The 122,304-nt window shown below is 45.4% G+C and overlaps 8 protein-coding genes, 3 long non-coding RNA genes and 1 other non-coding gene across 20 annotated transcripts; 4 read left to right on the forward strand and 8 right to left on the reverse strand.

The window, feature by feature from the left end:
• Window positions 1-7,720: 7,720 nt before the first annotated feature.
• On the forward strand, window positions 7,721-10,755 carry txnipa (thioredoxin interacting protein a). Its single transcript, XM_086171347.1, has 6 exons — window positions 7,721-8,112; window positions 8,360-8,435; window positions 8,531-8,678; window positions 8,955-9,314; window positions 9,401-9,703; window positions 9,806-10,755. The coding sequence occupies exons 1-6, from the start codon at window positions 7,857-7,859 to the stop codon at window positions 9,851-9,853; spliced, it is 1,191 nt and encodes a 396-aa protein (XP_086027473.1). The 5' UTR covers window positions 7,721-7,856; the 3' UTR covers window positions 9,854-10,755.
• Window positions 10,756-12,149: 1,394 nt separating this feature from the next.
• LOC147219668 (uncharacterized) lies at window positions 12,150-17,665 on the reverse strand. Its single transcript, XR_015108017.1, has 5 exons — window positions 17,497-17,665; window positions 16,476-16,588; window positions 13,356-13,502; window positions 12,512-12,642; window positions 12,150-12,438 (listed from the first exon to the last, which is right to left on the reverse strand). It is a non-coding gene; the product is annotated as an uncharacterized LOC147219668 (long non-coding RNA).
• A 2,804-nt stretch (window positions 17,666-20,469) lies between these two features.
• gatad2b (GATA zinc finger domain containing 2B) lies at window positions 20,470-59,421 on the reverse strand. The gene is made up of 11 exons (XM_086171348.1): window positions 59,310-59,421; window positions 33,066-33,449; window positions 31,050-31,179; window positions 30,536-30,667; window positions 30,110-30,238; window positions 27,696-27,866; window positions 27,119-27,476; window positions 26,412-26,614; window positions 25,691-25,801; window positions 24,478-24,685; window positions 20,470-23,246 (listed from the first exon to the last, which is right to left on the reverse strand). The coding sequence occupies exons 2-11, from the start codon at window positions 33,446-33,448 to the stop codon at window positions 23,110-23,112; spliced, it is 1,962 nt and encodes a 653-aa protein (XP_086027474.1). The 5' UTR covers window position 33,449; window positions 59,310-59,421; the 3' UTR covers window positions 20,470-23,109.
• Window positions 59,422-61,301: 1,880 nt separating this feature from the next.
• LOC147219670 (tapasin-like) lies at window positions 61,302-69,122 on the reverse strand. Its single transcript, XM_086171611.1, has 8 exons — window positions 68,932-69,122; window positions 68,132-68,317; window positions 67,476-67,724; window positions 66,218-66,577; window positions 64,816-65,139; window positions 63,747-63,848; window positions 63,637-63,665; window positions 61,302-63,544 (listed from the first exon to the last, which is right to left on the reverse strand). Exons 1-8 carry the CDS (start codon window positions 68,990-68,992, stop codon window positions 63,533-63,535), a joined length of 1,323 nt encoding a protein of 440 aa, XP_086027737.1. The 5' UTR covers window positions 68,993-69,122; the 3' UTR covers window positions 61,302-63,532.
• Window positions 69,123-71,283: 2,161 nt separating this feature from the next.
• Window positions 71,284-75,311, reverse strand: LOC147219671 (uncharacterized). The gene is made up of 8 exons (XR_015108004.1): window positions 75,247-75,311; window positions 74,713-74,762; window positions 74,222-74,267; window positions 73,611-73,638; window positions 73,386-73,433; window positions 72,460-72,521; window positions 71,711-71,886; window positions 71,284-71,453 (listed from the first exon to the last, which is right to left on the reverse strand). It is a non-coding gene; the product is annotated as an uncharacterized LOC147219671 (long non-coding RNA).
• On the reverse strand, window positions 72,295-72,428 carry LOC147219672 (small nucleolar RNA SNORA18). Its single transcript, XR_015108199.1, has one exon. It is a non-coding gene; the product is annotated as a small nucleolar RNA SNORA18 (small nucleolar RNA).
• A 698-nt stretch (window positions 75,312-76,009) lies between the features above and the next one.
• chtopa (chromatin target of PRMT1a) lies at window positions 76,010-80,830 on the reverse strand. 3 transcript variants are annotated; one of them, XM_086171252.1, is made up of 6 exons: window positions 80,665-80,830; window positions 79,812-79,901; window positions 78,617-78,767; window positions 77,675-77,849; window positions 77,433-77,576; window positions 76,010-76,917 (listed from the first exon to the last, which is right to left on the reverse strand). In XM_086171252.1, exons 1-6 carry the CDS (start codon window positions 80,676-80,678, stop codon window positions 76,721-76,723), a joined length of 771 nt encoding a protein of 256 aa, XP_086027378.1. In that variant the 5' UTR covers window positions 80,679-80,830; the 3' UTR covers window positions 76,010-76,720. The 3 variants fall into 3 exon arrangements, with proteins under 3 accessions (XP_086027378.1, XP_086027379.1, XP_086027380.1); XM_086171253.1 differs by having other exon boundaries at window positions 78,617-79,289; window positions 79,520-79,901; window positions 80,665-80,736; XM_086171254.1 differs by lacking the exons at window positions 79,812-79,901; window positions 80,665-80,830 and adding an exon at window positions 79,114-79,242.
• Window positions 80,831-80,999: 169 nt separating this feature from the next.
• On the forward strand, window positions 81,000-84,950 carry snapin (SNAP associated protein). Its single transcript, XM_086171374.1, has 4 exons — window positions 81,000-81,137; window positions 81,896-81,942; window positions 82,057-82,175; window positions 83,829-84,950. The coding sequence occupies exons 1-4, from the start codon at window positions 81,019-81,021 to the stop codon at window positions 83,934-83,936; spliced, it is 393 nt and encodes a 130-aa protein (XP_086027500.1). The 5' UTR covers window positions 81,000-81,018; the 3' UTR covers window positions 83,937-84,950.
• A 1,902-nt stretch (window positions 84,951-86,852) lies between these two features.
• On the forward strand, window positions 86,853-102,356 carry smad10a (SMAD family member 10a). 6 transcript variants are annotated; one of them, XM_086171263.1, is made up of 13 exons: window positions 86,853-87,258; window positions 90,584-90,659; window positions 91,542-91,782; window positions 91,861-92,035; window positions 92,158-92,181; window positions 92,525-92,737; window positions 93,321-93,572; window positions 95,031-95,171; window positions 95,434-95,487; window positions 95,810-95,993; window positions 96,399-96,567; window positions 97,302-97,440; window positions 98,093-102,356. In XM_086171263.1, the coding sequence occupies exons 1-13, from the start codon at window positions 87,255-87,257 to the stop codon at window positions 98,302-98,304; spliced, it is 1,884 nt and encodes a 627-aa protein (XP_086027389.1). In that variant the 5' UTR covers window positions 86,853-87,254; the 3' UTR covers window positions 98,305-102,356. The 6 variants fall into 6 exon arrangements, with proteins under 6 accessions (XP_086027389.1, XP_086027391.1, XP_086027386.1 ...); XM_086171265.1 differs by having other exon boundaries at window positions 95,031-95,132; XM_086171261.1 differs by having other exon boundaries at window positions 86,918-86,951; window positions 87,172-87,258; window positions 91,542-92,035.
• On the reverse strand, window positions 91,770-95,826 carry LOC147219676 (uncharacterized). Its single transcript, XR_015108005.1, has 3 exons — window positions 95,787-95,826; window positions 92,005-92,227; window positions 91,770-91,920 (listed from the first exon to the last, which is right to left on the reverse strand). It is a non-coding gene; the product is annotated as an uncharacterized LOC147219676 (long non-coding RNA).
• A 1,374-nt stretch (window positions 102,357-103,730) lies between the features above and the next one.
• Window positions 103,731-108,070, forward strand: pex11b (peroxisomal biogenesis factor 11 beta). 2 transcript variants are annotated; one of them, XM_086171351.1, is made up of 5 exons: window positions 103,731-104,055; window positions 104,845-104,960; window positions 105,029-105,230; window positions 106,149-106,571; window positions 106,685-108,070. In XM_086171351.1, the coding sequence occupies exons 1-4, from the start codon at window positions 104,000-104,002 to the stop codon at window positions 106,537-106,539; spliced, it is 765 nt and encodes a 254-aa protein (XP_086027477.1). In that variant the 5' UTR covers window positions 103,731-103,999; the 3' UTR covers window positions 106,540-106,571; window positions 106,685-108,070. The 2 variants fall into 2 exon arrangements, with proteins under 2 accessions (XP_086027477.1, XP_086027476.1); XM_086171350.1 differs by having other exon boundaries at window positions 106,149-108,070.
• On the reverse strand, window positions 104,444-112,694 carry ilf2 (interleukin enhancer binding factor 2). The gene is made up of 15 exons (XM_086171349.1): window positions 112,602-112,694; window positions 112,072-112,131; window positions 111,352-111,394; window positions 111,026-111,130; window positions 110,847-110,924; window positions 110,135-110,237; window positions 109,897-109,962; window positions 109,536-109,652; window positions 109,371-109,449; window positions 109,135-109,222; window positions 108,987-109,048; window positions 108,732-108,846; window positions 108,516-108,606; window positions 108,279-108,442; window positions 104,444-108,200 (listed from the first exon to the last, which is right to left on the reverse strand). The coding sequence occupies exons 1-14, from the start codon at window positions 112,604-112,606 to the stop codon at window positions 108,291-108,293; spliced, it is 1,164 nt and encodes a 387-aa protein (XP_086027475.1). The 5' UTR covers window positions 112,607-112,694; the 3' UTR covers window positions 104,444-108,200; window positions 108,279-108,290.
• Window positions 112,695-122,304: the final 9,610 nt, after the last annotated feature.

Here is a 122,304-nt window from a genome sequence, read left to right on the forward strand (position 1 = left end):
GCTTAGGAGCAGGCTTTAAGTTGTACTATTATGGTACTGACAAGAAGAGAAATGGAGTAGGAGTTATCTTGAAGGAGGAGTTTGTTAGGAACGTCCTAGAGGTGAAAAGAATGTCAGATAGACTTATGAGTCTGAAATGGACCATGGACCATGATGTTTGCAGATGACATTGTGATCTGTAGTGAGAGCAGACAACAGGTAGAGGAAAATCTAGAGAGGTGGAGGTATGCTCTGGAAAGGAGAGGAATGAAAGTTAGTCGCAGCAAGACAGAATATATGTGTGTGAACGAGAGGAACTCGGGTGGAGCGGTGAGGCTACAGGGAGTGGAGATCAAGAAGCTGGAGGATTTCAGGTACTTAGGGTCAACAGTCCAGAGCAACGGAGAGTGCGGAAAAGAGGTGAAGAGACGGGTCCAAGCAGGCTGGAATGGGTGGAGAAAAGTGTCAGGGGTACTATGTGATAGAAGACTATCGGCCAGAATAAAAGGAAAGGTGTACAAGACAGTGGTGAGACCAGCGATGATGTTTGGACTAGAAACTGTTCCAATGACCAAAAGACAGTAGGCAGAACCAGAGGTTGCAGAGATGAAGATGTTGAGGTTCTCTTTGGGAGTGACCAGGATGGAGAGGATCAGGAATGAGTCTATCAGAGGGACGGCACACGTTCGATGTTTTGGAGAAGGTCAGAGAAGCCAGACTGAGATGGTTCGGTCATGTACAGAGAAGAGATAGTGAATATATTGGTAGACGGATGCTGGAATTGGAGCTGCCAGGCAGGAGGTCTGGAGGAAGACCAAAGAGAAGATTAATGGATGTAGTGAGAGAGGATATGAAGGTAGTTGGTGTGAGAGAGGAGGATACAGAGAATAGGGTTAGATGGAGAAAGTTGACTCGCTGTGGCGACCCCTAACGGGAAAAGCCGAAAGAAGAAGAAGAAGACTAGCGTCCACCGGGTGGCGCTTTTGTAGCGTGCAGTGATTGGGGGGGCGCCATCATTGCAATTCACAACAGGTGTGTGAGCTGCGTGCTCCAGCCCTCTGATTGGTCAGACGGCCTCCGTCCGAGCTCGCTCATTGGCTGACAAACCCTCCATTCCGACCCCGTGCACGCTGTTTCCTCGTCGGAGGTTTACTTCCGGTCCCCAGCCCCGGGTGGACCATGACGTCACATAAGGTAAACGTCCTGCATTAGAAAGGGCAAACTATTTCAAGTTCAGTGCAAGTGTTTCCTCCTTACTAGTACTTTCATTATTCATAATATGTATCAATGTACATCATATTACTTCTTGTTTTTTCTGTCTTATTTCATTGTTTTCTGCTGTGGGGGTTTCACTGATTTGTATGCCAGAAAGAACAAAAAGGGCCCATTAAAGAAATTTGTAATCAATATTTATGAACTGAAATCACTTTATGTGTTTGCTTTATTTTTTATTAGTTAGACGGATGCAGCTGAAAAGGAATGATGTTAATTGGAGAGCAATTTATAAATGAAGAAACACACAAATAGTCTTTATATCAGAGCTGCAACTGAGGGAAAAAAAACAAGTATCAAAGTAATGGATGATACACAAAAGGAATGAAAAGGATCCAAAACAACGTCACGGCAAGAGTGGGTGGAAACAACAGGCCGGAGAAAACAGCACCTGTTGTCAGGATCGAGATCGGACGTCATGACATTGACGGGACGGCCTGGACCTGCATTGGTCCAAGTATCCACACCCAGACGGGGACCGTCTTCATTTGTTGACGTAAACACGACATACTCAGATGCATCTGTCAGTTTTCCAGAGATACAGAGTGACCTGTGTGATCGATTTGTGCACTTTTTTGATGGGTCTCTTCAGCTTAAAACAGTAGGGGAATTTCCTGAACTCCCCCCAAAGCCTACAAGCCAACACATTTGGAGAAACACTGCTTTCAGTGGAAAGGAAAAATGTGAACTGTAATTGGCAGCTCCAACCATACATACATATGTATACATATATATATGCATATATATATATATATAAATATATATATATACACACACACGTATGTATATATATGCATATATGTATGTGCGTATCTAGCACATCTAATACGTATCTAACACGTGTGTATACATATATATATATATATATATATATGTATGTGTGTGTGTTTATATATATATATACACTGCTCAAAAAAATAAAGGGAACACTTAAAAAACATATCCTAGATCTAAATGAATGAAATATTCTTATGAAATACTTTGCTCTTTACACAGTTGAATGTGCTGACAACAAAATCACACAAAAATGATCAATGGAAATCAATTGTATCAACCCATGGAGGTCTGGATTAGGAATCACACTCCAAATTAAAGTGTAAAAACAAACTCCAGGCTGATCCAACTTTGATGTAATGTCCTTAAAACAAGTCAAAATGAATCTGTGTTGCTTCCTGAGTGGACACTGATTTCACAGAAGTGTGATTGACTTGGAGTTACATTGTGTTGTTCAAGTGTTCCCTTTATTTTTTTTGAGCAGTATATATATACACGTGTGTGTGTGTGTGTATATATATATATATTTGCATATACATACATATAGATGATGCATTCCTGTATTGGAGTAACTGTGGCACTGGCATCCACGAGATGGCAGGAATTCAAGGGGGCTTTGGCGTCCTTGTAAAAAAGATCCCAATGATGTGGAGCAAAAATAATTGGGTGAAAGTTCACTGATCTCATCGCAGCCAAAAACAGCTTCCGGGCAGGCCCGGCGGGCTCGCATGACACCACATGTACTCGGCGTACAAAGAGCCACAAACAAAAACATCACGCTTCCACTCTGAATTGCTCGCTTATTCAAATTAAATACACCATCGGGGGTTTCTTCCACTGAGGTAACTGGGACATTAGCACGTCACTGCAAAAGAACAGCTGGGAAACATCTCCAAAAGTAAAAAAAAGGAAAAGGGTGTTGTTGTATTCGGACATGGATTTAGTGCACTCAGACTCTGAACACCAAATGTGGAAGGACCGCCGTCTATAAATAGCCTGACAATGCAATTTCAGTAAAAGTATAAGTAGCAGAATTTGCTTTAATGGTTAAAATCTGTCATGATCAAGACAATATAATAACAAAGTGTGTGTGTATCCATATGTATATTTTGGCATTCTGAATTCTTTATTAACAGCAGGTTTGTTTTCATTTGTTTGTTTCTTCTTATATATTCATGTGTATATAGAAGGAGCTCTATCTACGTGCACAACACGAGCGCAGTGCATCAGCAGACCAGCTGGTTCCCAGTCTGCCGATGATTCTTCAAGCCAAAGCTACCGGCGGGTTCAGTTGCCATTGAGCTTTTACTGTGCTACTCCGTACTTCCGCCGGCTGGTGTCAGACGGACCCTGATGCAGTGATTAGAAACTCCCTGGTACAAGTCCTTCCTGTGTGGAAGGACCTTCTGTGTCTGCGTGCTCTGCGTGGGTTCGACCCCGCTCGAAAACATGTCGTCTCACCACCTGCAAGGTGTAAGACTACTTTTCCATTCCTGGTTATGTATCTGTTTCTTGATGAAAAGCTCCATTTCATATTCTATTATCTTCTCCTATAAATGTATTTCTCAGTTTGTATATAGACCGGGCACACGTAGAAATTTGTCTCTGTACACGTACACCTGATTTCTGCTAACTAGATAGCTTATGAGGTTAAGCAGCTCAGGTTGAACTGGTGGCGTGCTGGTTAAATACAGCTTAATTGTTTTCTTTCTCTCTATATTTAGAAAGATATGGAAAGCTAAATCTAAATTTTCTTCATCCAACTGTGTTGCTTGGTGATTTAAACGGTTGAGTTTGCCACAAGATAGTGCTGGTTTGCGTCCAACTCAGCAAGCTGCTTTATTAAATGTAGGGCCATGTACAATAAACCCAAATGGTTTCCTGACTGACTGGTTGGCTAAGCAGTTTAATTCACTGGGGTTGTGACCAAAAGGGCGTATACTTGTGCATATATACAAGTCTACAGAGAAAGAAAAATGCTGAGGTGGAGTAGCTTAACACACTGAATACACTTAACACACTGAAGTCAGTAGTTAAAGTCACACTGAATGACTGTCAGGTGACAGAAGGGATGGTTTACGTGCACCTATAAGATGTACCGTCGTGGGAAGTGAAGCAGGAACCTTCTTGCAGGACTTTGACTTACCAGGCTGTTGAGGTTTGCTCGGCTGACGTAATGTGCAGGGAGTCCGGATGATCCTAATCCGCGTCCATTATCTGGTGTCTCAGAAAAAGAAAAACCTAAAAAAATAAATTAAAAAAAAACACAAAAAATAATGGGAGGAAAAGTCCAAAAAAAAAAAAACAGGGTGAATAAAGTGATTAAATGGCTTGACTCGAATGCTGGGGCTAAAGCAGTGGGTAACAATATTCTGCAAGGGATTAATAAACCATACATATTAAAAAATATATGTATACAAACATTAAAAAATACAGTATGTACAAAATACGTCTGTAATAAAAAAAATAAAAACATAGCAATTTTATTCTTGAATATTTTTTTTTTCTGTCGAAGGAGAACATGAGACTCATCGGAGTCGTGCTGGACTCCGCTTCCATATATGGCTAGAATATTTACTCCATGTCTAAGATGCTGTGCACGTCTCCCGTGTGAACAACACATCAACCTCCTGGATGGATTATATGGACAAAGACTGAACACCCAATGGAAAACAAATTCTTTGTCTTAAAAACACTACGAAGTTTTTGTCAGGTGTCAGAGTCCGGTGTCCTCCTGCACTTTCTTTTTAAGAGGAATGAACGGAGACGACATGAGCAGTTGCATTTCCTAGTTTCTTCCTTGCCAAGCATCAAGCAAAACTTTCCTGTATACCACTGCTGTCAGCAAATATCAGTTCTTGCCTTTCCGTCACCCTCAATCTGACCAGATCGACACTTCTTCATATCAAAATGGCATAATGAATACACTTCACGTGGCAGGAGCGTTCAAACAAAATAGCTCTTTGATACTTATTGATTTTAAATAAAGCAGGTACGAGTAAGCATATTGTTTTTGTCAAATCCTCATTGGAAAATAGGGAGTCAAGCCACTGAATTAAGACCGTGCAAAACAGTTAGCAAAAATATTACTTTTAAAAATTTGTCTTGAAAGTAACTAGGTCAAAGAAAAAAATAGTTTTACTTTTCAATACATAATATTTATTAGAATTAAACTTAAAGGCAGATGTTGACTGTCAAGGACCAGAGCAAGTAAAAAATATAACAACACTGAATTAGATTACTAAAAAAACTAAAATCTATAAAAATCTTATTTGACCTGTTTATGAAAATTTAATCAGTAAAATTTACATTATTGTCACCTTTTTCCTTCTCTACTGACAGAATCAAATCAGGCATTCCTTTGACATCAAGTCTATTTATTTATTCATAAGTTAAATTATTTTGTAGCTTTGTATTCATAAAATTCAATGTACAAGTAGTTTTATTACAATTTCCGAGAAGACTGTGGTCCCGATAACAAAATAACATTTGTAACAAGGAGCATAACATAAAGCATTGAAAATCCCCAAGCCGACCAAGAACAGGATGTGTTTTGTCGCGCCTGTGGAAATTCGATTGAACCCAAATACATTTCAGAATCCTTTCCGACCGAGGCTATAAAGGGGATGTTGAGTCCCATAACACAGGCGTCTTTTTAAGATCGGACCTGAACACCAAGACCGACACCGACCTTGCGGACTTATCCTGTCAGATGACATTGTGACTCACCAGCGGATGTTCCCAGGCACTCTCAACAACATAAACATTTGGCAAAAGTCCAGGCTGAAATTGTTTTAAGGCAAAATAATTTCATTGCAAAACAAGAGACAAACACTTAGCTACGTGTAACGCCGCCGACCGATGTTAACCTCCCGCATCATAGCGGACGGGTTGTTTTGTTTACCATCACGTCGTCTCAAGACAAAAAACACAAGACTGTTTCAGATATCGGGAATAAATGTCCTCATAGGAGGACGCGATATTCATTGTCAACTGAATTTCAATCTCAGCCTGTCAAGTGAAATCTGTCAATCTGTGATCAAATTCAGATATTCAGACAAAACAGCATACCGTATATAAAAGTATCAGGTTGAAAGGAGCTCCAGTGTAACAATATCTTATTTCACCTGAATTGCTACTTTTATTCTCTCCCGAACATCAACATTGCCGCGAAAAACAAAACAGCATGACTGAAAGTCTTCATTTATCTGTAATCAGTAAAAAGATAATCAGGACATTTCCTGAATCTGAAAGTAGAGATAATCATCCCCCCCGATGACGATTTTAGTCTCATGAGCGCGACTGGATTCCCTGAAACTTTGGATCTGTCACAACTGTGTGTTTTGAAGCTTTGAACTCAATGATCTTAGTTCTGATTTACAACCGCTCACATGATCGGCAGGACTGAACGCCTCACAGCTTGGATGCCAAAATCTGAGTTTAAACAATGTGAACGACATTTCACACACATTTGACTTAAACCTGAATTGTTAACAATAAACAAACAAGCTGTATTTTGGCATTTAGAATGGGAAAACAAAGGGAGAAGCTAGGACTCTTCACATGAATTTGATACCACAGGAGCCCTTACATCGCCGGCAGCTAAATTATATGACATGTATTATGTATTATATCTAGGATATTTGGTGTAAAGTTCCTTGAGTTTGTCTGCTGAGGCCGTGGGAATTCGGTCAGGCGAAAGGTCAGCGGACACTGATCCCCGAATGCAGCGGTGGACCTTGAACGGGGACGGTCCTGGTTCAGCTCTTTTTCACCTTCACGCGTCATGACCGGTGGATTTGGCTGGCGAAATATTGCCCAAAAAAAATATCTCATTTTCTGAAAGTAGTCATGATCCATAATTTAAGAATTTTGTTTACATTCTGTTTCTTGCATTATCACTTCATGGGAGTGAGGGACTTCTTTCATTGGTATTTGTTTTACTTCATTAGATACATAAGTATATTTAAATGTGCATTATATTTGCATGTCCTTTAATTTGATTCAGGGATAAATTGAATGGAATGATATAAAAATTGAGCATATTTATCTTGACCCTTTTCCACTGAAAGACATCCAAATTTTGCTGATACAACAAAAAAAAAGCAGCCGGAGAGGACTGTGATGATTCATATTTTCCCCTCGATAAAATGTTTGACTTTTACCATTAAAAAAATGGTTAAAATGGTCTTTTTCAGCCTCTTAACTGCCTCACTGCGCTGAAATGTAATCAGCTGGACAACATGGAGCTAGCTTGGAGGGGAAAGGCAGCATTTTAGTTTTCCTTTCAATTAAGCTAGCATTTTCTGGTCCTGTACCATCTCGCTCCCAGTGACTCCTTCGATACCCACATTTTTCAGGAATTGCTTTTCGGAGAGGTGACACACTGACATGGATGAGTCACTCGCCAGGTTCGGGTTCGGACCGAGCAGCCTCTCCCTCCTTGTTTACTACAAATGTACTTCTCGCTTCTCTTCTCGCTCGACTTCCTGCCGCTACATCTGCCGAGCACGCGGTGCATTCTCCCAGCCATGCGGTGTTCACGCGTCGACGCCGGACGCTGATTGGCCAGGACCGACACAAACAACGCTCCTCGACCAATCGCAGGGGTGTGCACGCGCTGAGCCACGCTGTTCACTCCGGCACCTCATGGGTTGACGTCACAGCCTCTATAAAACTATCCGAGCACCGCCCTCCGTCAAGTAAACACCAACTTCCAGTCGTTGTTCGATCAACCGGGAGAACTAGCTAGCTAACGGCCGTCTCCCCTACTCTGTTTTCCGCAGAGCTCCGTTTTGTCACCCGCGTTCGGATATCCTAAACGCGCAGTCATGGTTGCCATGATGAAAAAGCTGAAAGTGTTCCGCATCTCTTTTACGGACCCCGCGAAAACCTTCTACTGCGGCGGGGACCGGGTGTCCGGCCGAGTCGAGGTGGAGGTGAGCGAGGCGACGCGCGTCGCCGCCGTCAAGCTCCTGGGTCTGGGCTGCGCCAAAGTGGAGTACGCCAAAGGGAAGCAGCGCTGCCGCCAGGAGGCCGAGTACCTCCGGCACGAAGAGGTCCTGCAGCTCGACGACCAGCCTATAGGTACGTACATATCTCATGTCTCTCAGAATATCCCATATGTACGGCTGGTTTCTCGGACGCGTTGTGTAAGAGCTCAGGTGTCGGAGTGTGTGCTGGTCCAGTGTATTCTTATTTCACTCCCGCCAGGGTTACCCGCAGTACAATCGGGTGTTCATCTCAAGTTCTAGCCAAAACTTGACAAAACAAAATCGCCCCTGTTTTCAGATTGAAGTCTAATCAAAGTTATTTCATGCGGTTCCTCCTCCAGATTCTGACGGCGCGGTGCTCCTGAGGCCAGGCAACAAATACGAGTACCATTTCGGATTCGTGCTCCCTCAGCAGGGGTAAGGCACTCTTTAAAAGTGTTTGCAATTTTCCTCATTAAGTGTGTTAATAAGAGAACAAATGATTTGACAATGTGTTCTCTGTGCCGCCACAGGCAGCTGGTGTCCTCCTACAAGGGTAAATTTGGCTACGTCCATTACTATGTCAAGGCCCAGGTGGTTAGACCCAACCAGCCCATCGTGGAGTGCAAGAAACCCTTTGAGGTGGAGGAACCCCTGGATGTCAACACCCCAGACCTGCTGGTGGGTTCACGGATATATAGGCAATGATAGAGACGTACTATTACTGGGAGATAAACACAGAGTAATACCAAATTGTGTTCTTGAAGCAGTTTGAGTCCTACTAATGCAAAATAGCCCCAAATCAAGTAATATGCCTGGTAACCTTTGGTCAAATAAGTTAATAATATATTATTACTATAGTGCTTTTAAAAGTAGGAGACAGGACATCTTCTTCTGTTATACAATGACTGGTTACAGTGTTATGCTGTGGTCCTTACTTTGGGTTTTGCTCCTCAGTCTCCCACAGGAGGCATGAAGGAGAAGAAGGTCACCTGCATGTTCATTCCCGATGGCCAAGTGTCTCTGAACGCCAAAATCGACCGCCGCGGCTTCTGCGAGGGTGAAGACATCTGCATCAATGCCAAATTCGAGAACACCTGCTCCCGGATCGTGGTACCCAAGGCGGCCATCATTGCCAAACACATCTACCAGGCCAACGGGCGGACAAAGGTCTTCCGTCAGAAGTTGTCCTCCGTGCGCGGGAACCATATCATCTCAGGCATGGGCGATGCCTGGCAGGGGAAGACCATCCGGGTGCCAAAGATTAAACCGTCCATCTTGGGCTGCAACATCATCCGTGTGGAGTATGCTTTAATGGTAAGTGTTAATTTATGATGTCAAGTAAAGGATACGGGCCGTCGACGTTGGCCAGATATAGTAACTCCCGTTGTTCCTTTTTTTAGATCTACGTCCACATCCCCGGCAGCGAGAAGCTGATCCTGGAGCTGCCCCTGGTCATCGGCACAGCTGGCCTGGGAAGCCGCAGCAACAGCGTGAGCAGCACGGAGGGTTCGGTCAGCAACGCCTCCCAGAGCTGGGTGTCGCTCCGGATGCCGTCCGAGCCCCCCAGCTACTGCGACATCTCCCGCAACTGCAGCCTGGACCAGCCCCTCACGCCACTCCTCGACGACTTCGACGGCGAGGACAGCCCGATCTTCATGACCGCTCCGGCATTCCAGTTCCCGCCGCCTCCAACGTACACGGAGGTGGGTGTTAGAGAAACACTGAACATTTCAGTGAGGTAGAAGCTAAAGTCAAATTGTGTCATATCTTCAACAGCATAGTTAATATATTTTTGTTTCCTTCAGTCTGAGGAGCAGTTCAATGGAAACCCCCAAATGCTGCCCGTCTGCTGAGCCCCTGCGGCATCACTCAACCTGCGGTCCATTTCCGCGGACCGTGAACCTGAAAGGACTAAAAGGTCCAAACTGCGTGGAGGGAGAATGGAGGCCAGGAGTCTAAACAAGAAACTTCGCCTGATCTGTCAGCCGTCTTCACCGCACTTCATCGCCTGCGCGAGTTTTCCTGGTGGCACCGCTCCGGGTCGCGGACCTGGAGGCAGAGCTGCATATCTTGCGGCGACGCATGCCTGAATAAGCTGTCCCTTCTTCAGACCTTCATCGGAGGGTCTTCCTGTCCACTTGCAGCCACTTTAAGACTGAACTATGGGGGGCCGACCGGCCGAACGCTCGACATTTTCTCCATGCTTTGTCACTCCGATGAGACTGGCCTCTCTCCAGGGGCCTCTGAGAAACCCCTTTCAATTTCAGTCTTGCCGAGGGTTTGTCAGGAATATTGATGCCTTGAGAGAATTAATGTAGAATATTGGAAGCAGACAGAACAATGCAATATCAACCTTTATACATTTATGTTTCAGTGTTGACTATGTGATGTTTGGTTTTTTTTTTTGTTTCTTCTTTTTGCACTTTTGATTATTCTTTCTACTACTGCCTAAGAGTGTGATGTATATTTTTTTTCTTGATGTGAAATTCTCTATAATGTAACACTCTGGACTCTTTGGAATTTCACATTGGTTGAAGACACGGGCTCTTCAGTGTCCTGACGTGGTCAGTGCCAAAAAAAGAACATTCAAGCTTCCATATGATGATGCACCTTTTCACGTGAGGATAATCAGTGTCTTCCCAGGCTGTCAGAGAATAATTTTTTTTTTTAAGAATGTTTGCAATGGATCCTCAACACTTCAAAGTATTTTTGTATGAAACCCTATGGGTTTTTTGTAATAAAGTAATTAAAAGTATCAGTCTCTTTTTTTTTTTTTTTCCTACTAAATCAGTTGTCAGCAATTCTGTCTTCACCCAGAACTGCTGACTAAGATATCAACAGGTTTTAACATTGACGTGAAACGGGACATGATGTGCCATTTAACACTCCAGCAATTTCCCTTGACATTTGAACCAAATTTGGTGGAGCAAGATGTTTATAAACGTTGATAAAGACTAGGGGAAAAAAAATAACTTAAATTACACCTTCAACCTCACTATTGCACCTAAATGGTAGTACAATTGTAATTAGTCAGAAACTCTTTGAGGGATTAAGGTTGTCTGACGCGAAAACAAAGAAACGAAGATGCCTCAAACAGTAATTACAGATGATTGACAGCCTGCAGAAGCAGCAGCAGCCCGGGAGCAAAACCCTGTGAAAAAAACCACACAGCGCGGAGGAACTTCACTCCATGCCCCAGTATGTTATAGAACTATTTTGTGACAATTACAGAAGCTAATTTCTGGAACACTAGCACAAAACAAACATATTGCACTATGAGAAGAACTCTCCTGGGGGTTGTAAATGCTCGTCCTTGTCTCCATTTTTCAATTTGTACAAGAATTGATCCTTTTTCCTGCTTCAAACAACGAGAATGTGACGTTGCATGCTTTCTGAAATCTGGTATTTACTCGAATTGGTAATTTGTTAGCGCTTCAAAAGGCTTGGAGGGTTATGGTGCTCCAAGCCCCGCTTTACTGCCGTCAAACAGCCTTCTCCGCTCTGTTGACGTCTGTTTTTTCTCAGGAGGGTCAGATAAGGGGAATGTTTATCTTTGAGCCCAGCGAGACAGGATGCGGGTCTTTGCCACTGCAGGCTGAGCAGATGCAGACTCAGCCGGGTTAAAGTACGTGACAGAGGATTGAAAAAAAAAACAGGAGACGGAGGTGAGTTTTAGGAGAATGTTTATCTCTGGTATGACAGATGCATCCAGGAATAAATGAATAAAATCCCGTAGTTATCAGGAAGTGTTTGGATTCATTTAAAAGTACTGGATTTATTATTTATCACAAATTCTGCGATAACTCAAGAGAGTTAAATTTAATCTTCATTGCATTTATTTATCTAGCTAGCGATAATATTTCAAAATTAGTTGCATGCTTTTATTTCTCTGTTATAAATCAATACGGGAACATCTTTGGAAGACTTTTAGAAGATTAGCCTTTTTTTTTTTACCCTATTTTTTTTATATCCACTCTCAGTGTCAGTCATCTGTTTAATCAGATTAAACTCCTCTTAACCTGAGGGTTTTTTTTAGCTTTTCGTTTTATATTGAGTTCACTTGAACCACTGCCAGCAGACATCACGTATGAATCACCACCGCCAATCATCTGCCTTCATCTCATCCTCGTCCAACATGTCAACAAACTTCCTGTCCTCCTCTCCTCCCTCCATACATAAACCCTGATCTTCCTCCAGCCCTCCTGCTTGACCACCTCCAACCTTCCACCCAAACCCCCCTCCTCCTCCTGTCCACGTCCCAACCATCTCCATGTGACTTATCGCCACAACATCTCCCATGTCCTGCTCCTCTGGTGGACTCACCCCTGATCCTCTCCATTGTCCTCGCTCCCAAAGAGGAACCTCAACATCTTCCCCTCTGCTTCCTGTCTTCTCCTCGAGGCCACGGTCTTCTGTGCAAGCAGATGGTGAAGCATTCCTAACGTGGAATAGAATGGAGACGTCGGAGAAGGTGGAGCCCGCTCCAGGTGCCCATCGTCTTGTGGACTTACCTAAGGTGGGTTTCGGCAGAGGGAGACCCCTTGCGGGAATGACCGGAGTCCGACTATTCCTGTCGGCGTGTCGGCTTCCCGTCTGCTTTCCAGGAAAGACCAACACGGGAGGGGAGCGGATTCCCTTCCATCTTCCCAGTCGGACGCAGAGAAACAGCAATGGCCGTTGTGGCCGATGAGCAGATGGGGAAAAAGTGAGCAGAAGCGGATACTTCGATAAGTTGAAAAAATTAAAAATAAAAATCACGTCGGATTAACTTCGACCTCTGTTTGCATCACATCCCCACACAGAATCATTCCCCGTGTGTGTGTGTTTGTCAGGAATCCTCCAAGGCTTTTCTAAGAAGAGCCGACTCCCGCAGAGGCTTGCTTTTTCCACATTTCTCCAGAAAACGGCCGTCAACAACTTACATCACGGCCGGCATACACACCGACACTTTGTCCAAAACGGAGACGCAGATTTAGGCTTCGGAAAATAGAAAAGAAAAATATAATAAGCAGAGCGGGAAAAGCAAAGATCAATATTTCAATTATAAGCAGTTTTCCTCTGAGAATTATCATGATGCATAGCGAGAATCAGAAAGAACTGGCTTATTTTATCAACTGAAAATAAACGATTAGTGGCACGGAGAAGTGGGATTATGAGATTTCCTCTTTGACCTGCAGAGTCACGCTTCGCTCCCATCGCCATCTTTAAAAGAAACCCTTGGCTTTCTGGCGTGACTCATCCCGACGAATTCAAGGGCTCCCCCAACACACCGTGTGTGTGTGTGTGTGTGTGTGGGTGTGTGGGTGGGTGACAACATCCTGGCAGGAGTGGGATCGGCATGTTCTGGTGGCTCACCCTTCCGTGGCCTCGGGTCGGTTTTCCTGAGGGCGTCTAAGCTTTTTCTTCCTTCTCCTTCCTTCCTCTTTCGTTCCCCTCGCCGTGACTCACTGCCAGGCCTTCCATGCCGCCGCAGGGCCGCTCGCCGCTCGCCGCTCCCAGACACTGACGAAACAAAGGACGAGACGACGGAAATCAAAATAATCATTGTATAACCATAGAATGCCAAATCTGTTGCACACCGGTAGAGCAGAGGGCACCGTCTTCCCCAGCAGATGCAGAAAGAGGGCCAGACTTGTATGCACAAAACATCTTTACGCTCATTTTGTATTATTCCTGAATATTTGTTATATTCTTTTTGTTCCATTATCCGTCGATTGTGCGTTTCGGATACGCAGCTTATCCCAGCATATCTTGTATCGCTGCTACTGGCCGTCTACCAGGCCTCTGGAAACTAATCTCGTTACATTCTCTGAGAATAGAATCACAGTAAAAGACCTTGAAACACACACACACACGTTCCAACAACACCAATTATTGTCATTTTCTCCATTTGTTTATTTAATGCCTGGTCTTTCAGTGGTTTGACTGCTTATGTTTTACGGTTTGTCTTTCGACCCCTGCGGTCTGTGTGTGTGTGTGTGTTCTGGGGGGAGCGGCTATCTTTGAGCATTTGCTGCTTTATTTACGTGCCCTTCTGTCCAGCACCGGGCGGAGGCGAGGCCCGTTGGGGAAACGCTGACTATTTTAAGAATTTTGATGTCGGCCGGGGGAGGTGAGAGGGATGACTGACGACGAGGACGTGATGGCCACTGTGAAAAGCGGGAGTGACGTAGCGGAGCAGGGGCATCGTGGAACTGGTGGGGGATTCTGGACTCGAGTGTTTCTGGGGCTTTTTGCCAAGGCGGACGTGTGTGAGGCCAGGAGAGGCGAGATCCACCTGCTCCGCACACACACACCGGGCCGCAGCCTCACAGTGTGAGTGTGCATGGGGACAGTCGTAAAAGTAAACTTGACCACACACACACACGAGTGTGTTCACACATACACATAGCATTTAAGGCCGTTTTGTCGTTTCATCAAGAGGATTTTTTTTGTAACTGGACCTGTTTCAGGGATTACTTTTAAACTTGCACCGCGTGCCATTGTGCACATACACTTGGAAGAGACAGTGAAATCACTATAAAAAGTGCAGGGTCAAAACATATTGGTGAGGCTCAGGGAGGCAGAACTGGAACTTATCTAGAGAACAAAAACAAAACAAAAAAAAAAAGATTTGTGTTTGCACGACACAGCGATGGGAAATGTGCAGAAACCTCCTGTTGCCATGTCCTCCAAGAAGTTTAACAGCTTTCTCTCTCGCTCTTGCTCGTTCCAGAAAAACAAATTCCCCTTCTGGTAAAAAATACAAGCTGAGCTCCTATTGGGTAGAGGGAAGCTGCCGGCGCTTGTGATTGGCAGAGGCGGCGGTGCACGCGGGGCCCATGCAGCCGCAGCGTGTGTGTGTCTGTGTGCATGTGTGTGTGGGTGTGTGTGTGTGTGTGTGTGCCACGGGAGGCACTCACTGAAGTTTCAGTGGGTCGGTTTTCTGTTCGGCGCCGCTCATTCGCCACGTCTTCGGCCTCCAACTGAAAACGATACCGTCCGGTCGCGGAGCGGCGGCACCCTCACACAGCTGGCGGCTCAGGTTCCAGGTTCTTTTCAAAACAATCCACACTGGTGATACAAATACTGATTTCTTCCAAGCCAAATCAATGCCTGTCACACTATCTTTCAAAATAAGGACAATGAAACTAATGCAGTTTTGGTAACAACTTTGACATTAAACTGCAACAAAAGGCATCACTAGCCTGGGTGTTTCAAAAAGCAGTACCTTTTGTTATTGTTTTTCTAAGCTAGTGTTTATCTGCAGCAGAAACAACTTCGGTTTCTGTCTGGCGATGACTTTCTCCACCCGAAAACACGGTCACACACGTCCAAAACACTGCGCGCCAGATGCAGCTCTGACAACACTTGCACTTTGTTTTGACACGAACGCACTTTGTGTGCAAGTGCAGGCCTTTGAATGTGAGACGTGAAGACGTGAAGACGTGAGAGGCGGGGAGGGAGAGAGAGAATAAACAGTGGGAGGAATGTCTGGCTGCGCCTTCAGCAAACTAAGTGCAAAACAAGTTTCCGCCTCGCTTGCAAAGAAGAGAACCACCGTTTGACCTCTGACCGACTAACCCGTCAAATCGGCCAAACCAAGTGGTTGACCAACTGACTTTCCAGCCGTCAACCAGCCCAAATCAAGCATTTTCCAGGGTGGAAGAGAAAAGCGCTCTTTGACTGTGTGCAGATAAACCCGTTTTGATTCTACGTGCGGCGCGTCGCCGTCGGACAGTGACCGTCATGAGCGTCTCACACGCAACAGACTGCAGAGAGGTGGCAGAGTTGGAAACCGCAGCACCGGCAGCTGTGGATTTCCTCCTGCCTGATTTTGCAGAAGTGCTCGGTGCACCGCTTCACGCGGGAGGCCATCGCTTTCCGCAGAGATTTACGTGGAAGGGGGTCGTTTCAAATCCGGGGCCATCACGTTGCAGGCGCCCTGCTTTTGCCCTTGAGGCAGGCCCGACGGTAAACACAACCCGCTGTTCCAGGCCGCGCCTCCATCACACACTGTTCTGAGCCACACCATCCTCTGACACGCCTCTTCCTTATGTGATTATGTAATGTGTTATTCACTGGCAGACGGTTTGGGGCGCATGTGTTGGCAAGTCCGTGCGTGTCAGCGATGCGTCTTTGTCCCATGAAACCCGGAGACTGAATCGGTAACGGTTCAAAAATCAATCAATCAACAGGTCGAGAGGATCACATTTCGTTTTCACCCTTGAAAGTTTCACAAACTCTCAACTATTTTTCCAGTTCTCCGCAAAGCTCTGCGCAATCAGCTTTTCTTTCTTCCCCATGACTTCAATGAGAAGAAATGTGATTCTCGTAATGTTAACAGGGAAGGTTTTGTTCCCTATTTCTCAACTGTTTTCCTTGCACTTGTTTACCACTGCCTTTCACAACCTTTTATGCATCTCCTTCTGATTTACAGTATGTAACTTGCTGATTTTCTGATGATTTCATGCCAATTTCAATGCGTTATCTTACACATCCTTTGGTTGCATCTTGAGAATCTCATGGACATTTTCTTTTCCCCAAATTTTCGGGTGATTTTCCCTCCTGGTGACATCAAGCCATGGGGATTTTTCATCCGAGTGAACCTGCCGAGACAGAAATGGGGGCGTAAAATTGGAAAATACAAAAGAGATGAGATCAGACCAACACAGAAAAACACTGCGATGATAGTCCATTAAACCTGCTGTCCAAAATACTGGTATTATGCAATGAGATATACAGCAGGAAAATAAAAAAGATAATGTCTTGGAAAAAGTAACAAAACTTTTGAATAAATCAAACAATGGCTCTTCTATTACCACCAAAATGTAAACGAATGATAGTGACAATCATTAAAGCCTAATCTAAGGATATGGGGGAACTTACTAAAAACAAAAGCAAAAAGAGAGTTGTAAGCAGCAAGAAATGGAATTTGCAGAAACCTTAGAGAAATAATGAAAAAACCAGCAGGAGGAAGAACCATGTCAGTCAAGTTGGGATAGAAAAACAAGGAAAAACAAAAACAAAACAAAAAAACCCCACCTTAAACAAGGCACATTCAGTTGGACATTGAGGAAAACACAATTAAAAACTTGAAAATTGTATATAATATTATATATATATATATATATATATATATATACATATATATATATATATATATATATATATAATTGTATAGTATTAACCTGGTGAACACATTTTGTTTATCCAAACCACGTGGAAAAGAAACGAAGGCGTCAGATCCGGAAAACACACATTTACGACCCTACACTGCCATCTAGCGGTGAATGTTGGAATTGCATGCAGAGACTCAGCTACCACTTTGCAAAAAAACGAGTTTTATTTTAGTTTTAGCCGTCCGTGTGACTCGGGAACGGCGGCGTTGAGCCATGTGGGTACAAAGAACCGAATAAAACCGCAAAGAACCGCACAACAAGTGGTTTGCAGCGATTTATAGCTAGTGGTGTGACACATTGTAGCTCAATCACTCCAGAAAAGCCATTTTTCTTACCTTCACTAATTAGAGGTGAGACATTGAGGTTTGGCAAGGTGGGGAAAACTGCATCTTTTCTTTCTGCAAAAAAATGAAACTGCAGAAAGTCCCGTTTTCCTCTTCATTTTTGCGTTTTCGATCCACCCAGGAGCGCTAGCTCGGAGCTAGCCGCGGTACACCTGCACACGTGCAGGTGCGCAACTGTGTTTACTTCCGCGTTGGATTTGTTGCCTTCACGGACCGTGGGAGATTTCTGTACTGTCACAGAATCGACATTTCCATCTCATCAAAAATTGGGAATCAGGTTTTTTATCATTGTGAAATGCATTTTAATCCATAAAAACATATTTATATAATTTCAAGAAAAGAGCAGCAGGTGCTCGGCTCCAGCACTGGAAGAATCTGGAAACCGAATCCTGACATGTGATCATGACCCTTTGCAATAAAAAGGGTTATTAAACTTTCTATTAAACTTTCTAGAAGATAAACTTTCTAGAAAGTCAAGAACTTTCTTTCTTGATCTAATGATAACCAAAGAGCACAGGTCACGAGATGGCCTTTGAAATGTTTAGATATTTTGGAGGCTTATTCCAGCCAAAACTATTGGAAAGGACACAAATCTAGCATCATTTTCTTCTTCCCTAATTCGAAACCGTTAAAATAGAATGATGTGGAAAAATCCCAAAGACGTCAACTGAACCTCAAGAAGAATTAAAAAAAAAAAAAAAATCAGTTGGATACCCGCAGATAAGTCGATGACACTGGGCAAGATTTAAATGTAAAAAATAGCAGGGTTCTGCTTAGCACTGAGCAAGAACTTAATCAAAACACAAGAAACGACTAAACCGAGTCATTTTGTCTAAAAAAAAAAAAAAAATCCAACTCGACCAAAAAGTAAGACGACACAGCCAAGCAGTGGCGTGGGGTGAGGGTGAGAGGTGCTGGAGTGCTAGGTCGCTGCGACGACACACTTGGAAGCAAATTGTTTCAACCTTTATTAAACATAGCTTGCAAGATAAATATTACAAAGTTATTTCCTCCAAAATTAGCTTATTTTTTCAATCAATGCATAATTGTCAATCAACTGGCAGTATTCAAACAGCATTATTTTCATTGACGTTTTTTTTTGTTTTTTTTTTGAAGACCGTTAAATATCAAGTATGTGCAAAAGGTCAGGATTGATGTAAGCAAAAAAAAAAAAAAAAAAGAAAGAAAAGGACGTAAGTTTTCCTTTGTGATTCTGCTTCCCCATATGTTTGCTTGTAAACATTAAGCTCCTACAAGAAAACTGATAGGAAATGATTTTTTACAATGAGAGGTTTCCCTGCATTCACGCCGACGACGAGTGGATTTAAAAAGCCAAACATCGAAGGACCGGCTTCAGATTTCTGCTGGTGGAGGTAAAAGTCAAACTGCAGCTGATGAGGACAAACGGGCGGTTTCATCTATTTGAGAAGTTTCAGGCGAAAGGATCATTTTCCCTCACAGACGTGCGTTTCGGCTCAATTTGGAGGGATTTTTCCACTGGAACACCGCGAGTCGAGCACCCACGGCCACGTCATGTCAAAGAAGGAACAGATTTGCTTCCACCGACTTAAAAAAAATAAAAGAAAAAAAAAAAAAATCAAATTTCCCGCATTTTTTCCCATCCAATCCAATGCATTCTGCTGATTTACAGTCAATCGTTTCCAAAACTTCATATTTAATGTGGAGAGAAAGGGACCTTCGTTTTTAACGCACCTGCAGTCAGAAACACAAGATAGGAAATCATAACATAACATGCCAGTTTGACGTTGAGCTCATTTAATAAGATCTGATAGAGAGGGTGGAGGTGGCGTTCGCTGGGGTTTTGGGGCGACAGCTGCCTCCACAGACGGAGGAGCCGCGTTTTCGTTCGTCTCCGGCCGGTTCCTTCGGCCCGACGAGAGCCGGAGCCACTTCCCAAAAACCCGCCGGTCCCGTCGGCCTCCCACGGATCAGCGTGACAACAGCGCCGATCGATACTTTTATCCGTCAAATATCGGCGTCGGTTCGGATCAGAGACGACAGCGGACGTTGATACTGCGTCTATTGACCTTGTCATTGAGTCCAGAGTCTCCACTTCCACATGATTCTCCTCCGAAAGGTCTGCCGGTGCAGCCGCTTGTTCCCTCCTTTCACCTTTAACCTTTCACCGTTGGGATTTTTGCTTTCGGCTCCGAATATCCCGGTGTCCTTCGGGCTCCGGTGGTCGAAAACAAAAAAAAAAAAAATGTCCCGGGCTGATTTTAAATCCATATTCATAGAGGGGAAAAAAAAAAAAAGATGGCCGCCGGCGGTTTTGGGGGACAAACAGCGGCCTGGTCCTCGAGGCGGGCTCTGGTCCGACACCCAAAGTGCTTTTATCCACGGAAAACAAGTCGTCGGACGCGTCGGACCGGGCGGGACGGGACGGGGAGGGGAGGGCCGGGCCGAACCCTCCCGGTCCGGGTCGCAAAACCAAAGAAGCAAAACGCATCCAGGGAATCAGCTTGGAGGAGAAACACAAACAGAACCCGGAAAATTAAAATAATCAGGAAAGAGAGAAAAGAAATCCCAAACATTTTGCACATTTGTTACACAGTAATACACAGTGATCACAAAACGAAATGACAAGCTTCACAATATTCATGGCTTTTTGTTTGCTTTTCTACACAATATACAACCATTTAATTTCTTTTTTTTTTTCAGTACAAGGGAGGAAAAAAATGCTTATGTACAATAAGTCATTATTACTTCAAACCTAGCAAATATCGTGTCATTTATTTCATAGTCAATACATTTTGTTTATTTTATTTTTTTTAAACTGCGATAGAAATAAAAACTGAACTCAATTTAGACGTCGGGAAAAACAAAAAAAAAAAAAAAGGATTTTTTTGTTTGTTTTGACGTTTGAGAAAGAATCCACAGTCCGAATACAAAGGTGTGTGGATGCATCTGCAAAAGAGCGAGACAGGAGCTTTTCAGTTTTTTTTTTTTTTTTTTTTTTAAGCTTTTTTTTTTTTTTTTTTTAGCTTTTTTTTTTCTTTTTTAAAATAATCTTAATTCATACTTGGCGGCGAAAAAAGGAAATGTATGAAAACGTCTGCTGAAATCATATGGTCGAGCTGGTAGTAAAAACCTTCACCCGATACGTTAAAACCAATGAAAATATAATCTCTACATCCAATTTCAACCGTTCCTCCGAAGAGGGAAGTGATTGACGTTTCTGTTTTCCTCCAAATCTAGTAAACAGAGCTGATCGTAGGTAGTTTCACAGTCTTGGCCGAAGTCTTTATCGTCGAACGGGTCCGGAAGCGGCGGGCGGCGTTTTCCCCCCCTTCCTCCCCCGCGGAGCCGAGGCCCCCGTCTGACCTTTCACAGGACCCACTTTTATTCATCTTAAAATCTGCAATCCAGGAATACGATGGTGGCTTTTTAACATGAATATCATGATGACTTGAAAATGAGTTTCTTTCTGATGTTTAAAAAAAAACTTTTTCCAAGTGACAGCGCCCTCTAGTGGCCGCGCTGAGATTGCGGCGTGAGAACGGATTATCGATCCCGTTTACGGAACCAATCGTAACCTAAAATCACCCAAAGGTGATCAATAACAGGTCCTAATTTTTTTACTATAAATTTAAAAAGGTCACATTTTTTTTCCCCCCCAAAACATATGATTTTTCGCGATTTCTTTCATTTCTTTAGGAGACGTGCATAGTATTATTATTATTATTGTCTTTGTCGCCTCGAATTCCCCTGTGAAAGGCCACGACTCAGCCCTCGGCCGTCCGCTCCGCCGCCCGCCGGCACCCCGGGCCGCAGGGACTCGCAATTGTAACATTCTTTTCCTCTTTAAAAGAAAGAAAACAAACAAACAAAAAAAAAAAAAAAAAAAAATTGTTTTCCAATTGGAAATATGCAAAGTGCTCCTCTGGAGTGAGGCGACTTGTGCGCAGAACCAGCGCACAATGATTGATCCGTGTCTCTCCCATAAAAGATATAATCCACATCCTTTTTTTCCTCTCTGACGCTAGGTATCTATACATAATCCATACAGGTATTTCAATAGTTTCTGTTTTTAGCTATGTTGATTATTATCGTCTCCCGAGGCCGATACCTCTGAGGTACGCCACCGTTTCACGAGGAGACGCCGCAAAAAAACAACAAAAAAAAAAAGCGTAAAAAAAAAAAAAAAAAAAGGATAAGTAACAGGTGTGGGGGTTCTGGGTTGAGGGGACGGGGGCTCGGAGGGTCAAAGGAGGAGGGCGACAATCAGAAAATCTAAAAACTCATACATATATATATATTTATATATATGTATAACGACAAAATGAACCCAGATTTACAGAATCTGCCGTCAGGGCGGCGCGTTTGGCGCTTCCAAGGAGACGGGACGTCAGAGAAGAGCTGCTGGGTAGAAAGGGTTCAGTCTGTGCATACTGGAGAAGCATGGAGTGGAGGGGGAGGGGGGTCACTGTGTGCAAGTGTGTGTGTGTGTGTGTGTGTGTGTGTGTGTGTGTGTGGTGGTGGTGAGAGGGTAGAGGGCACATCCTCCGTTCCCCTCCCGCCTGGAGTCCGTTCTTTCCGTAGTTCCAGCAGGCGGCGCCGCCGATTCAGACCTTCGATCCGTCCGTTTGGGCCGGGTCGGGACCTGGAGGGACGTGGAGGACATTTTTCCAAAGCGGGATTCTCTCGCAGAGACGTCGCCGCCTCCTGTCAGTCACTTCCAGTTAGCTTGTGGCGGCGGGAAGGCGGGGACGCCGCCCTGAAGGGCGAGCTCGAAGGGGGATGGAAGTGATGAGATGATGCAGGTGTGGGTGCTCTGTCCTCAATACTGTGTACCCCCAAGACACACACACACACACACGCGCGCGCACACACACACACACGCACACACACTCCATTTTTTTTATAACGAGCTCTTCATCCTCTTTTGAAGAGCGAGCAGAGCCGAGCGTCGTTCCTATTAATATTTTCCACGTCGTTACTTCAAGTTAGCAAAACGGACACGTGTCGCAAAGCTTTTAAAGTTGTCGAACTTCATGTTGCATAGCAACCAGAATGCACCCTGTTGATCTTCTGTTACTAGCAATACTCACGTCGAAGCTTCATAATTGAGCGAGGCTAAAAACAAAAAGGAGAAAAGAAAAAGACTACGATGGCGGCCCGACAGCGACGGCCACGAAACAGAATATATAAAACTTTTAAAAAAGCGTAACGAGTAACTGAAGCAAAAGGTAGTTGCGTTTGTAATAATAATAATAATAATAATTAATAATAATAATAATAATAGTGCTACCGACAGCGATAATAATGGGAATTACATTTGTCAAACGAGATGTTTTTTTCTTCTTTTTTTTTTTTCTAAAACTTGAATAAGAGAATTTGAGATGCGCTGACATTTTAGTGTCTTTGTGTGACTCCTGGCTGTTTCAGGGTTTTCTTCTTTTTTTTTTTTTTTTTTTTCTTCGTTTTCTCACGGGTCGGTTTCAAGGTAGGCACACGGACAGGCACTGCATGCGATGGGGGAGGATCCGGGAGTGCTTCAGTGTGTGTGCGGCGGGTACGGGGGTGAGATGGCGGGGTGAAGAGGCGGGGGAAGGCGGGGGGGATGCGGGCGCCAGACGGGGCTCATTTCTGTCCGGTGATGGACTGCGATATGGATCGAGGCGGGATCATGTCCAACAGGTACTCTCTCTGCCGGTCCGCTAAGCTGGAGCTCTTATGGGCTCCAACCGCCGCTGGGTTCAGATAGGCAATATTTAACCCTGCCGGGACACACACACACACACACACACAGGTAAAAGTGAGTTCTTCAACAAACAAAACAAAGCTAGGTTGAGGCTTAACATCTTGACATCCTGGCCTTTTCTGTGGTGTGTATGTTTGTGTGTGTGTAATGGCGCCGTGATGAGGCGCTCCATGTCTGTCGGGTCAATCGGCGCCCCGAAAGCAGCTGTGAATTCGCTCCGACTCAAAAGACGAGGGAGGCGGAGAGGCGGATGGGCGTTGCCATGGCGACCAGATACGATTCGCAAGGAGGTCAGCGTTGAGCGAAAAAAAAAAGCAAAGACGAGTTCTTGTGGAAGAAACCAGCCTAAGAGACTCCTGTTCTGACCACATCTGAACGTGTGTGTGTGTGTGTGTTAGTGTGTGTGTGTGTGTGTGGACGGTGCTGAAACACTGGCAGGCGCCGTGATGAGGTGCTCCATGTCCGTCAGGACAATCGGCGCCCCAAAAGTAGCTGTGAATGAAATTTGCTCCAACTCAGAGACAAAGGAGGTGGGGAGGCGGATGGCGTTGCCATGGCGACCAGATACATTTTGCAAGGAGGCCAGCGTTGAGCAAAAAAAGCCAAGAGGAGTTCTTGTGGCAGAAATCAGTCTCAGAGACTCCTGTTTGACCACATCTGAACGTGTGTGTGTGTGTGTGTGTGTGTGTGTGTGTGTGTGTGTGTGTAAAATAATTCAAGCAACACCTCGCCATGGAAAAAGACAACGTTCACATGAGCAAAGCTCCTCAGCTGGTCTGCATTAAAAGGGAACAACCTGATGATCCTCCTGAATGAAAACCAGTTGGTGTTTTTTTGGAGAAAATGAAGATAAACTTCGATTCAATAAATCAGATCCAAACTTCTGTCGGGAAAATTAGCAAATGATGGATTTCATGAAAAGACCTTAGAGGTCAGGAGACGGATCCGATCTGATCCGCGACCCTTTCAGATCTTATCGCGCTCACGAGGAAAACTCCAAACTGGTTTAAATAGATACATCTGAAGCCGAGCTTCTTCTTTGAACTCCCATCTGTTTCTCATGAGCTTAAAATCGGTCGATTCCACGTTTTTTTCTCAAATGTTTTTTTTTTTTTTTTTCCAGAACATGTGGAATGGAGCCGTTGTTGCCAGACAGCATAAAAAAAAAAACAAAAAAACAACAAAACTGGGAATGGAAGCGGGTGAAGTAAAGCCGAGAAGGACCGGACCCTGACAGGAAGCCGTACCTGGGATGTTGTAGATCTGGCGGCGACTGTCTGCCTGCAGCCTGTTGCTGCTGCTGCCGCCGCCGCCGCTGCCGCAGTGCTTGCCGCCGCCGGTCATTCCCATGAGGCTGCTGGCCACCGACAGCTGGGAGGCCTGGGCGAAGTTGGACAGGACGCCCCGCGCAGAGTTAGACAGGCCCCTCTGCAGGGAGGCCTGCGGCTGGGGAGCCTGCAGACAGCACAGCAACACGTTACCCTCACTGACACACACACACACACACACACACACATGTTATGACATGTGCACGTGCATGAGCACACACATACACACATTTAAATGCATGTGCATACAGCCAAATATACACATGCACATACACACATACGTACAAAAATGCATGCACACACAGGTGCACATGTATACAGGTATGTGCGACGCATGCACACAAGTGCACATTTGTACACAAACACACACACACACACACAGATAGAGACACACGAGTGCGACACACACACACACACACACACACAGATAGACACAAAAGTGCAGGCATGCACACCTGAACACACACACACACACACACACACAGATCCATATTTGTAGATATACACACACACAGATGCACATTTGCAGATGCACATTTGCCTCTGTCTCTCTCTCTCTCTCTCTCTCTCACACACACACACACACACACACACACACACACACACATGCGCGCGCGTGCAGGTTCACATTTGTAGGCATACATGCATGCACACACATATACAGGTACACATGTATACATGCACACACAACCTGTGACAAACAAGTGCACGTGGATACATGCACACATACATGCGTGCGTATGCATGTGCAAAGAAATATATGCGCGCACACACACACACACATACACACACACACACACACACACAGGTGGACATGTATACAGGCATGGAAAAACAAAACACCTACTGAAAAACACAGGTGTACATTGTTGACACACACACACACACACACACAAACACACACACACACACACAAAGCTGCCGAATGTCCCACTTCTACTTTGTCATCATTTTTATCACAGATGTAGAGTCTCTTCACGGATGTTGGACTTTTTTTTATCTTATTTTCATTGCATATATTTATAGCTGTAGGAGCCGGATGCTACGCTAGCTCCCTCTTCTTTATCCTGCAGCAGCAGGACGGTGAGGTGAAGCGTGTGTGTGTGTGTGTGTGTGTGTGTGTGTCTTGTACCTGGCGCAGGGCGTGATGTCGGATCATGGAGTCGGTCTTGGAGGCGTTGGGGCCGGTGGGCGCCGAGCTCGGGGAGAGCGCCGCCTGCTGCTGCAGCCTCTGCTCAATCTCCTGCGGACGGAGAAGTCGGGGTGAAGACGGGACCTCCTCAGACGCACCCACACACACTCGGGTGTATCACTTCGTCGAGTCAGCGGAGGAAAAACCCAAACGCTCACGAACGTATGCAAAAGTCCTTTGTTTATCGTGGGAATTGACAGCCATGATAAAGAAAATGTATTTGAAATGTTCTTGTCTTGGCAACTGGCCTTGAATTTTTTAAAGGTCTGACAGGAGTTTCCAAATATAACCAAATGATATAACTGTCTTAAAGAGAAGAATTCAAGTCCAGTTGCCGCAAGAAGAAGATTTCGAGAAAAATTAACCAGGACCTGGATGACTTTAAGACCTTCTTAGACGAGCAGCGATGGCACGTCGGTGTGAAATGGAGGAGGCGCAGAATGCATGCAATCAGAGCCAGGGATACAGAAACGCATGCTCTAAATTTACCATAAAAATTCAAATCATAAACACATAAATACATATTTATATCACAAAAAATTCTGCAATATAAAATTGTGTCGCCCATTAAAAATCCAGATTTTTTCACGATACCAGAGTTCCTATTTTAAACATAACTTCAGGTCAAAAACAAGAAGCTTGAAAGGGGTGGAACCCTGACCTGCTCCTGCTGCAGGGCCTTCACGAAGGCGTTCTTCAGCCGGTTGGTGTGCTCCGCCTTCAGGGCCTTCTTCTGATTGGACATCATGCACTGCTCGCACAGGATGCGCCCGCTCTTCTCCTGCTTCCAGTGGGGGGTGAAGTCGGTTCTGCACTGGGCGCAGAAGAAGGGCTCCATGCGGGAAAGTGTCCCCCGGAGTTTACCTACACACACACACACACACACACGGACGGTTTCTTTTAGCTCCCTGGCGCCATGGCAACCACAGGTTGCCTCCCGTGCATTTCCGAGACTCTCAATTCGACCACAATGCGGAACAAAACGAGAAGATGAATTGTTTATTCCGACACAGGCGTCACATTTGGAGGTTTATTTCAGCTCCATTAAACTGAAATAACCATTTATTTATGGGACGTGATTTCATTTTTTTTTTTGCTTCCGGATGTTTAAAATGGGGGTTTATCCAGCCGTGACACTGGTGATATCTATACACTGAGTTCCTGAGATGGTGGAAACATCTCAGCCGCGGAGAGGAACCGTTCACGGCCTGCGAGCTTAACGCCCTTGTGGAGCCGATGAGAAAAACGTTATTTCCCGCGGCGGGCGGGAAGTCGCTCGCCGTCTTCCCAAAAGGACTTAGAAGACACCGGCGGGGTCGGCGGTGAAGACATGAATGAAACGGAGATCGGGAGGAGCCGGACGCTCACCCTGGCTGTCGAGGACGCTCTGCACCACCTCCTCCAGGCCCACCATGTAGATGAACTCGCTGTTGGCGGCGGAGGGCAGGAAGTGGAGGAGCGGCGCCGGGGGTTTGGGCGGTGGGATCTCCAGCAGGGTCTTCTCCAGCTGCTTCCTCAGGGCCAGCTTGGCCGCCGCCTGGCTGCTGGCCTGGTCGGCCATGGAGCTCACGCCCCCGCTGGCCGAGCTGGACATGGTGGACGGGCTGACGGCCGAGGCCCCGCCCAGGCTGCCCGCCCCCGCCGCCGCCGCCGCCTGCATGTGGGCGAGGTTCATGTACATAGCACTGGAGCCGGAGCGCTGGGACGCCGCCACCTGCTGACTGGCCTACACACACACACACACACACACACACACACACACAGCTGCTGAGGGCGTCGAGGAGCTATTCGCTCATCCGACCCGCCGTCCCGACCTCAGACGGTCGATTTTTCGATCGAATAAAACCACCCACGGGACATTTTTGCACCGCGAAAAAAAACAGTAGATCTGATATTTTCATCTTATGGGATGGCGACGTCGCCGCGTCCAGGGACGACCTCCTACCTGCTGGTAGCTGACGGGGTTGCCCAGGCTGCTGGAGCCCGAGCGAGCCATGCCGGGCTTGGAGGAGAGCCGCTGGCCCTGCAGCTGGGCCGGGTTGGGGGCGATGACCCGCTGGGACATGAGCATGGGGGGCAGGCTGGCGTTGGCTGCTGACCTGATGACTGTGTGACCCTGTGGACAGCCAGAGCACAGGGCTTAAACACACACACACACACACACACACACACGTTGAAAGCAAATTATGCGAAGCGTAACACCGTTAACGCCGTGACTAATTCAATCCGTTGTCGCATGGACACAGTCATTTTTGTCAGGGTTAATCTTTGTGTTCAAATTATTTCTTCAAATTTCCAAAATATGCAAATTTATACATGTTTATTTGGAAAAATAAAATAAAAATTTTACTCATTTCCTATAACATAAGTGTTTCAGTGCCTGCACATCATTGGCTGTTATTTCATTTAATTTTTGCTAATGAAATTTACTATCGTTTCCAAACATTTGGATGCTGGTGCAAATGAGATTGTGACAAAAATGTCATTTTTAAATGAGTAATTAGTGGAGAGAAAAAAAAAAAAAGGGGTTTAAACTGTCAATACGGTGTGTGGCCAGCAGAGAGCAGCAGAGGCCGCAGAAACACACACACACGTCACCATCCATACTAAACGAGCTGACGAGACAATCCAGCACACACAAAGACCAACACCCCCCAGCACACACACACACACACACACACACACACACAAACAGAGATCCGCTGAATATTTAATACAATCTCAACATGTAATGGAGGAGCAGGGCTACGTAATGCAAGAACAAAGGAGATGGGCTCATTATCTCTTTCTCACACACACACACATACACACACGCGCACGCCTGCACACACGCTCGCTCACTCACTCACACACACACACACAGGCCCATTCATTCTCTCCAGTGAATCCAGCCCTAATGTTAATGTACGCCGCTGCCACCAAAACACTGGTTTTCATGTCTGGGCTGAATTGTAACCCGATCTGCGGCTGCAGGCCGCCACGCCGCCGCGCCGCTGCCTCGCCGCTGCCTCGCCGCTGCCTCGCAGGCGGCTGGAGGAAATATTTGAGAGTCATTTCGGCGAAATCCGTGGGCCCGGAGAATTCGCAAGGCTGCGCGTTTGATGACATTGGCCTCTGGGAAGGGAAGGCTTTGTCTTCCGCCCGTGCCGGAGCTCCGCGGCGCCGCCGCCGCCGTCGCGTCGACACGTATTCAGACACCTGGAAGTCAAGGGGGCGAGGCGGGGTCTCCCGCGGACCTCTGGCGCGGCCGCTCGCGGTTTCGTGTTGCAAATTTGCGAGCGCGCAAAAAAAAGGACTCTGCCTGAAATACCTTCGGCCCGTCGTCATCACTTACGTGGGCCGTGTCTCCCCGTGCTCGACACCCATTGGTTTGGGGAACGGCTCGGTTTTCTAACCGCTGCATTATTAGCGTGGCGCTACTAGCGGCTAAGATTTGGGTTTTTCCGAGCAAAGCGCCGCTTCTCGGAGTGAAAAAAGGGGACTCGTCGGCTCGACGTAACGTGACCCGGTTCTGACATCCGGGTGTAAAGGTCACGTACTTGCTGCTTCAGATGATTTTGTTTTACGAGGAGTCATTAATTTGCGTAAAGACACATAAGCCCTATTAGCGGGGGGGACTAGTATCACCTGGGGACTCGGGGTAATTTAGAAATGACTCCCCGGCTCTTTTGTGCAACGCCTCTGCAGAGGAATAAGCAATGTCGGTATTTTACTCTAATTTACTGACATTATCCCGGGAGGAAATGATGTAACATCCGCTACGAGAGGAGCAATGGCCGCCGCGAGGTGGAGAACGGGGCGCCGGGGAAAACGTGATCAAACGGGTCAGCGTTTGGGATTGGTGGACGGCCAGCGAGGGCGGATTATATCGCCGCTTAATTCACAATTCGACCTCCACGTTTCTCCAAAGAAAACCAAGAAATCCACCATCAGGTGACTTCCGAGTCGCACACGCTGGAACTACAGAGGTTGATTTGCGGAGGATTTTTTTTTTTTTAATTCACATGGGATTAAGATCCCCGGTGACCTCGGTAATCCCCGGCGGTCACATGAGGCCTCCAGGTAACGCTAATCCCGTGTGAATAGGGCGAGACGGCCCGCAAGGTGAGGCCGACGTCCTGACGGGAACGAAACGCTCAGGAAATCCCCGAGGGTTCGGGGGGGGCTCGGTCTCCACGACTTGTTTTTCTTTTTATATCTTTTTATCATCACGTTGCAAAAGTTTACTCATCATGCCAGCGACGGGCTCAGGAGCATTACTCTATTTTTGTGTGTACGTGCAACAGTGTAGATTTTAAAAGAAGCTTTCAACCAAACTTGCCGCCGCTTACACACACACACACACACACATACACACACCTGTGCAGTGCGGAGGTTCTGGGGCTCGGGGTTGTGGAGGCCCGGCCGCACCGGCAGCTTCCCCAGGCCGGCCGAGCTGTGGATGGGCGGCGGCTGCACCGAGGAGGCGGCGTTCTGCACCACGGGTACCTGCACACAGCCGGCAGCAGGGCGTCACCAGCGCAGAAGGCGGTTCGATCCCAAAAAAAAAAAAAAAAAAAAACCTTCTTCGCTACACCTCCTCTCGGAGTCATGCGCAACGACGGGTCATGTGACCCGGTGACCCCGGCGTGACCTTTGCACGAGCGGCAGCGTCTTGGTTTTACATTCAAACGGCACTCGGGAAATAAGACATTGGATCCTATAAACACCAATAAGTCGTGCTTGTTTGGCTGTAACAGGACAGGAAGAAGAGCTCCTAAACCCTGGATTTCCACCAACACTGACCTTCTGCACCACGTTCTCCTTCTGCATCTGACTCTGCCGGAGCTTCTTGAGCAGCACCAGGCGAGCTTCCTCCAGACGCAGCTCCTCCCTCAGCGCCTTGATCATCTGCTGCCGCTCCTCGCCGCTCTTTCCCTGGAACACACCGGCGCAGAACCGCCCCGTCATCATTTCGGCAAGTAACGCGGCTTTCGGGCGGAAGGAGAATAAAATAGAAAAAAAATGATTTCGATTAAATTAAAAAAAAAAAGGACATCTGCCTCCCATATCCCCTCCATTCCTTATATTTGTGAGCTGCTGTGACGTGTTAATAATCACCCAGTACAATTAAGGTGTTACTTCTGACAGCGGAGGAGGGGAGAAGGAAATCGAAAAAAAAAAATTAAGGCATCGCTTTTGACAGCCTCCGCTCTTTTCATGTTAATCAGGGTTAAAACAGACGCATGATGATTAACGCGTTAATTAAAGTTCCCAGGCGTGGCGGGGAATGAGCCGCCGCCGCCGCCGCCGGTCGTACCTTGAACATGTCCAGGTTGGCGTGGTGCAGGCGCTCCTCGGGGCGCGGGGTCGTCCTGGGACTGGACGCCTCGTTGTCTGACAGGATGATGACGTCCGGAGACGGGGTTCGTCTGTCGTGGTCCGTATCGCTGGACGGGGAGCAGAGAAGGATCCGGATTGAGACGGGACACAAAGCGGCGGAGGTGCAGGAAGAAGACGCTGCTTCCAATAAAGTGCATCAACCCACCCAAAGGTCTGACCGGAGATTATTTGGAGGAATTTTAAATGGGATGTTTTTGCAAGGCACGCTTGATTTTCCATGTTATGACCTTTTCCTGTTACACCTACAGTAATAATAATAATAATAATAATAATAATAATCGTGCATTTTATTTAAGGCGCCTTCCTCGACACAGCGCAGATTTCAAATAAACAAGGAAAATAAAGTGACAAACAAATTTAAAACAAAACCAGAAAATAGATTGAAAAATAAAAGTGACAGAGCGGTGAGATGGAATAGGTGTGTGTGTGAAGACGGTGCCACTCAACTTTGGGAGACTCGTGTCTCCACCTCGGGACTCCACGGCTCCGCCGCTCCCGTCGGAGGCGTCCCGGTATTGTTTTAACATTTGAAGCGCTGCGAGTTCGGCGGCTGCTCGGATGGTTTCCTGATGCGAAGCGCTTTGTGTCGCGTTATTGTCGCATAGAAAGCGCGATATAAATATATGATAACGGACCTGGATTGTGCTTTTCCGCCTCAGACGCGACTGGAGTACTTTACAAAATTGCCCCTTTACGCCTCCGTCTCACACACACACACACACACACACATAGAGCAACCGATGGGTGCGCTGCTGAAGGATGTTTTACTTAAATTTATAAACTGAATGTTTTCTGCAGCTGTGAAGAAGGTTCTTCAGCAAAGCCTCTTTTTTGAGCCTCCAGAACACACACACACACACACACACACACACACACACGTGTCGGCCACAGGTCACTCGGACCAATCTGACGAAGGCTTGAATCTCCAGGCAGAAGAATCAAATCGACAAAAATACACTGCTCAAAAAAATAAAGGGAACACTGAAAAAACACATCCTAGATCTACATGAATGAAATATTCTTATGAAATACTTTGCTCTTTACACAGTTGAATGTGCTGACAACAAAATCACACCAAAATGATCCATGGAAATCAATTGTATCAACCCATGGAGGTCTGGATTAGGAATCACACTCCAGATTAAAGTGTAAAAACAAACTCCAGGCTGATCCAACTTTGATGTAATGTCCTTAAAACAAGTCAAAATGTGTTGCTTCCTGAGTGGACACTATGATTTCACACAAGTGTGACTGACTTGGAGTTACATTGTGTTGTTCAAGTGTTCCCTTTATTTTTTGGAGCAGTGTAAATGCATGCGTGTTTGTGTGTTGATGCTAATATCATTAGCTCCAGCTGTAGCTTCCATGAAACATCTCCGTGCCGCTCGGGTCCGGATCCTTCCGCCTTCAACCCGGCCCTGCCGGCGAGCCGTGGCGGCTCGGGCTCTTTGTCCCGGTGATCTCAGAGGCATCTGAGGAGCTTCTGATTGACTCCACGTGTTCTCTGGTTCTTTCTTCTCCTCGCCATCCAATCAGGAGAGGCTAATTAAGCCGTCCGACTCACGGCGAGCCTCGGAGATGATGGTCTTTCCAGCAGGTTCTCCCATCTCCGCAGATGGCTTCTGAAGCTCCGCTAAAGAGGCCATTAGGTTCTTGGCCGTGTCCCTGACTGAAACCAATTACCGAGGTTGGGAGCGCGTCCAGCTGCGGCCAGGGTCCAAGCCGCTCGCCGTTTCTTCCATTTCGCCTTCGCAACTTCGCACAATCTGCTTCTCCACCTTTTCTTTTTTTTTTTTCTCCCCCCCCCCGCGCAGGACTTTGTTTAGCTCGACCCGCTAAACAAAGTCTCCGCGTTTTTGCCACCCCGAAACAAAGTTGGCGGCGTTATAAAAATTCGTTATAAAAATTCCAGGAGTGACGGTTTCCCCCTTACCATCTCCTCCCGGCGCTCATATCCACCGGCTCGTCCAGGATGTTCTCCTTGCCGTTCTTGCTCGGTCCGACGTGGCCGCCGTGCCCGCCCAGCCGCAGGCTCCCGTTTAATTTCTCCTCGTAGGCCGCGGCGCCCATTAGGCTCGGGTGGTGGAGGGCGCTGGCGCCGGGGCCCTTCCCGTCCCCGAGAGGCCCCGCCGCCTCCAAGGCGGCGAGGTCGGCGAGGTCTTTGCGCTTTAGCAGCGCCAGCATCTTCAGGCGCTCCATGGCCTCGTGGCCCTCCATTTTTAGGCGCTTGGCGAGCGCCTCCTCCCGCTCGCTGGGTGACTCCAGGCCTCGCTTCAGCAGGTTCAGCCTCAGCGCCTCCTCAGACATCTGTTCCATCCTGGAAGAGACAACAGCGGCGTTTAGCGGGGCGCCATTTAGACGCATCTGGGTTAATGTCCGACACCTGAGAGGATTTACCCCCCCGATCAGCTTCCGCGCCTTTTAATCTCGATTTATCCTGTGATTTTTATCAAGATTTCCTGTGCATCTTGTATTTGCAAGGGTTATTTGCAGTTCTTATGTCCTCTATTGTAAGTCGCTTTGGATAAAAGCGTCTGCCAAATGTAATGTAATTTATCACCTGTATTTTGTTGTTTTTTTTCAATCAGCGACAAACCAGAGCATGAAATTATTTTTTCCCGTCCATCCAAAGCGAATGCATCCGTCTATGAGACGATATACGATTCATTTCAATGCAATGTATGTTTCTCGTTTGCTTTTATTTTGAAATTCCCGCTTCACTTCCTGCTCCTTTGTCTGAGGAGCAGAACAAAAGCGGACTTTTTTAAGGTGACGGGAGATCCGGAAACGTCCAGATCGGCCCGACGACTCCATTGAATTGCACGTGACGGAAACATGTCGACGCTTTCCCCTTTTTGCTGATTTTCCAGGATTGTTTCCTCACATTCGAGTTCCTTGGAAGGAAAGAAAAAGGATAAAAAAAAAAAAAGATTTATGACGCAAATGATAATCCGAGTGAGAGCACGGGACGGGACGAGCCGCGACCGGTGGACGGAACCCCGTCGCTTTGGGGAGATTTTTAAAAAACCCTCTGGATCCCAAAACGGAGTTTTAGAGGAAATCTAAACAGCCGAATCTGCAGGAGGGCAACCTAACCAGGGGGCGCTTTCTATTTTTACCATTTTTTTACTTTTAAATCAAGAAAAGGCCGGGAACGGATCGAGCAGAATCTCAAAAAAGCCGAAATGGACGATTTTGGATTCTTCGTGTCGTCCGTTCGGCCGTTGCTTTAACAAACCCTCCATATTCTATCTGCACTTTTTAAATAAACTAAAACACGACACAAAGCAGGTTCGTGCGATAACACAGCACCACCCACCCACCCAACAACAGCCACACACACACACACACACACACACACACACAAAGACTCCGTAATTGAATGAAGCACTAAAAAAAGAACAACACTCATTAAAAACAGGAAGCACCAGAGGCAGGATGAGAATGGAAGCAGAAAAAAAAAAGAAAAGAACAGTAAATACATTGAACGAGAAAAATCAATCGATGATATTTAAAAGGCTAAAAGGGCGAGTCGGACGGTGAAATACGGAAAGAAAGAAAACGGACGAGAAAAGGTGGGTCAAGAGAAATAAACACTAAAAAAAAAAAATGAAAGGAAAAAGAAAAAAACGCTGGAATTTTAAATAAACACAATCCGATAAAAAAAAAAAAAAAACGATAAATATAATAAATACATGAAGCTGAATTCTTGAGGAATAAAAGCAAAAGAGAGTCAATCAAAACATAATGTTTCATACGGTCGTCTGTAAAAGTGCACTACTTTCTCTGGGTCGAGAGCAAATCGTCTTTACATGTGTGTATCTCAACCTCTCAGTTACACAATAAGTAGTGTGTGTGTGTGTGTGTGTGTGTTCGCCTGATGTATGGAGCCCTGCCACTGTGAGCTCCATTGTTGTCCAGAGACTATTAAAAACACATCGGTGACTCACACTCTTGCACTGGATGACATGTTCCTTCACTGACATTAACTCACACACACACACACACACACACACACACACATGCAGACACACGCACGCACACACGCACACGCCGCCTGAATTACTCATTGGGCAAACCAATGGTGAATTGATACTAAAAATACTAAACTCATCTTATTAGAGAGGAAGAGGTGGAATTTGTGAGGCGAGAAAAAGACAAAACAAACTTGTTTTCGTTTCGCCGGAGAAAATGTTCTTATGACCCTTAAAAACAAATACATAGATAAATACATTTTAAAAAATGCACGACTGGGAAGGTTTTCTTCCACCCGTTTAAGAGCGGCATTACCATGGTGACCAAATAGGGAAAACACGATGTTGGAAATTCGAATCAGACAAAAAATGTTAGTTTTCTAAGGGATGGATTTCTAATGTTTAAGTCAAATAAGCGATGGTATTTTTGTATTTTTCAATCCAGTGCCTTGAGGGATGTCAAAGACCTGCAGGATCAGAGTAGCACGCCGCGTACAACTGATGAAACTCATGTTCGGCTCACCCGGTGTTTATTTCTTTCACATTTCCGCGGTGCAGATCTTCACCCCGCCTGCTTTACGCCGCGGCTGCAAAGCCGGGCGAAGCATCACGAGGTCAACGTTCGGCGAAAGCGCACGCGTGAACGTCCTCCGCTCGGCAGCCGGGGGCGCTCAGGTGTTTCGCCGAGGGAGGGAGGGAGGGAGGGGTCGCGTCGGCGACGACATCAGAATCGGATAAATGATCGGACAACGCGGGCGTCCGGATGGAAATGGGTTAAATGGAGCACGCTAATAATAGCTCCAATCTCTACTTGACAAATACATCCAGAAGTGTTTGATGCCTCACTCCTTGTGTGTGTGTGTGTGTGTGTGTGTGTTTTGCCATGTGATTCATACCAGCGCGCAGGACTATTTTTTTTTTTTTCTTATTTATTTATTTTTCTAAGGACGCCAGTAAACCGAGTCTTGTGAGCAAAATTAGCTTAGTCATGTGACCGGCTTCGCCGCGGAGGCCCAGGGACGGGTGAACCAATCACGAGGCCGCGTCGGGGACGGACGAGGGGATGACGAGGCAGAGTGAGTCACTGCGCAGCTTTCGCCCGCATCACGGACCTCCCTGGCTGGTGTTGATGAGGATTCACATGCAAGATGTTGCAATCCGAGGCTGCTCGCTCCCTCGGCGGCGACCGAGCCACCGGAGGACGCCGCTATGGGAAAACACCCTCAGCGGAGCAGAAAGGACGGGCGGCGGCGGCGGCGGCGGCGCCTCGCAGGAACGTGCCCGTGCACTTTAGTTAAACTGCAGAGCGACACCTGCGACCGGAACGGGGGTTGTTTGTCGTCGCGAGCCGATCCGTGAGCGTTTGCCCTAAATTGGCGGTATTTGGAGCGCCGTAGAGGTCGTCCCATTGTGCGCCGGCACGTCTCTATTCGAGGATGCTCGGCGGCGTGCGATGCCGTAAACGCCGGGACGTCCGGTTCCACCGAGCGAGAGACGTTTCAACGCAGCGGTTTCGCATTTTGCGGGGTCGGGGGGTTTTGGGAAAAACAAAGCCACGGCACAAATAATATTATTCTGCAAACCCTTCACCACCTACCTTTCTCATCCCTGCAATATTTCTATAATATCTACATTCTTCAAGACACCATTGTTTCAGTTTTGCCACCCACGTCTCCGACTGTTCACCTGTTACTTCTACAACCGTTCCCAGCACAAGGCATTTTCTTTGTACTATATTTTGTACATGTCGTACATATCCTTTGTTTACTTGCATCGTTATCCTTTATTTGCAAATCCTTTCTATTATAACCGTTTGCGCACTTTTCTACCCTGTAATGCCGCGGATTGAATTTCAAAAGTCCGTCTTATCTCGGAGTGGTTCTCGGCGAGCGGCGGAAACCGTCATCGCGCCCGCGGTTTTTTTCTTGTTTTTAACAATATTCCGTGGAACTTTTACGCATTGTTTACTCGGACGTTTCGCATTTTGAGATTCGCTCCGACTCGGGGAGCAAACGTTGGACTATCGAAGCTCGGAACAAGTCTGGTATTCAGGTTGCGGGTTTCGGGTAGCCGTTGCAGCGGCTTCGGAACCGAGGGGAGACGTTACGAAGAAACCGTTTGCAAGCCTTTACGCAAAAGCGCGTTTGCGTCAAAGTCAGGACGGCTAAACCCGCAGGCTCAGCGGCCAAAAAACGCAAACGGGACGCGACGGCGACAACCGGGCCGAGGCGCACTTTGGCAAAACTGACATGTATGCCGGGGCATCAGTGACTGCGATTCAGAGGTTTAATTAGCCCCGTTATCGCTTAATCACCTTCCTATTAGGAGATTATTCCTGCTGGTGTCGTTCTATCATTTCCCCTCATCTATTGTATCATGAGGCTCCGGCTGCCACCACTCTAATCAGTTCATTCTGTCCTCCGTTATCCTCCTCTCATCTACAGCAGCCTCTTTAACGCAGGGAGGAGTCTGGACCGTTACACAATGCCGCCGTTACTTCTTCTCCTCCTCTAATTAATTTGTGACGCAGCGGCGGAGCCGAGTCGCCGACTCCATTTGCTGAGAGGTAAAACGTATAAAAAAAAAAAAAAAAAACAGAAATACAGAAGCGGCTCCTCTTCGCAGAGCCTCCACCTTTAATGAGCGCCGTTCTCAGAGAACGCCGCCCGCCGAGCCAATCCGGGGCCGGCCCTGCGCGGCACGTCAGTCTCCGGCGCCCCCTTCCTCCTCCTCCTCCTCCTCCTCCTCCTCCTCCTCCCGGCCACCGCCGCCGACTGCCTTTACATAATATAATGACTGTTTCAGTCAGCTGCTACACAAGCCACACACTCTTTCTGCCTATTCCTCCTCCACCCCACCCAGCCCCGCTGCGCCCCCTCCCCGTAATCCCTCCCACCGCCACCCACCAACCCCACCCCTCTCGCTTCGGGCGCCGCGCCAGGCCGAAGCAATAAAGGAAAAGAAACGGGAGACATGGCGCGCGGGGGTAGGAATCGATGGCGTCGGAGGTAGTCCGAGTCCCGCTTCCCCCCCCGACCGCCCCCGGATTTTGTCGTCGGCGACGGGGTCCAGACAAAAAGTCGTGCAGGTAGATCGACTGCGGCGGCACGGACGGCGGCGTTCGCCGCGGCATTCCAACAGACGGCAGCATTTTGTAACACACACACACACACACACACACACACACACCCCTGCTCCAGCTGTATAGTACCACAAAGAAAACCCCTCCCTGCTCCTCTACCCTCCCCCAATTCCTCAAACCCGTCGCCCCCCCTTTCACTGTAAAAATAAACACATGCTTACTTTCAGGGCCCCTTACATGTAGCCAGAGCTCAGGGCTTCATTTGTTCACATTACACCGGCCAATCAGGAGTGGGTATGGAAGTGTGTAGGCATGTGCACACAGGCTTGTGTGACACGGTGTGTGTGTGTGTGTGTTGGGGGGAGGGAGGGTAATAAAAAGAGTGACAGACTCGATACACCGAGAGTGGAGGGATTTTTCCTTCATCTTGCACTATCCTCGCTCGTCTTTGTGTGTCGGCTCCTGTGTGTGTGTGTGTGTGTGTGTGTGTGTGTGCGCGCGCAGGGGTAGAAAGGAGGCAGAGATGGCAGCTCTCTCCTGACATAATGCCAAATCTTAATTCCCTCCTTACCATCCCCCATCACACACACACACACACACACACACACACACACACACACACACACACACACACACACACACACCATGTTCTTTATGCACAGAGCTGCCTGTCGATCAGATGGCTGCTGCTAAAATGTCCTCCGCACAATCAATCTGGCGGCCCTCCTCACATTCACAAACACACACAAACACACACACACACACACACACACACACACGCACAGTGATGTCCTGGTCTGTCCTGCGTGGCTCAACACCAGGTTAACACAGTTTGCCAAACAGGCCGAGTGCCAGCTGAGTGTAATGGTAATAAGGCCATTTGCAACTGCACTGTGGAATCTGCTGCTCATTTCACGCATGATCTGCATCATGACAATTCATTTGGCTGATGCAACTCCACTCCTCCTCCCGTCCGCCTTCTGTCTCTCCGCCACCTCCACCTCCTACTGGACTTTTTTTTTTTTTTTTTTTTTTTTTTGAAAGACACGATCAGGGGAAAAGCGCTCTCGGTTTTTCTTAATTCTTCAACGGTTTGATTCGTCGGTGGATGCCAAGCTTATCGCTAAGGTGCAGCAACCAGATGTGCGTGTCGGCCCACCTCCTCCTCCTCCTCCTCCTCCTTCCCCCCCCCCCGCCGCCGCCGGAAACAAAAAGTCGGGGAGGGTGGGAGAAGTGCAACTCCCGATCAAGTGCGAGCGATCGCGAGCCGCCTCCGTTTGCGCCATTAATCCTGTCGTCAAAATGGAGGTGTTGGGTGCAAAATGGCGGCCGTGGCACACGAAACTGGTAGGACCCTGAATCCAAATCAATATCGGTATCGGAGAACGAGCTGCATCCTAATCAGCTCCCCGACTTCAGCGGCGGTTTGAATCCGTATCGCGGCGGCGGCGGCGGCGGGGAGCCAAAAGCCCGGGAGACGGTTCCACGCCGCTCGTCCCGGAGGACGGGAACGGTGAGGATCCACGAAATCTGCCCAGGAGAAACCAAAAAATCTCAACTCTGGTTCCTCACGAGGGACAGAACTCTTGATCCGACACCAGCCAAAAAAACCAAAACAAAACAGGAAACTGTGAAAAATGTCCGTTTTCCCGAAGATTAAGGTAAATTAGATCAGACGCAATTAGCCAGTTAACGGGTTTTTGCTGTCAACTGTTTGAATTTATCGCCGACATGGTCGTGCGGAGTTTTGCACAGACATTTTGCACCTAAAACAAATGTAAAATCTTCTTCCACCCAGCGGGGGTTTAATCTCTGCAGGAAAATGACAATTTTAGGAAAAACAGAAACATTAAATTGACTTTTTATGGTTTTGGATATTGACAAATGTTTGCTAATTGAGCGCATTACGTGTTTTCTTAAGGACAATGTTTGTGGTGCTAAGGGGAAAATAAGAAAAAAGGAAAAATTACCAAATGGAAATTTGGCAACTGGAAACATTAAATTATTAGTAAAATGAAATTTTACCTAAAAATGTACTTAAAAAAAAGGGGGGTGGAGTCTGTGAATTGAAGAAAAATGACCAAATGGAAATGACATTAAATAATTAGTGAAATTAAATTTGACCTAAAAAGGTACTTTAAAAAAAAGGGGGGGGGGGGTTAAAAGATAAAAGAAAAATGACCAAATGGAAATTACACAAAATTATTAGTGAAATGAAATTTCGCCGAGAAATTTTATACAAAAAAAAAAAAAAAAAAAAGCAAAAAAAATTACCCTGGGTGAAAAAGAACAGAAGGAAGCGTCCAGAAGAACCCGGGAGCCGAGGCGCGTCCTCCTAAATGTCCGAACACTGAAGCAGATGTTTCGGTCGGGTCGTGGACTCGGCGTTTCGTCGGTACGACTCGAAACCCTCCACTGCGTCTGGGAGTCGGAGTGTGAGCGGCGGAAGTACGAGTCTGGTGTCTGTACCTGTCAGCCAATGCATCTCTTCTGCGGCAACGACAGGACATCAATCACCCGCCAAGACACAACAAACCAAACAACACCTGTATTTGCTTTTCTCCTCAGGCAGTAACAAACACAACAGTCGCGTCGGTCTCGTCTTCCGCAGACGCCGTCAAACTAGCCGCGGCGTCGTCGCGCTGTTTGTATAAACACCGACGAGCGCGAGGGACCGGAACATCCAACCGTCTACCGGCGAAGGCTGGGAGGAACGCCGCTTTTACCAACACTGAAACGCAGCGATCCACGGCTGAAAACAGCAGGATTTCACTCAAACCTCTGCTTCCAGACCGACCGGAGATGTTGCCAGCTTGTGAATTTGAAGCTCCAGCAGGAAATATAAGATTTTTTTTATATGTAGTTTGTTCGTGAATTGGATTTTTTTCCAAACTCAAGTCACTGAATCCAGACGTTTACGATGCTTTGAATTTCCCCGCTATGGAACCGATGCGGGAAAATCTTATAAACAAGTTGTACTGATGTTGGTATCGTTGATTGACATGTTATTACACGTGAATTTATTCATTTATTCCTTAATTTTAGGTTCTCCTATCGAAACATCCGTCCTCCCATGACCCTCCTGGCTGCTTTTGGACAAGCAAACCACTGCACAGACGTGCAACCGTCAGGAAATCATTTCTCACATATATAAATAAGCGGGGAATAAAATGAAACAAGTAAAATAATCAAAACAATAATTTAAGAATATTTCAGAGGAATCTGGGGTATTTTTATCTTTTTAATTTAAGAGGGAAATGTGGGAATAGAAATAATGCTGGAAATGATCGTGAGCAGCCATGAATTCACTGGGAAACAAACATCAGTCCAGTCGCTCTGCGACCAAATGACCCAAAATAAAAGCGCGAGTTGAATTTGCAAATCTCATTTCAAGAGCTGAGCTTTGCTTTACTTTACAGTTTCTTTTAATCGCACAGAAACACCAGTTAACCAGATGTTATCCGACTAAAACCGAAACCAAAACGTAGCGGTTGTGCCGCACGCACGCGCCGGTAAACAATCCATATCTGGATTATCGGTAACAAATCCCAGTCTGTAAAGTTTCAATTTATTCCCCACTTATATATGAGAAATGATATGTTGACGGTAGCACGCGTGCTAATTAGCCCGAAAGCCAAAGTGTACGGAATAAAAGCGTCGACTTCAAGCCTCCGTAAGCAGCGACAGAAATATCAGTGTGCGGCGTTGATAACTGACAAGGAATAAAAGCACCGGCTCGTTTCACGGGATATTTTTCAAGGTGCCCGTAGTGACGCCGACGTCGCTGGGACGGAAAGCCAGGCGAGGCCTGCGAGAAGGCCCGCGAGAAGGCCGGTTGAGATGGACACCCCTTCGCTCTTCACGGTGAAAATGTAGCATGAATTCAAAGTTCCCTGCGTGATATCAACCGTAAAAACTGCCTTTTAGAGCTTTGAGCGTAACTTCAATTATGACACAAAAGAATTGCACATAGTGTGCTTTATGCCGTTGTTTAAAACATCACCATAGCAACAGTCGCCATCATGCAGCTGCGTTCTGCGAGGATTTCATGTAAAAGCAGCGCTTTACTTCGCAGTACTGGGACAAAAGTTAGACCGCCTGACCGGCCCAAACACAGCCAGGTAAAACATTTTTGACTGAGTCAAAGAGGATGCGTTTTTTTCTTTTTTCATCACAATTCCGTATTCATGCAAACAATTCACTTTCCTCCAACCTTAAATGAAAAACACAGATAATAAAGTAATTACGATAAATTACCACAATTTCGAACTCGGAGGTGGTTTTTATTCTTGACAGAAGTAGATGCTACACATGATTCATTCAAGGACCTTTTGGAAATATAATAATTGGACAGTACTTGGTGTGTTCACAGGCTCTGGCTATGATAAGTGGTGTAATTTTAGCAATTTTCTGAAGAAAACATACCTGTCAAAACCCCTGAGAAAAAAAAGACTGCTGGACTTTTGGGGGGTTCAGAGTCTGCGAACCGGCAGCTGGAATATTTGCCGCTCCGCCACTGCGTCTAATCTAGAAATCATATAAAAAAGGCTTTCGGGCAGTTGGTCGGACCAACCAGGAAAGATTGATGCACCTCCTGCTGCCGCAGGAAATAATAAGAAACCAAATTTGAGCGTGTCATTAATAAAATTACCCCAAAATAAAAAAAAAAAAAGATTGTCGACTCCGGTCCTTGTCATAAAACTAATATAAAACTTAATCCATTGATTAAAATAAGCAAAATAAAACATGCTGTGCTTGCATGTGTGTGTGTGTGTGTGTGTGTGTGTGTGCGCGCACATGATCCGCCGCTCCCGCTCATCTTTTCCCTGTTTTGATGCGATCAGACAAAGCCGCTATTCAACAGGCAATCTGGGAATATAAGGTTGAATAACATTGAATGCAAGTCGGGCACAAAATGGCCGCCGTGGCGTAACAGTCGCAAGACACGTCCCCCCCTCGGGACGCCGGACGCCGGACGGTCCTCGTCCACGGGCCGTCGCCACGGTAAGTGTGGCGGCGCGGCGCTTTAGCGTACGGGGGGGCGTCGGCTCCAGGGGCGCCGCGCTGGGCGAGAAACGCCCAAACAACACAACAATAATAAACAACAATAATTACTACTTCAAGTCTGATCCGAACTAACCCCAGTGATTATCGGGGGGCCGTCGTCTCGGTGCAAAGAGTGTGTTGTCGTGTGCCGATAGTGCTGACGATGCACTTGAGCCATGGCAGATTACACACACACACACACACACACATCATAACATGACAGCTACTGTCATCAAACGTTTGGGTTTGTTGTAAACAGAATAAGAAAACTTAACGATTCTCATTACATTCATCATTGAATGCTCTTTACATTTTTATTTTCTTGATGAACCGGTTTTAATCATCAATGCTGAAAATATCAAAAACTGTGCAAAAATCCCCCAAATGACCTGTTGGCGAGGAGACCAATGCTACTCGCTTCACGGCCACGGGCACTAACGTGCTTGGTGATCAATTAAAAAGTTGATGACTGATGCGTTAACTTGTTAAATGGGGTTAAAAATGTTCTCTGGGAATGATAGAGAAACAAGAAAAATTGAAAGAAAAATTCCCCCTATATTTAAAGGGAAAAACCGATTCCCCGTTTGATCTGCCGTTTTTAAATCCACTAAAAAAAAAAAAAAAAAGGGGGGAAATTACAATGTAGATTTCAACCCGAAATGAAGATGCTTCAAGCAGCGGGGGGTCTGCACACACAGATAATATGGAGGAAAAAGGCTTTTTAAGGGAATGGAAGAAGGAGGACACGGGGCACAGTGGAGAATTCGGAGCCACACACAGACAGCAATAGCTAAAAGTGTGTGTGTGTGTGTGTGTGTGTGTGTGTGAGTCAGGAAAGGACTCCGGTGCCGCAGACCAAGGATTCCAGAAGGTCCTCAATGAAGTCTGCCGCAGCCTAAACAGCACCGAGCCCCACCTGGGCCGGACGCCTGAGGTTTTTGAACATCAGCACGGTGAGGCGAGGCCTTCAACTCGCCATGAGAAGTAGTAAAAAAAAACACTTCTCCGGCAAAATAGAAAAAAAAAAAAAAATTACCAAAAAATAAAAATAAAATAAAATAAATTGCCAAAAAAAAATAAAAATAAATTGCCAAAAAATAAAAAAAAAATTGCCAAATAAATAAAATAAAATAAAAAAAAATGTCAAAAAAAAAAAAAAACAGCACATGCGACACAGGCGGCGCAATTTCATAAAATATTCAGACGACAACTTGCCAAAGACTTGAAGGAATTACTGTGACGAGGGGACGGGGGTTAATCACAGACAAGTATCCATGTTATGACCAGTATTCCACTCAGCCTGCGTGCTTATTAAAGATAACACACTGGATGGAAGCAAAGCCATCAGTCTCAGCTCAGCGGTTTATGACGCCGCCGCCGCCGCCGCCGCTCTCGGTGTATTATTCCTTTATCCTTTCCACGCCCCCCACACGCCCGGTTCACGGCTTTTTATCGGCGCAACCGTCTCAGGTCTGCTTCGAGCGTCGCGTTGGGTCACGTGTCGGCTCTTTGCGCAGGGCCCGTACGAGTCCGGGCGGTTTGCAGGTTCCCGCTGGAGGACGTTGTTGCGGTCGGACCAGAAACACGCAAATGATGATTTACACAACAGACCACTTTTTTTTTTTTCCAACATTACCGTCTGCTAATTCAGGTTTGCATTGGATTTGCACGACATTCTCGATTCTAATTCACTGTTTACCTCATTAACGGCATAAAAGGCGGAAAACCAGATGAAAAAGACGTGATGAAGTGGTAGAAGCTAGCTAAATCTAGCAAAAAATGGTTTGATATGAGCAATTAGGGAGTGTGGTGAAGGTAAGTGACCATATAATATGAATAAAGCTGCTTTTATGAGAAAATAATATATATTTCAATTTGAAAGAACGCTACAGCCATTGAGTTTGTTTTCATGTTTTCAAGCCACCTCAACCCGAACTATCGTGTCAGGGTGAAAATGTTGGCAGGACTGGCAACGGCGCCGTTTCATTACAAGAGCTGCGATAATGCACAGAGTCATCAGCGAGAGAGCGTAAAAATAAAATTAATTAAAATAAAAAATAAAAAAAAAAAAACACAGAGGTGATTTTAAACAGAAGCGCAGCGTGGCCACATCCTGGATGTTAGGCTGCATTAATTACACGCGCTTGTAATTTGCGTTGACGCGACAACCATGTTTATTCGGATAAAATGCCTTCAGTGAACTCAAAAACAAAAATTGAAAAAAAAAATAAGGTTTAACGGTTCGTGTTTCATCAGCGTCTTTGTGATTCACGACAGACGCCGCCGCCGCCTCGTGGCCCCCCTGATGAGCCGATTGTCAGGTTCCAACACACACACACACACACACACACACACTAATTGGGGTTTGTGAGTGTTTAACTCCAATTTTGATTAAACCCAATTGACCTTGGGTTTCAACGGCCGTTGACCAAACGCTCCTGGTATCATCCAATCAGACGAGAGGAGCTCAGCCACGTCTTCATCGGTCTGTGCAAAGAAAAAGGGAAGAAGGTCCGTGTCCTCCGTCTCTGCTGATTCCACCAAGGGTTGGATAACTTCTCCGTCATCCAGGTCACGGCGGATGGTCAAAATCTTCTTGTCGTGGCGACTGGACTTGAATTTCTTCACTTTGAGATGTTTCATCCTTGGTCCGAGAGGCTCCTTCAGTTCTTCAGAACCACGTTAGACTTTTTAGTTTGTGCCTTGGCGTCACCAACTGGTGAGTCAACACGACCGGATTGATATTCCGACCTTTTTTTTACGTATGATGCCTGTTGGCTCTGCGTCACATTCTCACACCCATAATATTCACAAAGACGCCGGCGGCGGCGGCGGCGGCGGCGGCTTCCTCAGCCGGTGTTAGAATTTTCAAAGAGATGTCTGGGAACAACAACCGCCTCCCGGAGCCAACCGGAGGCAGGAGGCTGGGCTCGCTGGTCCAGCATCTGGAAAAGCAGCTCGATATCATTCACACACACACACACACACACACAAAGTGAAGCATGTTGGGGCTATTGGGAATATGACCAACATTTGCATATGGCTAGCTTTTGATACTAATGAGACCAATCAGAAAGGAGCCCATAGCAACAGAGTTGTGAGGGGTTGTGTGTTGCCGCTTGCCGTTGACGGTTGGCGACGCACCTCTGGGAGGCGACGGGTCGCCGGCCGAAGCGGCCGACGCCGCGGCGAAGTCACATCCGGCGAAAGCGGGCGAGATAATTACCCACACCTCCACCTGCTTTCTGAACACACGACGACACAACACACACACACACACCTTCCACCTAGCGCTCAGACACAACGCTGCTCTTTATTAAACTAGACAACAGCTCATTGTGGGCGTTGCTATGACAACCAGTCGTCTATTTTTAAGCCGTGCCACTAATCAATTCCTGTTCTGCTGTCGCCTGAGGGGTGGGGGTGGGTGTGTGTGTGTGTGTATGAGGGTGGTGATGGGGAGGGAGGGCTGCTGGGGGGGGGAAGGGGGGGCTGGGGGGCAAAGGGGAGGAGGAAAGGCGGGAAGGAGGAGGGGTGAGTGTGAAGTTAGAGACAAAGAGCAGAGCGGAGGAAGTGGAAGAAAACCCAGCGTCTGGGATTCATTTCGTACCAAAACACGGCGGAGGTCCGCGTCCGCTGACGCTCGGCGGCACCGGCGATCGCCCGCCGCCGCCGCCGCCGCCGCCGCTCGGCTCTTTTGCCGACGTGACCTCGCCGCTCCGGGGATTCGCCGCGTCCATTCGGTAAAAAAAAAAAACGATCCAAAGTGACAGGTCAGAAAATTAACCCTATAACGGCACCTTCACGTCTCCTGCAAAAAAAGCGTCCACGTCTCGTGCAAACGAAGCGCGTTTGATTCCACGGCGAGGAATGAGATGGACTTTGCAGGAGCGTGACGACGACAACACCGCCAAGTCGAGTCCAGCCCGGATCTGGACTGGATCTGGCGATTCTTGTAAATGGTCCAAAAAAGCCGGGACGATCCAAAAACGCGTGTTCACACAACCAACTCATGGATGCCAAAGAGTCGAATCGCTCTACCGAATTCCGCCTGTGCGTTATAATACGTCCGATACGTCGCATCTGCTCTTCACATAATTCCTCAACTTGGAGTTTGTCAACAGCACACGTCGTCCCGGCTTCACCCCGGCGCACATTACAAGTCTTTCTTTTAAGATGAATGATTCACGACGGTGATATTTCACTCAAAGCCCAGCCCCGTTTGGACACGCTGGGCCGATCGGGCCGCACGTCCAACAGCGATTGTCTGAAGGAGTCAAATCGCACATCAAACGGTCTTTCGGCAACCAGATCCCGGGCGCTAAGTCGGCGTAAGCGCCAGTAGACTCACAGCGGGGGGGCTCACAGCGAGAGTGTGTTGATGAATTTATCATGTGGAATGAAATTAAAGCATCCACGGCGGAAGAAACGCCAAAAGGTGATAAAATCTGGAGAGCGGAAGGAGGTTTGACGGAGTTCTGTCTACGTCTACTTTCGGACAGAAGGGGGTTCTTCCGAGGAAAACCCCTAAAGGCCGGGGACTCGCAAAGAAGATGCCCGACGCGGCACCCTTCGCTCCATCGCTTCCCGGTATCTTTTCAATTTCCAGGCAGGGAGGACATCTCCAGACAACAAACCGCCTTTTCAATTAGCGCACCGGAGGAATCCTCCCGGCAGCGGCGCCGCGTGCCCGAGCCTCCGACAAAACAAAACCGTCAATTCGGCGTGCGGAGACGCAGGGGGTCGAATTCATCCCGTCTCGTGTCAGTCTTTTTTGTCAGTCTTCGAGAGCGCGACCCCTTTTGGCCTCGGCGGACATTTCGACCTTTGAAAATAAGCACAAAAAAAAACGCCGTCCGGACAGCCGGCGGAATACAGATGAAGCGAATGGCGTCGGTCTCGGGATAAAGATCCCGACCCGGTCGCGCGGCGCGTCCTTCTGCTGACCCGTTGTCCTTGCTTTTTATCCGGGCGACCGCGAAAAAATAGAAAGAAGCGATGACACGGGTCCAGCTCGGCGGTTGTTGACAGCGCTCTCCGCAGTCCCGCTAACCCGAACAAACATTTATTATATTCCATATATCATAATACGAGCATAAAGTCGAATCAGCAGCTCTCTAACCTTCACGAAGGGAGGGTTTACTGCAGGGCTGCTGCTGCATAACACCGCATAACTTTTAAGATGGGCGAACATAACAAGGTCCCTTCTGACTGCCTGGATGTCACAATTAGGTTTAAGACGGACGGAAATGTTTTCGTAGAGACGCATTTCAGCGTTTGCTCGTTACCCGTGAATGAGAGGGTCATCTGCATATCGCTATTTGTTATTTATGCAACCCCCCCCCCCCAACGCCGCGCATCTTCATTTGCATCGGACATTTGTGAGGTTATTTGATCTTTCAAGTGTTCCTTAGATGTTCCAGATGGAATCCTCATGAATTTAATAATAATAGAGATCATTAACGGGGGAGGCGAGGTGCGATAAACAATGTTTGGGAAAACGTAGCATTTATTAGCGGTGAGCTCCTAATCCGAGATTGGCTTTTCAAATAGTCGCCGGCGAGCGAACGGGGACTTTTGTAAAAAAAAAAAAAACGAAAATTAGCTCTGTAATTTAAGACTTGAATCATAAAAATGTCGGTAAAATCGGAAACTGGATGCGGCCTTCTTAACAACGGCATTCCACTGGAGTGCGGGGCAGCTCTCATGACTCAGTTATTTTCCACTTTATTCACACAGTTTGCATCATCTCCCGCGCTTTAAACACTTTATCGCTCGAGACAAATTCAAGAGAAATAACCGCATTTGAGCAAAACAAGCCGACGCACGGCATCGCAGCTCTCGGGCCGGATAAATTAATAATTGTGGTTTAATAAATCATAAATAAATCTTTCCGTCGCAAAGCTCCTGAAACAGGCGGGAGTGTTGTAACGATTTTTCCCAGGAGTACGTTTTAAATGTTTTTTTTTCGTTGTTTGTTTTTTACTAGACAACAGAGGTGTGTGTGTGTGTTGTAGAGAAATGTCTCGTGTTCCTTTAAGCAAAAAAAAAAAAAAAAAAAAAAAAAAAGACAGGGACGTAATTTTTTTTTTTTTTTTTTTTTTTTTTTTTTTGGAAAATTTATTTATTTTTGCCCAGGAAACAAGAGTGCAGTCAAAACGCGCTGAGCCGGTCTGAGCCGGTTTGTAACCTCAGGGTATGGAATTATCTCTTAATATGTAGCTGTTAGTGGTCAGGTCGTCACACAGTAAGACAGAGGGAGGGAGGGAGGTGAGGAGGGAGGAGCGTCGGCAGCAGCGGCGGCGGCGGCGGCGGCGGCGGCAGCAGCAGCAGCAGCCACGGTGTTTTCAGAGCAGAAAGAGGAAAATCTCTTCCTTTAAGAGCTGGCACTTTGACAAAAACGACTGAGCGCAGAACTTCAGACCACAGGGTGGGGCGTGCACTGTTTCACCAGCCCGACGAGAGGAAAAGGGGGGGCGGGGAGCTGCGGGAACGCGAGACATTTAGTCAGAGCGAGGCAGACGGAGGTAGCACCGCACATATCTTAAAATGGGGCCCGAATGCGGTGGCCAGGAGGAGTATCAATATCCAGCAGAGGCAGAAAATATGCCAAAGACAATCGGGCAGAATGGGAGGATCTCACACACACACACACACACACACATGCATGACATTAATCAGTCAACACCGTTAATAGCGGGGTTCAAAGTAGAGTCTCATCAAGCTGAATTGTTTATATTATCTCCCGCTACGATGCTATTCTTGCAGATGGAAGGAAAAAAAAAAAAAAAGAGAGAGAAAAAGCCAGGCGGTCGCGGGCTCACCTTCGAGTTGACCGACAGAAAACCGGACGACGAGTCAGACCGTCAATTAGTTGTTCATTGAGGGAAACGTGGAGCGTTTCCACCGAATGGGCGCTACGGGAGCTTGCGGCGGGTTTCCACCGACCAGTTTCTAACTTCGGGACGCACGATAGAGTCTGCTAACAAAACCCGGAATCTCTTTGGACCGTCAGTCTGAGGGTTCCGGCCGGAGATGGACGTGAAGCAGCTCATGAAAATGCACCGCTGACCTAAAACAGGAATTAGGCCCCGCTGTGATTTGCATAGGGGGGGAAAAAAAAAAAAAACAGCGCTCACATTCCGGAGGGCGCAAATGAACTTCCGGGGCTCGATAAGCTAATCACAGGACATGAACTGCTAACCTTCGGCCGGCGACACATTCGGCGCGTTCAGGGGAAACCTGAGGCGGCGGCTGAGGGGGGTTTTAAACGGTGAACGATAAACATGAATAAAAAGACCCTGAAAGGCGGCAGACCATTGCTTTGTCGCTGTGATATCATGTTGTGGATTCCTTCCGAATAAACACAACAAGAACCCTTTGTTTGCCAATAAACTGATTTCAGTCTTTTTCCATTTGCCAATTGGAATTTGCAAAACTCAGAAAATTCGTAGGAAATTTCCCTAAAACCGTCAAATCGTCAAATATGTCAGTCACTTCCCAAAAAAGCAAGGAAATGACACCAAATATCGATAGAAACGAAGCGGCCTCCCCGCTCCAGACGCACCCGGCGCATCCGCTGGCCGTGCGAGTCGCAGGTTTCCGGCGCGTTCCGCCTTCATGACGTAGCAACCAAACGTCCATTTAATACCATCACAACAAACTAACACCTAAAACTGTCCTTTTCTTCTGGGGGTCGGGGACGGAGTTTCTTTCCCGCTGAAATAATCCGGGGAGGCGCGGCAGCGATGCCGCCGTTGCTGCGCGAGGTGACGTCCCATCCGAACGAGCGCTGTCGCTTGCAAGCTTGGTGCGGTTCTCTGGAAGTAAACAAAGTGTCGCAACGGCGGGCTTGTGGTCACGCGGCTGTTGCGGAATCTTGGTGTAAAAAAAAAAAAGAGGGTGTTTCTTTTTTTTTTTTTTTTCTTTAAAAAGAAAAAAGACAGCGTAAACTAAAAAAAATAGGGCTGAGGTCTTGACTGGTCCTTGTGGACTTTTGGAGTTCATGGCTGATGTTCCTTATAGACTGCAGAAAGCCAACCAGGGCCGTATGTAGGAACATTAGCGCTAAAAAAAAGGAGTAAAATTCAGCTTATAAAGCTAAACCCCTCCGCACTCCCAGCATGTAGAATTACAGCCTTTAAACTGCAATATGACATCACGTAACTTCTTCTAGAAACGTCTGTCGAGGCCAGACAAAGCTCCCACACACACACACACACGAGAAAAATTTCTGATGACACCCAAAAAGCTTGACAGCCCGGAGATGTTCGACCTGCCGGCAGGTAACGAGGAAAGAAAAATTTTCTCATACGCTGGATTTTAATCAAAAACCAGTGACGTCTGCCGCCTTAAATATGACTCGGTTTAATCAATTGTCAAAACAGCTGCTGATGAGTTTCACGTTAATCTGGTGATCACCGCAGCACGAATAGGAAATAATTAAATCCTCTAACCTCGGTTGCCTTTCTGTTTCGAAATATAAACAGTTTACAGAGACGCAAATCTCACATTTTTACACCCATCAGGTGAGCTTCACCTCCCGCTGTCCCTTCATCTAATTCGGATCTCCGTCCGAACGCTTCGGGGTTCGGTCGCGGATCCGCCGGCGTCCTTCGGCGGGCATGGGGAGGATCGCGTTCCGTCAAGTTGACCGGGGTGACCTTGTGGCGCACCTGGCTCGAACGCAGCACGCCAATGCAGCAGCGATCCGCACGCCGCTTATTCGCCGGCTGCTTTATTCACAGCTGCACCGCCGCTGACTGCTGAACCGTCTCCGCGAGTGGAGAAACCCAGGAGCTAAACAGTCCCCTCACTCCCCTTTCATTTTACTACAGTCAGCGCACACGCGCACACACACACACACATGCACGACTCCCTGCTTTATTGCTTTACACACATTCATTAACATCATACAAACCAATTAGTGCCGAGTTACAGGTATTACCCTCCCAGATCCAAAATGATTTTTTTCTAATTAGGAGTTGATTATGCAGATTTTGCCGCTCAAACACAAAGTGATGCGTGCAGACGCCGCAGAGCACTTTGAAAGAGAACCCCGAGAGTTCACCGTGACACAGCAGGTCGTCCGACTGGCATTTGAGACGCGACTCTTGCGGGTTTTAATTTTTTTTAAATGTTTAAAAAAAACCTGACGTGGCAATCGAGATTCCCGCGGATAATGAGAAAAAAAAAATGACAACCGTGAAAAGAAAAATAATAACCGGCGTTATTAGCTTGTAGCGCCGGTTTGTGGCGTTTCTCCGTGCTTTCGCTAACCCGTTTGAACAACGGAGACAAAACACGATACGTAGCGGTCCGACGCGGCACTATATTTAACCGTGGCCTTAAAATGATGACGATTGAATATGATAGCGCTCATTCCACAATGGGGTTTTCACAATGCACCGCGGTCTCATCCTATCACCGCTCCAAACCATGACGAGCCCAAAAATGGACGACGACGTGAAGTCGGTGAAACGCAGACGAGCGGGAACTCAAGAGGCCGCCGTGCGTTTCCTCGATGATCGCCTAAGAAATGACAAGAAGTGGACGTCCACTCTGCCGCACGCCTCGGTATTTTCAGAAAAAGGACCAGAATGAGCGATTGCGACGCGAAAGCTAAAGCTAAAGCTAAAGGGGATTACCTTCAAAACGTCCGGCTTGTTCTCGCCTGAATTCAGTACATGCCGCCTTCTCGGCAGACGGCTAGCAGACGGGGCTAACGGACTAGCCGGTGAACATGAGGGAGCGTTTAGCAGCTGCGGAGACTCGAGCGAGGCCAGGGCTGTGTTATTTATAACAATGGCTTTGTCCCTGCAATGACAAATCAAAATATCCGCTGTGGAAAAAAAAAAAAAAAAAAAAGGCCAGTCGGGAATTTCGACCACCTTAATGAAATACACTACGATTGTGAGCTGGGTGCGTTTTTGCTGCATGCAGACCTCCGAGACTCACTTTGGCGAACGGCCGCATTAGAAGTCGCCCTTAAAGTCATGCAGCTTTTGAAGGTGTGCTTTCACGTGGCCTGCAACACTCGCTCAAGTATCCCTTTTTTGTTTTTTTTAATACACTTTAATAGCGCCGCGACGCTCGGTTGAGTTTGGAAACCCGCAATACGGTCTATCCGCCGTCCGGCGCACGCCCCGGCTTCCGGTTTGTTTACGCAGGACGGAATGACCGCTGAAGTTGGAAAGAGGTCCCAACATTTTTGGAGTGAGACTAAAAAGCTATTACCGTGGGAAGGGAAGTATGACATCGGCGACGTAATGGGGCCATGTGTGTCCTGGGTCATTAATCAGACTTCGCTCCGCCGCATGTGATCGGGAATGTGTACGGAATAGGCCTTATATAGGTCACATCATGGAAACACCTCAGTTAAATCAAATCTTGTCGGTGGGGGGGATCGATAGATGGTTTTATCTTGAGGAGCGTCTTCTGTTTGAAATCTTCGCAGGTGCGGCGAGGGACTTCCGAGGCAGTTGGACGGAAAATGAAAACGGACGTCTCGTCGCGTTTGACCGCACGTGGCCGAAAGATCCTCCAGAAACCTTTATTTCGTCGAGATCTTCGAGCCAAGTCCTGCAAGTAAATCCGGCAACATCCGGGAACCTTTTGCAGTACGAGTCATTCTTCAGGGAACCTCCTTCCTGTCAGCGGGTTCTTCGACGGTGCAAAAATCCAAATACTGTAACGCGGCGTCTCACAGTAGAACGCTTCGGTGGCCGACTGAGATAAAACCGAGACGATCGTAACAACGCGGCTTCGGAGTGACGCGACCCAGACTAAAGAGCGCGATGGCTGTGGCTCCTCAGATGTGGAGGGGAAACACAAACAGGAATACTCAAAATAAATCCTTTGTTGCCGAGTTCACGTCTGGTCTTGGTGGCGCATGAAAGAACTGCGTTGGATTTGGGGGAAATACAGAGACTCTGCTGGATTCTTCTAGAAACACGACGACGCCGTCGCGAACGTTGCGCCGCCGCCGAGGATGAGGCTTTTTCGAGACCTTTTCAAGATCGGTATTTGTTTCCGGATAAGCGTTCTGTACGTGATCGGCCGCAGCGGGGGGATGTTGCGTTGGACTGCGGTTGTCAGCCGGCATTCGGGCGATGGCTAAATGCACGTTGTAAGTTAAAAGGCTGCATTTGCTTTGAAGAGGAGGATCAAAGATGGCACTTTTGAAAAATGGACCCTTGTCATGTTTATACCGATTTAAGATATTTTAAGAAGGAGCTCCTTTTGCGTTCACGTGCAAGTTCGGCATCATCCGCCTCGATGTTTTGTCCAAATGTAGATCTCCAACGGCGGGAAAGATTAGCTTGCGCGGTGACGACTCCCCACCACGCACACACGCTTCCGGCACATCCGTGCGCGAAAAGGTGCACGCCTTGCCGGTACCGCCGGTAATGAGGTGAGGCCCCGGGAGCGGCTGCGCGGATCCAACACGGCAGACAGTGTTTTGACTGTTTTCTAGCTTTCCCCCTGATCGGCGAGGCGGTTTGAGACGGCGCGAACGTCCGCCAGGTGCTACGCCATGTATAAACTGATTAGCATCAAACTTCACGGCGGCGAGTTCAATTGTGGCGAGCCTCTCGGTGGATACCAACTTAAGATAGTAATGCTTTTGTAAAAGAGGATTTCTTGGAACGAGATCTCTTATTCTGTAAGTCAGCACACTGAAAAACTTTCTGACACTAATTTAGACCGAACTCTGCCTGCACCCGTCACGGTGCATGATGGGATGTCTGAATTCAATATTTTACTTTAATGCCTTTTATTTGAAGTGCTTCTTACGAATCGTGTCATCACTCTCCTCGCCACGGCTCGTAGATCTGCGCGTGAGCGTTTCGATCGACTTGAAAAGGAGAAACTGGCAAATGGGAAAAAGGGCGACGCGCGCTTAACACCAGAAAAAGAGGTTGTTTACTTGGGGAATAAACGATATGTGCTCTCTTGTTTTGGCTTGTCAGATACCAAATGAAATATTTACAAATCTGAGGTGACGTTTGCTGTAGGTCTGGGTCAATACGGGCGTCCGTCGAACTGGATAGCGGGTTCTAAATTGACTAATCTAAAAAAAAAATGTACATACTGCGAATAAAAAGGGGTCCCGTCGTCCTTGGATAGCACAGAATTGGTCTGAAAAGGCCGATTTCCGTTCGGGCCGTCTTGAGAACTGATCTGATGAGATGTTGTGAAATATTCTTTCATTTTGGTCGGTGGATTCAACAAACCCGTGAAATGCGGGAGCCAAAGACAGGTGCGTGTCATTCCTTTGTGCCACAGAACTGTGTCGTCGTCTGCGGGGATTAAAAACACACCCAGGGGCCAAACATTTTCCAGTTAATGGCAGATTCTGTTATCAACACACACACACACACACCGCTGCTGCCATGAATACTCGCTATCAGCTCATATATGTCCATGCGCTGATAAAAAAAATGATGCAGAATTTCAACAGCGCTTTAGTTATTCGTGTGTTTTGCCTGTGTATTTGTTCATTTGGTAATGACTTCTTTACCCTTTTCATTATCATTCAACTTCCTTCAGAATTTGTTGGAAAGCGCCACCAGTAAATTGGCAGCTACTCCTTTTTACCCGTCACCAAAATCAAAAAAGAAGTTTCCGGCAAATCGGCGACGAAATGGAGACGATCGAGAATCGGTTTGCATTGACACAAATGACCTCTTTGATTTTTTGATTTTTTTTAATTTTAAGAATCCATCATCGTGGTGGAGGCTGACTCCGTCTATGGCATGCTGTTATGCATCTAACATGGCAGTTTTCCCTACACAGGCAGATATTTGATATCTTTTTTTTTCTTAAATAACATTTTTTCCCCTACATCACGCAGCACTTTAGAGCTAGAGCACATTATCATAAGAACTAGACTCATCAGTTTTACAAGACGTCTGCCGAAGAGGAACGCGCCATAAATATAGACGCAGCAATCAATTAGCCGATGAAAACGACCGGTTTTCAAGCTTAATCGTCGACAACAGGAGAACACACCCAGGAGGACAGCCAGGTTCTTCAGTCACAAAAGAAGCGGCGGAGGGACAACCGTGAAAACCTCACGCCTCCCTGCGGAGCGAAACCAGCCGGCAGCATCTTCTTGGAGGACCTGCCTATAAAAAGGTTTGCTAACGCTATCAACGATCTGCAACGACGCCGCTGGAAATGGGCGAGATCCAGCCAAAGACGACCAGTGGGGACGAAAATGTCGAGGTGTCGTGGCGCCGCGGGGGCGAATAAACGGCCACGCCATGAGGTTTTCAAAGCAGGACGAAACCGCGAGGAGGACCGAGCCAAACGGCGAAAGTCACACGACCAAGCCTCGAAGGGATGTGGAAGGAAATAAAGGCGGATTCATCTGAGCGTCTTCCTCCTCACCCGAAATGTCTTCACAAACAAACCCGGTGACCTGGATCAACTCCGGCCGCCATCTTGTTTGGGCTGGAACTCGTTAGAGGGGTTTTGTCCAATCAGGGGCGGCCGAGCCACCCGGGCCGCTTGACTCGTCTCATTTCCGTTAAAACAAATGACGTCCTTATTTCATTGTGTTCACTCATTAACCTTTGTCAATTTATTCTTGATGCACCGTTTGCTAATTTTCCTCACGTTTTAAAAGCAGAATTCTCAATTTTGTTTTCGCCGCCTCGAATCTCCTTTTTGCTTCCGTATTGACGGCCGTCGATTGCAGATGCCGCCGGTCGTTTCCACTTACGCACACACACACAGCTCCGTCCGCATTTCGACTCATTAATGTTCAGTCTGGCTCCGGCACTCCCACTGGCTGGACGAGCAACTCTGCCCGAAAAACCTGCAGAGGAGCCTGCAGCCTCTTCTCTGTGGACGCACCTTAGATGCACACACACACACTCCCGGGCCATTTCGGCACACGTCCACTCGAGCACCTGATCTTGCCTTAGCGGGAACGTGAACTAGTTCATAAGGAAGTGGTTTGCGTGTAGATGCCGTCGCAGTCATTATTTTGGTCAGCTCGTGTCAACAGTCGGGGGGGGGAATACCGCAAAAATACTTCTACACAATGCACTCCAGCGCCACACAAATCTTCTAAAGGGAAAAAAAAAGACAGGATTCAAGTAGAACCCATCTTCAGATAAAGTACTTAACACGTGGAGGAAGAACTGGGCAATACATCCGTAATTATCTTGCCTTTAACTACACTCAATTTGTATCCTTTCCAAAGGTCACCAGCTATTATAACAGCTCCCTTTCCCTCTGGTTGTCCGTTCAGGGGTCTCCACGTCTGCCTCCATCCGACCCTCTCCCCTGCATCCTTATGACACACATGCCCCCCCCAAAAAAAAAAATCTTTGGATTCCATCAGGCAGTCGAAAAAAAAACGCACGGCGCCGAAACGCCCGCGAAGAGAGAAAACCCAACGGCGAGGGCCTTCGAGCTCCTGGAACACCATTGTGTGAATAAGGAGCGGTTTATGTCATCTGGCGAGGTAAAAGGCGTGCGGAGCCGCGAAGAGCTGCCCCGTACGGGTCCGTCGCCACGGTAGGTACTGTAAAGACCTGTCCGAATATAATGATAGCCTTCATCTGCGAGCTGCTGGGGGCTGCCAGGGGACCCGGCGCTGGAAATAGGAAGAGGAAAGACTCCATCATTGAGAATACTACAGTTCATTCACACTCCTCGACAGCAGGAGCCTTTCATTCATGCAGGCCCGCTATCACAATGTGAGCGGAGGGGCCGACTCCATCGAGTTTTGCCAACTTTGAGCCGGGATGGCGGAGAGGGGGGGCTGTTTCGTGTCCTCGCCGAGGTGAGAATTTGCAAAGTGGTCGGCGTGTCCCGAGGAGCAGGACCAGGCAGCCGGTCCGGACGGACGGCCAAAAATTAAAAAAAAAAAAAAAATAGAATAAATAAAGAACATGATGACATGACGGCTACTTTCCTGCTGTTTGCTGACTTCCAGGGCTCAAAAGTGGAACTTTTTACTCCTCCTGAAGGAAAAAGCCATCAAACCCCCTGCGTTCTGCAGGCCACCTTCTCTGGAGGCTAAAACCATTTCCCTCCCCTTGCAGCCGCAGCTCCATCCAAAATGAAGCGTATGCAAATCTTGCAACAGACTTCACAATAAAAGCACAGAAAAAGAGAGAGAGAGAGAGGGAGAGAAGACAGCAAAGACATTTCCATATCGGTGTGCAGGAGCGGTGTGCCGCGCCGGGGCAGCCGTGCAGCGGCGGCGGCTGCACGGCGGAGCGGCCGGAGCGCAGCGGGCTCCTCTTTAACCGCAGAATAACGCATTAAATATTGATTGTCGTTTGGTCTCTAACGTCATCGACGAATCCGCCTCCGGGGGAACAACCGGCCGTACCGGACCAAGCCGGGCCGGGCCGGGCCGTGCCCTCCCAGTGATGTCGGCGCCAGGCAGCCATTTGGTCTGGGCTGCCGCCGCGGAGCCTCCGCCTAAATGGCTGATGCATTTCCAATTTTTCCTCCTAATTGCCGGGAGCCATCGGCCCCCGCCGGCCTCCTCCCTGCTCGCCGGACCCGCCGCTCCGGCCGATGGCCCCCCTCCCCCGGAAAAAAAACACCCGCGTCGTCTCGTCACGTCTCCCCCCGTCCCGGCGAGGAGCAGCCCGGGGCTCCGGTCCCGGCGAACCCCCCCTACCCTTCCCCCCCCCCCCCCCCCCCCCCCCCCCCCGGGACCTGGGATCGAACAATGAGCCGGACCGGGGGCGATCGGCTCATCACGACGTCTCCCTCCGGCAACCCCGGCGCTCCGGTATTTATTCGTAAGGTTTTTTATTTCGGTTTTTAATCCCGAAGCCGACCCCCCCGGTCCGTCCCCTCCGTACATTTCAACGAGAGCGGAGCCGCGGAGGCGACGGCGGCCGCCCGCCAACATGTCAGCCCGCATCGGTTCGCCGCTCTATTGTCTCTCGGCGGCTCCGCCGGGAGGTTACCGACGCGGCGGAGCTCGCCGTGCCCGTCCCGTCGCGTCCCGTCCCGCCGCTGCCGTTTGAACACGGCCGCCTCCCCCCTCCTCCTCCGGCCGGAGCCGGCCAGGCCCCGCGCTCATCCCCGGACTCACCTGGGTCTCCTTTCGCCTCAGAGTGTACCGTCTCCGGGTTCACGGTCCGGTCCTGACGCGCCGCTGCGGATCCTCACCACCAGTCCCCGGCACCGGCAGGCAGCACTGAGCCGCTGATTGGGCCTCGGCAGACGCTCGCCCCCTCGGTGGGGCTCTAGACGGATCCCATTGGTCCGCCGCTCACGCCGGGGATCCCAGACAGGGAGCCGATTGGTCCGTCGTCTCTATAGCAAAGGCTGGCAGAGAGATGATTGGTTCTCACGGGTTTGGCGACGGTGGCACCCGGGAAGCCGATTGGCTGTTGGTTACCGCGGCGCACTCGGCGAGAGAGCCGATTGGTGGGCGGCAGTGTTGTTGTCTGGGTCTCGAACGAGAGCCATGTTAACTCCGGCGGCCGAACAAACAATGCGTCCTCCGTCGGAACTGGACCGGGACGCGCTTCCCTGCCCGGCGTCCGGCGCCCGATGCGGGCAGCACGGCCGGGGCGCCCGGGGGTCCTGGAGCCTCAGCACCGAGACCAGCTTGTTTTCCCTTTTATTTTCAATGAAGATTTGTGTGTGTGTGTGTGTGTGTGTGTGCATATGAGTGTTTGTGTGTGTGTGTGTGTGTGTGTGTGTACATATATATATATATATATATATATATATATATATATATGCATGTGTGTGCATAACAAAGGGGGCTATGAAATCTGTGACAGCATTGCACGTCACAACAACCCCTTCCCGAAGCCAGGCGTTCTCAATTTCAGGTTTATTTACTGGCCACACACAACCTTTGATGCAATTAATATTTATAAAACCCCCATCAATTAGGCAATGGAGGCAAAACCCCACGGCGAGCAGACGCCTGGGTTGGAGGTGCGAACAGATCACCTGATAAATCGGCGTTGCGGCGGGACCGCAGGGAGCAGAGGTGCCCGACGGCCCTGATCCTGCATCTCCCTTCCAAACACTAGAATCTGTGTTTCAACAAGTACTGAGTGTGTTGGAGGGCCGGCGCTGAATGAATGTGAATATTCAAACGGAAACTTCATCCTCCAGAAAGCGGAAGCTAGTTTCATTTATCAAAGAGCTAGCGGGGCCCCCCTCACCTGAAACTGTCCGATCGACTAAAAATGTGCATTTTTATCAGTGTGACAGTTAACGCTGTGGTTCTGGTTGCAGCAGCTCGCTCCCTTTGTAGGATGGAAGGAGTATAAACGCCACACAGCTTAGCGATGCTGGGCAACTTCCTGCCTCATGTTTTTAGCGCTGCAAACAATTTATTTCCTGTCTGTGACATTATTAAGAGATAACTGGGAAGCAGCGAGTTCCTGTTTCAGGCCCGATGCATTATTTGGTATCAGATTGGAGCGTCGAATCGGCCATGCCGATTGCTCTCTTTCAATCATAGTATCGAAGCAACGCTGAGTAGAAGCTGCTCGACTTGCCTGGTCCTGATGCAGGGTAGAGGGAGAGACCCCGGCCCAGATAACCTCACATGTGCAGAAGCATCCGCGGGGAAACATACGGGCCGGGCACGTTCCCAAATGACGGCTAATCGAAGAATCTGCATCCGCACTTGAGTCGAGTTTTGGTTTTCCCTCCCTCTAACAGTTTTTTGTAGCGGTGCGACAGACTAAGTGACTTTAACACACGTAAACGTGAGAAAGAAACAGAATGCTTTACTCGCAGGAAAGAGATGAAACAAAATGATAGATATATGAGCAAGATGCTCGCAACAACAACAACAACAACAACAAAGAAAAAAGAATATAGACATCGTTTTGAAAGCCTTATAAAAAGGCATTCTGACAAATGTTAAATGTTCTCCACCTATGTTGCACTTTTCAAAAACCACAGAAAACAGGAGACCGTAGTTGCACATAAGGAGTCACCTCGGAGGAAAGGATGTGCGAGTCTGACCGCTTACATGGTGACATCAGCAAAACGCTGGCCGCAAAACCTGATCTTCTTATTTTTAAAAACAATGGACATGAGCAGAGACCTGTCAAACACCCATTTTCATATTTATTTTGCTGCAATGCACAACTGAGGGAGCAAATAAACAGGAATGTTCACTCGGGAAAATACAGAGAAACACCAATTTATGGTCAAAAGGCATTCCAATCTTAATTCATTTCCATATGGTGTGATTTATTTAATCTTTGGTGTCATATACAGAAGAATGGTGCACCCACGATTTGCAGATTTATTCCACACTGACACTTTGTCATGGAGGCGATTTTTAAAGGAAAGAAGTTGAGAGGCCAGTCGAAAATTGTTTCTCCATCGTCACAGGGAGCGAAGCCACAATGAAGCCGAAGCCACCGTGATGCCTGTGGACTTTCTGACCTACTTTGCACATTGAAAAACTTAAATTATTTATCATCCGCTCAAAATTTTGTACATCCTAATGTGAGACAGCTTCGATAGGAGCACGTAAAACAGATGATCTCTTTTTCTTCCCCCTTCGATGCCACACATTCTCTAACGGTTTCTTATTCAACACCCTAAAACCATTCCATTGCATGAATGTATCTGTTTTTCACACAGGGGTCAAATCCATCCGCAGTTTATTTTTGGAACAGGTTGCAGGGTTTGGTTCTTTGTTTTGTTTTTTTTCCTGGTGAATCACAGCGGAAGCCGTAAGCAGCACATTATCATCTGAAAGCCAGTCACATTTTAATATCCTTGTTTACAGGCTGCGGACAATGAATGGAGTTTAGACGCTGCCGGGAGCGGCGGCTGATGGTCATTGGCGTGACGACAGCGCCATCTAGCGGTGAAACACCAGAATTAATTTTTAAACCCCTCCCGTGGCAGCTCTAGCGCCCCCTGGTGGCCATTCTTAGAATTGCATGTGTGATTGTCACCAAAAAACATGGGGAAAAAACTAAATAACTCTGAAAAAAAATATGGATAAACATTTTTTAGCAAGTAATTTCATTTTGCACTTGAAGTAAAAATGATTTTTTTTCCCTCAGAGACAAAAATAAAATTATCAGTGCAGAAAAAGCCTCTTACTTCAACCCTTAGGTTTTTGGTTTGACCGATTCTATATGAATCCCGCACATTACATAGAAATAACAATTACTAGAATCAATTTCTTCACCTGCTTTTGAAGGGAAATAAAGCAAAGCCTGTTTGATTTCTCATCATTCCTTTTGTGATCTTTGTGAAACCCTTCATGTTTTAATTTGTGAACTTGCTAAAGCAACACCTACATGGGCTGTCCACGTTTGATCCAACATTTTGTTATTGTCACTTAAATTGTACCTTCAGGGGTATCTTAATACCTTCATTATGTATTTACATACGCAGCCTTTTTAATTGATCTAATTGCATTGAATTTCTTCTAATCCACTTACCATTCAACACGTGCATCAACACCTTAAAACAGGAAAAAAAAACACAACACAGAAAATGTTTTTTTTTCAAACTTGCTGTAAAACAGAACCATCTTACAGCAAAACAATCAAAAAACATTTTGGGAAAACTTGCACAGCGGGGTGACAGCGACCAATCAAAACGTGAAAAACTAAACTTGACGATGCTCCTCGAGGGCAGCAACGCTCAGAACGTCCATACGTTCAGGTGTATTTCACGTGTGTAAAACAAGATTATTTCGTAAATCCCTCCTTGAGCCTTTCAAGCTGCTGAGCCATCATTCAGTGGCAACTACAGGTGGACTAAAGTCATTGATCCGAATCAATAGCTATTCCGATCGCCTTTCAGCTGCACCCTTCAGTGGTCGCATCAACTTCTGGGCCCAATTGGTAGCCCTTCTGATACGATCAATAATCTACCAATCCATATGAACCTCAAATGTACCTGCCTGTATTCTACTTACACTGATTTTTTTTTACATCTAAAATGATCCTTAATATCAAATCGAGCTGAATTTTTGATAAGATTAAGTGATTTCACATTAAAAAACGAATTAAAATTGACCTTTCTCAAATCATCTTCGAAGTGGAATCGTGACATATGGCCATTTCAGCAGAACAACAGAATAGTTAAGTACTTATTTGACCATTTGCAGTTCCAGTGTGTACATGCAAGTACCTGGAGAAGCCTACAGCTGTGAGAAGAGGCAAAAAGAAAAAAAAAAATTTGCAAATTTGACATTTTCCACCTCCATGTTCGCTTTGAGTTCAGTTCCACGACTATGTTCACAAGTGTGGGAATCCTTCTGCACACCGCCAAAAAAAAAAAGCAACTTTCCTTCACCCGTCTTCTTTACTTGTCTTTCTGAAATGGGGAAAAAAAAAGGGACGTCATGCAAAATCATGCTCAAAGTAAAAAAGTACGTGCAAACATCGTATTTGAAAACATTCTGGTACCTTATTGTTCATTTCAACCGTCCCTGCACCTGCGTAAAAATACACAGGGATTAATATATTTCATTTCAAGTCGTCTATAGATGTTTCCGGTGTGAAACAGACGTCGTTACCTGAGCAGGGGAATGTCCAGCAGACAAACTTGATGAGGCCGTAGAGCGCGAGCGCGACGCCCACCATCGCCATGGAGTCCTCCACGGATGGAACGCTCAGCCCTGAGGACCAAGAGGGCAGTTCAGGATCCAAATCGACAACATCGAGCGGAAACCGAGCGGTTTCAGGCTGAATGATCTTCCTCCCTGCTGCCGGCGGCTGTTCAGCCTCCACGCTGGTGCATCAGAAAGTAGTCTTGAACTCAGTTCGCCATTAAAGTTTTCAGGTTTATTATGATACGACGGTTCATTTCTCAAAGGCACAAGTGTAAAATTCACGGCCTGAGGGCCAAATGTGGCCCGCTACGTCATTTTGTGTGGCGCGAGAATGTCTTATGAGGTCTGATTGTTTAGAAATAAATAAGTCAAACACATGCATTGACCATAAGCTACATTTCACACAATTAATGCCGTGACGTGACGGCATCCCGCCATTAGATCGCAGTGAATCCATATCAATGCTATTTTTAACACCTGGAATTGAGAATGTCCAGGAAGAGAAAAGTTGCAGATGGAAGGCTGTTTCAAGAACGGTGGGAAGGCCAATACTTGATTGTGCTTCAAGGAGAAAAAGCGGTTTGTCTTTTGCGTTACGAGGCGGCGTCGGTCGTCAAAGAGTCAAATCTACGTCGGCATTTTAAACACCGAACGCGGAGCAAAGTAGGCTAAAGTTAGCTTTCTAGAAAAACAACAAATTTTCCAAAAATTAAAAGCCAAACTAGGATGGCGGCAGAATGTGTTCACCAAAACACTGCAGCAGTGAAAGCTAGCTTTGGAACTAAGCAAGTAGCAAAGGTCATTATTTTACATCTACGCAAATGCATATGTAATATTTTGGATTTGAATGAGTGATAAATTCAGAGTTATTTAACACGACGGAGTAGCTACATTTATTTAACAATAATTTAGTTACATTTATACTGTTGCTGTTAAACGTGGCCCTTAGAGGACAACCATTTTGCTGATGTGGCCCTCGCTGAAAATGAGTTTGACAGCCCTGCTCTAAGGACAGAGTCCGTCTGGACATTACCGATCACGTTGAGCGCGACTCTGGCCTGTTGCGAGCCTCCGAGGTGCGAGGCTCCGCAGATGAGCTGCCCTCCCGCGACCAAATCCAGGCCGGAGGTGTCCAGGTCCAGTCGGGTCGTCTGGCTGAAGGTGCCGTCCGAGGCCTGCCGGTGGCCCGTGACGCTGCCGGGTCCCAGCGACCGGGACTTTCCATCGGGGCCCTCGAATTCCCAGCTGAACTCCAGCGAGTGAGGAGCGAACCGGGAGGCCTTGCAGTAGACGGTCAGACTCTGGCCGGGAACGGTGAGCGGCAGAGGGGAGGGATGGATGGACAGGGAAGGAGGTTCTGGCCAGGAGGAAAAACAGCGGGAGAGATTTAATACAAAGCTCGCCATGTGAACGACCAACTAGATTAACCAATCGAGAATGAAAAAGGATTTCGACAGTTTCTGTTTCCTGCATGCAACAATTTGGTTGCTGCAAATTTTTAGAATTCCACATTCCACTGTGAAGCATTACTATTTTTTTCGCAATATAAGGCGCAAAAATCGGTTGCGCGCCTTATAATGAACTCTGTATGAACTCTTGTTGTGTTTACTGACCTCCAACCAATTTTATGTGTCATACTGCGCTCAAACATCTGTCAAAATATTTTAGTGCTACTTTGGTAAGCGACCAAACCGCTCCGCTTGATTGATCGTCGGACCGTTCCCGCCTGACAAGGGACGTCGTATTAAACTCTGTCCTTGGTTGAATATGGGTTACAATGTCAGACAACATTAAATCAGTAATTATGTGGTGCTGGAATGAAACGATGTTCCAACCTCACGCTACCTTCAGGTGTCCGCTATCGCTGGCAACCATCAACCAATCAGAGAACAGTACGTAGTAAGATTCCCTCCGCCACTTTTTGTAATAGCGGTACGTCCTGTGCTTCAACATGATATTACTGTACATTTGCCAAAAATGGCACCTGTTAAGAGACATGCAGAATTCAAACTCACAGCTATCAGTCACGCCGTCCATTCATATTGTGCTTTATAACACAGTGCGCCTTATATATGAAAATAGACCCGTTCACTGATATCGCGCCTTAGAACGCGGTGCGTCTTATGCTCCGCAAAATACGTTACCCTCTAAAACAAAATGTTCCCCGTTAAGCCGACGAGTGAACCCGATCAAATCATTTTCCGGTACTTCACTGCTGTGCGAGAGCAAATTAAACCACATTGTAACTTCAGTTTCATTGATTTGGACATAAGATTCGGAAGAGGAATAGCTTTAGCTAGTTGCGGGCCTGTGAAAAACGTGCTCCATGCGATTAAGCGAACAATATGATATATACCAAGCGATGGAAGAGCTTCTTTTGCAGAGTAAAAGAAAAACATCTCAATGATTAAATCACAATCCATAAAGTTCCTCACCCACAACCTCCAGGTTCAGCGTCACCTGAGCCAGCAGGAAGGGCAGATACACCGAGCAGATGTACATCCCGGAGTGATGCACTTTGGCTTCCTTCAGAACCAGGGATGCGTTCCGGCTCTCGTGTAAACCTTCGATGTCCAGCTCCGCGTCTTCCTCTTGGAAGTCAAACAGCCGGTCCGTCTTGCTATCGTAAGCCACAATCAGGTGGCCGCTGCCTCTGAACTGGTAGCGCCACTCCACCGCGAAGCCCGACCCGTGAAGAGGAGAAGCGGCGTCGGCCCAGAAGCCGCAGTCCAGCAGAACCTCTTCCCCGAGTCTGGCCTGCACTGAGATGGTTCTACTGGTCACGCTGAGAATCACTGCGGGGAGACAAACACAGGCGGATTTACAAAAGCTGCAAAACATTCCGGACTCAGTAAATCTATCGAAGAGAGGGACACAAAAATGGCACCAAAAGTTTGTTTTCGGCCAGGGTCACTATTTCCAAGACTCCAACTAGATTCTCTCAGCAGTTATTGGTATTTGCAGAGCCTTTGCTATTTCAATCCATCCCTTCTCCACTCGGCGGCGACATGTTGGAGAGTCCACATCGTCGAGCTGCACCGTCCGTCCTCTTTCTGGACGCTTCATATTCAAATACCGTCTCTGCCGCCGATACGGTTCTGGTGATTGTTTGCCTGCCGCGTTTCCTGTTTTTGTTCGAGCTCATCTGTTGGTTGTTGATTGTGTTGCCTCGACGTTAAGATTGAAAAACCGGTGATTTCATCCGACATGTTTGATAATGTTGTAAGTCCAAGACTGGGAAAAGACTGAAATAAGATTACCAACTTAACATCTATAACATACAGTACAGTGCAAAAAACCTTTTTTTCCCCCACTTTTCAGTTCTTTACGTTTGACTTTTTTCTTTCTACATATTTATCAATTTATCCTCCTTGTTGTTATTTATATTTTTTTAATAGTGTTGGTCTTATATTTTCTGTCTTATCTCTCGAACCAAGACACGCTGCTCTCGAATTGTTGTGTCGGATCCTGCTTTTTAAATCTATTTTTTGTCTGTTTTGATTCCAGGGGACCTGAGAGTTGCTATCTTTATATTTCACTGCGGTCTGTGTAACGACACCGACAGCCTTGAATCCTTGACGGCCGAGATGCGCTGCGACTCAGTCCAAGGTCCCGGTCCTAGGATGCGCAGCTGCACATCCCTGCCCTTCTGCTTTTGTTTTCCATCTGACTGACGGGTGCAGTGATCTTTACCATCGTGCTCTTTGCTTCCGGTGGGAGCCCGTGTGATGGTGGAGACGCCCAGCTGGCCGTCGTAGCCGTGAACGGTGGCCGCGAACCAATCGGCTTGCAGGTAAACGGGGCTGAAGGCCGGTTCTGTGAGCGGCGCGACCCACGAGAGGGAGGACGGCTGCGGCAGGAAGGGGTTGATCTCGCATTCTGGCTTCACGATAGAACCGCTGGGAGGGCTGAAGGCACGCTGGCAGAGGGTCGCGGCCGCATCTGCAAACAGAGGAGAGTTGGGGGTGGATGGGGATTTTTGCACATTTTACAGGTAATTCCTGGCTAATTTGAAATCAAAGGAAATTAGTCATTCATAAATCAAACAAATACAACCGTCTGAAATCCTTTAGATAAATTCTTAATTTTATCATTTGTTTTTGACTTCAACTCAAATCTTAAAATCCCTTGTCTTTGAACCCACGAGAGAAAACAATAGAGAATTTATGCTAAGAAAAAAACATTCATCCCATGACAAGTATTTTATCTTTCTTGAATCATCGTTCAAGGAAACTTGAATTTTTCGTTTTTAGAAGTAGAGTTTGGATTTAGGGAAAGCACTGTCTGTTCTCTAAGCGTTGAAGGTGACGGTACAGTCGTGTTCATTCTAGTAATCCTGTGGGACGAACCGTTAACAACATAAACCCTGTCGGGGTTGATGTCGGAGGGAGCACGGCGAGCATCTTCATGGCGAGGATCTGTCCTGATGTGAAGCAGGGACTTTTCCTGGCTGGTGGAAGTCGCCATCCCTCTTCCTTGACCCGCTTTCTCCTGCACAAACCAGCACTCCAGCAGGGGACAGCTGCAGCTGCAGGCTGAAAAAAACAATTTATAGCATTCATCACAGACCTATGGAAGGGGGGGGGGCGATATTTCTTTCCATTTAAAGCTAATAACTGTCATTTTTACACTTTCAATTTCAAACAATCATCTGCCAAGAACAATTTGGATACGGCCAGCTTGTTTGATATGCCTTACTCCACATAGAAGAAAAGAAAGCGAAAGCAATAGAAAACAAAACTAAAAGTATGATCCCAGTTACACGACAAAAAAACGCCTTCAGAAAGTTATTTTATTATTTTATTTCACAGGACAATGGGTTTACAATAAAATGCAAATCTTGACGAAACACTGCAAAAAAGTGAAAGAGGCTAGGTTACCCGATACACGGTCACAATCGAGCGGGCGAAACTCCCTTCAGAACATCCCGAATTTCACAAATATGTGTTTTAAATGGTCAAGGAGGTTAACGGTGAAATTTTATCTCGTCAAATACGTTGTGACGTCGTCGCTTGCAACATCGGCACCGAATAAATCAAATATCTTACAAGCAAAATGAAATTTAACGTTGTTACCGGAAATTAGCTTTTTCCCGGACGGAGTACCATTCGGGCAACTCGTTCGACACTTGTACGGATGCAAAACTTACCGTGAGCGAGGCAGGTGATGGCGACCAGGGAGAGTTTGTAAATGGTCGACAAGTTCTTCATTTTTATTTTCAGTTTTCTTATTTCGTGACCTAAAAGTCTGCTACCTTCGCTTGAACTGACACGCTTCGATGTCCGTGTACCAACGAATAACTCCAAATATCTGCTTTCGCTTTCGCTGTCATTGTGTCAAGGTAGCCTACATTACCGGAAGTTAGAGATACCAATTTCCGGTATTGTCGAGGGGGGGCGTGAAAGGTGTCAGGATTTTAAAACATTTTCCCCAAAAAGCTGTTTGGGGTGGTAGATTTAGAGGCTGGGTGACCCCCTGATTGCTGAGGCATGAGAAAAACAAAATTCCTCTTTTTCTCCTTTCACCTTTCCATCTCACCCTATTCTCTGCAATCTCCTCTCTCACATCAACTAACTTCATATCGTCTCTCACTTCGTCCATAAATGTTCTCTTTGGTCTTCCTCTAGACCTCCTGCCTGGCAGCTACATTTCCAGCATCCGTCTACCAATATATTCACCATCCTGCCTCTGTACGTGACCAGACCATCTCCAGACCATCTCAGTGTTTTTAACAGCAACCCTTTAAATATTAGAAGAGAATAGGTGATTTCTACATTTTTTTGTGTGCATTGCCTTTTACTTCAACAAGGAGGCATTTCCTCATCAACACTCGATGCATCTGGCAGTATTTATTGGAATATTGGAGATGGTGGATGAAGGTAGGAGGGACAACCACAGAGGGACAACAAGAATTCTTGACAAAGTGTGCATGTGTTGCTTTTTTTGCCACCCTAACCTGTGTGATACTTGTATGTATATTTTTTGAGTATGTGTTGATGCTGCTTGCTGGCCTCTTTGTATACCATATCTACACATTGTCAAGGATACCTTACTCATTATCATTTCATTTTACAATCCATTTCTACCATAGTTATTTCTGCAACCATTCACTGCACAAGGAATTTGCTTTTATTTATTTTCCTATTTTGTTTTTGATTGTTTATATTTTATTTGCATATTATTTTCCATAATAACTATTTGCACACTATTACCCTGTAATATTGCTGTGACAATGTTGGGACTCCTGCAGTTCCACTGAGAGGCGCACTGCACCAGCCTTTGGCCCCGTCTCTGGAAACTCGCTCGGTTTTCATGTTTGACGGTGATTTTTGGATATTTTGATAAAGAGCAGGAGAACAAGACTAGTTTCACTGCAGCGCCACAAACTCCTTGTAATATTGTAAGAATTGTAATCCCCCAGAAAATCAATCCGATTCCTGACAGAACGTTATTTAAGTTTTAAAAGTTACGATGACTTTGGAACAATAGACAGCCGGTAAACTGGAAATGAATCCTATTTGTCATGAAATCGCCTCATTAAATGGAAAAAACTGCGCAATTTTCCTACTATCGCTTCGGGCCGCTGCGTTTCAATTTGCCTGGTGACCCAAGACGTCAACGCCCAATCTGAATTCTTATTGGTCGTGGTTACTGTCTTGGACAGAGACGTCATCAGGAGCAACGGTGAGACTGGACTCACAGGTTATGAAGGTGGGAAAGTCTAGACATTTAGAGCCAAAGCTCCCGTTTCTGTCGTCACTTGTGCTTTATCTTCATGCTGAAGAATTCAAGTCAGGATCAGTCAAACTTAACAGGTTATCAACAACCCCAGCCAGTGAAAGATAGACTTATCCTGTGTGTGTCAGGGTAATGTGTGCAGATGGTGACTTATGTTTTGCTTGACAGAAAAGACCAGCATCATCGTCGCACTGATTGCTGTTGCTCTGCTCGCCGTCGGATAAGTCCTCTATGAGAAGTCTGGTGAGAGACCTCCACAGAGAGATGTTTGACTGGCTCCCTTTAATTGTGGGTCTACGGTCTTCAACACTGAGAAAACGTCTCCCCCATAAAGTGTGATGAACAGACACTCTTGCAACTGAAAGCCAGACAGATGTTTGAAATCCTATCTCACCCTGTTAAAATACAACCCTCTAGACGTGTCAATTCTATTTATGTAAAGCAAATACAGATAAAAGTGCAGCTCAGCGATAGGAGACCTGTGACCTTTAGAGGCCCCAAAGTTCTGCAGCGAGACAAACTCCTCCCAAGATTAACATCCCTGGCAGTGAAAGAAACTGGTTTCTGAAAAGCCTGAATTGAAGCGTCCTTCTTTGGAGATTTTCTCCCTGCATAGACAGCTTTCGGTACTCAACAAGTTTCCTTTTATATTTAAATTTTTGCTGAGGAGAACCTCTAATTATGGGTTGATTTTTTTTTTTTGAACCCACAATTAAGTGTCTCCGAGCCTGAGGGAGTTTACAAAAAATAAACACACAGTGCATGGCCATTTATTTTTATTTCTTATCCACGAGGGAGTTTCTTGACCGCAAATCGAGCTAATGAAAACACTTTTTCCTTCTAGAGGTTACAAGTGTGATGAAAATGGTAATCTATTGTCTGGAATCTATGAATTGGGGGCGACTGGGAAGACATCAACAAATGGTGCAGCACCTGAAGGGGGGAGAAAAAAAAAAGAAGGTTTAATGTTTGGCAGAATTAGATGGACTGCACTCAGACCTTTTGTTCACTCCAAGCCACCATAGAATTAAAAGGTTGTGTTCCCTGCAGGCGTTCTGAGCAGAATGCTGCAGAAGCCTGCTGGGATGGTTTTTATTTTTTGGTCAAGTCCACAGCAAGTCAGGAACGGGCGGGCCTGAGAGCCTTGGTATATGACCAAACACGTCAGAGGGGGGGTTCAACAAACTCACTGGGACAATGCAGACGCTCCATCCATCTGTGCTTCCACAGACGACCCGGCTCTACTTGAGCTCCAAAAGCAGGTAATTCTAGTCCGAGCAACTGGTGAAAAACAGTCACTACAATACTAGAGCAGCTTCTGCTGGTGTTTCAGCCGAGGGTCACGTCTCTCAGCGGGAGCAGGGATCTGGGGGAAACATAAAGATTCCAATGAGGAAAATGCAACTGTTGTCGGACCGGATTTTACATCAAATGAATAGCTTGTGATCCAGAAGCTTCAAATATCCCAAGACTCAAGACACGCCATAAGACCTGCTTCACTAAGCAGCAGCGGCGAAAGTCTCATAAATACTACTGCTCTACATTCAAGAGCACCTACTCCATATTTTTCCCTAAACATCAATTTTCAGTTCAAGAGCCAATGTTAGTTTATTAAGAACACTAAAAAAGTGTGAAACTAACAAATAACGTTCATCTGGGATGCAAAGTACATGGCTAACGTGGACATGACTGAAAAGCGGGCAGACACACAAATCACTTGATCAGAACAAGGCTAGATTGTGAGACTGGAGGGGCGAGCATGGCTGCGGCGTTGCAATGTTCTGCAGAAATAACCCAACAGCGCTCAGGGGAGGGAACACGTGGGTAAAAGCGACTACAGATTCAATCTCTGAGGCGTTTCCAACGACATGAGCCTACAGAAGAGGCTCCGTCGGGATAGACCTCAATACAGAATGCCTTGTTTTGTTTTTCAGCTCACCTCTGGAGCTGAATCCCTGCACAGGACCGACGGGTTGTATTCTGTTCTGCAGCAGCAGAAGCCTGGGGAACAGAGATGATATTAAGTGTGAAAGCAGGTTCAGGAAACCTGAATATTCAAACACAAGTCAGCAATTATAGGAGATGAATTGTGTTGCTGCAGGTCAGGATTTTCCTGCTCGAATCTCTACAACTTAGAAAATTAACTTTTGAAATGGCTCGCTGTCACGGTAATGTTCAAAGGTTAAAGCATTCTATTTCGCAACACAAACATGGCTTGTGCGGCAACATTTACGATAGGTCTCACAGAGACCTTTATTTTTAAAACATGTTTCCTACTTTAGATCCAAAGGGGAGCGTTTACTAATAATAAAATTAACCTAGATCTGTCTTGGGGGGGGTGGGTGGCAGTAATTTTGCATGACCCAGTTCTAACGGACCCTCCCATGTGGCACAGATGGCAGCTGAATCATGGAAGTCCAGGCAGGTAAAACAGGGTTTGACACCAGATCTTCTCAGGTCTTTTTCGGGCCTAGGTTTAAATTTGGAAATTACTACATATCTAATGTCTGCCAATGTCTTCGTCATCTGTACGTGGAGATCAGATGTCTCCGGCCATCAAAAGCAACAGTTCCCGCTTTGAGTGACATAGAATGCAGGATGAGGCGTAGCAGACATCCTGAATGAATCCCAAGAAGGCAACAGATACGGGTCTCTGAGCAGAACGTCAAGCCATCCAACTCCAGGAAGACAACCCGGTGTTCCAACACATCTACCAGGACTCCAAACACATGTGGGAAGGAGACCAACGATGCCTGGTGTTGACTTATTCTCGCACTGGCTTTTGAACAATCCAGCTGAGAGCAGCAGGTTGCAGATACCACGCAGTGCTGTCGGAATGACTGTCCGTCCCGGGTCAATACTGACCTGATTGCGAACCATTGGACATCACGGAGCACTCTCAACATGGGAGACCTGGGGCGGAGGCAAATAAAGGTGAGCATTTTGTGAGAAGCAACCGCAATGCTCAGTCAGAGCCGCGTGCCGTTCAGAGGGGCAGCTATCACTCATTGCTCAGAGCAGTTGAACAAATTTAGCCAATCATCATAAACACCGTGTCAAGAGTGGATGTTTTGAGTGGGATGAACTTACACTGCACGCCTCCGGGTCAGTTCTGCACCTGCCACGAAGAAGACCGGTTAGATCCTCGGCTAATATTAGCTTGTCAAAGTGCCTGTCGTTTCTCATAAGTAACACTGCAGCAGAGAATTGACTGCAGTGGGTTGCAAGAGAAGTCATTCCTCTTTGCACCATAGGAACCCACAGTCCACTTTGCAGGACCGGAGTTGATACTGTGCAAACGCGACACACTTCTCATCTATTCTCAAAGGCCTCAATCATTTTCATTTGTTGGACCCCATTAAAAGTCTTAACGAAGCAGTAATTTCTCCCCAAGACACTGCAGGCGTCCAAGTCCAATGTTGGGAGCAATTACTGCCAATGTCTACACGGTTTCATTAAAATTTAATATTCTGGGGAAACACTATCTGGACTTGGAAGAGAACATATTTCACTGAAGCAATCAATAAAGCAAAACTCAATCACTTTAAGGGCAAGAACAAACATTTTAAGCTGACTAGCGCCATCTTCTGGTAGGAATACTGAATTACAACTAGGTGGGGATGCGCATGGAAACTATATTCTTCAAGAAAAAAACCTTCAACTTCGTGGATTTATAGTTGGCGTCCATGTCAAACACTCACCTACTGCCTCCACATTTCAAGTCAGGATCCCAAGTAGCATACGATCCTACAAAACAAGTTCGGTGATGAGCATCACTTCAAATCTTAGTTAGAAAGCGAGGTGTTGAGTCATTCTATGCTGACTGCATTTCTTTTGGGTTATACGTTAAATATCAGGATATAGCATCAACTCGGTGATTTTACTTCCACTATAAGTTAGAGTGGAAAGTCTGATGTGCCAGGCCTCATTGGCACCGTTCAGCAACCAGCAGTGCAGAGGTGAAAGCAAAACCTGATGTTCTGTAGCCACTGCAGCTGAGGGATGAGCCCACTGAGCAGGACGACCCCTGACTGTCTGCACTGTGGCGCTACAGATACCCGAGTTTATCCTAGGGCTGATCATACAAATTGAAATGATCATTAAAATAATCATCAAAACTAAGAAGGCTCACTAAATTGGATCCCAGAGTTTTGAGGGTTAGAGTTCAAGCACAAGTACTGGTGTTACAAACCTGGTCCGGTGAGGCTTCCGATAAACTTCTAATGGTCCACTTTCTGCCATCTGTAATGGATTAAAATCTGGGATTAGCGTATTCGGAGTGATCAACATGTTCAAAATGAAAAGCTATCTTGTGACTGAAGGATTCAGAATTCAGGTGAAATTGGACGTTCCTTGCTAATGTCATGGTTCAATTAGCCAACATGTGGCGACGGGGCCTAGCTCTTCATATTTCTCACAAAACACATTACTATCACAACTAAAATGTTAGTATCCAGTTACAGGGAAACGTTAACCTTAATTTAAACATCTATATAAATACCTTCTAGTTGCTGTAAACCAGCAATCTTAGTTTGTCTTCCAAAATGCTAAAACGCCGTTAGCATTAGCTACAATGAAGCTAGGATGTGCCCATAATGGAAGCAGATAGTATTTTTGCTTATTTGTACATTACTTGTATTCGTCTTATAAATTAAGACTTACAGAGACGAGGGGGAGAGGATTTCGTAAAAAAATGAAATGGTTGCAAACGCGGTCGACACGTTACCTTGTCTGCGCAGATTCCGGCTCCGTATGTCCGAGATTCAGAAGCTAAGTCGAAAAGGCGCTTCCTAGGGCTGCCATCACATTTATAGGAATGGTTTACGACAACTGAACCGCTTTACGGTAATGGTACGGTAATATCCAAAAATCCAAATAAAATGTCTTTCGCAAAACTTTTTAAAACATTTTTACTCAATTGAATCCATATCATGAGGCACCTTTTTGAAGTGAAATCCTTTTTTTTAAAAAGAATATAATGGGCGCCTCTTCAGAAGTGGTCCCGTCAAAGAAAAAAAAGAGCCCCTGAACGAAATACTTGCGCATCGCTTCATACGGACTATTTGTACAAAGGTAACTATAAATTCGTGCTCCGTTTACAGCGTATCTTCCGAACTTCAGCTTGCCTGAATTGCAACTCCGTTACTTACACCTGACTGCCACAACGTCGTGCAAATTCCCGGGATTTTGTATTTGCAGTTTTTACTTTTTTTTTTTAACCCTTTCCCTGAACTCATCTTGCAATTACGGTCAAGAAGCGCCTCTCTTGAGAATCAGTCAAGGTTCCTATGCAGGAATTTGATTCGACAGATTACAAAAAATTAAGCCATTAAATTTTTACTTAACTGGAAGTTTAAAAGTGGTTAGTCACAATAGTTCAGTAAACCATTGAGGTTTTAGCCCACAAAGCCATTTCCGTCTTCAATTTCACTGACTGAAGTAGCATATTTGAGCTCATGTTGAGAGAAAACACTCCAATTTAAGTGAATGTCATTCATACCTTTTACTGAAAAGGCATTTAAAATTCTGTCACCATTTCCATCAAAACCTGTTGTATCGTCTCATAGAAATGCTCTTTTAACACAGTCGAAGGAGGTCAACACTTCACCGGAATAACGCAAAAAGGAGATTAAATGGAGCAACAAAGATGAACTACAGTATTTAAATACAAACAAATTGGTACTTGTCTAAAATGCTTTGTTTAAACATTCTTCTGACGAATAATTTAGAAAGGCTTTGCATTGCAAATGTTTAAAGTATCACAAATAATCAGGAACAGCTTGTAAATAACGACAGAAGTCAAAGGAGAAAAAAAAAAATACAGGAGAAATTTCCAACAAATACAACACATTGGAAACAAGTCCTCAAACCTAAACATGTCAAAATCTAGGACCATTTTTTTTTAGGTCATGTATAAAAAGAAAACCTCTAAACAAAGTGTTTTACGCTTTAAAAGGTCCTTCCGCGCAAGTGTTCTAGGAGTAAAACAGGTTGAAGCAGAATTGAGTTGTGGTTGACACACATTCAGGGTTACTGATTTCCTGCTGTCCCAAAGCTCAGAGTCCTGGACTGGCACCGCTCTCGTCTAAATGGTCAGTTACTTCTCCTCAGTGGTAAACAAACACTACACTGTTTGTGTGAGATGAGCTGGTCATTTCCACAGTAACAAGACAGGTGCATCTCTGTCTCGGTCTCGCCGATCACTCCATACTGTCTGGGTCTGCCTGGGCCATGTAGGCATCCAGTTCGGCGTCCAGGTGACCTTTGGTCTTTGACATATAGGCATCCAGCTGGTTGTCCAGCTGCTCGCGGGTGACTGCAGGCCGGCCAAGACCTCTGCCTCGTCCGCGCCCTCCTCGGCCGACAAAACCGCCACGTCCACGCATTCCACCGCGACCTAACCCACACATGCACAAAAACAGGCAACCGTAAATACCCTGCAATTGATTCAAACTCCTTTGGAACCAGAGGAACTTAAGTGTACCTAAACCTTACTTCCACTAAAGAATAAAGTGAAGTTCAAAAGCGAGCCAGTGGTTACTTTGGGCACAGGAGAATAGAGCCCTGACAACTTTTGTTCTTTAAAAGCTCAGCATTTGTGAAACAAAGGTCAAAATTTAAAGGCGGCACATAAACATTCGTTAATTTACCCCCTGAAAAATGTTTCTTCTTACTGCAAATCACAAAGCTAATTAATACAGATTTTGTAAAACACTCAGACCAAAAAAAAGAAAGTTTACAAAATTGAAACTGGTAAATTTCCCAGAAATTGTTAACATTTCCAATTGTGGCCATTTCGATAGCTATGGCTATAAATAATACAGAAAAAAGGCTGTGTAATAATGAACTTTGTTTCCAGCCCAGATTCTCTGAAAAGACCCAAGTTTGAATTGAGAAGACAATCCACATCACCTCTGATTACACCTCCTCGAGCTCCTCTAGACAGAGCTCCTCCACGACCAGCCATTCCTCCCCGATGGCGTGCTCCTCTACGCATCGCCAGACGGCCAGCAGCGCCCCGTCCTCTAATGGGTCCACCTGTAGACACTCGCTTCCCTGTTCAAAGGGACCAGATGTAAATATGATTTCCTGCACAAAAGTGAAGAACAGAATGTCCTGCAACATTTAAGTGGCAGAAAGCGTAACACACACACCTCTCAGGGAAAGAGCTCCACGCATCATTCCTCCTCTGCCTCGTCCTCGGAGGCCTCCTCTGGTCATCCCCCGCATCCCTCCTCGACCACCTAGGACTCCTCCACGCATCAGGGAACCGACAGGCCGGCCCAGTCTGGCCTGGATGTTACTCTTTCCCAGGCGTTGCTTCAGGCTCTGACAAGTTATTCAGGAACCCAATTATAACATGTTGCTCAGCGACAGCTTTCTGACTCTCACTGCCCATGCGTTAGTCGGGCCATTAGCCATTCGTTGACAAGTGTCAGGGGTTAAATGACATTTTGTTGAAGTCAATGTAAATTCTTGGTTTAACAAACTCATCTCTCATTTCTGAAAACTTCCAAATGTTAAGACCCATTTTCATTCAACAGCTATAATTGTCATGACAATCCAGAATATGAGTACTGGTTGACATATAGGACCTTGTCAGGGAGGAAAAGGGGTTAATAATAAACCGCATCTGAAACTGAAGTAAGATATTTGTAATATTGATGTGTTCCATTACCCGCAGTAAGCAGAGACAATTTTGGTCAGAGCAAAAAGGCAGATTATAAGGAATTATTTCCAGTGGCGTGGGGAAGGGAGTCGGTCACAAATGTTTACCAAAGTTACTCTTGCGGACATGAACTCAGTTTGAAGAGTCCACCTGAGATGCTACCAATCAGGTCTGACCAGTGTCCATGTTCACATCACTGAGGTTCATTGCTGATGCCTATAGAATCTAAAAGCTGTTAAGGTCACATATCAAATGAGCAAAAGGTGAGTCTATCACAAGACTCTTAAAAAAAGAAAAAGAGCATACATTTCTTTATTTAAGAAACCTGGAGAACTCTGACAAAAACATGACCCTCACTGCCACTCTAGGCATTTACAGATAAATATTCAGTACCTCTGCAACCCGCAGCCCGGCTGCACAATCTCACCTGCTTGTGATTCAGAGCAGCTTGCACAGACGGCCGGTTCTCCATCTGCTGGGCCAGCCGGCGATTGCGAGCACTGGCCAAATGCTGCTGCTGCATGGTGGCTCGAATGCTCACCGCAGTTGGCTGCTTGTTCTTCAGCATGTTAGTGAAGCTTTAGAGGTGGGAGGGAAAAGAGGAAGTAAAAGACGGGGACAGGGGATATACAGAAGAGGAGGAGGAAGCAGGGTTCCATATCAACTCATTTCTCATGTTATGGATGCGGCCACCGACTGTGGCGGCTCTTTTGTCATGTAAGACATCTCCCATTTCTTGGCACGATTTTTTTCCTCTCTCAGTCATGACACTTGTGTTGTTTATACTTGATTTATTCCACTTGGTTTTCAAATTGTTCAAAAGAAAAAGAAACAAAACAAATTAAGATGGAGGAGAAAGTGAAGAATATAGAGAGAGGGATAGAACCGGAGAATGTGCGAGTAGAAGCACACTTTGCCACTTACAGGCCACCAGCTAGCTGGCTGGGGTGTCATCATGCAGCAGCAGCAGCAGAGGCCCTGGGCGCCAGGTGTTCGGACACCCAGCCACTTACAGCATGGACCGTGACATGTGGGTGACCCACTGTGTGGCTCAGAGCAGGGAAGGGGAGCTCTGTCACGTCCAAGCAAGGACTGAGTGCCTGGTTTTTGTAGACAGAGAGGAGAGAGACAGTAATGACAAAGAAAACGGCCTTCACTGACTGGTTTGAGAGAGAAGTGCTTGAGAGATTTAAGATGTGCCACATCTCCCTGTGTTCCTTTACTGTTTCTTCATTTTGAAGAGAGCACACTTAATGCATACTTTGTTACGTACACACCAGGGAGCAGATGTGCCATCAATTTTTAGGACAGTTGTCCAATATTGGCTTACCAAGTATGACCAAACTCAGCCCTTGTCAACATGTGTGCACTGCTCGCACAAGATCTTTGGCCCAGAAAAGGTACTTCCACTCCATGTTACACGCACATCGGTCTCAAAAACAACATTAATAGGCGCTATCATGGCCAATAAAGATGAGTGAGCAGTGCACACACAAGGGTAGGTCAGAGTAGCATCCATGCCGATTCCCCCAGCAGTAGCCTTCCGCAGAGAGCACTAGAACTTTCACCAGCCAAGGATGGCCCTTGATGTGTAACTGCTGACAGGGTGCGTGGCGCCTCACCGCTCGTTCAGGGACACTTTGGTGGTGCTTTTCAGGACAACTTTTTGGGAGGATGCAGCACTCATTTTGACAGGCTTCGTTTGCAGGGTCCTACAGACGAAATAGTAGAAAATATTAGTACAACATTCAACATTTCAGTCAGTTATCGCTTGTTTGACATGATTGTTAAAATAGTCTATTGATTTAACAGAATGGTTCCAACTTTATCAACATGGCAGCCTAGTGTTGGACTTCACTTTCCATCTTCGACCGAGTTTCCATGAAGTCCTATTTTCTTCGATGTTTAAGTCTTACCTCTTTGACTACGTCAAGCATCTTCGTTACACTCAACAGCTAAGAAATCCAATAACAGTTCATGGCTGCTTTATGAACATGGATTCTGGTTAACTAAAACTGATCAGCGACGTCTCCTCCGACGCAGATAGGGTAGCGTCTGCGTACTGACCATATAAAGTTACAGGGGCCCCGGGAAGGAAGGCTGAAACAACACCCACTGGTGTCAATCACCGGCCTGGCCCTTACTAGAAGACGGATTAGTCCTTCGGTGATATGTTTCCATTCCAAAGAGGAGGTGAATCATTGATAATAAGTACTGTTTAACCATAAGGACATCTATACTCAAATATAAGCCTATTCAAAGGCCAGTGGGAATCTTCTCGATCACTCGCAATCAATGAAAATGAAACGTTAGCATAGATACCGTTGATTGCGATAACTACTCTATCACTAAATAACACTCCCGGGGGACGTACCATGAAAACTTTTACATAAACAACACAGAGGTTCAACATTTAAATAAATCGAAATAACCTTACAACAGCTTAAAATACATGCTTTTAATCCTTTTACTTACAGAGAATGTTGCATTGGTCGAGGAACGCCAGCTAGCTGCGATTAGCTTTAAGAGCTAGCTGGTACCGACACTGTGACGGCCGTGTGGGTTTCTTTCGTCTTCGATTTAACCTGTGATACGCTTCGCGTCAGGCTTAAAAAAGTTGAAAAGACAAGCGACTTCGGAATTTGACTTTAGTAGCTTCCTGCAAGAAGGCCCCCCAAAAATTGCTGAGTCTGGGCCTGAGGGGCAATTCTTCTTAAAATGGAGCTGGCTAACCGCTGAGTATCTTCGGGAAGAAAATGGAGCGGCTTTTAAGGCTCAAACGTCACGGGGATCGTCACTTCCGGTGCGGTGTGTTTATAGGTTATCAAAATGGCGGCGGCGGCGGCTGTTGTGGAAGCTTCCGCAGGCAAAGATGCCATCGCGGAAGGGATGCTGGACCTCCTAAGACCAGCCATTCAGCAGCTAGATTTGCATGTACATTCCGTCAGGTAAATGCTGATCAATATGATCGATTAAATGCCTGTATATTGTATTATTGAGAGCAGCCACTGTGGCAGCAGCGTACAACAGGAAATCCTAGAACTCGTGACTTCCAATTACACCCCATTAAATGCATCAACTCGGGTTTTTTTTTAATATATAACCGATTTTGTCTCACTTTTAGATGCACTCAAACTAATTACCTCCAAGAAGTTAAAATATATGTTTTTCCTGCAAGAGAATTAGCTTTCTTACATTTACACATAGATAATTTCCCTAAAGATCTAAACTCTCAAATCACATCAGTGTGAAACTGGTGAAAATGTGAACTTGCTTTACGTGGTAATTTTAATAGAGTCGGTTGTTTGCAAGAACGTTGAGATTTGCATGATCAGTCGAACTTCCCCCACAAATATCAACATGTTGTTCAAATTGAATATTTCCCTTCAAAGCTACATGTCATTTATTCAACAATGGCAGCATTCATAGGTACAGTTACAGTTAAAATTCACACTTGTGTCTGCTCTTACAATGGAAATGTTTTCCCTTCATAATTTTGTTTCATGTTTCAACATCCATACATAAGAGTGTAGGTCTTATACAAAAGAATATCAACACTTTAAAAAAACAAAAAACAAAACAAGCAATGTGTCATTTTGTGATGTAAGTAAAGTCTCTCTTATCTTCTGTGCAGCGAAGATGTATTTGTGTTAGCCATTTGTGAATGTCGTACAGATTGTTTATAATAAGGTGTTAATCTTTACAGAGAGAGCCAAGTGGCGTTAAGAGAACACATAGACAATCTTGCCACAGGTAATTCATTTTTAATAGATTGCCACTTTTAGTTGTCTGCAAATGTGACATATATGAAATAACAAGATTCCTTAGCAATCACTGTTCTGTCTCTGTGTTGTATGTTCTATGCAGAGTTATGCAGGATAAATGAACACCAGAAGGTGGCTCTAGACCTCGACCCTTATGTAAAGAAGCTCCTGAATGCAAGGCGCAGAGTCGTGCTTGTAAACAACATACTGCAGAATGCCCAGGTCAGTTTCCTTCCTTTGATTTGGCATTCCTAAATATCCCTGTATTACTTTGGCATGACTGTGTGAGGATTGCACTGGTCTGAGAAACATCCACAAGACCTATTTACCCCATTAACCTAGTTTTGCCTGGCATTTCATATTCAGATTTTGTGTATTCATGATTTATTTATGATTCCATGTACTCTTGGTATACATATTTGTTCATGTCCTTTTTGAGAGGTGGGGTTTAGCAGGTCACCAGTCAATCGCGTATAGACAGTCGCTTGGACACGTAGCCAGTAGGGATGGACACAACATGCAAATTCCATCCTGATTGTGGACAAGTAGGTTCGACCCTGAACCTGCTTTGCAAGCAGACTGCCAGAGGAGCAAAAACACTGATTTATACAGTAACTTTTCATACAACCATTTTCAGTTTCATCACCATCCAGCAAACGTACTCAGACTTTAGAGATGTACAATAGACATAAGCCATGATGAACTCTTAATTTGATATTCAGAAGACAGTAGTAAAGTGTGGTTGTGCATTCGTGCACATGCAATGGTTTGTTTAATGTTGTAACTTGACAAGAATCGGATTTTTAATGACCGTAAAGAAAAGGGCCTTACGGAAGACTAATTTTGTGCAGCAGCGGCGCTTCATATTACTGCTTGGCCGCCCTCTCTTCTGCTCTTTCTCTCAGTCTCTCCAAAACAATACGGGCGTAATGATACTGTCAGCACACAATTCCCTTTGATAGATGACACACAGCCTGTAGTTTGATAGGCTCAAGATGTATTAAATGAAGAAAGACTGTGGGGGGGGGTGTAGTCAGACTTGACTGCGCACTCACACCAAAAGATTAATAAGCAGCTGCAGGTGTGTTGGACACCGCAGGCTTCGTGCTTCGCTCTAGTAGCTCTGCACCATCTCCACTTTTGTCATGCATTTACAGTAGTTGGTTATTTTTATAGTCTTTGAGGTTACTATACAATGTACACAGAGCACAGTTGTACGCAGCCCTTTGTTTTCCATCTGCTCTTTATGAGGAGCTAATCATCTTGTGCAGTTTTGCAGTTGCAGGAACCGTTTTTATTTTTGCTTCACTCATCTCTGACAATGAATGACTTAGTATCAAGGTTTAGGACAAATTTCATGTCTTATCAAGATTTGTACCCCCAGACTTGAACCAAAAATACACACCTCTGAGTTCTGACAGTCTTCTGTTTTTACTCAGCAACAAGGACAACAAGCTGGAATATTCATTTTCTTTTTCCACCTTTGTAATGTTGAAAATAAATGCATGATTTTGCAAACAAACAATGAGGTGACTCTGCTGATAGACAATTCCAACAATAAAGTAAAACTAGGCAAAGAAATGTGAAAAACGTCTGTTCTTGTTTACGTATGTATTTACAAGTCTACAATTTGATATCTCAGTTAGACCATGGTTGATATACAGCCTTGGTGTGTTTGCCAAAATACCAAGATAAAGGTGTAATTCTTGTTCCTGAAACTAAGGAAAACATCACTCTCCTTGTATTCCTTCTCTACCGAACGTTCCACCATCTTCAGCGTGTTGTTTTGGCTCTCTGCTCTACATACTGTGCTTTTACCCCAACAACCAAAACCACAAAACGAGACACAACATAACCTGAATGCTCTGTCCTCAGGAACGTTTGAGGCGACTGAACCATAATGTAGCCAAGGAGACGGCGAGGAGGAAGACCATGCTGGAGGCTTCGGGAGTGTTCAGCTCCCGCTCGCCGAGTAAACCCTGACCGGCAACTGGCACACCCAGGAAACGCTGTGGGTCGTCCCGCCACACCAGTACAGGAGGACGACACGTCTTCCCGTGACTTTGAGTTAGCTGTTTGTCTAGTGACACACTGGTGTCCTGCACTGATCCGTGCGCTGTCACGGTGCAAATCCAGCCAGTGAACCGCTTCGCCTTCAAGAAGCCACTTGTAGGATTTTGTCTTAACGCTGTTCTAAAAACACCACGGAGAATCAACTTTACACCTTCACAGTTATCACCAAATCTTACTTTGTTTCTTTTACGTACACATAAACTCTGTGTTTGACGTGTTGTGCCTGTAATGAAGTCGAAACATTGTTTTTGCCCAATCTGAGTAACATTAATTGAATCCGTGCACCACAGAGACGCCGCCGTCGAACCTTTCCCGGTTGTTTATACAGGTCTTTCAATTAACCTGCAGGGTAATGATTATGCAACGCAAAAGCAACCATTCAATGCAATGGCCTACTAGGGTAATTGAAGTAATAAAACAATCGGAATAACTGGAAAAAAAAAACAAGAAGAATCTCCAACTCAGTCGAGCGGTTGCATTTTGTCTGATATAACATTGTGGTGAATTTGCGTAATCTGCAAATGTACCATAAAAAAAAATATAACAAATTGGTGAGAAAAAAAGAATAAATCTGCAAGAACTGTTAGTAGCAGTGCCGTTTCTGAAAATATTTCTCTCCCTCATAACTTGAGTTTTGATACATTTTTGAGTTGGATGTGAAAAATCTGCAGCTTTATAACCTCAGACTGTTTTTCCCTTCTTAATGCTATCCATCAATTTATGTGATTTCTCCTTCTGCATCTCCACAATTTATCTCTTTTATTTGCCAAAGACTCTAATAGCTGTTGACATTTGAGGCGTTTCATTTTCTGTTCGTATTCATGATTTATAAAGTGTACATTAACATGTTAGTTTGTTACACTTATGAGTGTGTGCATAAACCTTTATTAAATGAGTCTCTGGTCAATATGCTTGTGAAAACAAGACGCAGGTTGTTGTGTTTATTCTCCCCCTCACAGCACAAGGGGAGGAACTCCTACAACTGAATTCGTATGACTCGAGAATATCGTTTTTCCCTGAAGTGATCTCACGTAAAAGAGAACCTCTTCATCGCTGTCACTCATCAAATTGATTTTTACAGCTTCGGTGTCTCTTCACTTCGACATTATTGACAGTCTCTGTCATTTTCAATGCCATTTTTGGGAAAATTTATGTTTTTCATTGGGTTAGTTGACACGGAGGACAAAGGTATCCTGATGTACATCAGGTTTTTTTTTCAAAAGCTATATATTATCTGGATTTAAACACCGTTTTTGTTAATCGTTCAAACTCGAAACAGATCCTACTTTAATAAGACTGTAGTAAGTCATTTAAACCATACTTTGTGATTAATCATCCAGTAAATATCTAGTAACTGGTTTTCAAATGGCTTTCAGAGGTGGTTTCCTGCCACCAATAGTCAGCTAATTTGGCTAACATTTTATAAAAGCTCTTGGAAGATTATTGTTGAAGGATGTTCAATTGCTAATCAAAGCAATAGTTGAATTTATGACTTAAATTGGGAGAAACTTCTGAATTGTGGAAGAATGATCAGACACAAAGGACTTGCTGTTCTATAAGATAGCTGACATATTTACAGGCCCTATTGTTACATGATTAACTAAGTTAAATCACATGCAGAGTGTGTGAAATCTGCTCACGTGACAGTTTAAAGGAACTCTCGAAACTAACGACGCTATATTTCAGAGTTAAATCTAGCCATTTTACCACTTGTTTACAAAGTCGTAGCCCCAGTCCCGTCCCTGGAGATCATGGATAAACACACACCAGTGGAAGTCGACCATTAGTCTTTACAATATGGAGTTGCTCAAGGGAAATATTTACCTAAGGGTCCGGCTGGAGGAAGGGGGTCCCTGAAATAGCAAGGCATCTTTTCCCCAGGGGAATAAAACATGCACTTTTGTGATCCAGGGCGACGCGTCGAGGGGATCTGGGTCTCTCGACGAGTCATTCTTTAAATGTGAGCCTGGCAGATTCTGACATTTAATTTAGCCTATCGTTCTTATCTGATTTCAAGAGGAGGCTTAAGATAAGGTAGATAAGATAAATCTTTATTAGTGCCACGGTGGGGAACACACCGACTAAAAAAAACCTGTTGGCACGAACAAAAATACAAGAAGAATTTTGATGGTTTGTTTACATTTGGGTTTTTTTTCTATGTTATATTGTTGTATATTGTATTTTCTTGAAAAACTACATCCCACATACAGAAAGTAGCATTGTTTACCCTGACGCTGCCTCATAATGTCTATGTCCTATGCACATACTTTTTTCCCTCAAACGTTTACTTTAAAATTATCTTTTTACATTTTCCTCCCAATTGTTTATCCATTTTCACACAACCAATATGTCACTAATGTTTTTTTGGCACATTTTTCTCAAAGGGGATTTTTTTTCCTTTTAATATTACATGTGGACCATTTGACTACTTTTTAAAACTAACTGTCAAGGCTTTTTTTTCTTTAATGACCAGGAGATTTAAACACAGGGGCCAAAATTAAAAAGAAAAAAGTTTGAACAGCAGTGAACGGTTCAAACGGTGCAGCAGTAACAGTTGCACTGTGTGTGAGTGTATGTGTGTGTGAGTGTGTGTGTGTGTGTGTGTGTGTGTGTGTTGGGGGGCGCTAATCTCAGCGGCGCCACCTTAAAAAAACAGTCTCGCGGGCCTGTCAATCTAGACGAACCAGACAGACCCTGGCTCACTGCCTTTTTTTGAGAGCCGCCCCGCGATTGGCCAACGACGACGACGCTAGTGAGACGAGCCCTCCCATTGGCCGGAGCGCGTCGCGACACCGACGTGCACGACGTCTCCCCTCTATTGTTATTGTGGCGTGCGCGCGGTGGAACAGGGCAGGATGCACGAGGAGACAAGCAAGACTGATAAACGGATAAAACGGCTGAGGAAAAAAAAAAAGATATGACCAAGCAAGCAGAGCTAACATGCTAAGCTAAGCTAAGCTTCATCACATTTATGAAGCGGATATTTACATGTACATTATTTGAAGGGGATCACTTGCTGTGTTACACACACACACACACACACACACACACACGCTGAAACACACGTAAGGGGAGTAAACAGTGATACTAGCTGTGGGCACACACACACTCACACACACTAACACACTCTCCCGTACACACACAGCTAATCTTAACACTTGAGGCGCCTGCCGTGGAGCGAAGCGGTCTTTCTGTCCAAGTTCCTCTCTCCTCTCTCCACTCCGGCTGATGTGTAAGTACGAACACTCCGCATTTCACCTTCTCCTCCTCCCCCGGGGGTCCCCGCTAGCCCGACGCCGAGGTGGAAGTCAGGGGAGCGGGGTAGCGGTGCTGGAGGAGGAGGGGGGGGTCATCCGGCGTGATTGGTGTTTTATTTTTTTTTTTACATAAAAAAAAAATAATCGGGGTTTTTCCGGGGTTCAAACCAGGCGATCTTTTTTTTATTATTTATCTTTATTATTATTATTATTATTATTTTAATATTATTATCATTATCTCACGTGTTTTATACGCGCTTTCCTTCCTTTGGGGAGCTCCTGAATGCAGGTTGTAGGATTCAGTTTTTTGTTTTTTTTTTTCTTAATTTTCTCTTGTCTGCTTCTTAACACGTTGAGACAGGAGAGACTCCGTGACGCATGATGACCGATCTGCGGGGTGTCAGCGCTGCTGGATGTGTGTGTTTGGCATTGGGGATTAAAAAGGAATGGTCGGATGTGCTGTCTGGTCCATGCATGCAGCAGACAAGTTTTTTTTTTTTAATTTAAGGTATTGATGTTTGGTTTTGTCTCAGGCCTTTTTGGTCACCGTGGATAGAAAATGCAAAGGGTCGGGAGGGATGAAGTGTCTGCAGCAACAGTTACCTGGGACTGTTATCAATCCTGTTCGAGCTGATCTACTGTCAGTATTATCATGTTATTTAGGAGGTGTTACATTTTTCTGCAGCAGCTCGAGATTGAGTGTATTTCAGACAAACACATTTGATCCACCGGGCAAATCCCTAACCTGATCTTGACTTGCAGAATAGCAATATATCAGATTTAAAAAAAAAAATGTCTATGACTTTACCGTCATCCTGGTCTTCTCGTGTCGTGTTGCGGCCCCGGATTTCTTCCTTTGTGTCATGAGGATGACATGTATCTCTTTTTTCCCTTGAAAAAAGGAAGAAACACAGGAGTCATTTTTTTCCTTGTGATTCGCAACATTTTGCATGTAACAGTGGCATATTCAAGACTCCCGGGGCCTTTATGGAGCCCGAAAACTTTTGAATTTGTCAGTACAAAGTATTGGTGCGTCATTCAATACGTGTCATACTTCAATATACCGATAGGATCTTCATGTGTGTATCACATTTTGTATCACGTGGTGAGGTCTAAGACAGCTGTTAGCCTAAATCCCTGTTTTATGCTGTTATTGAGTGTTAAAATAGTGGTGTTTGCACAGATTAAATTGCGAAAAAATGTAAAAAACAGTATTAAAAGTCCCCGAATGACCCCAAGGTGATACTGGTGCATTTATTCTAGGACAGACACTGCATATATTAAAAAAAAAAAAAAAAGTCAAGGAGACATGGGAAAAAAAAAATTGCCTGAAAATCAATAAAAAAGAATTTTTCACACTTTTCTGAACATCCTGTAATGTAATTATAATCCGAAAAATAACTCACAGACTTGAAATGGAAACAATCGTGTTTCTTTTGCAGTTTTATCTACAATAATATTCTGAAATATATAATGAATAAAAGGTGTAACCTTCAACTCTCTAGACAGCAAGTTTTTAAAAGTAAACAAATCAATGAAAACACTTTTCATGAAAAGTACCTGGAAGACCTCCCTTTGTGTAAAGTTTTTTTTTTTTTACATCCTTAGAAATAGAGAAAAAGGGTTTTCTTTTCACTTTCAAAAAACCTATAGCTGTATTGTCAGCTATAACTGTGTCGCACACAAAGAATGAATATGCGAGTCAACAGCAGATCAATGACTTATCCCCTCCGACAGGCTGATATCACTGATAATCTACCGGTGATAAATCGATAAGATATAATCAGATGGTTTCCGTTCACGCTAGATTAGGATTACGCTTCATCGTGTTTTCTTTGATTTTTGCTCCTCGGGCGGTGAGATGTTCTCCATGTCGGGAAGGACTCTGGCTTCCCCCAGATTCTGTCTGTTAAGAGGTGAAGGTGTGTATTTAAAAAGAAAAAAGAAAAAAAAAAAGACAAGGTGGGCATTTGGCCAGCAGGGAGGATCTAACTGGAGAAGCTCATCTGCGTTAAATTGTAGGATCCGGTGTTTTGGGAGATTAGCTGCTGCCACATTGTGACAGTCAGCACATTTTGGGGCACAACGGCAGCTTCCCCTTCCACCAGGTTTTCAGCCACCCTCCACAAAGTGCACCCAATGTGGCTGTCACTTTTGTTTTTCCCCCAAAACTCCCCGCGTCCTGTTTTTGTTTTACGGTCCTTGAGTCAAATTACAGTATGTAAACTTTCGTTTCACAACGCGGTGTTTTCAAGCAGGGATGCCTGCAGACGTGTCCACGTTCAAAACAGCGCTCTCCTTTTCAGTCTCCTAAACTCATTTTTCTATTAGGAACCCTCGGTAATTTAATTCCCTCTCCTTTTTGTTTCCCAGATGTCTTTACAACTTTTACTTTATTTTTCGCGGATTCTCGTTTAATCTCTTCAATTTTTCCAATCAATCAAGTGAATTGAACCAGGGAACTCGTCAAAAGTGTGCTACTTCTTATCTTTTGAAATATTTCATAAAATGAATTGCTAACTTGACTTTAGGGTGACATTATTGACCTTTTAGAGCAAATTTTAGGGCGAAGAATGGAATATTCAACATTCCCAGAGCCACAGTTTAATGTTTGAGTCATACGTGCGATAGTTCCATTGTCTTCTGTGCAATAAATGTTTTACTGTAAAACAACCCCTACTTATACACAAAATTACTACATGTAATCATAGACATGTACTTGTAAATACACATCTACATAGGTCACATATATTTTTATGTATTTTTAGATACCTTTAAATTTATTTTTCCATCTTTCTTTCAATCTTTACCGTTTTTCATTATTTTATTTCGATTATTCTTTATTTTTATACAGAGTTCTATTCTGATTCTTCCCCACTTGAGCTGCTTTGAACGAAAAGCAATTGTCCCCCTGGGGGATCAATAAAGAATTCTGATTCTGATGAGTAAATAAGCAAACATAGATAAAGAAGTAAAGCATAGCCGGAAAACAAAAAATAGGTGAAAGTAAAAAGAAAGTTGAAATAAGTGCGCTTACCCGTGGGATGTGTGAGGGTCAGGGTTCTGGCGTGACCGACGGAGCGTTCAAGCATCTTCATCAAGGTTGCAGCAACAGGTTGTTGGGAACAGGAAACGGCAAAATGAAAATATAGGGGAGACAAAAGCGGGACCGCTGAGCGGGGATCACAGCGGGAAGGACGGCCGCGGGAGGAGGGTCAGCGCCGGGCCCAAACCAGAACGCCACTTCTGTTTCTCCCTCAAGCGTGTGACTCATTGAGCGCCTTCTCTGCTCTTCCGCAGGGACTGATTCAGAGCTGGGCCACCATGATCCCAGTGAACTCTCGGGCCACTCACTGGCTGACCAACTCAATAGCAGGTGAGCGGGAGTTTGCACTGCAGGGTGGAAAAACGAACAAGCGCCGCGAGGATTTTGTTTGTTTATATTGCACGCGTAAATGCAATGACATGGACAAAATATGATGTGTGTGGCGGAAGAAATAACGTTGTAATCAAGGCTAATGTCACAAGGATCATGGTGGATATTTTACAAGAATGAAGCTGTAATTTTAGGCCTGCAAGAGGAAGAAATGTTATATTAAGAGAATAAAAAAAAAATCTTCTCATTGATTTCAGGGCTTTTACTTCCTGTGTTCATTGAATTGAAATAATTTTACTGGAGTTATTCATATATGTAGAATATTTGTAATGAAAACAGTCCATAAAAGATTCGGGTCAAGTTTTTGTATATTTTAGATCATAATATCATCAATGGATGAAATCCTCACTTGCCAAAACCCAAAGCCTGCAAGGAATGTCGTGACATTTAAACCCATTTAGCGATTTTTCGTGGCTTTAAAATAAAATCAGCCGGTCCGGCTGCGTGTTTGTGATTTCTCCGATTCAGAAACAGCGCACGCAGCGGGTCAGGCCGGTCAGCCCGGATCAAATTTGAAATGTCATAAATGTCCATTTACCTTCCGGACCGTCTATTAAAGTGCAGTTCAAGGACGTCGGTAGAAGTCGGGTTGAGTTCATTGTCTGGAGTGACGTTGGACAACCTTGTTAGAAGGTCAGCGGCGCAGCGTGACCCGGTAGAGCGTGCACTCCACCGAATTACCCTTCGCCTTAATTCTGGTATCTATTCAACAAGTGTTCCGATCTATTCGTGCATCACCTTGAGATTGTCCGGATTTCAAAAGCCTCAAAATATGATGCGTTTTGATGAAATCCTCTTCCCCTCTGCGTCCTGTTCCGGCAGCATCATGTCTGTGAACCCCCCCAGCAGCAATGACGCCTGCCTCAGCATCGTCCACAGCCTCATGTGCCACCGGCAGGGCGGCGAGAACGAGGGCTTCGCCAAGCGGGCCATCGAGAGCCTGGTCAAGAAGCTCAAGGAGAAGAAGGACGAGCTGGACTCCCTCATCACCGCCATCACCACCAACGGCGTCCATCCCAGCAAGTGCGTCACCATCCAGAGGACGCTGGACGGGCGGCTGCAGGTCGGTCAGCTTGAGTCCGATACAGATTCAGGAAACTCGGAGGCAAACGACGACGTCTCATCTTGGATTTCTCCCCAGGTGGCGGGGAGGAAAGGCTTTCCGCATGTGATTTACGCTCGGCTGTGGCGCTGGCCCGACCTGCACAAAAATGAACTCAAGCACGTCAAGTTCTGTCAGTACGCCTTCGACCTGAAGTACGACAACGTGTGCGTCAACCCCTACCATTACGAAAGGGTGGTGTCGCCGGGCATCGGTAGGTCCGCGGTCCCGCAACCGCCGTCGCACGAGCGTGAAGAGTTGAACAAACCCGAACGAATTACTTCTGTTTTCTTTTCTTTTTTTTTCATTTCCTGCTCCTGCGATCCTCGCTGACAGTCGGCCTCAGTCTTCAGAACACCGGTAAGCGCCTGCGTCCAAGTGATGTCGTTGTATAACTTGAGTTGATCTGAGCGAGACATTTTTGGTGGATTTCAGACCACGAGCCTGAGGCGGAGATGGTCCGGTGCGGTTGAAAATACTGTGTGTATATACTGTATTTTTGCATAGGAGTTCGCACGACTGTAATTTTGCAGAATTCCGGCTGCACCTTGTTAGATTTTCGGCTAATTGTTCCGTCGCGGAGATGATTGATGGCTACGGGTGCCGAACTCAGCGGTAGCCTCGACCCGTCTAGTCAGGTGAACGCAGAACAACCGGAGCGTAGCTCAGACGTGAGCTCAATGAGGCCTCCCGCATCCTGCAGCTCCACCCGGCGGGCTGATCAAGGAGGAATACATCCACGACTGCATACAGATGGACCTCCCGCCAGGCATGCCGCTGTCCGACCACCACGCGTCCATGAAGATGCCTCCTCCGGACCACTACAGGCCGCCCCTGCCTCCGCCGCACCTGCCCTCCGAGCCCCACGGACCGCCGCCCGTCACCAGATACACCAACCTCCCCGTGTCACCTAAAGGTCAGCTTGTTCCCGCCGATGTTATTTGTCGTCGTCGTCCGAAGCTGCCGGGCTGCTTTTACACGGAGCAACAAAGAGGCGACTGGGCTTTAAGGGCGGGTGCAGCGGGCGATTCGGGGACGAAGCAAGGAAATCCTTTGTTTGCTGATTACCTTGTTGCTAAAATACCGTTAGCCTCCTTTGCAAAACACCATCACCGCTCTCCCATCGTCGTCAGCATGCTAATACAGCCGACATTTACATCAGTTGCAGGTGTAAACATCAGCTGAAAGGCGGTAAAACCACTGAAACGTCAGCCTCCGTAAAAGTTCCTGTGTCCTACAGCACAATCGGACCTGATGAGAGAACGTGCGCAAGGCTAACCGACCGATATCCAACCGATGCGAACTGACCGCTCGGGTTGTCATGGACGCCCCGCTTCAGAGCATAGTCACGTGGCGGTGCTGCATGCACACTATCAGGTGTTCACTTGCGTGAATCAAACAGATCCTCGCGGAAGGAGCCGACAGAAAAGCCAGCCGAAACGTTTTTTTTTTTTTTTTCCGTCAGCGGGGGCCGACTCCTCTGTTCTGTGTTCCGTCAGTGTCGGGTTCCGGCTCCATGCTGCCCCTGCAGGGCGGTCACGGCGACGGGCGTCTCCAGACGGCGTCTCCACAGGCTCAAGTTATGACTCAAACGCCACGTCCGCCGACCCCGAACCAGCCCTCTCCTCAGCAGCAGACCCCCCAACCCCCCCAGATACCCCACTCACAGCAGCCCCCGCTGCCCCCTCCACAGCCCCACGGACAGAACGGATACAGCGGCAAACACTCGCAGAGCCAGGCCGCCTTCCACAGTGAGTCGCATTCACTTCCAGCTGCAACCCTGTGCTCATGCGACGGACAGAAGAAGTTCTTTTTTGGGGGGGTTCAGTTTTATACTGTCATTCTGCCGTCCGATTGAGATTAGAGTCTAATTAAAAATAAGAGCGAATAGAATTGACATAATATTCGGCGGAGACACATATTTTGCATATTTAAAAAAAAAAGAACTTCACGACGTATTCTTTCCCTTTTCTATTCTATTCTATTTTTCTTGATAAAATCATGAGCTCTATTAATTTAAAATAGGCATTTTAAAAATCAAATATTACTAATGTAATTGTCTTTTAGTATTACAATTTTTACAATTATTATTGACTTTCTCATAGATGTAAAAAATTGTACAATATTTGTACTTTTTCTCAAATACGATTTCTTTCTTTCGCGTTGCTTTCATTAGATCAATGTTGCAAACACACACACACACACACACATTTATATCACAAAGGGCATTATCTCACATTACGTATATGCATTTAAATTAATCTCGAATTTTTCTGATTGGATCAATATAACATCTTTCCTGAAAACCGCCTGAGACAGTGTGATAATTGAAAGCATTAATGGTGAATCAATGAATATGTTTTTTTTTTAATTTTTTCATACTTCTATTGAGAGTTGTAAATACATTTTTAGATGAATGCATAATACCTCCTCTTTTGTCGCTAATTGTGCTAAACACAGGGGAGAGGAAATGGCCTAAATGTTTTCCGCCTCACGTCTGATTCATAACACTTATTATTTTTGCCCTCTTACACTCATTATTCCCATAAAACAGCAGATTAAGAGCGCCGGCTGAAGGAGGGTTGTGAGTTGTGAGTCCTTGGGCGCTAGAGATCCTCCATCCTGGCTGTTCGAATGAAATGTCAACAAACCGTCGCGTGGACTTTTTGTGCCGACCATTATCTCTCCTGCAGGACAAATTGTTGCACTTGTGCAACGAGGGTGATATTTTAATTGTTTCATTACTTTTCATTCAGGATTTTTAAATCTCTAGCTATCAAATATTAATCGTCGCTTTCTAGGCGGGATGGATCCGTATTTAATATTTTGCATTATTTACAGGGGATTTGATTGTGAGAGACTTGTTTTTACTTAAAAAAAAAAGGAATATGATCGGTTTAATCCTCAATTTCAGGTGTGTTATGTTGAAAACCGGTGGTACGGTTAGCCAGTTTGGTGTGGTTAGCTCGCTTTCATGGGGATGAACCGGACAGCGGCGACTGACGGGAACGAGTAGATTTGGTTTCTAGTATTTGAAAATGAGTATTTCTGCACCTCTGGGTTTCACATCTCAGCCCTGCCCTCACCCACGCCACACTCCTTCTGGCCTGAACACCTTCGGCGGCTGTCTGTGATCGACGTTAGCTTAGCTTTCAAACGACCGCTTGAATAACGGCCGTCGGTTATTTCCTCTCCCCTCTCGAACGCAGCGGTCTGGACGGGCAGCAGCACGGCCTCCTACACGCCGATCGGACCCCTGCAGAACGGCCGCGGCCACCAGCAGCCTCCGCTCCACCACCCGAACCACCACTGTGAGCTCCGCGGCTACAACGAACCCGTTTCACCGACATGTTGAGTTTGCCGCTGAGACGAATAAGACCTATGTTGTGGTGTCTGCCGCTTCCTCTTCCCTGATACGGCGCCCGAGTTGCACGGCAGTGTTTTGCATTAAACAGCAATAACTTTATCGTTTGTGTTACCCGTTTCCAAGATATAAATCCCCAGCCCTCCGCGTCCGTTCCCCATATCAGCTGGAGTGTCTTTTTTTTTTTTTCTAATGTTTTTGTTGTGTTCCCCGCCTCAGACTAAACTTCTCCTACTTGTGCTTTTCAGGGTCTCAGCATCACGGATCGACCTCTTTCCCGCCGTCTGTCTCCAACCATCCAGGTCAGGGAGATCCTGCTCGTATTGTGTCTCTGGCACGCTATCAAAGTGGCATGTTAACGTTCATCTATTTTAAAACCCCCGGAGGAGCTTCTGGGCCGTCGAGCTTGAATTTAACTGCGAAAAAAAGACCTCCGACTTCATAAAAAACAAAACCCAAACAAGTAGAACGCGGCGCAGACGCTGAGATGTGTGTCCAAAAGTAAAGATGGCCTTCTGAATTTCATGATACACGTTTTTCCCCGGCCCCGCTTGTCGTTATTGTAAAGCGTAAAAAAGCCAGGAGCGGCGGTTCAACCTACTCGTCGGTCTGCTGCCGTTGCAGGGCCGGAGTTCTGGTGCTCGATCTCGTACTTCGAAATGGACGTCCAGGTGGGCGAGATGTTCAAGGTGCCCTCCAGCTGCCCCGTGGTGACTGTGGACGGGTACGTTGATCCCTCGGGAGGCGATCGCTTCTGCCTCGGCCAGCTGAGCAACGTTCACCGCACGGATGCCAGTGAGAGAGCCAGGTATCGCGGAATACTCCTCCCTGTTGAGACTCAATTAAGTTTTCTCGCGACTGAAACCGAGGTCGTATCTTCTCTTTTCGACGAGACGTTCGGAGAACCCCGGTGATGCTTTTTTTAAAAGGAATAGGAAAGCGGCAGAAAAAAGAAAAGATTTTCAAATGAGTTAATAATTAGTTACAGGAAATAAAAAAAAAAAGTGAAAATTGTTTCTCAAATATCAAGCTCCCCCCCTAATTTAAATAAGGAGGTAACAGTTGATTTTGGCAAGAATACACCCAAGAAATAGGCACCATATACTCTTAAAAAAAAAAAAAAAAAAGCATATTTTTGGTATTTGCACACGGTATTTTGAAATACTTGTCAGCTGCTTTTCCTGATTCTGCCGACGGTTCTCGTCCCTCTCAGACTTCACATAGGCAAAGGGGTGCAGCTGGAGTGTCGGGGCGAGGGCGACGTGTGGATGCGCTGCATGAGCGACCACGCCGTGTTCGTCCAGAGCTACTACCTCGACCGGGAGGCGGGTCGGGCGCCGGGTGACGCCGTGCACAAGATCTACCCGGGAGCCTACATCAAGGTCAGATGTCAAGGGACTCATACGTACCGTATTTTCCAGTCTGTAGAGCGCGCTGGAGTATAAGCCGCACCTAATAAATTTAAAAAAAAAAAATTTTTTACATATTAGCCGCACCGGACTATAAACCGCATATTTACACATGGATTTTGTATTTATTTACATACCTTAATTGATTGTTTCCAAACGGCGCTTGTAACACGGCAGTTAAAACGGACGATCAAACAAAACAGAAAGGTCATCGGTGGTTTTATTGATCCTCCTCCGGTGCGCCGAAACCACTGAAGTCTTCTTCTCCAGTGTCGGAGTTGAAGAGTCTCAGAACACACACCTTTTCCGCCTCTCCGTCTGTGTCGCTCGCAGTGTCACTTTCATCTCCAGGCAAAGTTCCCTCTGAAGTTGTGCTGTTCTCTTCATGCAGCAGTCCAGCCTTTCCAAATCCGTTGGTTATTCCATCACACTGCCCCGCGCTTTTAGGATCCACTGGCAGACTTCAGCAAAGGATGCTTTTCGCATATTGACAGTTTTTGTGAATGATTTTTCGCCGCTAGCCATCCAAGCCGCTTTAAATGCACCATTCACACCGATGGCGAGTGGCTGCAAAAATGTTATTTTTTGCGTGTCGTGCTCCGTTTTTCTGGGGTGTACGTTAAGAAAAAGCGTCATCGAAAATATGATACACGTTAGCTGTAAATCGCTAACTTGGCCATACTAATGCCACAGTTTTCACCTCGCAGGTGTTTGACTTGCGTCAGTGCCACAGGCAGATGCAGCAGCAGGCGGCGACGGCTCAGGCGGCGGCGGCAGCCCAGGCGGCCGCCGTGGCGGGGAATATCCCCGGCCCCGGCAGCGTCGGAGGGATCGCACCTGCCGTCAGTGAGTCCCGTCCAGACGTTGTTTCCTTCCATGTCGGGAAGCCGCAGGCGGCTGGGAGATAATCAAAGAGACGACAGAAGAAAATGAATGGATTAGAATTACACATTAAGGCTTCTGCATAAAGATGCGTGCCGCTAACACACGCAGCTATCGACAAATGCAATATCTGAGAGCGGTGACTCTTTGACAATAGAATAATTTTCACCTTGAACAATTTGAAATGTCGCTCTATGATTTTTCTACTTTAAGAAAACACAACTGTCACAGGAACTGATCTGAATATATAGGTTTAACTTTGAAACACCTGCGTTCATGATTGTCACATAGAAAGTAGAATCAATCATCTGACATGTTTTAGTTACTTTTTGCTCTTTTGCATCACTTTTTAAGAAAATGAACGTTTTTTTTTTTTTTTTAATTGGAAAAATGAAAATTTAAAAAACTCCCCATGCAAGGGTCAGATTGAAGGCGTCGCAGCTGAGAGTTCAATCAAAAAGTTCCCTCGGTTCGAGAGCACAGAATGTGGATGCAGTAAGAGAGGCTCTAGCGCCCCCTAGTGGTCGGAGGTCAGCGGAGAGCCACGTAGTTCGTGACGAAGACACAGCAGACGCTGCCTGTCCTGACCTCCCCGCCGGTTTAAACCTTTCCTCAGGTCTTTCTGCAGCGGCGGGGATCGGCGTGGACGACTTGAGGCGCCTCTGCATCCTCCGGCTCAGCTTCGTGAAGGGTTGGGGGCCGGATTACCCGCGTCAGAGCATCAAACACACCCCCTGCTGGGTGGAGGTCCACCTGCACCGCGCCCTGCAGCTTCTGGACGAGGTGCTGCACACAATGCCCCTGGCAGACCCGGGGCCCGCCAACTGAGGACCAACGTTACTCTCAAATTTTAATCGGGATTCCAGAAATGTGTGCGCACATTTTGGATATTCTTGCTTCAGGCCAAAAAAAAAAACTTTACAAAGAGAAAAACCAATTTAGAATAACAGTAAACCAACAATGTTATGCTTGTAACAATCAGTACACACACAAACACACACACCAAAATGTCTGTAACTCAACAGACAAAAAAAAAAAAAACAAACAACCAAACCAACTGGTCTTTTTGGGATTTTTCTAAGGCTTTAATCGCTACAATCTCAACGCCAGCACACGGGTGTCGGATCTCCGAAGGTAAAGACTTTGCGTTCCGACGGAGACATTTGTATGCATGGTAGAAATCCAGGGATGCGTCCAGGAAATCCACCCCCTCCCCACTCCGAAAAACACTTTTTATGCACTTTGGATTTCCTATAATCACCGGCGGGACAAGCAAAGGCACGCTGGTAAATCTGCGGACCCGCGGGGGCCCCAAATTTGCTCCGGCGAGCAAATCTGCGTACCTCCGAAGACCAACGGCGTCCCTTCAGCGATGTACAGATTTGGGAGACCAGTGTTCTGTCGTCTCCGTGCTCGTCCCGTGCTTCTTCCCTGTCTGTCGATCCAAACTGCCCCGATACCTGGTTGACCCTCTTATTAATCTCAGCTCGAGTATTTTTCTACCAAAAAGACTAAAACGCCAAAAATATCTAGCTTTAAAGTGATGTTGTGGTTCTTTGTAATGGAAACAGTGCTACCCTGTGTGTAACCAAAATGGTTGGTGCGAATCACCAAAGCCCGAATACCTCATGACTACAGCGCATATATAATGAGTTCGCCGCCGCAAACCGCACACGCCCGTCAGCGGGAGGCAGAGGACGGTTTTGGTCAGTAAACGTGCGAAAAAACACAAACCGCCGGCCGACGGAGTCCGGACTGCAGGGCGAGGGCTGGGCAGCGTGTCAGTGTGCATCCAATGTCGTCTAACTGTGATATGCCGTCGTGGATTTTTTCAAATATAGAAAAAATTGTAATATGTGATTTTAATGTCTGTATCCGGCGTGGATCAGGTCTTGGTGTTTTGCTTTGTTTTTTAAGAAGAATTTTTAACTTTTTTGCTAATTTGACAATCAACTCTTTCCTCCCTGCGCATTCGCTTTAATATTCCTGTAAAAGCAAAACAACAACAAAACAAGATCAACATCCTGAATGTAATTGTCAGGAAATGACCCTAAAAATAATCACCCACTATGTAGTCCTACATAGGGACTATAAAAAGCCCAGGAGAGAACAAGACAATTAGAATATTAAATTTCCACTTGTCAAAAGATTTAAAGGTCAGTTTGTGACACTGTGGAATTTCAGATTCCTCTTTATGCTGCAGATAAACTGACTCACGCTGTGTATCCCGCTCGTGATTTTCCGTTCCGACGTCTGTTTTTCCCGTAAGCACAGGGGGAAAAAAAAAAAAAGAAAAACAACAAAAAAAACGGGCTTTGAATATTGTGACCTTCTTCTGTCCTGCACGGCCCGGCCCTATGCAACACCACACCGACTATCTCGATTTACCATTTGTTATTTATTGTGCTGTAACGTGTACTGGCAGTACTGGCAGAAGATGGGTTTTTTTTTTCGTCGTTGTGTTCTACAATCCTAACACCGCGCTGGACTTGTAAAAAGGGGAGGTACAGCACAGTAAGCTGGGGAAAAAAAAACAACAACAAAACAACCAAATGATAAAAAAACCACCATCAGCCGCTCCAAAAGGAGAACTTCTCTTGTAAGAACGAGAATCCCGAACCCCAACCTGCACATGTGACTGCGGTGCCTTTCTGATCCCCTGGTCGGACTCACCAGGATATCAACTCTTAGAGTGCGGATTCCAGGCGTGTTTCCAGCAGGTTATTAGAACTCTGGGATGTTTGCTTCCCCCGCCGTCGGACAGGAACGGGCGGTTCGAAGGCAGCCGCTCGAGGCGTGAACATCATTCAAATCACCCGTCGGTGCGATTTACTTACCGCTTGATTTTTTTTTTTCCTCGTTTGTTTTTACGCGGAGTCATTTCCATGTACTTCTTGTGAGAAGAATGTAGCTGACGTAGGCGGTATGATCAGCAGGCCTCTCGTCACACTGACACTGGAAGATAAGATATACATTAGCTTATAGATGAGTTGCATTTAAGTGTCGTGCAGTTTAGCCTCGGTACACAATAAGATAAGCTGAATTGGCCTAGAAACGCTCCAGACGGTCGCGTTAGAAATGATCCGCGCCCAACAGTCGGGAGTCTTAATTCGGGATGCGACGCTGAGCCTTACTGGAAAACACGCCATGCCAATGGTGTATTTTCAGTCAATACAAAAGGGCCAAACCCCGGTGTTTGTCTGTCTGTACCGCCCGGACCCAACGGGACGGGTTCAGGAATCACACAAAGGCAGGTCGGCGGTTTTAGTTTGGACGGCTGAGCTGGTGCACAAACGCGGGTCCGAGCCGTCGACCGAGCCGCTCGCATCCAAACTGCTGCCGTGGCGAACAGAAACATTAATACTGCTGTGCGGAAGCGTGGAATTCAAATAACAAGGTTGTACTACTGCAATGAAAGATTTCGCAGAAGGCGTGTGAGGGCAGAGTTCTGTTCATCCGCTGGCGATCAGAGAGGAGTTTAGCTCGGGCGTCTCTCGCCGTGATCTCGGAGGGTACGGGACGAGCGAAACGCGAACCTAAAAAGTTCCTCAAATCAGAGCTGCGCCATGTTTGAGAGCGCTGCCGCTTGATCTCCAGACAAATGTGAATCTTCAGTCCCCGCCACGTCTACGCGGCTGTGAGGAACATTCATCAGCTGCTTTACAAAGATCAGCCATTAACGTATGCATTTTTTGTGATTTGTGCCTTTTGTTGTCAACAGTAGACGCACCAACACTGGATTGTAAGACGGACGCGGGTTTGTCTTTTCGACACGTTAAGATTCATCTTGCACATCGTGATTCGCTTCTTTTTGACCCGTTTGAGAGCTTTCGATGACGTTCTGTGGTTCCCTCAGGTATCTGTGTAGCTCATCGAGTGTCAGACCGGTTTATAGAGATAGAAAGAATTATTAACAAAAAGGTCTCACCATAACAGAGTAGTATAATTTATTGCCTTAGTCTTTTGTGAGTGTTAAGTATGAGTAAGCCTGGCACTGTTTTTTAAACTTTTAGCACGGACAACACGCGGACGTGTCATATTTATCTGTTCTCCTCTGACCATTTTCAGGGAAATACAAAAATACACCACAGGCGCAGTTTGAACTTCAGGTTTTGGAGGGGATGGAAAAAAAACGAAACTTCAGAAACTCGGGAGAAATGGATTTATTTTTACAACCTTTTAATCCTTTGTTTTAATTCATTCACTTATTATCTGCACTGGTTTTCCTGTAGTCAGGGTTGTGTGTAATTGTGATTATTAGAAACAAAATGCCTCTTATTTATTCTTTTTTTCCCTAATTTCCCCATTCATATTTCCACAGTTATTTAGAAATGTCTTTATTTTTGGAAATTATTTAGTACAAATTTTCATGAGTGATTTAAGGGGTTTCTTGTTGCTATCCCCCCCCAAATTAAAGGTAATTTCCTTTTTCATTTTTTTACAACTTTTTGGAATATTGTCAAGCAACGTCTCAACGTTCAGGTTTTTAAAAAATATTTTTGTGGTGTCTTTTTTTTGTTTTAGATAATATATGTTACCGTGTACCGCCGGCCAATCCTATAGAGAGATGTTCTTAAAAATTCTTCTCCCTTACATGTATTTCTTGTAAAAGCCACTAGGTGCTGCAAAGAGCCTCCCGCCCCCCCACGCAAACTGCACCCGTGATGTACGTGTTCTCAGATAGTGAACAAATGGAGCATCAGAGGATTTATCCTAATTTCTCTGTGATTGAATCACCGCTCGTGGCGTCGCCTCTGCACTGAGGGTCCAGAAATGACTTGAAGCTTTGGTTATGATTGTCCTCACTGTGTATTTGTGGTTGATCACTATTGATGTTTAAAACAAACAAAAAAAGAAAATAAAAACGACTAAAGCTTCAATTTCATGATGTCATAAATGGTTTAAGGAGCCCCTTCACACATGTATTACTTTGTACAAAAAAAAACTCTAATAAATAATCTAATGTGCGTCTGATGTGTTTAATTCAACATGCCATACACCCCTTGCAAAATGACAAATTCTGTTTTTCGCAAACACTTTTTCCAGAAACGACGTGTTTGATGCTTTCAAATCGAACGCGGATTATCGTAACAATACAACGCACGAACCAATACGCTGCATTTTTAACCAAAAAATGCATATAATATCTTTGAGCTGCTGTTGATTTCTTATTCATGTGACAGTCAGAAAGGTGTTTCAGTCACATGTAAAATATAAGATCCAATCTTTTTTTGTGTGTTGTTCATATCACTGTATTTGACACCTTCCGCGTCTGTGGCTCATTTCATTCAGTTCAGGTGCAGAAGAGGCCCAAAGCTGCGGTTCGCTAGGCTGAAAACAACCGTACACAGATTCATGTGCAGCGTGTGGAAAAACAAGGTCAGAAATGTAGAAAGTTCAGTCAGGGGTCTGCTGATACTCCTCAAACAATGGCTGGAGCATTTTTTTTTCTGTTTGTGTTTCCTGGTTCTAAGAAAGCTGTTGACTAAGAACGCATTAAATTGGGTACACGGGCTCAATTCATACGCAAAAAGTTTGAAAGGACTTTTTAAGAATCTGTGAATCATGAGGAAGTCTGGAGTGGCAGAGGAGTATGTTAGACTGGTGCAGGACATGTATGCTCGCTGTAAGACAGTGGTCAGGTGTAATGTAAGTAACAGAGGGTTTCAAGGTGGTAACGGAGGGTTTCAAGGTGGGTGTGGGACTTCAGAAACCAGCTCTGAGCTCCTTCTTGTTTGCAGTGGTGATGGACAGGCTGACAGATGAGGTTAGACAGGAATCCCCATGGACCATGATGTTTGCAAATGACATTGTGATCTGTAGTCAGAGCAGGGAACAGGTTGAGGAACATCTAGAGAGGAGGAGGTGTGCGCTGGAAAGAAGAGGAATGAAAGTTTGTTGCAGCAAACAATGTATATGTGTGTGAATGGGAGGAATTGGAGGTCTAGAGGAAGACCAAAGTGGAGATTTATGGATATAGTGAGAGAGGATATGAAGTTAGTTGGTGTGAGAAAGGAGGATAAATAGACAGAAGAGATTGATTCACTATGGAGACCCCTGAAGGAAAAAGCCGAAAGGAGAAGAAGAACTGTGGTATAGAAGATTATAAAATACACCAATAAATGTAATTATTTACGTGTGTATGTGTGTTTGAGGTGACATGTTTGTATTAACAGTAGATGCTGGCTGGGGTTTAGCTCCAGGCCACTAGGTGGCGGTAATGCGCCTCAAAGTTACATCGCCGTGACAAAATACAGAGAAGAAGTTACACGGATCCGGAAAAGTTACACTGAGTGGAGTGATACTGTCAAGACATGAAATATTTGCTCTGTGCCGAAAAGAAAAAATCTCTCCTCGAGGTATTTGGTTTAAAAACGCGACACGTCTGCTTCCCGTCAACCGGACGTCGCTGCTAGCTAGCAGCGCTAGCGAACCGCGGAAAGCCGTTGGCAGCTTTCAGCTAACCTGTTAGCCTGCTAGCTTGCTAGCTAGCGGTTGACAAATTAGGGAACAACAAGTCAACATGGATTCATGGGTTCGGTTCAACTCTCAGAGCCAAGCCAAGGAGAAAATCATCCGGTAAATTCATCCTTTTTACTAACGATTGCAGAGATAAATCAGTCGGTTTTACACAGATTTGCAACACAGAACACGTCGCAGATCAGACCGTTGTTCTGTTTACATTATATTACATTACGGTCATTTGGAAGACGCCTTTATCCAAGGCGACTCACAAGAAGTGTTTACCCGTTAATCCCTGCAAGATTTGGCTTTGCAGAATGGAAACTGACGCACTCCCCAGTCTTAGGAGTTTAAATTCGGATAAACTTTAACTCTCCGTGTGCTAACTTGTCCATGTGTTTTCCTGAACTTTGAACCTGTCATCGCAGACATGGACAGCTGAATATAGCTCAGTCTAGTTGCCAGTTCCAGCCCCTAAAAGGATCCTCAAAAGATAGTACATGGATTTTTTTTGTCGTTAAACTGGTTTAATACAAGTTTAAGTTTCCTCCTCAAGTAAAAACCTAAATTGTTGAAAATGTTGTAAATGTTGAAATCATTTTCATTGTGACACACAGGATCCCGCTGAATGTAACAATGAGTTTTAGATGTTGTCTAAAGAAAATACTCTAAAACACCGCTTTCCTTTTTACTACTTGAAAGTTGCATTGAAAACAATCTGAGTGTGAGCAAATTCTCCCAACATGCTACAGATTTATGTCATGCACAGAAGGCATCTGCTGATATTTAAAAACAATTGTTGCGAGGCAAGGCACTTGTATATCTGTAGTCTGTAAGTGAACATGAACATCTGTCACCTTGTGTGTTTGTGTGTGTGTGTGTGTGTGTGTGTGTTTCCCGTCTCAGGGCGGCTCAGTATGCCTGCACTCTGCTGGGATACACTCTGCATAAAGGTGGGGCATCAGCTGAACTTCTCAAAACCATCAGTCAGCTTGAGGCGCACATGAGCCTGACCAGGAAGCGTAAGTGAACAAGCCAGTTTAAGTTGTTTGCCCACAAAAAGACATACTGATCTGACCTGTTTATGCAGTGCTGCGTCTGGGAAACTCGGTGGAGGCGCTGGAGGCGGCAAAGAGGGCCATCCACCTGTCTGACGGCGTATTGAGGCTCTGCATCACCATCAGCCACCTCAACAGGGCCATGTACTTCGCCTGTGACAACGTCCTCTGGGCCGGGAAGACGGGGGTCATCTCCGAACTGGACCAACACAAGTGGAGTCAAAAGTCTTTCAGGTTCGGGAGCTTTTCTCTTTTATACTCGAACATTCAATCGCACTTTGATCATTGTGAACTATCTTTCTGTACATTTGACACATCTTACAGCGCAGCTTGGCTTCAGCCTGACTCTCTCTGAACCATGATTTTCCAGATCAGCTCGGTCTTGGTCATTCCTTCTCAAACAGTGGTGATATTGCATATTCTGCACGCTTTTTACGCTTATGCTGACAAACAAAATAGTACGTAGCGGTTGGCTTCACAGTGATGACGGTGGGAGACGGGGAAAGACCGATGTGTTTACTGGGTCTAAAATTTTGTCAGTGGACGACATGAAGCCAAATAAATGAAGGCATCACTTAAAGACATTGCACCCCAATTACGCTAATAAGCCACTTGAGTTTTTTCAGTGAAAACGTGCCAAATATTGCCAACAGTCGTCGCGCTTTGCGAAAGCTGCTTCAGTAAACCAACGAGCACTGTTATGTTAATAAATGGTAATTAAGTTATTCTTTGTTGCAAGTTTATCTGTATTTCTTCTTTCTTTTCTTTAAATGTAAATAAGGATACAATGTTGTGCAGAGGTGTCCATGTAACAATTTTAGACACAAATGATGCTATTTATAGTTGCGGCAGAGTGTGTGTGTGGGGGGGGGTATGAAACGTTTTCTTCTTTCTCGGGGCTGTAACTGAAAATAATGGAGAAGCAGCGGTCTTGGCAGATTAAGACATCCTTGAATATCTAAGTAGGAAAAACCCTGCAGGTAATCAGGAAGTCTGTTAAACAGGCAGGAATCAGCTGTGAGCAAGAAGACCCGGGTTGAAAATAATACATACACACAAAATAATACACCTCTTGACGTTTGACCTTCAGATCCTGGCGTCATTATGTTTCTCACCTGCCTGTTCTTGTCCTAAACTGTTCCAACTGTGCAGGTATTACCTCTTTGCCCTGATCCTCAACCTGACCCGGGACGTGTACGAGCTGCACCTCCTCATGGAGACCGAAGCGCGTCAGAGAGCGGCCAAATCGCCACTGTCCCGTTACCCCGACGAGATGCTACTTACCAACGAACAGTCCTCCCCGTCTTCGGCCGCCGTCGTGGCGGCGTGGCTGCGCAGACGCCTCCGCCTGCTGGGGACGGTGCTGTACAGCAACCCGCCCCTGCTGCTGGACCTGCTGAAGAACGGCTGCGACATCTTCATCCCCCTCGACCGGCTGGGGCTCTACCCCACGGGGAAGGGCTTCGTGGGGGCCTGCGGCCTGGCCTCCTCTGTCCTGTCCATCTTCACCATGGTCCACCCCTGGCTCAAACTCAAGCCCTGAGCCCCCGAGGGCGACGCCTCTCAAGGTCAATTGTAGGTCATACAAGGGGCACATGCGTGGACAGTGTGAGGGGTTCGTTTAACTCTGAACGTCTTGCATCTGTTAACTAAACTGCATGTTTGAACTAAATGCTTTGAATCGGCAGAGGGTCTAATGGGTCCCGGATGGAAGCGTCGCTGCAGGGAACCATCCGGCTCAGAACCACAAGCCACCTGAGACTCGTGTTTGGTACAGGATCCTCCAAAGGATAATAAAGAGCTGCCGCGGGAAAGGCGAGAGAGACAAAAGATGTTCCTCAAACCCAGAGGGTCCGTTAGAGCTCTCTTTTCGCGTTCTTCCTAAGCTGCAGCTGAAAACTAGACACCTGGCCAGTGTAAGAGTTCAACGTAGAGATTTTCCAAATGCAGGTCGCTGCACGAATGTCCAGAGAAGAGATATTTGTTTTAGTGGAGGGTGTGAGGAGAGAATCCGGGCGACTGATGGTGAAGGGAAGGATTTCATGTTGTGTTCACTAACAATCAGCGTGACTCGGTTAAAAATTTATCACTGGCTTTTAAAAGACACCCTCTTCTTCCGTTTGATGTAAACTATTTCACTTGTCCGGCTGGTTGTTAAATGAAATGACGCACCGTCGATCAATTTCTTATTCAAAAAATGAAAACTTTGATTCCAGTGTTGAATTTTAACACCAGAATGCAAGAGGGTGCAGTAGATTTCCAAGAAGTAATTAATGATTTCAATGACGGTTCCTTTTACCTGATACATTTCTGAGACAATCATGCTTCTGAAAGGCTAATTTAAGTCGTTCATGGGGGAAGAAAATGAAGTAAACTTATAATCTCAGTCAGTGAGGACCGACTGACCCGCACCATCTCTGAAGTTCACACTGGTTTCTGTGCTTTTGAGGGAAATGGGAGGTGAAAACCTTAATGATCAGAATGTAGATGTCCTAGCTGTTTTCTTTTTTAAAAAGAAAAAACGATTATTAAATAAAATGAATAAGACGTTTTAGCTGAGTTCATTAGAGTGACAACACTGCTAACTAGTGGTCACATTGGATTCCTAACACTACAAAATAACTGGAAGACTCCCATAAAAACGACTTAAAATTATAGGCATCAACCAGAAACATTTAATTATTGAATGGTTTTCTTGGAAAAAAAGCACAAATAATTTGCGCAGTTTCAATTTAAAAATAAAAGTTCAATTAATTAAAAAAAAAAACACCTGCATGTTTTTTTAAAAGAAAGATAGTAGAACATGTTTTGATGCTTTTCATCTGTGATAATTTGCTCCAGTCATGAGGAAAACTCAAGTTATGGAAATTGGGTTGTTCTGATGAAGGGTATCAGGAGCAGGCAGAACGTCACCTGGACCTATTTAACACAAGATTTCTATCGTTTAATGAATCCCGAATCCTTATTTGTGCAGACGGCTTCACTGCACTGACATAAACACTGAAAAATTAACAATAAAAAAAAGGTTTAATATACGGTGTCAAAGTAAAAACATTTAAAAAAAAAAAAAAAAAGACGAGGGCCCCTGTCTGACGTTCAGCCGTCGTCATGGGAACATTTACGCTGCTGGTGTTTCTGTCCGGGTGACATCCAAAGCACACGGCTGCTCAGCAGGCAGGACGTCCTCAATAAGATTATCGTCGACTGTGGAAACATCACAATGACCGTCTACAACGGCGTTCCAGGTCGGCGGTCGGTCGGCGGCGAGCCGACGCTTCTCACCTGAACTCCCGGTCACTCCTGGGTCTCCATGCTCTCGTCCTCTCCGTCTCCTCCCTCGTCCAAGGCCTCGTCCTCCTCCTCTTTCCTCTCCGGGGGTTTCTCGTACGCCTTCTCCGAAGGAGTGACAATCACGCCGTCCCATGTGGACATTTCCGTGGCCAGATCTGACACGGGAGGCCGAGGGTTTGATAAAAGACGGCGCGGATGACGTGCACGATATCGGACAATCAGACTCACAGCTTGCGTCTCCTTCCAGGCCGAGGATCTTCCTGTAGCCTCCGTGCGAAAGAACCCTCACCAGAGTCTGGGCTGTAAAACACACCATATCCTGCAGGCGTGAACGCACACACACACACACACACACGCGCGCGCTTCATTAATCAACACTCCCAAGAGCAGATTTTTCTCCAGACAGAAACGGCTCGTCTCCAGGAACGCCCTGCAGCGGCGTACCTGCTGCTCCAGGGTCATGACCGTGTGGACCCGGAAGTTTCCGCTCTCGCAGGGGTCCGTGATGCCCACTGAGCCGGGCAGGAAGAGGCCGGCGGCCAACATCTGCAGGCAGCGCCTTCACGCCGCGGTGGACATGGGATAGAAACGGGAAACTTGAAACAAAAGGATTCTTACGGAAGCACTTAAAAAACTACCAGGACGGGCTCGACATCATCTTTTAAAATGTGCCTGGACCTGCAGCCGTGAAGAACTCACCTGTAGGCCACGTTGAGGGACAGAGGCTGCCTGGATGGGTTGTTCATCACTGCAGAGTGACCCTGCAACACAACACACACACACACTATGATAAAAAGTACACACTACATCCATTTAACGTCTGGTAGAGAAGTATGTGTTATCTTACAAGCAAGTCCAGGATCCACGGAGTGAGAGGCTCAAAACCGGGGAAGCGCAGCCTCAAGTCCTTCAGCAGGCGGATCAGAACTTTGACTCTGGGGAAAACGAAAAAAAAAAGACAAATAAATCCCGGGGATGGATATTGGTGAGGGTGAATGCCAAGGAAAGCCACGGTACGTCAGGATCGAGTTGAAAGACGACAGAAGAAAGAAGAAGAAAGGCGAGGTAGGAAAAATCCCTCACGTGGATTGAGAAGCGTTCTCCTCGAACCAGCGGGCGTGGCGGATGGCGGCCAGAGCGCTCTGCAGAACCTTTATGTCCACTGAAAACGCACACCGTGACAGCGGTCACAAAGAGTGAGCTGTGTGTGTGTGTGTGTGTGTGTGTGTGTACGCGTGTATCTCTTACGGTGCAGCTCCGGGTCCAGCTTGCGCAGGTTCGGGGGGACGGTGGTGATGAGGATCTTGACGGTGGCGTCAGCCGAGCTGATCTCGAAGCCCGTCTCGTTGGTCAACATGGACAGGACTGACATGGAAAACACACACTGTTAAACGCGCAAACACACACGCACACACACACACAATTTCACACAAAAATTTCCCTCCGGTTTGCTGAAATGGAGGCAAACTCACAAAGATTTGGTGCATCATCTCAGTGTCATTTACTCTTTATGGTTGGTTGTAGGTACAGCCAAGTGTTTCCCCAGCGGCGTGTGTATGTGTGTGTGTGTGTGTGTGTGTGTGTTGGTGTCAACGGGCCAGCGCATTACCTTCAGTGGGATCCTGTGTGCGAAGAGTCTCCACCACTTTGTTGCCGAGAGCAGCGACAGCCTCCACTGAGAAACCAAGGGCAGGGGAAGGTTCAACGGTTAAAAACAAGAGTCATGAAAATTAAACGCAATCCATGTGAACATATGCGGCAGATGTGTGTGTGTGTGTGTGTGTGTGTGTGTGATACAATCACTTCCAGCCCTGAATGCCATCAGTAGACCGTCACTTAACACTCACATGTGGGAAGGATCTTCAGGATGACCACCAGGTCGGCCACGTTGTGTCCCGTCGTCATGGTGCCCTTCTTGTAGGAGCCTACTTGACGAACCTCCTCGATTTGCTGGGAAGACACACACACACACACACACACACACACACACAGGTATCATTAGTGAACTTGCATTCCTAACAGAACCAGATATTGACTGATTATCAACCATCAAATATTTCTAAACAGCTGAAGAATATTTTTGGGGGGAAATTTAAATGTCAGAGGAAAAAGCTGCAGAGATATGGTCCAAATAAAAAACAATTATATTTATGTTGGTGGATTTTTTTTTCCATGTTTTTGATGTTTTGTTTCAATTCTTTATTCAATTGATTTTATTCTTTAAATATTGCAGATTCAGTAATTCTTTTGTTAAGGATACTTTGGATTTTATTATTCAGGTTTATCATCATCTCAAACAAAACACTAAAAGGGAAACAAAACAGAAGAATCAAAGATACAAGAGAACTACATTTGTTTTTAAATTATTTCAAAAGTAATCGTTCCATCATTTAATCTTATGGAAAATTCCGTATTTCCCATTTTCACAATCTTTGCAGCCAAGTGACACTTTCTTAAAATGTCTGCGTTTTTTTCATTTTATTTTAACACATTCACTGTTATTTTGAGTCGACACCACTGGCTCGATCGACCCACTGCTCCAATATGTCGAAAACTCACCACTTCAAAGTTGCCGGGGGCGACGATAAGGTTGTCGATTACATTATTGATCTTGGTGACGAGCGACAGGATGGACGACTGAGTACCGAAGAGGGAACATAAACAGAGGCTTAAAACACATGATGATGAGCCAAAGAAGAGGTGTTTGTGTGTGTGTGTGTGTGTGTGTGTGTTCGGACCTGCTCTGCCGGCGTGGGGCTCAAGTCCTGGTTCCTCTTCAGCAGACATTCACTGAACGCCGTCTCGTCCGGAGCAGGTTTCACCCTGGGGAACGCCATCTCACACTGAGGGAACGACAACAGCGTGAGGTCTCAGGAAGAAGCACTGCTGGAATAACGTAACTTGCTGATGCAAATTAAAAGAAAAAAAAAAGCTATCATGGTCTCAGACGTTCTAGTGCTGAAAAATCTCATATTTTGGGAAACAAATTGTGAAGGGAATATACAAAACACAATCTCACAGGGGGATTTGAAGTGTCAGATTCAGAAAAAGTCAACTTACTCACCACATAAAAGTCAAAAGGAATGTGTGGAACAAAGGGACGGTATCTAAAACAAAATGGACAAGAAAAAAATGATGTTGTTTATTTGGAGAGGAATAAGATGAGGTCTGGTTTCTGAGATTTGATCCCCTCAGTAGTATTTCGTCAGGAAATGAATCAAATGAATTGATCTGATTACTATTCAGTATAATGTCATTGATATGAAGCAACAGAAACTCCCAGAAAACAAATTGAGGGAATATCTTTAGTGTATCTGTAATGAGATAAAAATGAGCTTGCACAAAGAATACACTTTGACTTTTTTTAAATATCTCGCAAAATGAATAAGAAGTAATAATAATGCTTTTAAAATGGTGCAGATACAAAAGTTAAGTTTGTTGTTGATAATTACCACCTTAGTCCATGTATTCTCAATCTATTCGATAAAACATTTTATATTAATTTCTGGAAACGTTCTCACCAATCCTCTCTTAAGTCAGCTTGTGATTTTGGTTTGTTCATCTGAAAAAATGTACACTGCCCTGCGTATTCATGCATGAATATAGTTCAAATGGAATCTAGAGCTGCTAAATTTAGTATATAAGCATGAAACACTTTTAAATATCAACTTAAGTAGTGAATACATGATATTCGTGGATATTTGATAAGTGGGTCATAACCCAAAGGTCCTGATGGTGCGTTCAGGGTGGGGTTGATGCAGCAGGTGGAGGTGGATCAACTCACCCCTGCACTAATCCTCCGCGGGACCCGAAGCGGCCTCCACGACCCCTGCCGCGGTCCCCTCTGGATGGATGCACACACACGGGAAACATGTCAGACATCCCAAATACAACCGCCGTTCAGAAACAATAATGTTATCATTCCACACCTTAGCAGAGTTCGGATTTCCGACGCCCTCGAACGCATCAACACTCATCCATTCATCCTGCTAACCTTGCAGCTAACTGCTTAGCGTGGAAACTCCAGCAAACACAAACCCGGCAGTTTGTTCTTAAACAATACTATGACTTGTTGGAAAGTGTAATATTCGTCATGATTAAGTTAGGGGGTTTCAAAAAACAGATTTTGAACAAAACACGAATTAGCCATCAACCTCAATGGAAAATTACACAATGGCCACAGCTAGCTTCAACCATCCATCTGTTTGTGAGGCACTTCGAGCTGAACTGGCAACGACCACCACATTTGGCTTGAATGCTAATACTTACATAAATATTTGAATGTGACTGACAAACTACAATACAAATATTTACCTCATTGCGTACGACGTTTTGATGATTTGTTCTCGAAAATAAAGGAGAACTGTGTCCACTGTCTCACTAGACCAGCTCTGACTTCTTCTTCTTGGTCTTTTACTGATTTTTGATAAGCGACGTAGAGACTCACTATCGCCCCCTAGCGTACGGGAGTGGAACTACTTATTTTGATGGATCACAAAGAAACACCATTAAAAAGGTCTAGAACTCTTTCAGAAAATTCTTGCAAAAATGTAAAAATATTCTCTTGCATGCTTTTACTTCACTTCATGCTGTTTTGCCAGCGGAATTGATTCGAAGCGATTTCACATGACTTAGAAAACAAAATTTAACCTGTTTGTGTGTGCGTTAGTAACATTATGAAATATAATATATCAGTCTGACAATGCAATAGAGAATTTTGAATGCTTCCTTTTTATGTAAATAACAGTAAAGGTGACTCAAGGTGTCTTAATACACGTACTCACGTATCACGTAATATCTAGGCAAATTAAATTAATCCCTAGTCTTGCCAAAGTAAACACGGCAGTACTACAAAAGGCAGAATCTCATTATGCATGAATCACAGATTTAGTAATATAAAAAAAAAGATATGGTTAATTTCTAGTCCAGCCTCTTTCCCCTCCCCATCTTTCATCCGCATGAATAAAACCCTCCACATTTTAAGATGATCCATTCAAGTCTTCAGGAACATCCCAGACGTTGGAGCTTCGCCGGAACGACCTTTTCCATCATGAGCCAACCGAGATGGATGTGTTTCATCGTCCTGGGCTTTTCAGGTGGGAAACATCCGTGTCTCAGTTGCAGGTGGAAATATTGAAATGGGGCAAAATTTTAACATCTGGATGATTCTACAGCTAAAAGCGTCCGTTCGGCATGCTTAGTGAACAATTCCATCCAAAACCTTGATGAAAAATCTGAGCACACAGTGGAATATGATTTACAATTTTTTATTTATTTTTTTTTCTCCACATTTTCTAAGAGGTAGCCCATTAAAGGCCTGATATTTTAAATCCTTCTTTGACTTCATCTTGGCACTCCTGTCCGCTCAGGAGCTCAGGATTCAGATCTTCAATATGAACTGATAGTGGAATTTCTTTGATAATTGAAATTCTTTAAGGCATTAAGACAGCGACTTTAAATAACCTTGACGCTCTAAATATTTATTGTTTCCCCCTCAGCCTGCAGCCTTGCATGTCATGTCAAATTTGTTCGACGCAGATGCGAGCGATTTAAAATGTTATGATTACATCGAAACGTGCAGGACTTCTCTCAGCGCGGGCTTCTCCCGGGCCTGCATACGTCTTCAGGAAGCAGCCTGGTCCTCCTGTTCGGTCCTACGTCCTCCCAATAAGAATCACCAACAAAGTCTTCAGCGAGGCGCTGTACGACCCTGCATCCAAGGAGTTTCAGACCTTGTCTGAGGACATCAAGCATCTGGTAAGTCAGAACATTTAAACCTTCCTTTTGAACGTGTAGTTTTCAACTTAGGTGAACCGAGGAAGCTTTGGGTTTCTGGAGTTTTTCTACATTGATGATTTTCGCATGATTGTTATACTTGTATCAGGTAGCAAAATGAAAATGAGCCATTCATTTTTTAAAAATAAAGCGATTCCTTCGCCCAGTGGTAAGTACATGCTTTCTCATTTGCAGCTGGAGGGGATTTACGGCTGCTCCGACCATTCAGTTTGTCCAACAGCCTCCATCTACGCAGGCGTCTCAGAAATAAGCTTCCGGTAAGGTGTTAATGTTGCTCCATAACATTAGCCGGTTTTATTCATTATGAGATCAAAATAATCAGAAGAATAAATCACATGTGTTAATTCCCCTTGTCATTCACTTGCAACATCTTTATTCTTTCTTTCACAGCCCGGGATCGGTGATCGCAAGGTCAACAATCCTCTTCTCTTCCTATGATATCGACACGTTTATCGTGAATATATACTTTCATGACAATTTGAAGCTTGTTGAAGACAATCCCCTTCAGATTGATGAGGATTTCACCACAAGTAGGACCTTGTGTTTTACATAGCCGTTTGGATATTTTCATGTGATGTTTTTTATTTTTGACCTTTTGGTCTCCGCTGTACTTCCGCAGCCAGGACTGATCAGAGTATATTATTGATTCTTTTTTCCAGGTTCCAATGTGATAGTGTCTGAGCCTCCCAAGGTTACAACTACTATTGCTACCACGACAGCAATTCCACCCACCCCAAAACTCACAAACCCCACATCCACAACACCTAAGATGGGTCCAACTGCCGTGACGACAACCCGAAAAACACCTAAAGCAACTGCTGTACCTCCAACATCCACACCGACTACAACCATGACAACGACACCACCACCAACATCTACAAAAACAATTGCAAAAACACCCGAAAAGACTGCTACCCCTGCAGCATCTACACCTACTACAACCATGACAACGACACCACCAACATCTACAACGATTGCAAAAACTCCTGAAACAACTCTAATGACTACACCTCAAACAACTACACCCCCTCCAACATCTACAGCGCCGACAACTACAGCGCCGACTACTCCCGAGGTAAATACAGCATCTCCAATACTGACGAAAACTGTTGCCAAAACCCCTGAAACGACTGTTACCCCTGCAACATCTACACCGACTACAACCATGACAACGACACCACCAACATCTACAACAATTGCAAAAACACCTGAAACAACTGCTCCACCTGCAACATCTACGCCATCTTCAACATTTACGACAACAATTGCAAAAACACCTGAAACGACTGTTACCCCTGCAACATCTACACTGACTACAACCATGACAACGACACCACCAACATCTACAACAATTGCAAAAACACCCGAAACGATTGCTACACCTACAACATCTACCATCTGGACAACTCTAATAACTACACCTCAAACAACTACAGCCCCTCCAACATCTATAACAATTGAAAAAACACCTGAAGCGACTGCTGCCCCTGGAACATTTACACCGTCTTCAACGTCTACGACAAAAATTGGGAAAACACATGAACCAATTGCTACACCTACAACATCTACACCGACTACAACCATGACAACGACACGACCACCAGCATCTACACCGCCGACAACTCCCACAGTAAATACAGCATTTCTAATATCGATGAAAACAAGTGCAAAAACACCTCGAAGGACTGCTACACCTACAACGACAACAACCACCACACCTAAAACAGCCCTAACAACTACACCAATCACAGATTCACCACATACAGCGATCAAAGTTGGCAGAACTACAAGTACCCCCAAAACAACTGCGAAATTTACTACAACAACAAAAATGTCGCAAAAAATCCCAACGACAGCGCCTGCAACCAAGGGTGGTGCATCCACTACAACGTCTACAACCACGAAAATGACATCAGCTGCAAAGCCAGCGACTTCTTCCGCAAGAAAAACGACGAAACGTAGAAACACAACCGCACAAAGACCATCTCCGACCAACAACGCCAACGGTACGCATCAACACGACGCACAAACGACCCGCACAGCGCCTGTGAGCCGAAGCTCCGGCGGCGGCGCAGTTCCCGGTTGGGGCATCGCCCTCCTGGTTTTGGCCGCCGCCATCTTGCTTCTGCTCATCATCATCTTCATCATGTTGGTGAGTTGACCAGCATCCTTTCATCGAGTGTCTTTACATTTAAAAAAAAAAAAAAAAAATAGCAGAGGAAATCGAACAATGGAACATCAGTTTAAATCTGATTTTTCTTAATTTTTTTTTTAAATGAGTCAAAAATTTCAAAATGTAAATGAGACAAAAAAGTGAAATCAACACTGAAATAACTTCGGGTACTTGGTAAAGGCTTGGGAAGTCTTTTCTTCAGTGATTTACTAATTATAAGTCCGTTTGCACTAAGATAACAATGGATGACGGAGTATAAACATACAAATAGCTTAAACATGGACTTGATTTTTCCCCTTTGGGCCATTTCACGTCTCATCCCGAAGGTTTCTTTGGTTCTCCCTATTTTCGGATGTTCAACCAATCTAATGAACTCAGTATCGAAAACTCAACAAGATTACCGAAAGCTTCCAAGAGTTATCAAACATGAGAAAACACGTAGCGTGGCGATTATCTGAACAGGTTTCCAAATCTAGAATTAATGGCCTGGATAATGTGATGGATTTGTTAAAGGTCTTATCGCGTGATGACAAATGTACATATCATTTCCAACTTTTTGTTACCGCCTCAGAGACGGCACAGTTTTTCTCATGGTTCCTTCAACAGTTTTTGAAAAACGGCAAGGGCAAAAATTAAATTAAATTAAATTAAATTAAATTAAATTAAATTAAATTAAATTAAATTAAATTAAAATAAAATAAAATAAGATTAAATAAAATCCAGAGGGTCACCAAAAATGAATAAAAATGTTAAAAAAATCACCAAAATTATCATCCATTTTTAACGTGGCCCCATTTGAATCAGAGTGTTTCCTCTGACCTTCCAGCTGATCCGATGGTGCTGCAAGAGGAGCAATCCTGCCGGCGGCTCAGACGATCAATATTCTAGGGAGAAGATAAGTCCGCTCCCGGAGGCGATGCAGAAACAACCATCAGCTCCCATCATCATAGTAAGCACCTGAACGCAGCGCTCATTCTGTCTTTATCACCGGGGAAAATCTGTTCATTTATCTTTTTTTTTTTTGTCATGACTTTCCTGCTATTTTGTTCTCATTTCTGTCACCTTCGTCCAAAGGAGGAGCCGCCCAGCAACAAGACCGGCTTCTATGCTGTGAATCCTTGAGTCTCTCAAAAAAAAAGAGCCATTCAGGTATTGTGGATGTAATGTTGAAAAAATAAATATTGACTGATCAATTAGGTCAACAAAAAAAAACACACTATTGTTTTAAAGTTGACTGACATGTTTTCAATAAACTGAATGAATTTATGGTGTCTTTAAAAGCTTTTAGAGAATAAAGTGATCACATCTCACCGACCGTAGAACACATTTGAATTAAAACTCCACTGTACTTTGGAAGAGACAGCCTAATGTCATATGATGCGGAATTATGCGTCTTATTTGGGCCTTTTGTTCGAAAGTTACACCGTTAAAATTCGTATAGAACACATGCATGCTTATATTTATTTTGAAACTTTTGCTAAAATTTCTCAGATGAATAAAGTGTATTCTTTTATGATTAAGTTATTCAATAAATATTCTGCAATGTGCTTCTCCCGGCAGGCGGAGAGAAGACATCCATTGACATGAATCCAAACAGGAGTGGAGATTATTTATCATGATATTTTTACTCGTCCATGTTTTGCTGCGGTAAAGAGAAATCAAGGTTAATTTAAATAAATGTAAATAAATGTAAATGCGAGCTGGTGACAGGAGGCTGGCGTGGTGTGATTCCTGAATCCTCCTCAAGATGTTTGATACGTTCGCCCGACTTGTTCCTGTAATAAACAATGTTTTAAATATTTGAAATATTTATTAAACATGTGAATGAGAAGAGTTTTGCCTGTTTGGTCTCAGTTAATGTGTAGAACAAGCCCAGCTGACTTGTTTTCAATGATTAAATGACAAAACAACAGGGAGGAAGGAATGGATCACAAGAAAAACCTTAAAAACAAAGTATAAAACCATGAATCCATCAGACGTCTTGGATCTAATTATTCCATATCACCAAAAACTTTCCTGATTATGACCAAGTTTGTCAGGAAAGGTGTTTAAATGTGCCATCTTGTTTTGAAACATCACCCAATGAGCACATCAAAATAGCATTTTAGCTTAGAAACCATCATAAAAAACAAAATATTATCCATCCTCACTATTTTAAAACTTCTTTTTTAAGTTAATTTCTTTACAAATTACTAAATGAGGGGTTGCCTAGGTTACCCACTGAGTTAACTAGAAACTTCATACTCGTTTGCTTCTTGGATGATCGCTAGGCTCAATTTCTGGTGTCTTTTTGAAACCAAAAGCAACCGCTGAGAGAGACGGTCCGGCGATATCATATTTTATTCCAATAAATTTCGGCACAGGCTTGTATGAATTTCCTGCTCAGTGACATGTGAACTAACTAATATTTTTTTAAGAAAATTCTGCTGATTTATAAGAAAATAAGAAATCCTTTCTTTCTGGGTTTCCCCCTTGCTTTTTTGTTGCTGCACTTATTCCTCCATCTTGTTGATTTCCCCCCATTTAAGATTTTTAATTGCCATTGTGCAGGTAATGTTGCAGTGAGAGCTCCCAGTGTACAGGATTATAAAGAGACAAGTTATATACTTGTATTGACGTGATATAAACAGGACGGCAGTGACATGCGGTGAGGTTCTGGTGAGGCACTGACTTCCATGAGGCAGGAGAACCACATGCCTCACTTAGTGGCTCTTGGCAGCCGTTTTATGATCGGTCAACACATACAGTTGTTGTCAAATTGGAAATGTAGTTCATTTAGTCTAAATGTTTAAACATTTTAATAGTGAAATACAGAGAGATGGCAATACAGTCTTAGTGCAGAGCATGCCAGCAGTCAGCCGTCATAGTACAATTTACTTTGAGGCTGAACAGTCCGCGGCCTCACCGTCTCTTCTCTGTATTTGAACACTAAATGTGAAAATCCGGTCATTTTGAATAAAACACAAACTAAAATTGGGGAAGTTAAATGAAAATTACCTTTATAGTGCAAATGACTGATAAATATAACCATTTAGTTCTTTTTTTCATTTGACGTTTTTTCTTTCCAAGATTGGCAAATGAGGCACGGCCTCTCCCTGCCTCCCCTGACTGCACGTCACTAATGACACCTAACATTTTCTGATTTCTATTCAATTCTAAGCTGCATTTATATTATGTTAATATTGTGAACAATTTCTTGTGCTAATTTCGTGATAGGTAGTTTATCTTTGCAGTTTACGCAAGGCATTTTTCTCATGGTAATTAAATTAACTTGCAAAAAGAAAGGTTCAAAGCGAAAACAAAAATAAACAATAAATACCAGGATTATTGTCGTGGTATGTATTGGAATGATGTTTGGTACGTTTATCAAGCATTCGGGAAAAATAAAACGTGGCACCTTCTCTAATCGTAAGTCATTCATCGGTATCGGACAGTAACGTACTAAATGAGTTTTCAAAGGAACCCGATGAACAAAAGCATACCAGCGGATACTTTTATTGTGAAATAGCACGCCTTGTATACAAACCATTGTTCCCTGCTCTTTCCACAACACAGCTGCTTATCAGAACGCAAAAAAAAAAAGAAAAAATTACGCACTAAAAAAACATCAGTGTGTTGAACAAACACGTGATGCAATTACTCAGAACTGTCGAGGGGGAGATAATGCTGAGCAGAAGGGCATCGGGGAAAAGGTGTGGAAGCAGCGGCGGGTGTAACCAAACACAGCGTTGCCCCATGGCTGGTTCACACCCACAGGTGGGTTACAGAGCCTCGACAGCCCATCAACCCCTCCAGACTCCTCCCCAGTGGCCTTTTTTGTTAAAAAAAAGTCCAGTTTGTCCGGCACAGAAACTCAAAACATGAACTAAAATCGCATTTTAAAGCCAATAAATCCGTTTTTGAATGGAATTTCTGTTCGCTTCTATTCCAGTCATTCATTTTTTACATTCACTTGAATTACGTTCTCATATTGTTATAGATGGAGATGGACCGATTTTGTGGAAGCACAGTCGCCCACGCATGATAACGCCATCTCACCGCTGGTCCACACAGCGAGGATGCCTGAGTGCGCCTGCTCTTCATCTACTTTACATCGGCTTCCAACGCCATCATCCCACGCACCGCGGTGCAGAAACTCCACACACTCGCGCTAAAACCCTCCCTCTGCAACTTGGTGCTGGAGGTGGAACGCAGAGGGAAACTTAGGAGATGATGGTGAACTTCGGGACAGGCAGTCAGCAACCCCCTCCTCTGCACATCTGTGGAAGTGGTCTACATTTACCTGGACGTTTGCATGGAGCCACCACACGTCCCTCCTAGTCAAGAAGGTTCACCAGCACCTCTGCTTCTTCAGGAGACTGAGAAGGGTTGGACTTGGAGGCTCAGAAGAAGTCTAACGCTTGCTGCTCTGTACACCGCTCGGCAGAACAACAGAATATCTATTATTTTTACCTCATGCAAATTTTGCACAAACCAAAGTTTGCACTTTCACCTGTGGGTACAAAGCGCCTTCATCAACCGTGCTTATTTGTTGCATTTTTATTTCATTTTTTTTTTTTTACTTTTTATTTATTATCCACCTACCGTGCATGTCTCACACCGGGCCTCTTGAACCTAATTTTGTTCCTTTCTCCCAAAGCAGAACGACAATAAAACCCCTTGAATCCTTGAAACCTATACTTTTGTTTTATAGATATACAGATTTTATGGAAAGCATTTACCAACTAAATAAGGGCTGTCGACAAAATCTCCACACAAATTTGATGTGTGGCTGTCCTGGAAAAGTACGCTGCTCCGTTGTCATGGAGACAGATGGGCTCTTTCGCTATTGGATGGGCGTATGGATGCGTGCTGATGAAGACGCAACCCCTGCAAGATAGTCACTTGAGTTGGAAGGTTCAAGACGTCTGAGGCTGACCTTTGACCTCTCACACAACAATAACACTAGATGGCGTAACGATGTTGACGCTGACGTCGAGATGGGTGTTTTTTTTTTTTTGTAAACTTGGGCGGGGCGGGTGGAGGACTCTCCCCGTTGAATCATACATTAGGTATCAAATCGAACTTTCATTAACTCGTGTTTCTATTAAACAATCATTTTTATTTGAGTTTAATGCCATTCTAATGAGGGCGACGCAGGGAGTGTCCACATTCCGCGAGGATATTTCTGATAAAGGTGAAAGGGAGGGAGTCTCCTCAGGCTGCTGACTGCGTAGCATGACGATGGCGCAAATCGTGCTGCCGTTACGCAACGTAATGCAAATACGACGTGATCAGGTGCGGCTGATCTCCCACCTGTGATGCTGCTCTGTTCCTCGGAAGGGTTGGAAAACCAGATACTTGGCCTCAGGTCACTGCGACCAGATTGCGAGCGCCGGAGGCTTGACTACGCCTGTCCGTTGATCTACTCTACAAGCAAGAAGTGATCAAAACATGCAGGGAGAAAAACTGAAAAATGCGATTAAATAAGAGTGGAAATTTGTGACAGAATAAAATAGTGACATTTCCAAAAAGATCATGTCAAAATCATGTTAAAATAAAGGATAGTTAGAATACTGCGCTGATGCCCCAGATCAGGTTAGGCACCAAGTTAGGCTATGCAGTGTGTGTGTGTGTGTGTGTGTGTACGTTTGTGTATGTCTTTGTAAAAAAAAACAAACAAAAAAAAAAAAACCTCACTAACCCAAGCTTACTGTCCTGCATATTTCCTGTGCATCTTGTATTTGCAAGTGTATTTGCAGTCCCTATGTCCTCTATTGTAAGTCGCTTTGAATAAAAGCGTCTACCAAATGCAATGTAATGTAATGTAATAAACCAATGGAAAGTGACCTTCAAGAAGCCAAAGAATCAAGCATAAAAAAGTTTTTTTTTTTTTTTCCAAGATTAGGAACCAAATTTTGACTGGAGAAAAAAAATTAGAATTTTAGAATTTTTTCAATTAAATATTTTCATTATTTCAATATTTTCTGCAGCCTTGGAGTTCATTGTCTATTGTCTATTACTGTTATGTTTTTACTTGAAACTCTGGCACAACAATTTCCTTCGGGA

The sequence above is a fragment of the Fistularia commersonii genome, chromosome 24 (assembly GCF_037954325.1).
Source record: "Fistularia commersonii isolate RoL2024-O1a breed Wild chromosome 24, RoL_Fcom_v1.0, whole genome shotgun sequence".
In the NCBI taxonomy this organism is placed as follows: domain Eukaryota; kingdom Metazoa; phylum Chordata; class Actinopteri; order Syngnathiformes; family Fistulariidae; genus Fistularia; species Fistularia commersonii.

Coding starts and splice junctions, on each gene's coding strand:
- txnipa (XM_086171347.1), top strand. CDS start 7,857: ATGGTTGCCATGATGAAAAAGCTGAAAGTGTTCCGCATCTCTTTTACG. Junction 8,679..8,954: donor TCAACACCCCAGACCTGCTG/GTGGGTTCACGG, acceptor TTTGCTCCTCAG/TCTCCCACAGGAGGCATGAA. Junction 9,704..9,805: donor CGCCTCCAACGTACACGGAG/GTGGGTGTTAGA, acceptor TGTTTCCTTCAG/TCTGAGGAGCAGTTCAATGG.
- gatad2b (XM_086171348.1), bottom strand. CDS start 33,448: ATGGAACAGATGTCTGAGGAGGCGCTGAGGCTGAACCTGCTGAAGCGA. Junction 30,239..30,535: donor AGGAGAACGTGGTGCAGAAG/GTCAGTGTTGGT, acceptor GGCTGTGTGCAG/GTACCCGTGGTGCAGAACGC. Junction 27,867..30,109: donor AGAACCTCCGCACTGCACAG/GTGTGTGTATGT, acceptor GGCTGTCCACAG/GGTCACACAGTCATCAGGTC.
- LOC147219670 (XM_086171611.1), bottom strand. CDS start 68,992: ATGAAGAACTTGTCGACCATTTACAAACTCTCCCTGGTCGCCATCACC. Junction 63,849..64,815: donor AGTCGCGCTCAACGTGATCG/GTAATGTCCAGA, acceptor CTTGGTCCTCAG/GGCTGAGCGTTCCATCCGTG. Junction 63,666..63,746: donor CTGGACATTCCCCTGCTCAG/GTAACGACGTCT, acceptor ATTTTTACGCAG/GTGCAGGGACGGTTGAAATG.
- chtopa (XM_086171252.1), bottom strand. Junction 77,577..77,674: donor TGGAGCTCTTTCCCTGAGAG/GTGTGTGTGTTA, acceptor CCCTTTGAACAG/GGAAGCGAGTGTCTACAGGT. Junction 76,918..77,432: donor TCGAGGAGGTGTAATCAGAG/GTGATGTGGATT, acceptor TGTGTGGGTTAG/GTCGCGGTGGAATGCGTGGA.
- snapin (XM_086171374.1), top strand. CDS start 81,019: ATGGCGGCGGCGGCGGCTGTTGTGGAAGCTTCCGCAGGCAAAGATGCC. Junction 81,138..81,895: donor TTGCATGTACATTCCGTCAG/GTAAATGCTGAT, acceptor TAATCTTTACAG/AGAGAGCCAAGTGGCGTTAA. Junction 81,943..82,056: donor CATAGACAATCTTGCCACAG/GTAATTCATTTT, acceptor TGTTCTATGCAG/AGTTATGCAGGATAAATGAA.
- smad10a (XM_086171260.1), top strand. Junction 93,573..95,030: donor GAGCCAGGCCGCCTTCCACA/GTGAGTCGCATT, acceptor TCTCGAACGCAG/CGGTCTGGACGGGCAGCAGC. Junction 96,568..97,301: donor ACCCGGGAGCCTACATCAAG/GTCAGATGTCAA, acceptor TTCACCTCGCAG/GTGTTTGACTTGCGTCAGTG.
- pex11b (XM_086171350.1), top strand. CDS start 104,000: ATGGATTCATGGGTTCGGTTCAACTCTCAGAGCCAAGCCAAGGAGAAA. Junction 104,056..104,844: donor GCCAAGGAGAAAATCATCCG/GTAAATTCATCC, acceptor TTCCCGTCTCAG/GGCGGCTCAGTATGCCTGCA. Junction 104,961..105,028: donor CATGAGCCTGACCAGGAAGC/GTAAGTGAACAA, acceptor CTGTTTATGCAG/TGCTGCGTCTGGGAAACTCG.
- ilf2 (XM_086171349.1), bottom strand. Junction 109,963..110,134: donor CCTGAAGATCCTTCCCACAT/GTGAGTGTTAAG, acceptor TTGGTTTCTCAG/TGGAGGCTGTCGCTGCTCTC. Junction 109,450..109,535: donor GCTGGACCCGGAGCTGCACC/GTAAGAGATACA, acceptor GTGCGTTTTCAG/TGGACATAAAGGTTCTGCAG.